The following is a 139,883-nucleotide window of genomic DNA, read 5'->3' as shown; positions in this document are numbered from 1 at the left end:
GATCAGGAACAGAGCAGAGCAGGCTTAAATCTTGAAAACAAAAAAAAAAAAACCCACCAAAACTTTATTAATTACATAAGAACAGGGACAGAAATACTCTTAAACACACACAGAGACAGAAATAAAAACTTCTTAGAACATTTCTTCTCCCAGTTTCTACCTCCCCACCCATCACTCTTCAAAGACCAACTCTTGGGTTTTAGATTAAACAATCACCACTCAAAAACAAACTAATCTTCAATTCAGCAAGGGAGAGAGGAGTCTCTCTCGCACCACAGACTGTTCCTCAGAACACACGGGTCCACCCCTTATGTGTTTCCATGTCACCCATAGCACTGCCCGGAGAAGTCTGCTAAGGTGACACTCTCTTTTTCCTATGTCCAGCGCTCTCACCGCTGTCTCATAGGCCAAAACTACATACAGGGCTTTTTTAAGGATGCTGCATGCCGAGCTCTCCCCTTTTCACCCAGGGGCCGGGGTTCCAGGAGCAGGTCTGCCCTGAGGGCAGAGGGCGCCACCTCACCCTCCCCCTCTCTTCTCTGCTTGCTCCAACTCTTCAAGTGCCAGTCACTGTAGCAAAAGCAAGGGGCAGCTGCATCCACCCAAAAATGCAGTTTATGTTCAAAAGAGACTCAAGTTCAGTCCATGGCTGACATTATGCAAGAAAAGTCCAGCTCCAAGGCTACTCCTCTCATTCTTCCATCGAGTTCCTTCTAATCATGCTTTATCATCTCGGTCCCAGGCCGCTGCCCTCTCTCCGAAAACCACCAGTCATGAGAATCAATGTCTAAGAAAAGTTTCTTTCTGCTAAGCAAGGGTTAACAGTTTCTTCTCGGCAGGGTGCAGGCTGAGGCACTCCCAGGCTTCGCAAACCCCCACGTGGCTGGGCAACTTCTCCCAGAGTTTGGGGGGAAGGAGGGGGGTGAGCACACACAGCAGGCACTTCCACAGTTTTCCACCCCTCCATCCTGGACGGGGCAGCTCAGTTCCAGTCCTGTCTCTTCTCTTCTCCCCCCCCCCGGGGGCTCCGGCTTACCTGAGCCGACCACATGTTTCCCCTCCCCCACCCAGCCTCGTGGCTGGGCAGGGGGGAAGGAGGCCGGAGACGTCTCTCTGCTGAAACCGGGATCTGAAAAAGAGGCCGAGCCCCCCAGACTCTTGCTTTTAACTCTTTGTGTCCTCAGAGGCGTGTCCAAACCTCTGAGTGACCAACCCAGGTGCCAGCAGAAAAGCTGATCACTGATTGGACTGCCCACATCTCCCTGGAAAAATTCACCTCCCCCCCCCAACCACGACAGGTTCACACTTTCTCCTCCCCTCAGCTCTTAGGTAAGAGGGACAAACGCATGTGTGGGGAAGCCCACAGCTTTTCAAATGCCACTGGCAGTTACACCGCACATGGCTGTTGGAGCTAGGGAAAACACAAAAAAATCATGGGTCTGTGCTGCCTGCACCAGTAGAAAAACACCTGCCACCCCCAGGACCTGCTGCTATCCGCCACGCCTAACCCTGCCACCCATGTAGGGTCACCCTTCCCTATAGCCAGAGTTCTGTGCTCCGTCGCCCCCACACACTCAGGGGTCACTTCAGGGTCCCCAGAGAGGAGCACTCACCACCCCCCCCCCCCTCAGGACCTAGGCTGGTCAGAACTGCTGCAAAGGAGTCCTTTGTCCTGGAACCAATCCGTCCTGGGTCTTGGATGAGTTTGCTGGTCCCATCCCTCACTGTTGTGTCATGCAAAATGTGACAGTTGTGACCAGGGCAGTCAACTTTTCAAAAGCTTATAAGATCCACAGGTAAGATCTACCAGTGGAAGTCCAGCTACGGTGTGGGATCTCAGACAGAATGGGAGGCCACCACCTTGGACGTTAACTTAGCAGGGTACCTGGCACCTGGGGTCAAGTCCTGGCTAGCTCTAGACCCCGGTGTGTTGCCCCAATAATAGACCAAAGGTAAAAGACAGAGGTGCTCTTTTTCTTCCTCGGGACCACAGGCCCACAGCTTTATTGTAGAACCCAAAGTCCAAGAAAAAGGAAAAGAGAAAGAAATCCACGTGGTGAGGGGTTTTAGGACTGGATAAATGGCAGGGGGAGGGGGGGGGAGGAGAGGAGGACAGGAACACCAACCAATTGGAGATTACCCAGGGAGGGGGACGGGGCATAGGGAGGAAGGGAATAGGGAATACCAAAACCCAGAGGGGGGTAAAGAATATATCATGTGCAAAACATAATAAAACAATTTTTTTGTGCAAATATGACAAACCACCCAGTGCAAAATAAAAACAAAAATGAACGAACTATTTAGTGCACTACAGTACTCTGGGAGCAGCTTCACTGTCTGCAGGGACAGCACAGAGGGCAGGAAGCCCCAAACCACAACATCCAGGGAAACCAATGTCAGTGCCAGGTACCGAGGGAGGCAGCACTGGGAACCAAGCCTGGCCTGTCACACACACGGAGGGCTGAGAAGGTTGATCCCAGTGAGGTTCTGTGCTCTGGAGCTCCTCAGCTGGGAACCTGTGAGACAAAAGGGGAATGGGCCCAGCCCTGGCCAAGCAGACCAGGAACCAGTGACAGGAGCCAGAGCTGGGCCAGTGTGTGCTGTAAGGGGTGAGTGCCAGGGAGTGGGGAAGGCTGCGCTGGGAGGGGATTTGTGCTGGGTCTTGGAGCCAGACTGGGAGTGGAGGTGTCCCTGGCCATGGTGTCATCTCCTGGGCTGTGTGAGGAATGTCCCAGTGAAGCTACTGGAGTGGGTGCAGGGACCCAGTGCCACAAATGGGTGTCGTGGAGAGGACCCAGTGCAGCAAGGGGGAGTGGCCTCAGGCTTGGGCTGGGGTATCAGGAGTTATCACCTGCTACCTTCACCTGTGCCAGCTTAGCCTTTTTCTCTTTTCTTCCTGCCCTTCTTCTCCCTTCCTCCCCAGAGAAGCTGTTGCTGCCCCATTCCTGGAAGTCTCTAAGGCCAGGCTGGGCACAACTTGGAGAAACCTGTGATGGTGGAAGGTGTCTCTGCCCATGGAAGGGGATGGATCTGGATGGGCTTTAGAGTCTCTTCCTATGAGGATTTAGGGAGATGGGAATGGTATGGGGATACCTTTCAGGTCTTTCTGATACCTCAAGGAGATCCAAGAAAGATGGAGAGAGACTTCAGAAGGACTGGAGTCCCAGGACACGGAGAATTGCTCCACGCTGACCCAGGGCAGGCTAGATGTGTTTTTTAGGCTCTTTTTTCCTGCTTTTTTTGCTCCCCTTGCACTTTGGGCCTTCTCAGCTGCCAGGCGGCACCATGGTGGCGGGGCGGCGTGTGGTGATGTCACGGCCATGCCCGGTGGGCCGATGTAGCAGCGGGAGCAGCACCGGGAACACTGGGAATGGCACCAGGAACTCTGGAGCAGCGGGAGTGGTACTGGCAGTGCCTGTAGCACTCAAACGGTGGCAGCGGGAACAGCGGAGCGCCACCATGGAGTACGTGAGCCCCGAGCAACTCGCCGGTTTCAGCAAGTACAAGGTAGCGGCGCTGACGGGGGCCGGGCTCGGGGCCTGGCACTGTGAGGGGGGCGCTGAGGGGCAGCCGGGTCTGTGAGGGGTGGCTGGGGCACAGTGGGGTGCATGGAGGAGGGGAAGCTCCAGTTGGGCCTGGGGCCCTTGGTGGGATCTTCAGAGGGGCTGTCGAGAGATCCAGGATGTGGAGGGAGTCCCAGTTTTTGGGGCAGAGGGAGATGCTGCAGTGAAGCCCAAGATTTAAAGGGAGTGAGGGGGGATTGTAGGGCGGTCCAAGATTTGCGAGGGTCTGCAGTGAGATCTGGGGGTTATAGATGTGTAATATGAAGATAGGCTCTTTGTCACGAGCCAAAGGATGGTCGTGATGGTTCGTTTTGATTTCAGAGTGCAAAAAGAGGCAATGAGGACTTAGTTCAAGTAAAATCATTTGTATCTTTATTGATACACACAATTATGCGATAGTAGAGAAGGGAAAAGGAGAGAGAGAAAAGGGGAAAAGGGGGGGGTAATAGCTACCGACTGACAGAAGTGAGTCCTCATGACGCTGGAAGCCAAGACCACCTTCACAGTCTTCATGGCACGCATCAATAGACCGTCGTGTCCGCCGGGGAGGGCCTCATAGTGTGAGTCGCAGGGGGAAGCTTTTATAGTCATCTCAGAAGCAGGGGGCACCTGGCCAATGCAGGCAGAAGTGGGGGGCACCTGGCCAACATGGGGGGAGCACCCAAGAGTCACTGTGAGGAGGCTCGTTGCTCTGGGAATCAGGTTTGGGACAAGCAGGTCTGGGCTTTGCGGCAAGTACAGCACAATCAGTCAGAGCAAACAATGCCTCCGCAAACACGGCCCAGGAACCGTGACAGTGTCTATTTTTCATGCACGGGGCTCTGAGGAAGGCATCTTGGTCCAATGGGTGCACCTGCAGGGAGAAACTTGGGTCCTGCCTCAGTCAGACCAGAACTCCTGTACTGCGGCCCAGGGTCCATGGGGGTCTCAGCCTCTGACAGTCGTGAGGCAGATGAGGGACCTTTGGATCCACTGTTACACTCTTGCAAATAGAAGATGAATATTTTGTGTATGTTAAGAGAAGCCTTGTTGATGTATGATTGTATGCTGGAGCCCAAGAAACTGAGAATCTCAGGCTTTCTTTTCTAAAAAACACTGACCCTCGAGAAGTACCACATCTGACTTGAGGTCTTGGAACAGGCTTCCAAAATTGAGTGATAGCACTGGGGTTGTCGGTCTATAGTTTGAATAGTTTTGTGTGATTTCACAGGGTGAAAAACCTAAATTTAAGATTTTAGCATATAGTAATATATGTGGGGCAAGATGGAAGACTTTGCGCATTGTTTGGGTCCTTCTTCTTCACCTTCTTCTTCCATTTTCTTCATGGGTTTGGGTGGTTTTCTGTAACTGTTTAATAAAGTCCCCGTTGCAGACTTCAAGTGATTAGTTATTGGGTTTAAAATAAAAATAATTTAGGTGGCATTTCATAATTGGATGGATTGTCCTTGGAAAGACATTGTAGAAATAGAGAGGAACTCCACTTTACCTCCATTCTCTAACTTGCTAGGTAGGGCTCACTACTCGTGAGGCTGTAATATAGATAAGAATCAATAAACACCAAGTCCAAACACAAAACTGTGACTCCTGTGTATTATTCCCAGCTCTCACACAAAGAAAAGAAGAAAACCTCACAGTTATATTATCATAGTTTGTTGTTTGGATACCCTCTGTTCTCCCCATGGTCTCCTTTCCCCCTCCTATATTGTTGCCACTGAACAGCCTTGGTTGCCAGGGACATGTGGAGGGAGGGTGTGTACATGTGCCCCTTGCATGGGGCAGTTGGGAATGGGGGAACACCTCACCTCCAATCAAGTTGCAAGAAGGTCTCCAGCAATGGACGGCAAGGAAGAATTGACTGGCAGAATTTGTGAGGGGTTAGGGTTGGCTGATGCAACACCAGGGGTATAAAACACAGAGCAGCCATTTTGTGCATCAGCCTCTGCCATGTGCAGCAGTCTGCCATGCTTCCATGGCCGTCCCTTTTTCATTATTCAGTCCTTTGTTGTGTTTGTTATGAACACACAAGTTAAACAGTTGTTAGTTGTAAAAGTATACGTGTGTATAAGTTTTCATTCCAACTCGCAACTTTGTACAGTTATGTTACAGCTGTAATGTTGTTAAAATATTGATAGTACTACATAATTATGACATCAGAACATTTTTCTGAGCCACAACTGGTGAGCATGGTTGATCAATGGTTCGATGCCTAGAAGAAACGATTGGTCAGGAATGACTTTTGATAAGGACCAATCAAATCCCAGCAGACGAGCCAGTCATACAAGGATCCGGAGCACACCAATCAGAAGAAGGACAGAGCATATAAAAAGGACTGACAGACTGTATTGGGGGTCACTCTCTGAAGGACGGTGTGTCCCGAAGGAGTGTCCAGTATACTGCTATACTCGTCAGCATTCTGGCTCATCGTAAAGGGCTTGAGACTAGCTCAGCACTTGTTCTCAGTGGTTAGTTTTAAATAAATAATTTGCCTTTTTTTTTTACAACATCGGAGTCACGGCCCTGTTTGTAACATGTTTGTTGAGGTTTAATAAACCTTTACAATTTAAAGGGAGTGGTTGTTTCTCACATGGAGTTTTGGGGTAGGGGGGTTTAAAGCAATGTGTGGGGTTTTAAGGGAATGCAGTGAGACCCTAAACCCGGGTTTGGAAGGGGTGGAAGAGGTGCAGTGAGCCCCAGGGTTTGATGGGTTTGCAGTGGTTTGGGGACAGGGGGTTGGTGCTGCAGTGAGACCTGGGATGGCGTCAGGGGGCTGCAGGGGAACCTGGAATTTGGGGACAGGGTGTTGAAGGGAAACCTGGGTTTTGGGGTGAGGCTTCGGTGAGACATTGGGGGGTAAGGGCAGGAGGAGCTCTGCAGTAAGACCTCAGTTTGGGGGTGGTTGCAGGGAAACACAGGGTTTGGGGGAATGGCTACAATGAGACCCGAGGTTTGTGGGTTGGAGGGCTGCAGAGAGACCCAGGGTTTTGTGTCAGGGGAATTGCAGTGAGTGAGAGCTGGGATTTGAGGGGCTGTGGGAGCAGTGAGGACCAGTGTGGTGAAGATTGTAATGTGTGCAACATGGGATCCCTCTTGCTGGAATGATCAGGGTGTGACTGGGAGCTTCTCCTCCTCCTGGGCTGGGGTCCAGGGAGGCAGTGATGACTTGTTCCCACACACAGCAATCTCTGGGGCTGTGCCCCCCATGAAGGGACTGCAAAGAGGGCTGTGGGTTTCCTGGGAGCAGCGCAATCTCAGGAACGGCCTCCATGGAGCTCAGAAATGCCGTGCTTCTGCCCTGTGGGAGCTCTGTGCTGTCACACCCATGGAACCCACATCGTTCATGTCTCCTCATGCCAAGCTGCATCTTGTTCAAAGTGCTGGGAATATTGGAAGGAAGCACTGGAAGCACAGGCCCTGCTCTAGCATTTAAATCCCCAGGAGCTGATTTTGGGCCAAAGTAGGTGACATCCTTAACACAGTGGAACACTGGATGCTATGTTTACGTGGAGACGAGGGTGTTTCCATATTTGTTTCCTCTCCCACAACAGCAGTGAAGTTGAAAGGCATCACCTCACCTACTTTGATTTGCACTTGTTGTGGGACCCATCAGGTGGGCCCACATTCCAGTCGTCCTTCCAGGGTGGCTCATGGGGTTTCATTTAAGAGTGTGGGACAATCAGAACAAGTCTGAGGCCTTCAGGGGGCAAAGCTCCTCCTGGGTTTGTCCATGGGGGCCAGGGTGACCATGGGTTCTTCACACTCCTCTTGCACCCTGGTGATGTGGAGACAAATGGACTTGGGAGAGTGACTTGGAAGGATGTGTCAGAGTGCACGAGATTCCCTGTGGAAGGCTGGCTGTGTGGGGATTCATCAGGAAAATTTCTGCCTGTTTAGAAAGGCCGTGAACAGCCATGGGTTTGTGTGGGTGCTGGAGAAAGGTAATCAAAACAGTCATCTGTGAGCCAGGCCTCCCAAAGGGAGTGGGTTTGCACCCACAAAGACAATTGTTTTGCTCCAAGAGGGAGACTGTTGGATGTTCAGCCTGGTTCCTGTCATGCTGGAAGGATTGGTGGGGTTGCTGCCGTCCCTCTCAGCACCTGTGCAGGGACAAGGCAGGCTCCAGCTTCAACACCTTTCTGGATTGTGTGGCAGGGACCAGAAGTGTTCCCAGGTTATTTCCTGAAGACACCTCTGACAGAAATGCTGCTGCAGTTAAATCTGGGAGCAGCAGACTGAAAGGCACCAGGGTCGAGGAGGAAGGTCCCACACAGCACAAAAAGCATCAGCGGCTCACTGTCCCCAGTTAGGCACTGGTGGGGTGTTCCTGGCTTTGGCTTTGGGGCCACAGGGCTGGAATGTGGGAGCAGAAAGCAGTGCTCTGATGAAGCTGTGTCCTGAGGACAGGAGGAGCTTTGCCCCAGAACCTGTGGTTTTATTGAGTCACTGGAGGCTTTCACAGGAATGAGTGGGTTCACTTAGTGATCCAGGAGCACCATCCGTGCCCCAATTGTGTCTCGGCCCTGCTGCCTTCCTTGCTTTCTCTGTGTCTTCTTTCCTTGGGGAGCTTTGTTCCTGGCTATTTTAGTTTTGGGAAAGTGGCTGATCCAGCACAAATCTCGGTACTGGCTCATGTATTGCAGCCTTGATTTAGGCATTGAGGCTTGGTGTGCTCTGCCCTTTGCAGCTTCCAAAGCTGGGTTACCTTGTCACATTCACAAATGGGGCTGGAAGGAACCTTAAAGCTCATCCAGGGCCACCCCCTGCCATAGGCAGGGACACCTTCCACTATCCCAGGTTGCTCCAAGCACTATCCAACCTGGCCTTCCTCGTAAACTTCCCCTCTGCCAGGGCCTCCCCACACTCCCTCCCATATTAGGGAGGGAACAATTCCTCCCTAATATCCCATCTATCCCTGAGAAGATGTGGCTGCATCTGGGTCCCCTGGCACAGGGGAAGTTTGGATAGTGCTTGGAGCAACCTGGGATAGTGGAAGGTGTCCCTATCTTGGAATGGGGCAGCTACTGCTTCTCTGACAACTGTCCCAGCCTCTCACAACTCTCCAGGGAAGAATTCCTTCTCAGTATCTCATGTAACCCTTCCCTCTGGCATGGGAAGCCATTCCACCCTTGTCCTGTCTCTCCAGACCTTTCTCCAAACACCCTCTCCTCCTTCTTTTAAATGTATGCATATCTAGCTTACACAGTTTACAAAATTATTAGTGGCAGTCAGCACTGGAGTTAAGGGTCAGAGATCTGCAACAGTTTTAACTTTTTAACTGTGAGGCAACTCAAACCACAGCTGCTGTGGAATTTGGATCGTAATTCAATCATCTGACTCCAAAAGAGGCGTTCCACTGTCACATACTGTTACAGTAAAACGCCTGATTTCCTGGAATTGCTACGCTGCCTCTGGGACAGAAAGAGCCGCACCCAGTCCAGAGCCAGGGCCTTAGGAGGGGCTGTGCTGGGCTTCTCCCATCCCAGGAGCTGCGGGACACCGAGGGAGAAGGTAGGGCCCTGCGGATGAGCTGCGGGGCCGGCAGCAGCAGCGAGCGGGATCTTGTCGCTCTCCTGCCTCCTGTTGCCGCTGTTTTGGCACGGCTGGGGACATGGCAGGGCAGGAGAAGAGGGGTCTGAGGGCAGGGGAGGGCGGTGTCTGCTCCTCCGTGGGCTGCAGAAAGCCGCCTTTGCTGGCAGCCGCTTTGGGGGAGCTCGGGGGAGCCGTGTGCGCTGCGGGGCTGAGCTGGGAGAGGGGCCGGGGTCAGAGGGGTGGGAGAGGAGCGGAGAGGGAAGGAGGAGGGATGCGGGGGCATGGAGGGGCAGAGCGAAGTCTGCAGAGGCGCAGAGCCTGTCCCGAGAGCTGGCGGCGGGGCTGGCCGGGCACAGATCCCTTGCGGAGCCCCTTCCCTGCCGCCAGCCCGTGCCCGGCCGGGAAAAGCTCCCGCAGGCGGGCCCCACCCTGCCCGGCCCGGGCACCCCCAGCCCCGCGGTGGAGCCGGACGGCTGCGCTCCCGGAAGGCAGGAGCCATGGGCGATCATTGCTTTTCCTCCCCATGCAGGGAGGGTGAAATTCAACTCTCTTACAGTCTCAGCGTCAGCACTCAGAGCGCTCTGCTTCCTGGGACAGTCTCTCAAAGGCACCAGCACCCCCACAGCCCCTTTCTCTGGGGCAGGGCTGGGGAAAACACTCTCGGGGGGCTGTTCGCATGAAATGGGGCGGAGTCATTCCCATGGCAGGTCCTGTTGCCCGCCTTGTTGCTTCCCTCGTTTGATTGCCAGGAGGAACTGGATCCCGAGTTATGCCCTGAATGTGCTTAGTGCCTCTCTGCGGGCACTGACACTGGCACATGGGGCTTTTTCCCTGTTTCTGAGGAAAATGGGAAGCCGTGCAGGGACTGCCAAGGGTGCCTGGGGGCACGTTCTGGGTGTGGCTGGGCTGGAGTTCATGTTGTCCAGGGCAGCCCCTGACTCCTGAGACTGAACCAGTGCTGGGAGTGCTCCGGTGGGAGAGAACTTATTAGGGGACAGGGCTGGGACAAGTGGCTCAAGTGGAGAAGCTGCAGCAGTGACCCTGAGCCTGCAGTTCCCTTCCTGAGCAGCCATCCTGCACTGGGACTCTGCTGGTCTGGGAGCAGCTGGACATGTGCCCAAAGAAAACAATTGGTGTCTGAAGTCCCTCCTGTGCTCTGCCAGCACACCCAGCTTTGCTCCTCTGCTGAGCTGCCCTTATCTCGAGCCAGTGGCTTTTCCTGCTTCTGCTGTCCCCCTCCTGTCCCCATCCTGCTGGTGGGAGCACACGAGCTGCAGGTGGGGCTCAGTGGCTGCTGGGATCCAAACCCAGAGCTGCTTCTCCCCCCTCTGCGGGGCCCTGAGCTTGCCCCCATCAGCAGCTGTGTGATGTGGGCAGTGCTGGGACGGGACCCGTGCTGCCCCATTCTCAGGGCTGTTCCCCTGGCTCTGCCCCTCCACTCCTTGTCTGCTGCCCCAAGAGCACAGATGTTCCCTGGACAGCCTCTCACCCATCAGCACCCTCAAGTCCTTCTCCTCACAGCTGCTCTCAATCCCTGCTCTTCCCAGCTTGTGTCTGTGCCTGGCATTGCCTGCACCCAGGGCCAGCACCTGCACTTGGCCTTGTTGACCTTCAGGGGCTTTGCTCTGTCCCACCCCTCCAGCATGTCCAGCTTCCTTCTGCTGGGGGAACATGGATGTAGGTCCCAGGTGAAACCCTGCTCTGGTCACCTCCCCACAAGAGCCCTGAGTAGTCTTTGCTGCCTGGGCAATCTCCAGTGGAGGAGAAGGATTGGCCTCCAGTGCTCCTTGGAAGTAAACCTCCACATTGATGGGTGGCAATCCATCAATGTGGAGGTTCTCCTCTCCTGACAGTCTGGTCTTTTCCTGACCATCTGGTCTTTTCCTTTAGGATTTCAGGCCTTTTCTTCGGACTGATACTCTTGTTGGCGCAACTGGTGTATCTGCTATGAGGTGAGTGAGGGGAATCAGAGCCCAGAGCCCTTGCACAGATTGCCCAAATCTGCAGGGATTCCCGAGGGAAAGCTGTCCCTGAAGGCTCTGGAAGGATGCAGGAGCCCTCATGTCTATACCTGAGTCCAAGCCCCTGGGATCAGTGCCTGTGCTGCTAAGAGTCTTGTGGCCTTGGTGGGGTGCAAGCTGAGTGCTTGGGAAGGTTTTGTGCACGGAATAAATCTCTCCAGTATCCAGCTGAACAATGCACACTGGGACAGTTCTCGGGGTTGTGTGACAGTGTCAAAACCCCCAAAGGTTTAAAGGCAGGTGTGCAATGAGAGCGCCAGCTTTGCTAGGGTGAGAACATGGAATCATGGAATGGCCTGAGGTCAAAGGTGTTTTGCCAGGGGGCAGGGTCTGCAGAAAAGACACAAACACCAACTTAAGGTGCAATTTACTGTAATGCAAAACTGCAAAGAATGACCAAGGGATGAGTTCAGCAATGCACCCAATTATTACTACAAAGATTTCCTGTACTGATTAACAAAGATACATCTCCAGTTACCCTCAGACTTTACCATCCTCCAGATGCACACATCAGCTGGGGAGGCCCTCCTGGTAACTGGGAATTCCTGTGGTGCTTCCACCTGAAGGCAGGGAGGCTCCAACCTCGCTGTGGGAGAGCTCAGCTTTTATAGCATTGCATACACAAGCTGACATCACTTCCAGTGCAGGAACATCTGGTTTCATTCTGTTCTTGGGTTATTCCTGAAGCCTGGCCAGGGATCAAGGGGGAACCAAGGAAATTGTCTTTGATCCTACAGCCCCAAGCAAGGCCACGTATCTGAATTTTAAATATGGAAAAGTAAATGCATGTTTTGCCAATGAAGGGATACATAGATCATATTGCCAATGACAGTTTGCCAGTTAATGAATATATCTAAAGTTTAGATTCATCTAGAGGTCAACTTTGGCTCAGGACTTGTTCTGGCCTCAGTCAGGGCCTGTTCTTCAGGCCTTAGTACTTCAGAAGGGACACACAGGGATCCTGGGAGAGGCAGGACAGAAAGCTTTACTGAAATGCAAGAAGCTCAGGTTTACTATCTGTCCTTGGTCAACTGCGTGACTTAATGTGTTATAAAAGGAAATTCAGTGTGACAAGAAGGACTTGTCCCTCCTAAGCCACTGTATCGGTGTTGACCCATGACTGACTTGTCCTTCTGGAATTTTTCAATCAAAAGTGACCAGCACTGATGGACCCCAGCACCTTTCAGAGCTGTTTCCATGGGCCCTCTGTAACTGGCCCCTGAGCAGCCTGAGCTCTGCCTTTACCATGGCCAGGGTTGAAGGCTTGATGCACAAGGACAAAATACCTTTCAATTGATTTAGCTAAAAGGGGATGTTTATGTCAGTGCTGGGCCCATGTGGTATAGCTCCCAAAGGCATGAGCAACCTTCCACGGCTTTAGCTCTGTATTTATTCACAAAAAACATGCGTATTCCAAAACGCCTACCCATATTCATCACCTGTCTCCGCCCATTCTCCACTTGGTACTAAAATTAGTTGCATACTCATTGCAGCTGCGTAGTCTTCCTCCTTTTTGAGTCAGTGGTGGCAGAAAATGAGTTGGAAGGCTGCATGAGGAAGTAAGGAATGTCTTCCTTGCTTACTAAACTTTTCACCTTCATCCCATTGCTATGACTACCTGACCTGCTGATCCCTTCATTCTGGTCTTTATTAGTTTTAGTGTCAAAACTGAGGAGGTATAGGTTTTTCTTGGCTGGCTCTGAGTGATTCTCAATGTATATCAATTTCCCTTAATGAAAGTTGGGACTCTAAACTTGGGGCTGGAGACAGAGCAACGCAGGTCCGACCAATATGGTTATAACATACGTTCTCCCCTTTATTCACGAAATGGCTGGTTTTATACTGTACAGAATAGTTTACAGTAGCAGGTGCATTTCTATTGGCATGCAGCATGAACAAGTATGTAAGCTATCACAGTTTAAGGCAGCGACCGTATTTCCATCCTAACTATCCTAGCTAAAGCATGTACACACCTGAAGTGAATTTCTAACTGCGCCACAGGTTTATCTACTTCTAGGCAGGCCAAAATCTGAGGCCTTGCAGGCCAGAATCTGAGGCCTAGTTTGGGATAGCTCAACCTTTATTTTATAAGTCATCCTGCTCTTGCTACCTTTGCCCGTTTTTCTTTTGAGCTATCCCAACTGGGTCTGTGGCACGGCTGGCTACTTTTGTATACACTGTTACAAGCAAAGCACTATTTGATTCACTCAGAAAAACCCCAAGATCCCAGCCATTAAATGCATAAGATAAAAGCACAGTATTCAGTCCTTGCCATTCATCCATACACAGGTTCTAAATTTAAAGTCTCAAAATCGTCTGCGGTCTCTTCTTCCTCACTGCCTGGTGATGTATCACGACTGCAGGCTTCTCTGTTGTTACTGGGATAGTCGAGGTTGCCTCTTTTAACGCAGCTGCAATGATGTGTCCTTGTTGCTCTATAGCATTTTGCATGGCTGCTGTGAATGCTGCTGTCTCGTTGTCTTGTTCAGCTCTGGCAGCTCTTACTAGCATCTCATTGACTCCACAGCTTTGAAGAAGGGAAGTTAAAACAGTCTTGGTATGTGAGTTGGTATTCTCAAAGGCAAGGGAACGAAACAGATGTTCTTGCATACTAATGAAAGTAAAATGTAATTATCAAATCATTTTTGCTATTACCTCAGAGACTGCAAACTGCTGAAACTTTCTTTTAGTGAAGATCTTGATAGCTTTTCCCGGGCAAGGATACCAGGTTTCACCTCAAAGTTGATTCAGCTGTTATATTAATAGGATCAAATTGCTAAGTTAAGATAACTTGCATATTATTTTTTGGAGCAGAAGCCTCTGGGCCTTGTTGGCAAACATCTGTCCAAGTTAAGATCAGAGTCTGGCCAGGACTCAAACTTTAAGTTGGAGTGATTCTCTCTAGGATATCCTTTAAATATAACTTCTAATAACAATAAACATAAAATGCCTAAAATACAGCAAACTGTTATAATATCTTTACACAAAAAAAAGTACTTAAAATGAAACTTAAGGAAAAATTCTGACTTGCACTTAACAATACAACTACATTTTTTAACAACAGCATTTACAAAATGCTTAAATGGCTAAAAAAAAATAGAAAAATTCAAATGACAAATGCCTTTTGAAAAACCCTATAAACAAATGACAAAGCATAAAAACTTAACTTTAATATCAACTTACAAGTACTATTAATTTTTATATATTTTTTCATATTATATGATTAATATATTAATACTTAACATGTCAACAAATTGTATTTCATGACTCTCATACACTTATGAATTTAAAATGAAACACAAAAGACTAAAACAATTCGTAACTAAGAATAAAATCAAAGATCTAACAAATTGTATCTTCTCTTCAAATTTTATTTATTAATGTTCTATCATCATCATTTCAAATGAAACTGTTTCATTTTTAAAGAAAAATAACTAAACTTTGCAAATTAACCAAGCATACCTTTTATAAATTGTAAATCACCTTTTAAATCAACTAATATTTAAATCTAATGCCAACAAATCTTAATAAAAAATTTACAACTTACAGTAATCTTATAAAATCTATATGCAGCAAATCAATATAAATTCATTACTAATTAAACTTCTTGAAACTTAAATATAAACTTAACTTAAACTCATCAGGGCCCAAATCTTAACAATAAACTTTAAAATTATATATTTAGTAATATGTAACTCAAACTAAACCACACAAAAATGAATCTTAACAACATCAAAATGTAAAAACATATCTCAGCCTTACACAATGAATAACTCTGGCTAAAAGCTCATTTTCATTTCATTTTCTATTTTATCTTCTTTCTGATAAAATGTTCCTTTCTCACACTGTGTTTCCCACACAATGATGGATTGCTCCACAACAGAGGGATGAATGATTGTATTTTCTTCTTCTGGTCTTTTCTTACAATGTCCACTTGCTGTTCTGTTGAAACACTTGTTGAAGTGCTGTGAGAATTTCTTCGCTTGGGCTTGGAGGATCTTATCAACCTGAAATATGTCCACTTTTCTGTATGTTTTCATCATCTCTGCTTAACAATCCTGGAAGCTCCTCGGGCATTGGCATAACATAGGGTCGAGTTACAATGACTTGATTGCTTTCAAAGATGATACTGACAGGGTCTGCACTCATTGAGGGGACACTCATGCTGCCCACCCTCACCGCATGGGGGTAGGGAGATCGCAGGGACCAATCTGACAGCCAGTGCAATTGATTTATAGTAGAAGTGTTCACACCCGTGTTGAAAAGTAGTGATAGGGTGACAAATTGCGTTGATACAGGCTGTGGGGGTGCAGTGGCTTTAGATCAATCCGAGTCTGGATTCTTGAAGGCTGACACAGGCGCAGCCATGTTTGTTTTGATCACATGTGCTGATGATGTCAGCTCTTGTTCCAGCAAGGAGAAGGCTGACACCGCCCCGCTCTCAGCACCGCCCTGAACTCTGCCTCTTTGCTGCGTCACCTGTGCCCACCTCGCTCCGCCTTCGGCCCCGCCTGCCTCCTCGTCTTTCACTACACCCCCTGAGTCCAGTGGCCGAGATGCTTCCTGGTTGCTTTCATTCTCCCCAGGAGCTGGTAAAGGCACTTCCTGCTTTCGGACCATGCGGTACGCTGCATCTACCATTCCACGCAGAGAGGGGCAAAGCGGAGCTGCATTGTCACTTAGGGAATGCATGGAATTTATACTGAAGAACCTGGCTATTTTAGATAGTTTTTTCAGTTCTTTTGGCTTGGAGAGGGAGACCCCTGAGTCATAGGGACCGGGAGTCATTTTTTCTAAGACTAAGATTGCGGCTTTGCATTTTGCAGCGACTGTTTGCAAGGTATTTATTACTTTTTTTCAAATCACGCCTAATTCTGAGCAAATCTTTGCTTCTTTCCCTTGTGAAACAACAGAGTCCCATAATAATTCACTTATTTCCTTCCATCCTGCTTCACTAAAACGAAGCAATGGCTGGTTTAACTTTCTTTTCTTCCGAACCCGTAGTGTTAACTGTCTCATATTAGCTTCTTTGATCTTTTCACCCCTTTTTGAGGCAATCGTAGCTAAAAGCTGCAACACTGCCCCATAGTGTTTTTCCATGCTTTTAAAATTCTTTGCTTTAACTTGTGGTCTTTGTTTACCTTCCCCACAGCGTGTCGCTGTTCTCCTTCAGGTGAAATCAGGCAACAAGCGTTCTCCAACTCCCCGCCCTGTAAGTTCAGGAATGTTCGTGTGTTCAGACCAAATCCAGATACATCAAACAAACTCCAAAATGGCAGGGACTTCCAGCATTTAAACTCCGCATCAAAGCATAATAAAACCAAATAAAATCCGTATTAAAACGTCCAAGTATCTGCATTAAAGCAAAAAATAAAAAACAAAAACAGGTCCCAGTTCCAGGCGCCAAATGAAAGTTGGGACTCTAAACTTGGGGTTGAAGACAGAGCAACGCAGGTCCGACCAATATGGTTATAACATACGTTCTCCCCTTTATTCACGAAATGGCTGGTTTTATACTGTACAGAATAGTTTACAGTAGCAGGTGCATTTCTATTGGCATGCAGCGTGAACAAGTATGTAAGCTATCACAGTTTAAGGCAGCGACCGTATTTCCATCCTGACTATCCTAGCTAAAGCATGTACACACCTTAAGTGAATTTCTAACTGCGCCACAGGTTTATCTACTTCTAGGCAGGCCAAAATCTGAGGCCTTGCAGGCCAGAATCTGAGGCCTAGTTTGGGATAGCTCAACCTTTATTTTATAAGTCATCCTGCTCTTGCTACACCTTAAATGTTTCCATATGTGCATTGGCCCCACTGTGGCTGACTCTGAATGTTATCATATGTAAACTATTCTAGGCAACTTCTAATCTTACATTTCATTCCTAACTCCTCGTTTCTAAATCCTTCTAGTCTATTTCTTTAAGCCTGGTGTTATAAATAGGGCCAGGAGACACTCCTCCTTTTTGAAAGGCTTTTATTGAAAACAGACTGGATGGGGGGGGGGCCCAAGGGGTCGAGCACACCACTACTGCTCCCACGGATGACAAAGACGAGGAGGTGTTCAGCTTTGCTCTGCCACAGGAATCCTCAGGAAGGCACTTTGGGGGCTTGTTGTCCAGGGGTGTCTTGCAGATGGAGAACTATTCAGGTCACGGCAACCAGATGAAGTTGCCCTGGTTAGTAGTCTTACTGCTGCGCCAGTCTAGGGGCATTACCTTCCGTCCTGAATTTTGCTCTGGCTCATTTCTTTAAGAGTCTTTTTACTCTTAAATAGTACCCAGTGTTCCAGTGTTCTTCTCTATTTGCATATTGGGCGTCATTTTAAAGAGCAGTGGAGGCAGTTCCCCAGGAGACAAGGGATACAAGAACAATGTAACTAAAAGGCAGGGACACATAGGCTATACCATAACAGGGTAATTGAAACAATTGACCAGGAGTACCAGAATTGGGTAATTAAAAAATAAATTGGGGATACTGAAATGGGGTGATTAAAACAATTGATCAGGGATACAGAAACAGGGTAATTAACAGTAGGTGATTAGAACAGTTAATTAACATCAACTTCTTTAAGCATGTTAGCATAGGAACTTGCTCCTTATAAACCCCTCTGTTTCTTCAATGGGGCTTAGGCCTGCATCAATTAAGACTTTTTAGGTTCTCTGAGGTACAGCTTAATAACTGATACTTCGATGTTTTCAGGTGTTTTATGACTTTTTGATTGTGTATTCGCAGCAAAATTAGATTTCCTTTACAGGACAACTTCTAAGCAGCTACTGCCCATAAGTGGCAATGGTTTCGTGACATCTGATAAACAGGAGAGGTTGACACAATTTAAAACTTGAATCAGTATGGAATTGCATCAGTGACGTCCTTTCTCCTCCTTTGTAGAGGGGATGGCACATGGGCCTTCTCGGTCTAGTAGAGGCCCTCCCAGGAGTCCAGTATAAGTCCTCCTCCCCCATATTCTAGGCGGGAAGTGAATTCACCTGGTCTTGCCTCCTGTTATCTTTCCTTTTTCGGGGGAGAGTTCATCTGTCTTGATGCAGAGTCTTTTTTATTTCTTTCTTTCTAGTGTCAGGTCTCTCTATAGTTGCCCTACTAATTTACTTCTCCCTCGGGGGTGTTCTCTGAGGGATTGACTTAAATTAGCCTCAGGGTTAGTCTAAGACAGGGGTACTTTAACCCTTTTAACTAGATAACTACAGCTTTTGAGTCTTGCATTATTAAGACTACGCAAAACTTAGGACTTATAGGGACTTTCAATTGAAAATTAATCATGATAGAAAAACCTAGAACTTATCTGTCTAAAAAAATATGGAAGGCTCTTTCAGTGTGAGAATGAAATCCCCATACATAATCTTTTTAATAACTATAAATTATGATAATAAATAAATGTTATGCTAATATGCTACATAATCAATACATATAAATATAATTATTGAATATTTGCAAAATTTGAAACAAACTTTCATCAGACGGAAGTAAATCAATGTCACTTTCCATGTAGTTTGGGGACACCTCTTTGAGGATATCATTTATTACATCAAGCTCTAGATCTTGACTGTATGAATTATGTTTTTCACTTGTCATTGCTGCCTGTGCCACACTGACCTCCTGGGATACGATCATTGCCACATCACTGTGCACTGTTCTCATACATTGATCCTCAGCAATTGAAGTGGGAGGCAATAATTCTGCCAGTAGTTCATCAATGTTATCACAGTCAGTGTCTCTTGGAAAATTATCTGTCTTACTTTCATAATTATTACTCGGGACATTGATTCGATACTGCAATTCATTGTGATTTTGAAATTCAGTCTGAGGAGAGGTGTTTACAAATTTTTCCTCTTTCATCTGTTCTTCTGCTCATCTGTCTAGTAAAGCTAGCTTCTTCCCCTTTGCATTAAGGTTCTTTAGCTGTCTTAGACTAATTCCCTCCCATGGCCAAATTTCTGACATTTGAGTATTCCCACAAACCCAACAATTGGTTAAATTCAATTCCCTACTGATCCTCTCAATCAAACCTATGAATAAATTTTTCCCCGGGGGTATTTCCAAATCATCTTTTCCTTTGGTCACTATGATTAATTGTTTCTCTTTTATTACATCTATTTGTTCCTTCTGATTTGCTTCATGTTCAAAACAGAACCAGGTTTCTCCCATAGGGCGTGCCCCGAGTAAGCGCTGCCTAAATAGGGCTGTATTCCTTGCAATCCAATAGACCTTTCCGTCCTCATGACAAGTGGTTATTTGTGAATAATTAAAACAATTGGGGTTTATGTTGGTGTGGACTCTTATTAGCGACCTGAGATATTCCCTGTCATAGAGGGGGTGATAGCATTGGTGTATGCATTCTCTCTTCCCTCTATGGTGCTTGCAAACAGGGCTGTCATTAGCCTTCCCAAGAGTCCGGTATGAACCATTCTTTTTGGTCTCACCCGGTCTTGCCTCTCGGAGATGGGGAATTCTTTGGGGTATGTATCCGAGTCTTCCTTATTCCCCATTTTTATTAATTTCAGTGGCCCTTGGGCAATGATCTATGGGAGATTTCGTCTGCATGGAGATGGGGATTTTTGAGAGCGGTGTTTTCTAATTAAACTTTCCAAAAAAACCTTTACGAACCTACAACAACAATTACAAAAACATCAACAATAATCCCTGAAATTTCTTAACCAACTTCCTTAACAAATATGTCAGTCTCCAACTGATTTGTCTACCTGTGATAAGTCTCTCATCTAATCTCTGGTTTTTTCTTCAAGCTCTGTCTAATAATTTTTATTCCTATTTAATTCATTAAATTTATAGCAAAAAACTTAACGTGATTGCTAAGTCATGCTTTATAAAAACACATCAGGCGGGAATCACTAAAACCCCTTGATAACATTTAACTGATACTGACCGTCTTTTAATATTAAAATCTCAAACAAATTTCATCATGGAAGGAACTGACTAACATTACTTTTATTTACGAACTTGCTCTCCATCACTAAACCATGGATACTGTCCTTCTGCAGGGCCCTTGCAAGAAGGCAATAGACAGGGTTTAATGAGTGGATCATGTGCTAAAAGGATTGAAGGGAATCAGGGGAACGGTAGCGACCTGCATTTTCAAGTTTCTGCGGGATTCTTCCTTCAATCTATTCAGCAGAGCAAAACAATCAGGATACAAAGGTCTGGTTCAACAAACAGAGCTGGCATTTATAAGGCCTCTATAAATTCATTTAATTGAGAAATAATGATAGAGATCATCATTATCATAACACATATATGTTAAATGTATATATAATAGATATAATGAATATAATAAAATGTAATAGATATAAACATGATAATAGCAAAAATCCAAGGGAACGCTGGGTGGGGTACGAATAAGGAGGTCGACAGGGAAATTGCACAGTTGCCATCAGAAAATGTACAAAACCAATTTCTTCCAATAGACTAATCTGAGAAGTAAGGCAAAAGAAACAGGGAAATGAATTTTAATGATGGCTGTTATATTTGACTTGCATGGCCATTTACTAACACTTGCTACAGAACAAGATTATTAAAGAGAAGGAGTGTAATCACTGTGATTTTTTCTCACAAGTTTTCTTTCCTTTGGGTCATACAATCTCAAGGTTCAAAAAGGCTTCCATAGGGGTTTGGAAGGACCAAAACTTTTTGGGATATCTCTCCAGAAATTAAATGCTAAGGGTTGAACCGCAACCAAAGGGGGAAACTTTGCTTCAAAAAGGGAAGTGAGAACATTAGGATTAAGCAAAGCATGACTAACTGGGCACAAGCAATTTGGTTGTTCCCCTTCCTTCTCTTGGCTGGGATCCAATCTAGGGTCTACCAGAGGCATTTTATGGCCACCGGGAGGTCTTAATTTTTTCTCTCTCTCCTATATTTGCATTCTTGCAGTCCTGACTATCCTAACCTCCTCTGAGCTGGACAAGATATTAAGGATGGACTTTAGCTCACCCCATGTATATATGTTTGGGCCTAAAAACTGATCCACCTGATTTGATACCACCAATGGGTCCTCCACTAGATTTCTCAGTTCCTTTTTAAATCCTCAGACTTCAGAGACTGTCAATGGGGCATTTACAAACCCTACCCCCTCCGGCCACTCTACCCATAGGGACATCCCTAAGGGGAAAGAGCTTCTCTATTTTGGCTGTCTTAGACCTGGTATAACAATATGGGCTTTCCGTGAGATCCCTGTTCTCGGGATGAGCAGGAGGTACAGGGGTGTTTTGTTTATCAGAAGAAGTTGCACTACCTGAATACAAGCTCAGCTCCCAGTTGGGAGGATGCAAAGGGATAACATTGAGTGAGGGAGCAGGGACTAAGCTCGTAGCATGGGACATGGGAGATGGGGTCAAGGTAATTGGCTGAGAAGGTATGGACGGGACTGAAGGAACTGAGGGTGTGACTGGGTTAGGGGGAGCGGTGGTGGGGAGAACTGGTGTAGGAAAGGGAACCAAACTTGGGGCATGACTATTAGGAGGAGGGGGTAGTGGAATTGCTGTAGTAGGAGGAGGGGGTACTGCTGTGGAGGAGGGAGTAGTTGGGGGCTTTGAAGGAATAGGTACCAGGGGCTGAACAGGGGAGGTTGAGGGATGAGCTGGGGTAACTAAGGGCAGAACTGGGGGAACTGGCAGACGACCTGGGGCACTGCTGGGTAATCATTGGGAGGAAGAGGAGGAGGTAGATAATCTAGAAGGTCCCACCTATCATTGACTCCTTCCCTCTCATTCCCTTTTTTCTTCTCTTGTAATTTGCATATTCTCATAGCCTCGTTGCCTGCAGCGTTCTCTTGCCAACAGGCCGCATAGGATAGTTCATCTGGGTCAGGATTCCCTCGGGCTCTCAAATGTTGGTTTAATTGGGAACACATCCAAGGGTCTTGTGTTCCATACCATGGCCATTCCCTCTGCAGGTATAACTGGGGCCAAACTTCTATGTGATAAGGAATCATTTTAATCCAGTTTAGACCCTTTGTGGCCTCCTGGGAATCCCACTGATCTAACATTTGCCCAAGGAGGCTATTAGGGGGAATATTCCATTCTCTCTTGGTTTTCCTTACAGGAACCTGCCCTCCTGCTGACACACTTCCCATATTTATTACTCTAAATTAAAGTGGAAAAGAAATTTTGAAGGTACCTCTATTTAAACTTAAATATAGGGACAACTTAACTTCAAGTACGCAAAGAGAAAAATTTGTTGACCTCTACAAGAATATCGTTGTTTCAGCCAAAGTCCGGACTCAAAAATTATGGCTCAAACCTCTAGTCGGGCATTTGGGGTTTGTCCCAGTGACCAAACCCCTTATGTACTCCTGCGTCTTGCCCCCCCAGAGGGACTATGAGCACCCTGGTCGATGCAGACAGGGTCCCTAGTACTAAGGTTCCCTCAGGACTTCCCCTGCCTAGCCTCCTGCCAGGCCGGCTACCTGGCTCAGCTACTCCTCCCCAGCGAGGTAGCTTCCAGCAAGGGGATGCACATGGGTAGCGACCCCAACCAGCAGGGCCTGCTCCCCCCTTTACCTTTTCACCAGGCTCTCCTCTACCTGGCTCAGCTACTCCTCCCCAGCGAGGTAGCTGCGGCCACAGGGATGCACGTGGGTACGAGCCCACTCCATAGGGCCTGCTCCCCCTTTTGCCTTTTCACCAGGCTTTTCCAACCCCGGTCTAGACTTCCTGTCCCTAGTGCTGGCCTTTGGCCTCTCCTTGGGCCAGTTCCTAAGTATTCAGAGCGACCCCACCCAGCAGGGCCTGCTCCCCCCTTTGCCCTTTTCACCAGGCCCTCCTCTACCTGGCTCAGCTACTCTTCCCCAGCAGGGTGGCTTCAGCCCAAGGGATGTGGGGGTATGTATGGTGCCTGCCTTGGCCCCAACGCTGACTCCCCACCCCAGTGCTCTCGGGCCGTGGGTCTATGGTCTCCCTTCCTAGGACTGCGGCAGCACACCACCTCTCTCTGCATCCAGTCCAACCCTGGGAAGTGAAGGCCTTTATGGACACTCGGTGGGGAAGTGCCTGGGGGCACCCTTGAAAGATGAATTAGGCCTCTTTAAAAAAACTCTAAGGTGCCCCTACCCCAATGGAAATTTAATGACGGGCAACACAACTACTAACTAACTAAATTCACTCCATCTCTCTTGAAATTATAGGCAACCTAACCGATGGGAAAACAACTAAAACTCTACGAAATGTTGAAAAATGGGTGCGACTCTCACTATGCCCAAACCTCCACACACCCGGAGCTACTTGGGCCGCTTAGCCCTTTCTGAGGGAAGCCTTCCCTTCTGCGTGCCACTCACACTCTAATTTACTCCACATGCCTGGAGGGGGGCCCATCTGCCCCTTAGGAGATGCCTCACTCATTCCTCTGGGCCTTGTTAGGCCTCTCTCGCTTCCCTCCATTCTCGGCCGGCCCCCTCAAGGAAGTTTGGAACCGCGTTACTAGGAGGTCCTCACTTGCTTCGGGGATCCGAGCTGCCGGTCCCCGTCTCGCTCACTCAGCACTCACACGCCTCCTACTCCCGCCACCCGTTGTACTTACCAGCGCTCTTTTGCGTCGTCCCATCCCTGGCTGTTCTCCATCCGGATGAAGCCAGCTGTCCCGGAGGCCCGTTAGAGTGGGCGGCCATCCCATCCTTGGTTCTCTTCGGATGTGGCTTATCCCGGATGATTGCTCAAGCTGTTATAAATAGAGCCAGGAGAACTGAGTAATTAAACAGTCAATTGGGGATACTGAAATGGGGTAATTAAAACAATTGATCAGGGATACAGAAACAGGGTAATTACCTGTAGGTAATTGGAACAGTTAATTAACATCAACTTCTTAAGCATGTTAGCATAGGAACTTGTTACTTCCTCTAACAAAATAGCATGGTTCAGGTTTGCAGGGACTTTTCATCCTGTCACCAGAGATTTTAAGCTCAGTGGCTCCACAGTGGCTGTGACTGAGATGGCCACCAATGGGCACTTGGCCGATGAGACCTTCTGTGCTAACAAGCAGCAGATCACAGAGGGGCACCGCTCCAGGTTGGCTCCTAAAGTCTCCAGTCTCTCCTGACGGGCCACCACGATGCCCCAGGCACAGCTATGGGCAGGGACAAGGTGGATTTTCCCCTGCACAGAAGTGGGCTCCCTGAGTGTGCCAGGAAGCAGCTCCTGGAAAGAGCTGTGAGTGGGGCGAGGGAGGGGCTGCGCTGGCAGCTGGAACCGGAGAACAGCTCAGAGGCCTTGTGACCATGCTAGGCATAGTGGGAGTGTGTCTGGGGAGTGTGGGGTGCCCATGGGGAGAGCGTGTGAGCGCTGCCTCCAGGTGCTGAGAGCAGCAGGCTGGGCCAGGTAGCGAGCAGGGCAGGCGTGGGGCTGAGCAGAGGGTGCAGGATGCAGGCAGGGCTGTTGGATGGGCACAGGGGCTGTGCCAGTGCTCCAGGGAGCCAGGAATGCCCCTGGCTCTCTGAACTTGTGAATTGGGGAGTTCTGCTGGGAGGATGTGGGCAATGGTGAAGGCAGCACCTTGTGCAGGGCAGGCTGTGTCGCTGAGTGAGTCTGTGTGTGTCTGTGTTTGTGTCTCTGTGAGTCTCTGCTGTGTCTAGGATACACCCTCAGCTCCAGGGCTGATCCTGCAAACAGAAAAGCAACAGGAACATCCAGAGTGCTGGGAAAGAGACCCTAGCTCTTGTGCCATTTCAGCTGGGCTCCACCAGCTGGGTGGGACACACCACGGGGCTGCAGCTGCTTCAGAGCCTCTGACAGCACCTCAGGGAAAGTCTCTTTTCTTCCTCCACAGACATGGCTTCAAAGGAGGACACACAAGAGGGGGATGCCAAGGTGCAACTCTTGGCAGAGGAATTAGAGAAGGAAGGACTGGATACTGGATACTGGCTGCCCAAGGTGATGCAGATCCTGGGAATTAAGAACAGAGAAGCCCTGCAACATCTGGAATATAAAGACTATGTAGAACTGGAGTGTGAGGTACAACATCCCTGGGAGAAGAAGGCACTCCAGAAACTCCTGAAAATACCAGATGAGAAAACAACCACTAAAAAGGTGCAGAAGGAGCACTTGGAGAAGACAAAGCAAAGACAAGAAGTGGCCAAACAAGCCCTGAATGATCTGACAGAAATGCTCAACAGCCACAGTCACAGCCAGGATGCTGTGAGGGAGAAAGCAGAGACTCTGTGGCAAGCCATGGAGATTCCCAAAGAGTTCTGGCCACCACCAAAGAAACCCTTGGCAGATATGCTGGAGAGCATCCAGAAGCAGTTGGAGCAGCAGGAGTTGTCAGCAGTCACGATGGAGAGCATCCCTGACACGGAGCTGCTGCAGCGGGCATCGGGGGGACTGGCCCTGCAGGGCATCTACAGAAGCAGCAGACCTGAAGATGTGCTGGCAAAGCGAGAGCAGCTCCTCAGGGTTCCTGAGGGATTCCAGCTCACCGGTCCAGAGCAGGGATCATTACTTCAGAGGAATGAGTTCTCCTCCTCTGCAGCAGAATCGACTTTCATCAAGTCCATGGAGCAGCTGGGGATCAGCATGAGCGTTTCTGCCAAAGCCTTGTTCTGGGGTATTAATCTGGGAGCAAGTGTAGATAAGAGCAGCTCCTCACAGTCACAGGACACCCACCAATCCCGCTCTGAGGAGAGCTACTTTTGCACCACCATGTACCAGTACATCCCTCTGGCCTCCTGCTACTTCCAAAGGCATCAGCTTCGCCTCTCGGATGCGGCTCTGAAGGAGCTGCAAGACATGGAGCAGACTTTGAATGACACTCAGGAAGACAAGGTGCTCCTGCTGAAAAGGTGTGAGAGGTTCTTCAGCACATTTGGGTCCCACATAAACCAGGGTCCCCTCCACTTTGGGGGAATATTCTGGTGGAAGGTGTCTACAAAGGGATTCCGAGCCGAGCAGCAGGAAGAGATGAAGCGACAAGCATCTGAAGCACTGAACAGCCTTGTCAGGACGAGCTATGGTGACTTCCTGGCAAGTGCTGCGGGGGCCCTGGATGTTTCCATATCCAGCTCAAAGGCTTCTGTCCTGGGGAGAGCTGGAGAGAATTCCCATGCAACAATTCAGCTCAATGTGGTCAACACAGGGGTCCCACTGGACACAACTTCTCTTCCTCAGTGGAAAACGGGGCTCGTGTCCGATAACAGAACGTGGTGCGTTATCGACCGTGGCTTTGAGCTGATCCCAGTGTGGGACGTCATCCTGTACAATCACAGCGGGGATTTTAAGTCTGTCGGTCAGATGAGCAGAGTCCTCATGGCTGCGTACAAAGAGCTGTCCAATCAGAGCGTTGGCACCATTTTTGGGAAGGAAATAGAAATTGCAGTACAAGAAGCCAGAGATTTCATGGAGACTGTGAAGACCTGGGAGGTGACAGTGGATGAAAGGAAGCTGCTCATGCTGATGAAGCTAAAAGATGATCTGAATGCAAAAACCGGGAACCCCAGTGTGTGGATCAACATGTGCCTGTCAGACAAAGCCCTGCAGGACTTCCTGGTGAAAACCATGCAGAGCTCCCAGGAGTCACCTCCAGAAAACACCAGCTCTGTCAAGGTCATGTTGAGAAGCCTCCTGGATCCTCATATCTACTCTGTCAAGGATTTCCCTGAGACTTCCTTCATTATGCAATGGATCTTCCAGAATGAGCACAAGCTTCCCAGATCTCCCAAAGTCTCAGAGCTTGGAGAGCTCATCAAAACCCTGCAGCAAATGAAGAAGCACATCCATGATGTCACCTACGCACCAGGAAGCTCTGCTTCTGCCATTCATGAAGCAAAGATAGAAGCCACCATGACCAGCAGCCTCGCCATTTATTCCTTACTCCAGTCTCTCCAAGCACGGGCTCAGAAGGAGATGGAACTGTTGGTGCTCTTGATTGTGACCAGCACAGGGTACCAGGTGGAAAGCAGCACTTTCCAGCACCTTCTTGGATACCCAGAAATTCAGTACATGGCCAAGGAAATGGAAGAGGCACATGAGGAGTACGTGAACCTGAAGGAGCAAGATGCCGACAGAGCTGAGGCCTCCCTTCTGCTGACGGGTCTGACTGTGACACCAGAAAGTCAAGAGCTGTCCCCTGAGCAGAAGAGGGAGCGTTTAGTTTTCATGGAAGATCACATGAAAGGCTCGTGGTCCCCACAGATAAAGAATCTCCTTCAAAAGCACAGAGGAGGTGAAGACTGGGAGAGGCTGGAACGGGACTTGAATTCCTTGATCAGTGGGTGCTTGGATGACAAACGGGATGAAGAGAGGATGCAGAACATACTCAGAGACCTGGAAGATACTTTTCCAGCCACTGAGGCATCCAGTCAATCCCAATCCAAGTCAGAGAGCAGCCAATCCAAAGCAAATGAAGCCTTGGCAAACCCGGAGTTCCTCCAGTTGCTCAAGAGCCTTGGACTCCATAGTCACTATCCAAGAAAAATGGGGATGGCAGATTTCCACACCATCAACAAGACATCTCTGCAGGACAGCCAGCCCAGCAAGGACACAGAACTGCCAGGTTACTTCTTGCAAAGGCTGTTAACTGTGGATTACCAGGTGAGATACCTGACTTGCAGGGATGACAGCAACCTAAAACTTGCACCCCTGCCACAAACCACAACAGAAGAGCACCAACACTCAGACTTCTTTGAACAGTTTTTTGATGATTCAAAGGAAGTGGCCCCTGAATGTGCAAGCACATTGGACGCATGTACCCATGTGCACCCCATGGACCTGCAGATGGCCATTTTCCATTGTGCTGATGACTTCCTGAGACAGACCCTTGCAACCAAGCTGGCATTCTGCCAACTGGCCCTGCCCCTGCTGGTGCCCAACCCGTGCACTTCACGCATTGAGTTCCCGCTCTACGCCCTCAGCCAAATCCAAAGGAGCTGGAAAGAGACAGAGAAGTCAGGAAAGCAGGCTGGAGCAAAAGGTTACAACAACAAACTCATCTTTCAGGCACAGACACCCATCGTGTCCTTCTTCCGCATTGGCAGCTCGGCCTCCTCTTCCAAGTCTCAGCTCCTGAACGCTCTGCTGAGCAGACGCAAACACGACACTTTCTTCCACCGCCACTGCAGAGGCAGCACCAGGGAGTGTTTGCTGATGGAAGGGGTGGTGGAGATCGCCTGGTACTGCCCCCGTGGAAGCCCCGATGACACCTTTGAGTGCTGCGTGGCTTTCTGTAACCTGCATGGAGACGCCAGGGATCACGGAGCACAGCTGCAGTTCCTGCAGGAGATATCTGCTGTCAATGTGGCTCTCGTGTCCAATTTAGAACACATGGACAGCGATGGGAAAAAGATTCTTCAGGGCCTGTTGAAGTCAAAAAAGCCTTTGATTTGTCTTCTTGTGGAAAAGGAGAATATTGCAGATGGACAAGTCGGCAAAAACATAAAAATAGGGCTCAAGAATAGAAATGAAGCAGAACTGATGGACCAGCTGACCAACATTATCAGGGATCTCCTAGAAGGGTCTAATGTACATTTCAGCCTGGATGCCTGCGTGGTCAAAGCTCGCCAGTGTGGATTCATAGTGGATGCAGATCAGGCAGCGTGTGTGACAGCCAAAGCAAAGGCAAAGGAGCTGGTGGACCTTCTGAAGAAAGAGAAGCTGTCTGAGATCAAATCCCTGCTCCTGCCACTTCAAGGAAAACTGTGGAATGAATGGGGCAAAAAGGACAAGGAACTCACTCGCTTGCGTGAGAAGAGGAACAAGAGCATTGAGCATCATCGCAGCCAAATTGAATATGACAAGAAAGCAATAAGAAGAAAACAACTGGAGAAAGCTTTCCCTCTGAACCCACTGATGAAATCATTCCTTGGCTTTCTCCATGCCCATCCAGCAGATACCAAGAAATACTTCCTGCAGTGGATGAAGGTCTTGATGGATGAGCAGTTCTGCGGTCCCCTTGAAGAACTGAGGAGAGACTATCACAAGTTATGGTTTGAAACCCGGACTGGAAAGAAAAGCCAGGAAAATACAAGGGTGAATGATGAGATGCTAAATCGCTTGGATGCCCTCTCTGATGAAATCAATGATTCATCCATTGGACTGGAGCACCTTCTGAGAGAGGTAGGGCAGATTTATGAAGCTCTGGAACTAATGAACTCCAAAACTGAGAGTTTTGCAAAACTGCCAGAAATTGCAGCAGAGCTGATGGTTTCAGGATATCCCGTGGAGCTGATGGATGGGGATGCTTCTTACCTGCCCTTGTGCTGGGTGGGAGCAATCTTTGACAGCTTAATTGAGAGGCTGGGGGACAAACGAGTGTTTGTGCTCTCTGTGCTCGGCATCCAGAGCAGCGGCAAGTCCACCCTGCTGAATGCCATGTTTGGTCTGCAGTTCAACGTCAGCGCGGGGAGATGCACCCGTGGAGCCTTTATGCAGCTCATCCCAGTGGGCGAGGAGCTGCAGCAAGACCTGGGCTTTGATTTTGTGCTGGTGGTTGACACAGAGGGACTTCGTGCTATTGAGGTGGCCAATAAACAGTCCCTGAGCCATGACAACGAGCTGGCCACCTTTGTCATTGGTGTTGGCAACATGACTGTGATCAATGTCTTTGGAGAAAACCCATCTGAAATGCAAGATGTTCTCCAGATCGCTGTGCAGGCTTTCCTGAGGATGAAGAAAGTCAATCTTTCCCCAAGCTGCCTCTTTGTCCACCAAAACGTGGGAGAAGCAACTGCCAAGGAGCAGAACATGGAAGGCCAAAGGCGTTTGCAGGAAAAGCTGGATGAAATGACTGTGGTAGCAGCTCAGCAGGAATTCTGTGACATCTCCTCCTTCAGCGATGTCATTGGCTTTGATGTGAACACCCACATTCACTACTTTGCTCACCTGTGGGATGGAACCCCCCCCATGGCAGCACCCAACCTCACCTACAGCCAGAACGTCCAGCAACTCAAGAGCAAAATCCTTCAGGCTGCCAAGAAGCAGTCACAGCGCAGCATTTTGAGGCTGTCGAGCCTGAAAGATCGTATTGGTGACCTCTGGAATGCTTTGCTGAATGAAAACTTTGTTTTCAGCTTCAAAAATACCCTGGAGATTGCTGCCTACAGGAAACTGGAAAGTGCCTTTAGTCAGTGGACCTGGAGGTTGAGGAGTCACATCTCAGACATACAGATGAGACTGGACAACAAAATTCGGAATGGGGACTTGCAGAATGTCCCCCGAAAAGAGCTTGAAGGGCGGGTGCAAGAGACAAGTGATGCCATTGAGAAAGAGGTGGAAAAGTATTTCAAGGAAGACAAAGACTGTGAGACACTGGTGCAGTGGAAATCAAGCACAGAGCTGAAGCTGAAAGAACTAAAAGAGTCTCTTCTTCTTGAAACAAGAAAGAAATGTGAGAATCTGATTGAGCTACAGAAGGAGCAGAGGAAACTGGATGCAAGGAAGTTGGAATATGAAGATGAGCTCCTAAGAAGGAGTAGGAAGCTGGCTATGACTCTGAAAGGGAAGAGCCTCAGTGAGGGAAAACTGGAGGAAGAGTTTACTCTTGTCTGGAACAAGTGGAATGCCAAAGTCTCCCGTGCTGCTCCTCCTCTAGAACGGGTGGGTATTGATAGAGATATTGAAGACGTCCTTCTTGAGCACTTTAAGGTGCCAGGTTTCCATGCAAGGATCAGATCATTTCACAAAGGCAGAGGATTTTCTTTTGACAAAGAGAAATACATCATGAAGAAAAAGAATTTAGGCTTTATCCAAGATCCCAGGACCACTTCCAGTGCTGATGTCATCAACTTTCAGCACATCACAGAAAACATCATAGCGAGTGTGAGGGCAAACATTGATAAAAAAGAACAGGAGAAACGCGACTACAGTCGAAATTTTATCCATGAAATACTCAATGAAGTACAGAAAGGTGTCAACTCTGTCCCCAGCAATGCAAGATGTACTTTTAACAGAGAGTACAGCATGGATTTGTCTCTGTATCTCTGCAAAATGGCAGCAGAAAGGTTTAAAGCCATGCATGAAGCATTCCAAAAGGCAAATGACCCAGCTGAGTACTTGAGCAGCAAGAGAAAAGATTTCTTCCAATGTTTCCTGATTTCCTGCCAAAGAGCCACTTGGATCACGTCTTTTGCTGTTTTCCTTTGTAACAAGATTGAACCGGCTCTTCGCCGGGCGGTCTACGAGAGGACAGCTAAAGCCATTGCTGAGGACATGCAGAAGAAAGTCCCAGATTTCCAGGGCAACAGAGCCAATCTGGAAGTTTCCATCCTGAGATACCTGGCAGAACAAGAAAATTTTGAGTATTTCAGATGTTACCTCATGCGTCCAGAGGATTTTTTCCACAAATACATTGCTATAAAAGTTCAGAGTTACTGTTCGGATGAGAGCAAGAGCCTGGAGAGGTTTTTAGATTTAACTCTTAATCACCTCTATCGAAACATCCTGTCAGCAGTTTCTTTATCAACCCGAATTGTCAAAGACAGAAAAGACGAAGAAGATAAAATATCTCTCTGGCTGAATGAGTTTTGCAGGGAACTGACAGAGGTGATCAGCTTGCCCAGAAGTGACCTGAAGGGCCTTGAGCACCAGGAGGTCACAGACATTGAGTCCCTAAGCAGTGCCATGGCAGAAGCTCTGGATGACCTGAGGGACAGGCTCAAGAAAGAATTTGCTGGTGCTGACCTGAGCTCGTTTTCACGGCAGCCTCACACCATCCTGGCAGAGCATTTTTCAGGGTGCTGGGAACAGTGTCCCTTTTGTGGGGCTGTCTGCACAAACACCATGTGGAATCATGATGGAGACCATCAGCTGGTCTTCCATCGCCCACGAGCTTTGATGGGAACCATGTGGTATAGGACAGACCACTTAGTCATTGATATTTGTTCCAGCCTTGTTACAACTGACCTTAATTTCAGGTTTGATAATGATGAATGGATCCCGTATAAAACATATCGTGATGCAGGACCTCCTTTTTCCACTTGGAAAATTCTTCCTGATTCATCCATGCAGGCGTACTGGAAATGGTTTGTGTCTCATTTCAGGACACAGCTGGAAGATTTGTACAATGGGAAATTTCAGGGAAGAGGAGAAATCCCTGAGGCGTGGCAGAGAATCACCAAGCAAGATGTACTCTCCGAGCTGGACAGACATTAGGTCACATCCATGGGAAGGAACAACCACAACAGATTTGCAGTTTAGAAGAATTTGTAGCATGCTTTCCACAAAATGCAGTTCCAATGATGATGCTCTCAAGCACAATGATGACAATGGTATCCAATTGCTCCCAAATTTGGTGCAATCAGGCGTGTTACTGCAGCCATTGCTCAGCAATTCCCTCACTTCATGATAAAGCCAGAATCCTCTTGCCTTCTTGCCATAAACATTTCCCTCTGCTTTGTCCTAGAGCCAAACCAAACCCTCTCGTTGGGGTGATCGGCCTTGTGGCCAAGCCCGAGCCCAAGGGCCAGGGCAAGGGCAAAGGCAGCACTCCAAGCACCCCTTGCATCAGCTGCTGTGAGACAAGAAGGGACAGTGCCCCAAAGGCAGTTTATCCTGCAGCAAGGAGGTGTCCTGCTCAGAGAAAGGGCTGTGGGACCTGAGGCCAACTCCATGCTGGCTGCAAGCTGTTCTGCTTGGCTTTTGGGTGTCATCCTTCCCTCCCTGATTGCAGCCTCCTGGATCAGGTGGGGCTGTTCTCCCACAGGAGCTGTTGTGACTCTGGGCTCAGGAAAGCAGTGACACAACCACCCCAGGGCTCAGGCACTGCTTTCACTCCCTGTCTCCAAGGTGCTGTGTCTCTGTCCAGGGCAGCTGCTCCTGCTCACGTGCCTGGGGCTGCTGCCCTTCCCTCCAGCCCTCAGCCCAGGCAGGAGCTGCTCCTGCCCTTGGCCTATCTGCTGAGCAAAAGCCTTTGGAATGCCCCATGTGGAGAATCCTGTCTGCCAGCACCTTCTGCAGCATCCCTGGGGCAGTGGTGGAGCTGTCCAGGCAGGCTGGTGGCACTGGGGCCGTGCTCTGGAGAAGGTGGCAGCAGCTGGCTCTCCCCCAGGGAGCTGTGGGGGGATTTTGCTGTGCAGGTGCTGCAACCCCGCTGGCGATGCGAGGGCCAAGCCCTCCTGGAGAGCTGGCTGAAGGGCTGCTCCAGCCTCATCCCCTGCAGGCTCTGCTAATAAAGGAGTGGATTTGGACAGTGCTGCTCTGTATCTCCTTTGTGTTCAGGGGAGCCACAGCTGGGGGTGACTCGAGCTCTGTGTGCTGCAGACAGGCAGGGGACAGGGGGTGGCTCTGGGGCAGGGGCTGTGGCAGCAGAGGCTCTGCTGCATTCAGGGTCTCTGCTGCAGGAGCAGCTTCACTGTCTGCAGGGACAGCACAGAGGGCAGGAAGTCCCAAACCACAACATCCAGGGAAACCAATGTCAGTGCCAGGTGCCAAAGAGGCAGCACTGGGAACCAAGGCTGGCCTGTCACACACACAGAGGGCTGAGAAGGTTGTTCCCAGTGAGGTTCTGTGCTCTGCTCAGCTGGGAACGTGTGGGAGAAAAGGGGATTGGGCCCAAACTCTGCCCATCCCAGCCCTGGCCAAGCAGACCCAGAGCCAGTGACAGGAGCCAGAGCTGGGCTGTGTGAGCGTGTGCTGCAAGGGGTGAGTGCCAGGGACTGGGGACAGCTGGGCTGGGAGGGCATTTGGGCTGGGTCTTGGAGCCAGACTGGGAGTGGAGATGCCCCTGGCCATGGTGTCACCTCCTGGGCTGCATGGGGAATGTCCCAGTGCAGCTCCTGGAGTGAGTGGGGGAGATCCAGGGCCACAGCTGGGTGCTTTGGAGAGGACCCAGTGCAGCAAGGGAGGGTGTCCTCAGGCCTGGGCTGGGGTATCAGGAGGGTGCAGGGTCCCTCACCTGCTACCCTCACCTGTGCCTGCTGTCCCAGCTCCCTCTCCAGTACAGCCAGACTGTTCCCTGCACCTTTCCCTGTCTCTGCCAGGACCCCTTGGCCAAAGTCTCCCTCAGTGCGATCGTCTGGTACCTCCTTCCTTGCAGGCCCTGCTATGGCGAGGAGCACAAACAGCTTAAAGGTCTTTTCCAACCCCAACAATTCTTGGATGTGGTTCCTTTTAGTGTCACTGGGATGCAGCAGCTCTCCCAGGCTGCAGCAGGTGAGACTAAGGGGGGGGTGACCCTGTGTAACACCCCACAATATTTACATATAAGGGGCTAAACTGAGCTTCCTTTACTCTGGATTGGGACGAGATATGTTGAGCAGATATTCTCAAGAGGTCAAAAATACACAGAACTGTGGTGGCAAAAGATAGAAAATCAAGGAATTTGATCAACCTGTTCTAGTCTCTGACACCCTGCCTGGGTCCCAAGGAGAGCTGCCCCCATGGAGCTCAGGACTGCCGTGCTCCTGCCCTGTGGGTGCTCCGTGCTCTCAGACCCATAGAACCCATGTCGCTCCTGTCTCCTCATGCCAAGCTGTGTCTTGTTCAAAATGCTGGGAATATTGGAAAGAAGAACTGGAAGTGCCAACAGGCTCTGCTGTGGCATTTAAATCCCCGGGGGCTGATTTTGGGCCAAAGTAGGTGACATGGTTAACACGGTGGAACACTGGACACTGCGTTTATGTGGGGAGGAGGTTGTTTCCGTATTTGTTTCTTCTCCCACACCAGCAGTGAAGTTGAAAGGCATCACCTCACCTACTTTGATTTGCACTTGTTGTGGCACCCATCATGTGGGCCCACGTTCCAGTCGTCCTTCCAGGCTGGCTCATGGGGTGTCACTTAAGAGTGTGGGACAATCAGAACAAGTCTGAGGCCTTCAGGGAGCAAAGCTCCTCCTGGGTTTGTTCATGGGGGCTGGGGTAGCCAGGGCTTGTACAAAGTCCTCTTGCACTCTGGTGAGATGGAGAGAAATGGACTTGGGAGGGTGACTTGGAAGGACGTGTCACTGGGCACGAGATTCCCTGTGGAAGGCTGGCTGTGTGGGGATTCATCAGGAAAATTTCTGCCTGTTTAGAAAGGCCATGAACAGCCGTGGGTTTGTGTGGGTGCTGGAGAAAGGTAATCAAAACATTCATCTGTGGGCCAGGCCTCCCAAAGGGAGTGGGTTTGCACCCACAAAGACAATTCTTTTGCTCCAAGAGGGAGACTGTTGGATGTTCAGCCTGGTTCCTGTTATGCTGGAGGGATTGGTGGGGTTGCTGCCGTCCCTCTCAGCACGTGTGCAGGACAAGGGGGGCTCCAGCTTCAATGCCCTTCTGGATTGTGTGGCAGGGACCAAAAGTGTTCCCAGGTTATTTCCTGAAGACAGCTCTGACAGAAATGCTGCTGCAGTTAAATCTGGGAGCAGTAAACTGAAAGGCAGCAGGATTGAGGAGAAAGGTCCCACACAGCACAAAAAGCATCAGCGGCTCACTGTCCCCAGTTAGGCACTGGTGGGGTGTTCCTGGCCGTGGTTTGGGGCCATAGGGCTGGAATGTGGGAGCAGGGCTGTGATGGAGCTGTGTCCTGAGGACAGGAGGAGCTTTGCCCCAGAGCCTGTGGTTTTATTGTGTCACTGGAGGCTTTCACAGGAATGGGTGGGTTCACTTAGTGATCCAGGAGCACCATCCATGCCCCACTCATGTCTCAGCCCTGCTGCCTTCCTTGCTTTCTCTGTGTCTTCTTTCCTTGGGGAGCTTTGTTCCTGGCTATTTTAGTTTTGGGAAAGTGGCTGATCCAGCACAAATCTCGGTACTGGGTCACGTATTGCAGCCTTGATTTAGGCATTGAGGCTTGGCGTGCTCTGCCCTTTGCAGCTTCCAAAGCTGGGTTACCTTGTCACACTCACCAATGGGGCTGGAAGGGACCTTAAAGCTCATCCAGGGCCACCCTCTGCCATAGGCTGGGACACCTTCCACTATCCCAGGTTGCTCCAAGCCCAGTCCAACCTGGCCTGGAACACATCTGGGGATCTAGGTGCATCCACAGCTTCTCTGGGCACCCTGTGCCAGGGCCTGGCTGTGCCTCAGCCTTTGAGCTGTGCCTGGCAGAAGCTCTCTGGCACCACACCATGGATTTGGAGAAGAGCAAGTGGATTTGGAGGGATGTGGAGGAGGCAGCATGTCCTGGGGAAGGAGCCTGTCCTTGGAGAGGAGCTGGTGTCCCTGGAGCTGACAGAGCAGGAGCAGAGGAGCTTCATGCAGGATGATCCACAGCCTTCTTCAGGCCTGGCTGGGTCACTCCTGCCATGGAGTCAGGGGTCCAGATGGTTTCAGTTTGCAGTGTGCAGGTTCCTGCTGGCTGGGGGCGAGGCAGGAGTGTGCTCCTGCTGTCCCAGGCTGGCAGGGGCGGGGAGGGAACGGTCCTGTGGCTGCTCTTGAGGGGACACTGAGGAGCTCCTGAGCCCGAGGAAGCCGTGCAGCACCAGGTGCAGCGCTGGCAGAGAGGGTGTCAGGGTTCAATGGTGCCGGAGAAGATTTCCTGGGTGTGCTGGTGCCAGTGGCTGGACAGGAGCCCAGGGGTGCCCAGGTGGGCAAGAGGCCACTGGCCCCTGGGCTGTGCCAGCTGTGGGGTGGCATCAGGGCCAGGGCAGTGCCATCCCCTGTGCTGGCACTGCTGGGGCACCTCCAGTGCTGGGGGCAGCTCTGGGCCCCTCCTGACAGGAGAGCCCTGCAGGGGCTGGAGCGTGTCCAGGGCAGGGAACAGAGCTGGGAAGGGAATGGAGCCCCAGGAGAGGCTGAGGGAGCTGGGAAGGGGCTGAGCCTGGAGAAAAGGAGGCTCAGGTTGGACAGCAGCAGGAATTTTTTCCTGGAAAGAGTGGTCAGGCCTTGAAAGGAGGTGCTGAAGTCTCATCCCTGGAGGCGTCCAAGGAAGTCCTGGATGTGACACTTGGTGCTCTGGGCTGGTGACAAGGTGGGGATCAGTCACAGGTTGGACTCGATGGTCTGGGAGATCTTTTCCAGCCTCAGTGATCCTGGGGTGCTGTGCCTGTAACGCTCCTGCAGCAGGGAATTCTTTGGCTGTAGGAAATCTCCCCCTGGAGACAGGCTGAGCTAACCTGGGAAGGGAGGGACCAAATCCATGCTCTGGAGGTGATGTGTCCCAGCCCTGCCTGGCAGGTGCTGAGGCTTCCCCTGAGGCCGGACAAATGCCAGGGGTGTCTACTCCAGCACTTGTGACTTGTCAGACTGGGCCGGGTGATGGCTGGTCCTGGCAGGCTGGAGGTCTTGATTTCCAAACTCCAGTGCTTGTTTTGAGGCCATGGAGCAGGATTTGTGTGTCCACATCCCAAGGGAAAAGCAATCCAGGCACCCTGCTCTGGTTGGGTGTTGAATGTCCTCTGCCAAACCCCAGTGCTCTGTTACTGTCAGGTGTGGGATGTCCCTTGCCAAGAAAGCTGCAGCCAGGCACTGCTATTTCTGAGTGGAAACTTGCAGTTGGATGCCAGAGGTCAGGTTCTAAACAACTGTCTGCAGATTGGCTTGTGGCCAGCTTCTGGCAGCCTCCTTCTGTAAATGTGTGGGCATGGGGAAATGGGGCCCTGGGCAGAGTTCACAGAGGTGTCTGTTCTGCTTTGCTTCCTCTGCTGGAGAGGGGCTTTGGACACGGGGCTGGAGGGACGGGACACAGGAAATGGCTTCCCAGTGCCAGAGGGCAGGGATTGATGGGATATTGGGAAAGAATTGTTCCCTGGGAGGGTGGAGAGGTCCTGGCACAGGGGGAGTGTCCAAGGAAGGCCAGGTTGGGTGGTACTTAGAGCAACCTGAGATAGTGGAAGGTGCTCCTCTCTTGGAATGGGGCAGTCACTGCGTCTCTGACAACTGTGTCCCAGCCTCTCACAACTATCCCAGGGAAAAATTGCTTCTCAGTATCTCATCTAACCCTGCCCTCTGGCATGGGAAGCCATTCCACTCTTGTCCTGTCTCTCCAGACCTTTCTCCAGACACCCTCTCCTCCTTCTTTTACATGTATGCACATCCAGCTCGCACAGTTTACAAAATTATTAGTGGAAGTCAGCACTGGAGTTAAGGGTCAGAGATCTGCAACAGACGAGTTTTAACTGTGAGGCAACTCAAACCACAGCTGCTGTGGAATTCGGATCGTAATTCAATCATCTGACTCCACAAGAGGCGTTCCACTTTCACATTCTGCTGCAGTGAGATGCCTGATTTCCTGGAATTACCACGCTGCCTCTGGGACACGAGAAGCCGCACCCACTGGGGGCATAAAGAGGGGCTGTGTTGGGCTTCGCGCCTCCCAGGAGCTGCGGGGCACGGAGGGAGAAGGTAGGGCCCTGGGGATGAGCTGCGGGACCGGCAGCAGCAGCAGCGAGCGGGATCTTGTCGCTCTCCTGCCTCCTCTTCCTGGTATTTCGCCACGGCTGGGGACATGGCGGTCTGAGGGCAGGGGAGGGCGGTGTCTGCTCCTCCGTGGGCTGCAGAAAGCCGCCTTTGCTGGCAGCCGCTTTGGGGGAGCTCGGGGGAGCCGTGTGCGCTGCGGGGGCTGAGCTGGGAGAGGGGCCGGGGTCAGAGGGGTGGGAGCGGAGCGGCGAGGGAAGGAGGAGGGATGCGGGGGCATGGAGGGGCAGAGCGAAGTCTGCAGAGGCGCAGAGCCTGTCCCGAGAGCTGGCGGCGGGGCTGGCCGGGCACAGATCCCCTGCGGAGCCCCTTCCCTGCCGCCAGCCCGTGCCCGGCCGGGAAACGCTCCCGCAGGCGGGGCCGGATGGCTGCGCTCCCCGGAAGGCAGGAGCCATGGGGGATCATTGCTTTTCCTCCCCATGCAGGGAGGGTGAAATTCAACACTCTTACAGTCTCAACGTCAGCACTCACAGCGCTCTGCTTCCTGGGACAGTCTCTCAAAGGCACCAGCACCCCACAGCCCCTTTCTCTGGGGCAGGGCTGGAGAAAACACTCTCGGCGGGCTGTTCCCATGAAATGGGGTGCAGTCATTCCCATGGCAGGTCCTGCTGCCCGCCTTGTTGCTTCCCTCGTTTGATTGCCAGGAGGAACTGGATCCCGAGTTATGCCCTGAATGTGCTTAGTGTCTCTCTGCGGGCACTGACACTGGCACATGGGGCTTTTTCCCTTTTCCTGAGGAAAATGGGAAGCCGTGCAGGGACTGCTAAGGGTGCCTGGGGGCAGGTTGAGGATGTGGCTGGGCTGGAGTTCATGTTGTCCAGGGCAGCCCCTGACTCCTGAGACTGAATCAGCGCTGGGAGTGCTCCGGTGGGAGAGAATTTGGGAGGGGACAGGGCTGGGACAAGTGGCTCGAGTGGACAAGCTGCAGCAGTGACCCTGAGCCTGCAGTTCCCTTCCTGAGCAGACGTCCTGCACTGAGGCTCTGCTGGTCTGGGAGCAGCTGGACATGTGCCCAAAGAAAACAATTGGTGTCTGAAGTCCCTCCTGTGCTCTGCCAGCACGCCCAGCTTTCCTCGGCTGCGGAGCTGCCCTTATCTCGAGCCAGTGGCTTTTCCTGCTTCTGCTGTCCCCCTCCTGTCCCCATCCCGCTGGTGGGAGCACACGAGCTGCAGGTGGGGCTCAGTGGCTGCTGGGTCCAAGCCCACCGCTGCTTCTCCCCGCTCTGCGGGGCCCTGAGCTTGCCCCCATCAGCAGCTGTGTGATGTGGGCAGTGGTGGGACAGGACCCGTGCTGCCCCGTTCTCAGGGCTGTTCCCCTGACTTTGCCCCTCCACTCCTTGTCTGCTGCCCCAAGAGCACAGATGTTCCCTGGACAGCCTCTCACCCATCAGCACCCTCAAGTCCTTCTCCTCACAGCTGCTCTCCATCCCTGCTCTTCCCAGCTTGTGTCTGTACCTGGCATTGCCTGCACCCAGGGGCAGCACCTGCACTTGGCCTTGTTGACCTTCAGGGGCTTTGCTCTGTCCCACCCCTCCAGCATGTCCAGCTTCCTTCTGCTGGGGGAACATGGATGTAGGTCCCGGGTGAAACCCTGCTCTGGTCACCTCCCCACAAGAGCCCTGAGGAGTCTGCCGCATGGGCAGTCTGCAGTGGAGGAGAAGGATTGGCTTCTAGCGCTCCTTGGAATAAACCTCCATGTTGATCGGTGGCCTTCTCCTGGCAGTCTGATCTTTTCCTTTAGGATTTCAGGCCCTTTCTTCCCATTGATCTTCTTGTTGGACCAACTGGTGTATCTGCTATGAGGTGGGTGAGGGGAATCAGAGCCCAGAGCCCTTGCACCGATTGCCCAAATCTGCAGGCATTCCCGAGGGAAAGCTGTCCCTGAAGGTTCTGGAAGGGTGCAGAAGCCCTCATGTCTATACCTGAGTCCAAGGCCCTGGGATCAATGCCTGTGCTGCTAAGAGTCTTGTGGCCTTGGTGGGGTGCAAGCTGAGTGCTTGGGAAGGATTTGTGCATGGAATAAATCTCTCCAGTATCCAGCTGAATAATGGGCACTGGGACAGTTCTCAGGGTTGTGTGACAGTGTCAAAACCCCCAAAGGTTTAAAGGCAGGTGTGCAATGAGAGCGCCAGCTTTGCTAGGGTGAGAACAAGGAATCATGGAATGGCCTGAGGTCAAAGGTGTTTTGTCAGGGGGCAGGGTCTGCAGAAAAGACACAAACACCAGCTTAAGGTGCAATTTACTGTAATGCAAAACTGCAAAGAATGACCAAGGGATGAGTTCAGCAATGCACCCAATTATTACTACAAAGATTTCCTGTACTGATTAACAAAGATACATCACCAGTTACCCTCAGACTTTACCATCCTCCAGATGCACACATCAGCTGGGGAGGCCCTCCTGGTAACTGGGAATTCCTGTGGTGCTTCCACCTGAAGGCAGGGAGGCTCCAACCTCGCTGTGGGAGAGCTCAGCTTTTACAGCATTGAATACACAAGCTGACATCACTTCCAGTGCAGGAACATCTGGTTTCATTCTGCTCTTGGGTTGTTCCTGAAGCCTGGCCAGGGACCAAGGGGGAACCAAGGGAGTTGTCTTTGATGCTACAGCCCCAAGCAAGGCCACATGTCTGATTTCTAAATATGGAAAAGTAAATGCATGTTTTGGCAATGAATGGATACATAGATCATATTGCTAATGATACTTCGCTAATTAATGAATATATATAAAGTTGGAATTGAAGGTTCATTCAGAGGTCAGCTTTGGCTCAGGGCCTGTTGTTCTGGCTTCAGTCAGGGCCTGTTCTTCAGGCCTTAGTACTTCAGAAGGGACACACAGGGATCCTGGGAGAGGCAGGACAGAAAACTTTACTGAAATGCAAAAACCTCCAGTTAACTGGCTGTCCTTGATCAGCTCTGTGAGTTAATGTGTTATAAAAGGAAATTCAGTGTGACAAGAAGGACTTGTCTTTCCTGAGCCCCTTTACTGTTTGTGACCCATGACTGACTTGGCCTGCAGGGATTTTTCAATCAAAAAAGAACAGCACTGATGGACCCCAGCACCTTTCAGAGCTGTTCCCCATGGGCCCTCTGAAACCCTGGCCATGAGCAGCCTCAACTCTCCTTCTACCAAGGCCAGGGTTGAAGCTTTGCTGGGACTTTTCCTCCTGTAACCAGAGATTTTAAGCTCAGTGGCTCCATGGTAGCTGTGGCCTAGATGGCCACCAATGGACACGTAGCTGATGAGACCCTCTGTGCTAATGAGCAGAAGATAACAGACGAGCACCGCTCCAGGTTGGCTCCCAAAGTCTCCAGTCTCTCCTGACGGGCCACCACAAAGCCCAAGGCACAGCTATCGGCAGGGACAAGGTGGATTTTCTTCTGCACGGGGTGGGCCCCTCAGTGTGCCAGGAAGCAGCTCCTGGCAAGAGGTGTGAGTGGGGCAAGGGAGGGGCTGCACTGGCAGCTGGAGCAGGAGCACAGCTCAGAGCCTGTGTGGCCGTGCTGGGCAAGGGAGGAATGTGTCTGGGCAGTGTAGAGTGCCCATGGGGAGAGAGTGTGAGGGCTGCCACCGGGTGCTGGGAGCAGCAGGCTGGGCTAGGCTGTGAGTAGGGCAGGCGTGGGGCTGTGCAGGGGGTGCAGGATGCAGGCAGGGCTGTTGGATGGGCACAGGGGCTGTGTCAGTGCTCCAGGGAGCCAGAAATGGCCCTGGCTGTATGCATGTGTGAATTGGGCAGTTCTGCTGGGAGGATGTGAGCAATGGTGAAGGCAGCACCTTGTGCAGGGCAGGCTGTGTGGCTGAGTGAGTCTGTGTGTGTCTGTATTTGTGTCTCTGTGTGTCTGCGCTGTCTCTGGGATACACCCTCAGCTTCAGGGTTGATCCTGCAAACAAGAAAGCAACAGGCACATCCAGTGTGCTGGGAAGGGGACCCTGGCTCTTGTGCCATCCCAGGCTGGGCTCCTCCAGCTGGGTGGGAGCAACCCCCAGGGCTGCAGCTGCTGCAGAGCCTCTGCCAGGAGTCTGGGGCCTCTGAGAACACCTTAGGGAAAGTCTCTTCTCTTCCTCCACAGACATGGCTTTGCAGCAGGACACACAAGAGAGGGATGCAAAGGCACAGCTCCTGGCAGAGGAATTAGAGAAGGAAAGATTGGATACTGGATATTGGCTGCCCAAGGTGATGCAGATCCTGGGAATCAAGAACAGAGAAGTCCTGCAACATCTGGAATATAAAGACTATGTAGAGCTGGAGTGTGAGGTACGGCATCCCTGGGAGAAAAAGGCACTCCAGAAACTCCTGAAAATACCAGATGAGAAAACAACCACTAAAGACGTGCAGAAGGAGCACTTGGAGAAGACAAAGCAAAGACAAGAAGTGGCCAAACAAGCCCTGAATGATCTGACAGAAATGCTCAACAGCCACAGCCACAGCCAGGATGCTGTGAGGGAGAAAGCAGAGACTCTGTGGCAAGCCATGGAGATTCCCAAAGAGTTCTGGCCACCACCAAAGAAACCCTTGGCAGATATGCTGGAGAGCATCCAGAAGCAGCTGGAGCAGCAGGAGTTGTCAGCAGTCAGGATGGAGAATATCCCTGACACAGAGGTGCTGCGGCGGGCATCAGGGGGACTGGCCCTGCAGGGCATCTACAGAAGCAGCAGACCTAAAGATGTGCTGGCAAAGCGAGAGCAGCTCCTCAGGGTTCCTGAGGGATTCCAGCTCACCGGTCCGGAGCAGGGATCGCTGCTTGAGAGGAAGGAGTTCTCCTCCTCTGCAGCAGAATCCACTTTCACCAAGTCCATGGAGCAGCTGGGCTTCAGCATGAGCGTTTCTGCCAAAGCCAGCTTCTGGAGGGTCCATCTGAGAGGAAGTGTAGATAAGATCAGCCCCTCACAGTCACAGGACACCCACCAATCCTGCTCTGAGCAGAGCTATTTTTGCAGCAGCATGTACCAGTACATCCCTCTGGCCTCCTGCTACTTCCAAAGGCATCAGCTTCGCCTCTCGGATGCGGCTCTGCAGGAGCTGCAAGACATGGAGGAGACTTTGAGCGTCACTCAGGAAGACAAGGTGCTCCTGCTGAAAAGGTGTGAGAGGTTCTTCAGCAGGTTTGGGTCCCACATAAACCAGGGTCCGCTCCACTTCGGGGGGATATTCTGGTGGAAGGCATCAACAGAAGGATTCCGAGGCGAGCACAGGGAAGAGATAAAGCGACAAACATCTGAAGCACTGAACAGCCTTGTCAGGAAGAGCTATGGTGACTTCCTCGCAAGTGCTGCAGCGGCCCTGGGTGTTTACATATCCAGCTTAAAAACTTCTGTCCTGGAGAGAGCCGGAGAGAGTTCCCATACGGCAATTCAGCTCTATGTTGTCAGCACAGGGGGCCCCCCACACACAACTTCTCTTCCTCAGTGGAAAATGGGGCTGGTGTCCGATAACAGAACGTGGTGCCTTATCGACCGTGGCTTTGAGCTGGTCCCAGTGTGGGATGTCATCGTGTACAATCACAGCGGGGATTTTAAGTCTGTCGGTCAGATGAGCAGAGCCCTCATGGCTGCATACAAAGAGCTGACCAATCAGAGTGTTGGCAACATTTTTGGGAAGAAAATAGAAATTGCAGTACAAGAAGCCAGAGATTTCATGGAGACTGTGAAGACCTGGGAGGTGACAGTGGATGAAAGGAAGCTGCTCATGCTGATGGAGGTAAAAGATGATCTGAATGCAAAAACTGGGAACCCCAGTGTGTGGATCAACGTGTGCCTGTCGGACAAAGCCCTGCAGGACTTCCTGGTGAACACCGTGCGGAGCTGCCAGGAGTCACCTCCAGAAAACACCAGCTTTATCAAAGTCATGTTGAGAAGCCTCCTGGATCCTCATATCTACTCTGTCAAGGACTTCCCTGAGGCTTCCTTCATTATGCAATGGATCTTCCAGACTGAGCACCCACTTCCCAGATGTCCTAAAGTCTCAGAGGTTGGAGAGCTCATCAAAACCCTGCAGCAAATGAAGGAGCACATCCATGCTGTCACCTACGCACCAGGAAGCTCTGCTTCTGCCATTCATGAAGCAAAGATAGAAGCCACCATGACCAGCAGCCTCGCCATCCATTCCTTACTCCAGTCTCTCCAGGAATGGGCTCAGAAGGAGATGGAACTGTTGGTGCTCTTGATTGTGACCAGCACAGGGTACCAGGTGGAAAGCAGCACTTTCCAGCACCTTCTTGGATACCCAGAAATTCAGTACATGGCCAAGGAAATGGAAGCGGCACATGAGGAGTACGTGAACCTGAAGGAGCAAGATGCCACCAGAGCTGAGGCCTCCCTTCTGCTGACGGGTCTGACTGTGACACCAGAAAGTCAAGAGCTGTCCCCTGAGCAGAAGAGGGAGCGTTTAGTTTTCATGGAAGATCACATGAAAGGCTTGTGGTCCACACAGATAAAGAATCTCCTTCAAAAGCACAGAGGAGACGAAGACTGGGAGAGGCTGGAACGGGACTTGAATTCCTTGATCAATGGGAGCTTGGATGACAAATGGGATGAAGAGAGGATGCAGAACATACTCAAAGACTTGGAAAATGCCTTTGCAACCACGAAGCCGCCCAGTCAATCCCAATCCAAGTCAGACAGCAGCCAATCCAAAGCAAATGAAGCCTTTGTAAACCTGGAGTTCCTCCAGCTGCTCAAGCGCCTTGGGCTTGAAAGTCACTATCCAAGAAAAATGGGGATGGGAGATTTCCACACCATCAACAAGACATCTCTGCAGGACAGCCAGCCCAGCCAGGACACAGAACTGCCAGGTTACTTCTTGCAAAGGCTGTTAACTGTGGATTACAGGGTGAGGTACCTGACTTGCTGGGATGAGAAAAAGCCAGGCCTTGCACCTGTGCCACAAACTACAGCGGAAGAGCACCAACAGTCAGACACCTTTGAAAAGTTTTTTGATGATTTGGAGGAAGCAGCCCCTGAATGTGCAAGCAGGGATGGCCATGTGCACCCCATGGACCTGCAGATGGCCATTTTCCATTGTGCTGATGACTTCCTGAGACAGACCCTTGCAACCAAGCTGGCGTTCTGCCAACTGGCCCTGCCTCTGCTGGTGCCCAACCCGTGCACTTCACGCATTGAGTTCCCGCTCTACGCCCTCAGCCGAATCCAAAGGAGCTGGAAAGAGATGCAGAAGTCAGGAAAGCAGGATGGAACAAAGAGTTACAACAACAAACTCATCTTTCAGGCACAGACACCCATTGTGTCCTTCTTCCGCATTGGCAGCTCGGCCTCCTCTTCCAAGTCTCAGCTCCTGAACGCTCTGCTGAGCAGACGCAAACACGACACTTTCTTCCACCGCCACTGCAGAGGCAGCACCAGGGAGCGTTTGCTGATGGAAGGGGTGGTGGAGATCGCCTGGTACTGCCCCGGTGGAAGCCCTGATGACACCTTTGAGTGCTGCGTGGCTTTCTGTAACCTGCATGGAGACGCCAGGGATCACGGAGGACAGCTGCAGTTCCTGCAGGAGATATCTGCTGTCAATGTGGCTCTTGTGTCCGATTTACAACACATGGACAGCAGGGAGAAAAAGATTCTTCAGGGCCTGTTGCAGTCAGAAAGGCCTTTGATTTGTCTTCTTGCGGAAAAGGAGAACATTGCAGCTGGACAAGTCGGCAAAAACATAAAAATAGGGCTCAAGAACAGAAATGAAGCAGAACTGGTGGACCAGCTGACCAACATTATCAGGGATCTCCTGGAAGGCTCTAATGTACGTTTCAGCCTGGATGCCTGCGTGGACAAAGCTCGCCAGCACGGATTCGTAGTGGATGCAGATCAACCGGCGTGTGTGACAGCCAAAGCCAAGGCAAAGGAGCTGGTGGACCTTCTGAAGAAAGAGAAGCTGTCTGTGATCAAATCCCAGCTGCTGCCGCTTCAAGGAGAGCTGTGGTACCAGTGGTGCAAAAAGGACAAAGAACTCACTCGCTTGCAGCAGAAGAGGAACAAGAGCATTGAGCACCATCGCAGCCAAATTGAATATGAGAAGAAAGCACTAAGAAGAAAGCAACTAGAGAAAGCTTTCCCTCTGAACCCACTGATGAAATCATTCCTTGGCTTTCTCCAGGCCCAGCCAGCAGATACCAAGAAATATTTCCTGCAGTGGATGAAGGTCTTGATGGATGAGCTATCCTGCAGTCGCCTTGCAGAACTGAGGAGAGACTATCACAAGGTATGGACCGAAATCCGGACAGGAATGAAAAGCAAGGAAAAAAAGAAGTTGAATGCTGAGTTGCTGGATCGCTTGTATGCCGTCTCTGATGAAGTTAATGATTCATCTATCGGCCTGGAGCACCTTCTGAGAGAGGCAGGGCAGGTTTATGAAGCTCTGGAACTAATGAACTCCAAGACTGAGAGTTTTATAAAACTGCCAGAAACTGCAGCAGAGCTGATGGTTTCAGGATATCCCGTGGAGCTGTTGGATGGGGATGCTTCTTACCTGCCCTTGTGCTGGGTGGGAGCAATCTTTGACAGCTTAATTGAGAGGCTGGGGGACAAACGAGTGTTTGTGCTCTCTGTGCTCGGCATCCAGAGCACGGGCAAGTCCACCCTGCTGAATGCCATGTTTGGTCTGCAGTTCAACGTCAGCGCGGGGAGATGCACCCGCGGAGCCTTTATGCAGCTCATCCCAGTGGGCGAGGAGCTGCAGCAAGACCTGGGCTTTGATTTTGTGCTGGTGGTTGACACAGAGGGACTTCGTGCTATTGAGGTGGCCAATAAACAGTCCCTGAGCCATGACAACGAGCTGGCCACCTTTGTCATTGGTGTTGGCAACATGACTGTGATCAATGTCTTTGGAGAAAACCCATCCGAAATGCAAGATGTTCTCCAGACCGCTGTGCAGGCTTTTCTGAGGATGAAGAAAGTCAATCTTTCCCCAAGCTGCCTCTTTGTCCACCAAAACGTGGGAGAAGCAACTGCCAAGGAGCAGAACATGGAAGGACGACGGCGTTTGCAGGAAAAGCTGGATGAAATGACCGTGGAAGCAGCTCAGCAGGAATTCTGTGACATCTCCTCCTTCAGCGATGTCATTGGCTTTGATGTGAACACCCACATTCACTACTTTACTCACTTGTGGGAAGGAAATCCCCCCATGGCACCACCCAACCCCACCTACAGCCAGAACGTCCAGCAACTCAAGAGCAAAATCTTCCAGGCTGCCAAGAAGCAGTCACAGCGCAGCATTTTGAGGCTGTCGAGCCTGAAAGATCGTATTGGTGACCTCTGGAATGCTTTGCTGAATGAAAACTTTGTTTTCAGCTTCAAGAATTCCCTGGAGATTGCTGCCTACAGGAAACTGGAAAGTGCCTTTAGTCAGTGGACCTGGAGGCTGAGGAGTCACATCTTAGACGTACAGATGAGACTGGACAACAAAATTCGGAATGGGGACTTGCAGAATGTCACCAGAGAACATCTTGAAGGGCTGGTGCAAGAGACAAGTGATGCCATTGAGAAAGAGGTGGAAAAGTATTTCAAGGAAGACAAAGACCATGAGACATTGGTGCAGTGGCAATCAAGCACAGAGCTGAAGCTGATAGAACTAAAAGAGACTCTTCTTCTTGAAACAAAAAAGAAATGTGAGACTCTTATTGAGCTACAGAAGGAGCAGAGGAAACTGGATGCAAGGAAGTTGGAATATGAAGATGAGCTCCTGAGAAGGAGTAGGGAGCTTGCTGTGACTCTGAAAGGGAAGAGCCTCAGTGAGAGAGAACTGAGAGACAACTTTGTTCTTGTCTGGAACCTGTGGATTGCTGAAGTCTCCCGTGCTGCTCGTCCTCCAGAACGGGTGGATATCGATACAGAAATTGAAGATGTCCTTCTCGAGCACTTTAAGGAGCCAGGTTTCCATGAACGGATCAGGTCATTTCACAAAGGCAGAGGATTTTCTTTTGACATGGAGAAACACATCATGAAGAAAAAGTATTTAGGCTTTATCTCAGGTCCCAGGAGCATTTCCAATGCTGATGTCATCAACTTTCAGCATATCACAGAAAACATCATAGCAAGTGTGAGGGCAAATATTGATAAAAAAGAACGAGAGAAACGCGATTACAGTCGAAATTTTATCCATGAAATACTCAATGAAGTACAGGAAGGTGTGAACTCTGTCCCCAGCAATGCAAGATGTACTTTTAACAGAGAGTACAGCATGGATTTGTCTCTGTATCTCTGCAAAATGGCAGCAGAAAGGTTTAAAGTCATGCATGAAGCATTCCAAAAGGCAAATGACCCAGTCGTGTACCTGAGCAGCAAGAGGGAAGATTTCTTCCAGTGTTTCCAGATTTCCTGCCAAGGAGCAACTTCAGTCACAAATTTTGCTGTTTTCCTTTGTAACAAGATTGAACCGGCTCTTTGCTGGGCGATCTATGAGAGCACAGCTAAAGCCATTGCTGAGGACATGCAGGGCAAATTCCCAGATTTCCAGGGCAACAGAGCCAATCTGGAAGTTTCCATCCTGAGATACCTGGCAGAACAAGAAAATTTTGAGGATTTCAAGCAGTACCTTAAGTTTCCAAAAGATTTTTTTCAGAAATACCTTGAGAAACGAGTGAAGAGTTACTGTTTAGATGGGAGCAAAAGGTTGCAGAAGGTTTTAGGTTCCTCGCTTCATCTTCTCTATGGAAACATCCTGTCAGCTGTTTCTGTATCAACCCAAATATTCAAAGACAGAAAAGACAGAGAAGACAAAGTCTCTCTTTGGCTGGATGAATTTTGCAGGGAACTGACAGAGGTGATCAGCTTGCCCAGAAGTGACCTGAAGGGCCTTGAGCACCAGGAGGTCACAGACATTGAGTTCCTGAGCAGTGCTGTGGCTGAAGCTCTGGATGACCTTAGGGACAGGCTAACAAAAGAATTTGCTGATGCTGACCTGAGCTCATTTTTAAGGCAGCCTCAAACCATCCTGGCAGAGCAGTTTTCGGGGTGCTGGGAACAGTGTCCCTTTTGTGGGGCTGTCTGCACAAACACCATGCAGGGACATGATGGAGACCATCAGGTGATTTTCCATCGCCCACGAGGTTTGATGGGATCTATGTGGTATGGTACAGACCACCTGGTCATTGATATTTGTTCCAGCCTTGTTACAACTGATCTCGAGTTCAGGTCTGAAAATGGCAAATGGTTCCTCTTCAAGAGATACCGGGATGCCGGACCTCCTTATTCCACTTGGAAAATTCTTCCTGATCTATCCATGCAGGCGTACTGGAAATGGTTTGTGTCTCATTTCAGGACACAGCTGGAAGCTTTGTACAATGGGAAATTTCAGGGAAGAGGAGAAATCCCTGAGGTGTGGCAAAAAATTACCAAGCAGGAAGCATTGTCTGAGCTGGAAGTGTGTCGGCCAAGTCCACAGAACGGACGAACCACAATGGGTTCATCACTTAAAACAACTTTGTCAGAGATTTTACAGAAAATGAATCCAATTGAAGGTCTCAAAGGTTTTGGAGAACAATTGCTCCCAAATTTAATGAAGTAAGGCTTGTTACTGTAGGCTTTGCTCATTGACTCCTTTCTTCAGGATAAACCCAGAATCCTCTTGCCTTCTTCCTGTAAACATTTCCCTCTGCTTTGTCCTAGAGCCAAACCAAACCCCCTCCTTGGAGTGATCAGCCTCGTGGCCAAGCCTGAGCCCAAGGGCCAGGGCAAGGGCAAAGGCAGCACTCCAAGCACCCCTTGCATCAGCTGCAGTGAGACAAGAAGGGACAGTGCCCCAAAGGCAGTTTATCCTGCAGCAAGGAGGAGTCCTGCTCAGACAAAGAGCTGTGGGACCTGAGGCCAACTCCATGCTGGCTGCAAGGCTGGCTGCTTGGCTTTTGGGTGTCATCCTTCCCTCCCTGATTGCAGCCTCCTGGATCAGGTGGGGCTGTTCTCCCACAGGAGCTGTTGTGCCTCTGGGCTCAGGAAAGCAGTGACACAACCACCCCGGGGCTCAGGCACTGCTTTCACTCCCTGTCTCCGAGGTGCTGTGTCTCTGTCCAGGGCAGCCGCTCCTGCTCAGGTGCCTGGGGCTGCTGCCCTTCCCTCCAGCCCTCAGCCCCTGCAGGAGCTGCTCCTGCCCTTGGCCTTGCTGCTGAGCAAAAGCCTTTGGAATGCCCCATGTGGAGAATCCTGTCTGCCAGCACCTTCTGCAGCAGCCCTGGGGCAGTGCTGGTGCTGTCCAGGCAGGCTGGTGGCACCGGAGCCGTGCTCTGGAGAAGGTGGCACCAGCTGGCTCTGCCCCAGGGAGCTGTGGGGGCTTTTGCTGTGCAGGTGCTGCAACCCCGCTGGCGATGCGAGGGCCAAGCCCTCCTGGAGAGCTGGCTGAAGGGCTGCTCCAGCCTCATCCCCTGCAGGCTCTGCTAATAAAGGAGTGGATTTGGACAGCGCTGCTCTGTGTCTCCTTTGTGTTCAGGGGAGCCACAGCTGGGGGTGACTCGAGCTCTGTGTGCTGCAGACAGGCAGGGGACAGGGGGTGGCTCTGGGGCAGGGGCTGTGGCAGCAGAGGCTCTGCTGCATTCAGGGTCTCTGCTCCAGGAGCAGCTTCACTGTCTGCAGGGACAGCACAAAGGGCAGGAAGCCCCAGACCACAACATCCAGGGAAACCAATGTCAGTGCCAGGTGCCAAAGAGGCAGCACTGGGAACCAAGGCTGGCCTGTCACTCACACAGAGGGCTGAGAAGGTTGTTCCCAGTGAGGTTCTGTGCTCTGGAGCTGCTCAGCTGGGAACCTGTGGGAGAAAAGGGGAATGGGCTCAAACTCTGCCCAGCCCAGCCCTGGCCAAGCAGACCCAGAGCCAGTGACAGGAGCCAGAGCTGGGCCATGTGAGCGTGTGCTGCAAGGGGTGAGTGCCAGGGACCGGGGGCAGCTGGGATGGGAGGGGATTTGTGCTGGCTCCTGGAGCCAGACTGGGAGTGGAGGTGCCCCTGGCCATGGTGTCACCTCCTGGGCTCAGAGGGATCGCTGTGCTGCTACTGGAGTGGAGGGGTCCCAGTTATGTGTTTAGGCTTACCTGAAGCGGTGCACTTCAATAAATCCCAGAGACTTACCAGTGTTTTCAGGGTCCTGAACACACTTGCTAGAATGGCTGACAAAAAAGGTGAAAGATAGGTATTTATATGGAAATCTGATAGCTGCTTATTGAGACTTAAAAGGACCCCAGGAAAAAAGACAACTTTGAGCTGAGGACACAGGGTTAAATAGTGGGAACAAGGGGTGGATCTGACGGTCAAGAGCCAACTGGAACAGGCAAAAGTGGTGCAGAGGAGGGCCAGCCCACCAGGGGAGCCAATAGGGTAACAGGAGTGGAGCACTGCGGCAAACCAGGGCCAATAGGGATCAGGCGAAGGAGGAACATTCTAGAGAATATACAAATAAGGTAAACGGGGGGCTGAACTGAGGTGAGCAGGGGTGACATCAACTACATGAACCAGTGGTGTTTCAAATATTAACGTGTGCCTGAGGAGGCCCATGAGAGGGAGGCTGTTACCCTAACCTCACAGCAGTGTGTCTCCTTGCTTGTACCTGCCTCTCCAGGGCTGAGGCGTTACTGCCCTAGTGGGAGCAGACCCAGGAAGGTGGGAGCAGTCCCGGGAGGGTGGGAGAAGCTCCAAGACGATGGGAGCAGCCCCGGGAAGGTGGGAGCAGTCCCGGGAGGGTGGGAGAAGCTTTAAGATGGTGGGAGCAGCCCCGGGAAGGTGGGAGCAGTCCCGGGAGGGTGGGAGAAGCTCCAAGACGATGGGAGCAGCCCCGGGAAGGTGGGAGCAGTCCCGGGAGGGTGGGAGAAGCTCCAAGACGATGGGAGCAGCCCCGGGAAGGTGGGAGCAGCCCGCGCAGCCGGCATCTGGTGCACTGCCGAAATCTATTGTCAGTAGCAATCCTTTAATTCCATTACACCTACCGCAGCAATCCTCTTAGGGGAAGCTGTGGAGAGGCTGAGAAAGGAGGAGGCATCGCTTAAATACACCTAGGCTTTATCCTGGGGGTAAGCACAGGGCACGGGAGAGGCCACAGGGCTCTTGGGCTCTGCTCAGGGTTTGCCACCAGCCTGCAGCCTCCTTCACTGCTCTTGGGACAGCTTCACATGTTTCACCTGTCACTGCTGTCACCTGTGTCCCTCATGTTGCTCTGAGGTTTCCCAGCCCAGCTGCTCCCCTATATCCTGCAGACCTGTTCTGAGGGCTGGAGCCCCTCTGCTCTGGAGCCAGGCTGGGAGAGCTGAGGATGTGCAGCCTAGAGGAGGATCTGCAGAGCCACTTCCAATGCCTAAAGGGGCTCCAGCAGAGTAGAAAGGGACTTGGGACAAGGGATGGAGGGGAAGGACATAGGGAATAGCTTTCCATTTCCAGAGGGCAGGAATGGATGGGATATTGAGAAGGAATTGTTCCCTGGGAGGGTGGGCAGGCCCTGGCACAGGGTGTCCAGAGCAAGTGTCGCTGCTCCTGGATCCCTGGCAGTGCCCAAGGCCAGGTTGGACATTGGGGCTGGAGCAGCCTGGGACAGTGGGAGGTGTTCCTGCCCCTGGAATGAGATGGTCTGGAGCATCCCTTCCCACTCAAATCACTATGTCACTTGATGAATCCATCTCTGCTCACTGTCTCCAGCCCATTCCTCGCTCCAGTTTTTCCTCTTCACCACGTTCAGCAGAAAGAAAAGACAAACACCAGTAAAAGGTGTGGAAATTTTTATTCTTTACTGAACTTCATTAGTTTTCTGTTTGGCTTAAACACAATAAATATTTCAGCAGTAGCATTGAACAGACTGGAATTCACACTCACTGCAGTACCTGAACCCCCAGACTCTGGACTCTGGGAAAGCCATCGGGGCCCTGGGATCACAGCACCTCAGGGTGGGTCACTGCCAGCATCAGTGTCCCCTTTAGCCCAAGGGACAGGAGCAGGGCCGTGTCCCTGCTGACTGGGAGGGATGGGGGCAGATTTTGAGGTGTCCAACCAGCTCTGACCAAATGGGCTCTGCAGGTACTGTGGGCTAAGGTGATTGGCACCTTGGAGTGTGAGCAGGGAATTACCCCGAGAACTTCTCCTGGGGCAGGGATGGCCCTGTCACTTCCTTGGAGACTAGCCAAGGGACTTCTCCAGCCAGGTCTGACCACACCCGGATGGGCCTGAGGGCCTTTTCCACAAGCAAAGAGGTCAGTGTAGCTCCCATTGTCGCCATGGAATTACTGGGGTTGGAAAAGCCCTCTGAGCCCATCAAGTCCAACCATTCCCAGCACAACCAAGGCCAAAGTGCTGCCACATGTCCCCAAGTGCCACATCCACAGAGCTTTTAAATCCCTCCAAGGATGAGGACTCCAGCCCTGCCCTGAGCAGCTGTGCCAGGGCTGGACAACCCTTTCCATAAAAGCATTGTTCCCAATATCCAACCTGAACCTGCACAGCTTGAGACCCTTTCCTCTCATTCTATCCTTGTCCCACCAAGAGCAGCCTCTGTGTCACCTCAGCCACTGCTTTGACACAGCTCAGAGGTAGAGAAGGGCAAAACCAGGAGGAGGCAAGGCTGGTTTCCCAAAAGCATCCCTTCCCTAGGGACTTTCCAGCTCTATCAGAAGCAGGCATGGATGCTCTCAAGGGGGAAGAGTTTAGGGGCCTCTCTGGGGCTGAGATCAAACCAGCTCTGACTCCCAGCTGCAGATCCTGGAATTCCAAGGAGGTGACACCAGGCTCTATTTAAGGAGCTTAAAGATGTTCCCAGAGCCTCGGGAGTTCCCCTTCCCAGTACGCTGCTCCTGGCTCTGGCAAAGCCTTGGGGCAGGTGGATGATGGTTACAAGGAGAGGTGGCTGCCAAACCCCACTGTGATCAACCAGGGGCTGCAGGAGAGCTGGAGAAAGCCTGGAGGGACAGGACACAGTCTGGCAGGGACAGATATTGGGAAGGAATTGTTCCCTGGGAGGGTGGGCAGGCCCTGGCACAGGGTGCCCAGAGTAGCTGGGGCTGCCCCTGGATCCCTGGAAGTGTCCCAGGTGTCCCAGGCTTGGAGCAACCTAACCTAACATTATCCCTGGAAGAAGAAACACAGACCAGCTCTTGGGCACCAGGCAGGAGGAGCTGAGGAGCCAGGACCTGCCCTCTCCATGCCCGGGAGCACATCCTGTGGGAAGGACAAAGCCCAGCCAGTGACCACCAGCGTGGAACATCCCCCTCAAGGGCTGTTACCCAGGAACACTTTAATTCTTAAGACCTAAACCCATGGTGGGCAATAGAAGGGTGGGTTCTCAGCTGCCACACAGGGTTTGGTCTCTGTTTCTATTCCCCTCTCAGAATCCAGGAGCAGAAATCACAGGAGTTCTAAGAGCCAAAGAAGAACTTCCCCTCCCCAGCAGTTGCCTAGGCACTGGGATGAGCTCTGCTCCATCCCTGTCCTCACCAGGGACAAGCCAGCCCAAAGCCCAGTGCTGATTTAAGGAGATTTTTTCTACTTTCAAGGTGCAATAAATTAAGGCACCAAAGAGCCAGAACTCCCCCATGATGAAGCCTGTGCAGAGGAAGTAGTGCCAGTTTTGGAGTGGGATATTTTTTCTACACACCAAGACTTAAGCTCAGACAACTCCTCCCAGCCTCAGCAGCATCCCAGTCCTCAGGGGCCAGAGATGCCCATGAGAAGAAACAGGACAAGGCATGTGCCAGGTTTGGGAGCTCAGAGTTCAGCTGAAAGCCTAAGGGAACAGCTCAGTTCTTCCCTGGTTGGGCAAACACACAACAAAACTAGACAGAAAATCATCCAACATCCACATTTTTCAGTGTTGCCATCCCAGCTCTGCTGTCTGAACAAGTCCCACAGGAAGCTGTGTCCCAGTTGAAGAGTGCCTCTAAATCCTGTGTAAGCAGGACTTAAATTTACCTCCATAAATCTATTTCATCAAATAGCAGGAGTCAAAAGCTCAGGTGCAGCCCAAGTCACTTGTCCATTGAGGGGTTTTTGGTGGTTTGTTTTTTGTTTGTTTGGTTTTTTGTTTTTTTTTTTGCTGTACAACATTAGTAAAATGGACTGGAGGAAGCTACTTTATTAAATAAACTTCAAAAACCATCAGCCCACTCTCCCAGCCCCGCCGCAGCCGTACAGACAAGTGAGCACATGGAGATTTGGGGCCTCCCACGATGGATGGCAGCCCTGGGAAGGGCCCAGTTTGCTGCTCACAGGCTGTACCGTGACCAGGGGCCAACCAGGGGCTGCCCAAGCAACCCACAGACTCATGAGCTCTATCTCAGGGCTTCCAGTCTCCTCGTCAGCATGACAGTGATTCCAATTTCCAAAAGGAAAAGTATTAAATATGAGTTACACATTGAAGGTTTCCCAGAGCAGGAAGAGGCTTCCCCTGCAGAAGGAAATTGCTCTGACCAAGCTGTGATGCCCCACGTTGCACAACAATCAGTGTCTGAAGGACTTTGTTCCCATGGTAGTTCCACCTGCACAATCGGCTGTGCTTGTTCGCTTCCGGATGCAGCCTTTCCAGAGCCTGGCTTTAAGCTGCACTCTTCATTCAAGCACAGTTCTTCATTGACTCAAGCCAGCAGGAAAGAAAATCAGCATTCAGTCTTCACCACCCCACTCAAACTCAATTATAAAAACAAATTAAAAAAATAAAATCAACTCAAACACATCTTTGACAGGCGGACAGTAAACAAAGAGATGCCTGGATGAGACACGCGGGTGCTGGGGACAAAGAGAGGGAGATCTGGAAAGGTTCCCACCCCTGGGACCATCCTGAAGGTGCACACACAACCAACACGAGGCTTCAGGCCCTTCTCCCAGTGGTGGAATTGCAGGTGGGAACGGCCAGGCTGTTCCTGGCTGTGGAAAAGGAGCTGAGGCAGCAGGAAAGGACCCATGGAGCCAACCCACAACAGCAAATCCGTGCTGGTAGGAATGGGGAGAATTGGCTCTGTAGTCTCAGCCACCTTCCATAGCCCAGCCCCATTCCCAGACTGGGAACACACATGGACACACAGCAATGTTCCAAGATGTGGTCCCAGGTACCACACAATGTGCAGAAGCCACATTCCCATTCCTGGGAAATTGAGTCCTGATTTTCCAAGCCCCCCAATTAGGACTGAATTATAAGTTTTGAGTGTCTTGTCTTTCCCCCCACCTTAAAAAAAAAAGACAACAAAGGTGCTAGCAAGTGTTTGCCCAAAAGTAGAAAGGCAGGACAGAATGTGGGAGAACTGTCACCATCTGCTCCCAAAGTACCAGCCCAGCACAGGGGCTGTCCAGACAGCAAGACTGGGGACAGCCAGGAACTACCCCAACCAGTAGGATGTCCCCCTGCCCTTGGAGGAATCAGCTGTATTGGTTTTGGTTTCAGGCCAAGGTGCTTTGCTCAGGTAAAGCATTTGCATCCCCGAGCAGCTTTCCCTGAGCAAGGGCCGGAGTCAGAGGCTTCTCTGGGAACATTCAGCTGGTCTAAGGTACAGTAACTGCGACCTGAAAGGCTCCTCCTCCTCCAGCTCCACCCAAAACCCGAAGCTTGCAGGGATGGAAGAGCAGCAGGAGCCGCCCCGCCCCAGCCCTGCCCCGGCTGCAGCGGATCCCGCGTGTCCTTGGCCCTGTCCAGAGGATAGTTTGGATCTGTGGTGATGGCTGAAGTATTTACAGGTATTTGCAGCAGGTATTTACAGTCCTTCTGCAGCCCGCAGGCCGATTTTCTCCTCCTCTGCTCCCAGTCAGTCCGGAGTGGGCTTCCGTAGGGAGAAGGGCCGGATGTTGAAGTGCCTGCTCAGCTGGCTCACCTGGGGATGAGGCATACATGGGATCAGGTTATCCCAGCTCCCAGGCATGAGCAGCAGGGCAGGCAGAGCCCCAGACCTGCTCCCTATTCCCACCAAGCCCCTGCCACCCACTCTCCCCACCCCACTCCTGCCCACAGCCTGCGTCCTGCCCAGCCCGGTCCCTGTCCCCAGGCACTGGCTCCACAGGGAGCAGCCCTGCTCCCCTCCCAAACAACAGCCTGGTCTCTCAGAGTGGGCTCACCCTCCATTCTTGCCCTCCACAGGGGCAGGAGTTGAGAATGCTGAGCCCAAGCCTGCAGGATTTTACCCTCCTCCTTTATTATTTTGTTTAAATTAATTTGATCATCTCAGGTATCTATGTAAGATATTCCTGAATCCATTCAAAGTGGGAACTGGATAATTTACTTCCTGCAAAAGGAGGCTGAGCTTGACACAGTCAAGGCATAGGCTTTATTCCTAATCATTCTTCCCAAATTCAGAGCAGTTTGGGATTATGCCCCAATCCCAAAGCCTTTAAAGGCTCTTCAGCTCAAACTGACTTTTGTCCTGGAAGAGGAGCTGGCACAGATGGGCCCTTGGAAAGCCAGAGGGAGGGAAAGAGGAAGCAGAGAGGAGTAGAGCACTGAGAATCTCCCGGGAGGGGAAGGGCAGGAGGATTACACCACCCGCTCAGCCCCATCTCCAGCTGTGATTCCAAGACGAAATTTATTTAAGCTTCTTAGTAATTCAAATCCTTCTTGCACAGAAGCCTCATTACACTAATTGGAAAGACAAGGCAACCTGGCTATTACTCCTTGGCTGTAATTACAGCTGGGACTTGACTCCATAGGCTCTGGGGTAGAACTGGAGCTCCCAGAGGAAGGGGCTTCCCAAGGACGGTGTCCCCACTTCAGCTGACACGTGTCCTTGTCCTCCTTCCTCAGCAGCTTCACAGGGCATTCCCAGCAGGACTCTGGGATTCTCCAAGTTTGTTCTCCCCGTTAATCAAAACTCACGGAGCCAGGCAAAGCATGAGGAGGAATCCAATCCCTGGATCTGTGCACAGCCCTTGCAGCAGGGGAAGCCCTGGAGCTGCTGTTTTCCCACTTTCCCCAGCAGGAAAATCCCCACTCCAGCCTGGCTCTCCCAGTACCTTGAAAACCTCAGTGGGAGATTCAGAGCCCCCTGCAGGGCCTGAAGGGGCTCCAGGAGAGCAGGAGAGGGACTGGGGACAAGGCATGGAGGGACAGGACACAGGGAATGGCTTCCACTGCCACAGGGCAGGGCTGGATGGGATCTTGGGAATCAGGAATTGTTCCCTGGCAGGGTGGGCAGGCCCTGGCACAGGGTGCCCAGAGCAGCTGTGGTTGCCCCTGGATCCCTGGCAGTGCCCAAGGCCAGGCTGGACACTGGGGCTGGAGCAGCCTGGGACAGTGGAACATGTCCCTGCCCATGGGAGGGGGTGGCACTGGATGAGCTTTCAGGTCCCTCCCAACCCGAACTATCTCAGGATTTTGTGCTTGGTTTCCAACTCGGCTGAAACACCCCAGGGGAAGGACAGCCCCGGTCACATCTTGTGCAGTTCCTTTCAATCCCGCACAACCTTCCCAAGCCTCTCACAAAGAATTCAGCCCAAATTCCACAGGCTCACAGAACCATTCCCAGCGATACTCCCGGTTTTACACGGAGCATTCTCTGCCCCAAGCAGCAGCACTCCCAGGAGCTGTCACCTACCACGACCACTCCGTAGTGGATGTGTGCCAGGGTGAGGAAGGCGGTCAGCAGGTACAGCAGGAACGTCTCACTGCCAGGAGCCAGCCCGGACACCACCAGGAGCAGCACGGCCGCGATGGGGAGCAGCATCCAGTTGAGGGGCTGGCACCGTGTGCTGCTCATCTGGCACACGATCAGCTGGCACTGAGGGGACAGAGACAGAGCCTGAGCCTGGTGTGGGCTCCAGGAGCCGCAGCTGTTTGTCCCCAGAGCAGAGGGAATGGTCACTGTCACACTGGCCTTGTGCTGGCACTGCTGGGGCACCTCTGGGCTCTTCTGACAGGAGAGACCTGTGGTGTGTCCAGGGAAGGGAATGGAGCCCCAGGAGAGACTGAGGGAGCTGGGAAGGGGCTGAGCCTGGAGAAAAGGAGGCTCAGGGGGGACCTTGTGGCTCTGCACAGCTCCTGACAGGAGGGGACAGCCAGGGGGGGTCGGGCTGTGCTCCCAGGGAACAGGGACAGGACAAGGGGAAATGGCCTCAGGCTGGGCCAGGGCAGGCTCAGGTTGGACAGCAGCAGGAATTTCCCCATGGAAAGGGTTGTTAAACATTGGAAAAGGCCCAGGGCAGTGGTGGAGTCCCATTCCTGGACAGATTTAAAGACCTGGACATGGCACCTGTGGATATGAGGCAGGGGTAACCTTGGGGGACAGCTGGACTCTGTGGTCTCAGAGGGTTTTTCCAACCTTAACATTCCCATGGTTCTACCAGTATGCAGCTAAATTAAATCTTGACCAAAAATTTAGTCCTCCCATTTTAAGCTTATCCCCAAAAGGAGGCAGGAACTCCTTTCCCATCAGCACTTTGCTGCTCACAGCACATGTGAAAACTCAGTTTAACCAACTCTCCAGTTCCTCAAGCATAAAGCAGAATTTCTTACAGAGATGTTGGCAAAGGCTGTTCCAACCATGAAATAGAAGAGCCTGGGCTGGACCTCCAGGATGTCAGTGGGGGACAGGAAGATCCAGGTGGTGCAGAGCAGGAACAGCAACACCGGGGACACGAGGGGCAACAGGATTTCGTACACAGAGTGGTGCTTCAAGGTGTTATTTTTATAGGCCCTGAAACAGAAGCAAAGAAATGAAAATAGATGAAATCACTGAGCAATCCCCGGTGCTGCCTGCAGTGAGTACCTGAAGAAGCTCCAAGAGTGCTGAAGAGGGACTGGAGTGATAGGACAAGTGGGAATGATTTCCCACTGATAGAGGGCAGGGATAGATGGGATACTGGGAAGGAATTCCTGGCTGTGAGGGTGGGCAGGCCCTGGCACAGGGTGCCCAGAGCAGCTGTGGCTGCCCCTGCATCTCTGGCAGTGCCCAAGGCCAGGTTGGACGGGGCTTGGATCGACCTGGGATAGAGGAAGTGTCCATGCCCATGGCCAGGGGTGGCACGGGAGGAGTTTTCAGGTCCCTTCCCACCCAAACCCTCCTGGGATTCCACAAACTCACTTGTAGAAGTTGTACAGGCTCATGGGCAGGGTCACAGTGAGGGCACAGGCTGGAAGAGAAAAGTGCCACGTTAGTGCCCCAGGGCAGAGGGGACACCCCATGCACCCCGAACAGGAGGCTCTGGCTGGGCTCTGCTTTAAGTTCCTTGCACCAAAAATAGCTCCGAGGGTGCCCCAGGAATAGCTCAGCACATTTGGAAATAGCTGCTCCCAAGTCTGGCCCAAGAGCTGTAATTAGAAGTTAAAGTCTGCTGTAAGTTGAAGACATTTCCATTTGAAAGGGCTGCATTAAGGAGCTCGGTTTTGTGCTTTAAACAGTGACAAAGCTTAATTATAATACAACTCTAATGAGACACGAGTGCATACTCCTCAAATGACATGGCTGGGCACAAGAGCTTTCACAAGAAAGGCAATTTGCTGTTTCTCTGGCTGTGTGCAAACATTTCCAGTGGCCCACATTGCCAAAAAGTTGTCATTTAACTGGATAAATGATACAAAGCACCCAAATAACTGAAAACTCCTGACCTCAGTCAGAACCATCAATACTATCTATGATATTCCAGAACAACTCCTCCCCTGTTTATCCAGCAGAAGGTGTGTGAACAGAGCTGGAAATATTCCTGCTTTAATAACCCAGCTCCTCTGCCCAGTATGGAACTGGGCTCAGTTTCTCATATAGGGGAAAAGCACATTCATTATTCATGTTAAGTCACACAGCCGTCAAAGGAAAGCTGGGAACATCCACCTGATAAAAGTGCAACAAGTAGATTTAAAACACCAATTAACTCAAAATTAAGCAATTACAAAGAACACCTGAAGGGACACAGAAAATAAATGGAGCAGAACTTGTGAATTAGGAAAATGGCATTGCACAATACAAACTCAGCTCTACCCTTTGCAGTGGTTTATTTTGACTGACCTCAGGAGAGTGAGGCTGGGCCTTTATTTTAATTTTATTATTATCATGATGATAATGCAATGTTCAGGTGGGTGGATGGAGGGCAGGATCCCCAAACAGCAGAGCTCCCACCCACCTCCATGGCTGCAACCTCCCTCCCACGCAGTGTTTGGGTTCTGGGGTGAGAGGGAGCCCCAGAGCAGCAAAACAAAAGTGTCCTGATCCCCCCAAACCAGCCCAAGGCCAGGTTCCACCACCCCCTGCACACTGGGCTTTATCCCCTGGAAACTCTGGGTTTATCACACTGGGTTTATCCCCAGGCTCTCACTGAAGACAAACTAAGCTTCTCTGGAGTGAAGTCAGCCCAGGCAGAGCAGAGTTAAGTCCTCCAAAATAGCTCTGCAGGAGACAACCCTGTTTTGAAATCCTGGGAAAGACTGTCAGGCTGTGAGAACACCCTCAATTAGTCACTTCAACAACAGCCCGGGGCACCAAACAGAGCAGTGTTAGCAGGTCATTAGCAGGGGGTTTGGGAAAAAGGTGCAGTTTAAAAGACAGGCTTCAACATGGAGTTTCTTACCAATAATCATTGCAGTGAATAGGTCTCTATATAAGAAATTAAACAGGAAAGGTGCATACCAGGCCTCAACTCCCACAAAGGCTGTCACTATGTAGACAATTGAAATGGTCTGAAAGAAAGCACAGGACAAGAAGGGGTGAGAAATGTGATGGGCAAGTCTGGCAGCACCTGGGCTGGCAGCACAGTGCGTGTGCCAGGCAGCTCCAGGGAAAGGCAGCTCTAAGCTATGACATGTTCAGTCCTACCCACCAGCAAGAAGGAGAAAAATAAAACAAATCCACAAATATCCCACATTACCAGGCATAGGAAAGGTGAGCTGCTGCACAGAGATTGGATTGGGCAGTGCCCGTCCCCTGTGCTGGCACTGCTGGGGCACCTCCAGTGCTGGGGGCAGCTCTGGGCTCCTCCTGACAAGGAGGGCCCTGGAGGGGCTGGAGCGTGTCCAGGGCAGGGAACAGAGCTGGGAAGGGAATGGAGCCCCAGGAGAGGCTGAGGGAGCTGGGAAGGGGCTGAGCCTGGAGAAAAGGAGGCTCAGGGGGGACCTTGTGGCTCTGCACAGCTCCTGACAGGAGGGGACAGCCAGGGGGGGTCGGGCTGTGCTCCCAGGGAACAGGGCCAGGACAAGGGGAAATGGCCTCAGGCTGGGCCAGGGCAGGCTCAGGTTGGACAGCAGCAGGAATTTCTTCCTGGAAAGGGGGGGGTCACCTTGGAAAGGGCTCCCCAAGGAGGTGGTGAAGTCATATCCTTGGAGGAATATAAAATCCACGTGGAAATGGCACTTGGGGACACAGGCCAGCAGCGGCCTTGGCAGTGCCAAGTGTCTCTGAAACTCGATGGTCTCAGAGGGTTTTTCCAACCTCAGTGATTCCACGAGAAGATAACCAGGAGCTGCAGAAGAGATGCCCTGGCACAGCCTTGAACTCTCAAGGTGACCAAAGCACAGGTTTTACACAAGTTGCAGTGACCCTGGAGGGGTCACTCAGGGACTCTTCCTTATCCATCTGCTGCTGGATTACAGGGAGAAGCTCACCAGGGCTATTTCAGCTTTAATAGTCCCCTGAAGCTGGGTGGAACACGCTGCTCTGCCCTCCACCCCTGCCTTTCTCCAGCAGGCAGCTCAAAGACCTGGGTTAAGCAACATTTTGGGAGAAAGGATCAGAGTACAGTCAGGGACCAGCTCTGGTCTCCTTTTAGTATAAGAGAGGATTATTCCAATTAATGCAGCTGCATTAATTGAACTCTCCTTCCACCTTGCTGCATTTCCCACCCAGCATGTGACAAGCCAGAAGATAAATTAATGGACGTAAGATATGTTATAAGGAATGTATAATTAATAATACGTTATAAGGAAGAAGGTTTTTTACAATGAGGGTGGTTGCCTAGAGAAGCTGTGGTCCCCCATCCCTGGAAGTGTCTTGGACGGGCTGGACAAAGCTTGGAGCAACCTGGGCTGGAGGAAGGCACTGCCAGCAATCCAGGTGAGCTGCCTCATCCCCAGGTCCCAGTTCTCTTCAGGAAGAGCTTCCTGCAGAGAATTCCTTAAGGAGGGATGGACACATCAACACTCCAAGGGGCCCATCACTGTCAGTGTCAACACCCACTGCCCAAGGACCGTGGTCTGGAGGGGCATGTCCCCAGGAATCTCTGCTCCAGGAACAGCAATTAACAAGCCAATTACCTCTGCTGAATTTTTGACCCAGATCTTGGTGGTGCCAAAAGGCATCCCAAACTTCCAGGCTTCAATTTACCCACACTGGTACCATGTAAGGAACTACATAAAGCAACAATTCCAGTGGGCAAAACATGCAGGAACCAGGGAGAGGAGAGGCAAGGCAATGTCCATCCTTCAAGCCTTGTTTGTCACGCAGAGTCCATCTCCATGGGCTGATTCCATGATTTACAAGGCTTTGGATCCACAGTGGAACACCCCTCAGCGGGCAGCACTGCACCCAGCAGGTTCTCAGGGTGTGTACTCACCACCTGGCTGATGTCATATCCCCAGGGCAGGAAGAGAATCCCTGTGTTATACTTCTCCCAGTGGGAGAGGATGAAAGAAAACAAGACCACCCACAGCAGGAGGTAGAGGACGAAGACGCTGACGCCGGTGGAACCCCGGCCGAAGGTGGAGTACACGGTGACCACAAAGTACACGCAGGCCCAGCTGTCCAGGCCGTGGTCAAAGAGCTCTCCCAGGGGGGTGCTGGAGTTGGTCCGGCGTGCCTGCTTCCCGTCAACACCATCTGGGAAAAGGGAAAGAAACATGGAGCTTTCCTGGACGTTCCACACAAAGCAACAGGCCAGGAAACAGCAGCTTTCCCCACCTCCACCCTCCATCAAGGAGTGGGTTTCCCACCCCCTGCTCCATGGGAGGCTGAAAAACGCAGCAGTCTGATGAGATTGTATTTATTTCCTTTATATTTGTAGCAATGTATTTGCACAACTTAGGCCATTCTGCATACCAGCCAAAATCATTGTAGATAACAAGACACCTGCAGTCTTGTTTTTCAGAGCTCTCAGGAATTCATCAAGGTTACATGGAAAACAACAGGATGAAAATAAGAACGAAGAGCCCAAGAAACTGTCTACAAAGAATGTAAATCCTAGATACAGGAGGTGCAGGGTGGGAATGGACACTTGACCAATCAGGTGACCTGAAGGAGATGAACCAGCGACTCGGCCAACCAGGAGTGTGTGCCCACGTGGGCTGGAGATTTAGAATCTGTATTTTAGAACTCTATGTTTTAGAATTCTATATTTTAGAATTCTATAACTGGGATTGTAAAGTAAACAATAAATGGTTTCTGGTGAAATCATATTCCTTCTGTTCTTCAGTTGTCCAAATCCCCCTGCATATATTCCTTAAAGCAGCCTCTTCCTGTGCCTAAAGGAGGTCCAATGGAGCTGGAGAGGGACTTGGGACAAGGGCCTGGAGGGACAGGACACAGGGAGTGGCTTTCCCTGGGAAAGGGGTAATTTGGGTGGGATATTGGGAAGGAATTCTTGGCTGCAAGGGTGAGCAGGCCCTGGCACAGGGTGCCCAGAAAAGCTGTGGCTGCCTCTGGGTTTCTGGAAGTGCCCAAGGCCAGGTTGGGACAGGGCTTGGAGCAGCCTGGGATAGTGGATGCTTTCCCTGCCCATGGCAGGGGGTAGAACTAGAAGATTTTGCAGGTCCTTTTCAACTCAAACCATTCTGGGATTCTCTGATTATTTAAAGCAGACCCCAGACAGAGTTTCACAGTTCATCTCAAAGTCAGTTCCAGTATCCTTTCCCATCAGATACTCTGGAACAACTTCCTTGTCTCCACACAGCAAAGCACCTGCCAGAAACTGCTCCTGGCAAGAGCACAGAATCTAACACTTTCCATGGGCTCAGAGAGGGGACAACACAAACACAGCATGAGTGGGTGACCCTGAAAACTCTTACCTAACGTGTAGGCCATGAAGTTGAGGAGCCCCACCACGATCCACACGCCATTTGGAACGTGCTGGTGATCAGGAGCTGCAGGGATCAGACAGACCGGAGTCAGGACTGCTCAGAATGTGATTCCAGAGGGTTTATTTTGGCCCAAGAGGCACAGCCATGAGGACTCAAACAGAGAATATGGGATGTGAGCTTTGCGGGATGTGATAGCAGAGCTGCCCCACAATAGCTCATAAAACCAGGCCAGTGAGGACTTGGCCTTCCAGGATATATTTGTCCTTTGTTCCCAGCTCTCCAAAATCATGGGATCTGAGACATGGGGCCAATTCTGTAGCTCCATTGCAGGTCATGGAAGTGTGTGCAGAGGACACTCCTCAGTCACTTGCTCACAGAGCAGCAAGTGGAGCCCCTTTGATGTGGCAACTCCCTGCCCCCGCAGGAACATGCCAGGATTCCCCGCCCAGTCTCCAGTCCCATCCTGCCAATAGAAACCGAGCTCTTCCCTAATAGCACCTCCACCTCCTCCAGCACAGCTCTGGCAGAGAGCCAGCAGAGCTGGCTGCATTCAGGGAGCCCAAAGAGGCACTGGGGAAGGGGAGAAGAGGCTCGGATCCTTGGCAGCTGGAGGGCACAGGGAGGTCTCCTGGGGGAGCAGTGATCCCGTGAAATGCCACCCTGTTTCCTTAGAGCAGCAGGACGATGCCTTTCCAGAGCAAAACGGAGGGAGGGCATCACGTCTGCAAAGCCATCCAACGAGGAGGGAAGGCACAAAATTCTGGAGGCCTCACCAGCACCAGGAAAAGTTCTCTTCCCAAACAGGACATGTAAAATATGTATGTGAAAGGGTCCCAAGCCAAGAGCTTCTCCATCCTTCCAAAGCCAATTTTTGAGAGGCTGGGAGAGTTGGGAATGTCCAGCTTGGAGAAGAGAAGGCTCCAGGGAACTCTAAGAGCCCCTTCCAGGGTCTAAAGCGGCTCCAGGAGAGCTGGAGAGGGACTTGGGACAAGGGATGGAGGGACAGGACAAGGGGAAATAGCTTCCCACTGCCAGAGGACAGGGTTAGATGGGACACTGGGACTTGGAGCACCCTGGGATAGTGGAAGGTGTCCCTGCCTCTGGCAGGGGGTGGGACTGGATGGGCTTTAAAGTCCCTTCAACTCAAACCATTCCGAGATTCCATGATTCTGGATGTCTGACGTCCTGGGGGTTTTCAGCTTGAGCCACTGACAGCTTTTGTTCTCATGGTTCATGGACCATAACAGCCCAAGTCCTGGTCAACAGCCACGGATGCCACCTCAGCCCTCAACAGCCTTGACTTGTCTACCAATAAAGGCAATCCCAAAAAACCAGGATTCCTGCCACGTAACTGTATTTTGATGATGGGTCCAGTTTAGAAGAACTACACCAACTCTCCTGAGCAACCTAAACCAGATCTGGCAGGGTCTAAGGGAGAGAAAAACACGCAGAAGAAGCTCCAGAGAATTATCACACTGCATTAATCCTTTCCCTGGGAGTCCTCCATGTGCACATGGACAGAGCCGACCCACTGGATTCACACACAGATGAACATCAAGACTGTTAGAAAGTTTAAAGCTGTGAATGGTGAAGCTCAGAAAGAGGATTTGGCCTTGTTAGTCTCATGTGGTGGTGGTTTTGCCACGAGGGGAATGAGCTGGGATGTGAAAAACAAGGCTCTACCTGCTGTTTTCAGGAAAGCAGCATTTCCTAACATTTTCTTGTTAGATTTTCAAACAAGGGCACTGGGTTATTTGCTCTGCAGGCAAAGCCAATTCCAACCCAAGTTTCCAGCTGTTTCCTCCTCCCTCTCCTGCCTGCTGCCAGCCAGGAGCACCTTTCCCTGGCAGCTGGAGGGAAGGTGTCACACCCAGACAAGTCCTTGTTTCAAGACCCAGCGAGTTCAATCCTCTCCTCTGTCCCAGTCACTTTTAGGAAGGCCCAGATCCAGGGGCCTTACCAATGAGCACTGGAATTCCAGCAGAGGAGGTGACAGATTTCCCATCTGACCAGGAACATGCAGCCTTACCAGAAGCATAAAAGTCAGGGTCGAAGTATGCCATGAGGAAGAAGTTGAAGACAAGCAGCAGGAAGCCAGAAAACGTTATCAAATTTGGGGCCAGCCAGGTAGGGAAGATCTATGGGAAAGCAGCAAAAGAACAGATGAAATCATTAAAACATGGACTGAGGAGCAGGCGCTGCTCCAGCCAGGGCTGCACCGGCTGGGTGTTAGACAACACTGCCAGGAGCACCCGGAGCATCCCGGGGCAGCAGGAAGCGCTGGGCTGGGATGCAGGCATTCAGGGGTTCAGGGATTCAGGCTGCAGGCAGCCCCTCACTCATTAGTGGCACCACAAACGAAGCAGCTGGTGGTGTTACAGAGGTGACCAGGCTGTCCCCCTTGGGGTGGCACAGGGACTCACCTTCACGATGGCATTCCAGAAGGGATGCATGACGTACAGGGACAGGGGGTTGCTGTCCACGGCGCTGTACTGGGAGAGGGAAACAAAACCCAACAGTTAGGGAGGGCTCCAGCAACTCACAGGAAAGCCAGGGATCTGGAACCTTCTGAGCCCCACCCTGTGTGGAACCCCCACGGGGCTCCTGATGTACCCCCCAGCTGGATGAGGAGCAATGCTGTGGATCCTATCCCCCAACAGTGCCATCTGTCATCTGCTCTGCTGTGACCCCTTGGTTCCCTTGCTGGTCCCAATCTCCATTCCCACTTCCAGCAGTGGGACTGGGAGCCCCTTGAGCAGGATGGGTCTCAGAGGGCCCCTCTCCACTGAGAAGCTGAGATTTCGCCAGAGGCAGCTTAGGGAATGGGGAGGGAGAACTCCTACTCCTCATCCCATCACTTTTACAACATTTGAGGTGCTCAGGGTGTGTTTGTGGTGGGCGAAATAAAAATCAAAGATCTAGACAAAGCATGAAACAACTCCCAGCTATAAAGTTAAAATTTGACATCATTTGGCTCTCAAGAGCATCATCTGTTATCTGCTCTCACAGACCCTTCCAAACATAGATTACCCTGGCTAAAGTCCTCTTCTCTCAGGAACACTTTGATAAGAACCCCAAGAACAATTCCATATGCTACCAAACTCCTGGGCTCACATGCTTGCTGCTGGGTTGGGCAGGAGCTGCTGCTCACCCACCTGCTTGGGACAACACCCCCAGCTCCAGCACAGGCATCTGCCCAAGTCCAGTCCCAACCACAGAATCTCGGAGTGGTTTGGGTGGGAAGGGACCTTCCAGAAACTCAAGTGCCACCCCCTGCCATGGGCAGGGATACCTCCCACTGTCCCAGTCTGCTCCAAGCCCCAGTGTCCAGCCTGGCCTTGGGCACTGCCAGGGATCCAGGGGCAGCCCCAGCTGCTCTGGGCACCCTGTGCCAGGGCCTGCCCACCCTGCCAGGGAACAATTCCTGCCCAGTATCCCGCCCAAATCCCCTTTTCCACTTTGAAGCCATTCCCTGTGTCCTGTCCCTCCAGCCCTTGTCCCCAGTCCCTCTCCAGCTCTCCTGGAGCCCCTTCAGGCCCTGCAGGGGCTCTGAGCTCTCCCTGGATCCTTCTCCTCTCCAGGTGAGCACCCCCAGCTCTCCCAACCTGGCTCCACAGCAGAGGGGCTCCAGCCCTGGGAGCATCTCTGTGGCCTCCTCTGGACTCATTCCAACAGGTACCAAATTTGGTTTGGTTGGTAAAAAGGAAACCCCTCAGGAAAGAGCAGCTCCAGGTGTCCCCCCCAGCCCATGGCCTTGAACTAGCACCTGTCACTGCACCCATGCATTGCTCCAACTTGTTCCTCTTGCTGTCTGCATACCCCACTTTTCCCTGGAAGCAGAGAAGTGTGGGAAAGGGCAAAGCAACACCGCCCAAGACAGGTATCAGGACCAAGAAGGGGCACCAGATCTCACTGAGGTCCCATCTTACACCATTTGCACCCACCTGGGTGAATCTCATCCTTGGTAAGGATTTCTGTACCCCCTTCCAGCCCATCCCTGCCCTCCCTGTGCAGGGTCAGTCCATCTCCCTGGGGTTCAGCCCAGAGGTTTTGTTCCCACACCAGCAAAGCCACAGGAGCTGCAGAGCAAGAAGCAACAAACCCCAAAGCCGTATGGAGGCGACTCTAAGCTGCAAGGAATTTCTATCTCAGCTTAATGCAATTTTGGGGGGCAGAATTCCAAATGCTTTACAAGATAATAGGATTTGAAGCACCATTTAGGGGGGGAGGAGAGACTGATTTAATCTCATTATTCCCCAAACAGCCTGGAACAAGAAAACAGATGCAAGGCTTGGAGCGAGAGAGGAGAAGCGCTCTGGAGCCTCCATGCCCGTGCTTGGAAGATACACCTCAGGGAAATTTCACCAGGCTCATGGCTCGGGAAGTTTTCCTCTCTCTCTGCAAGGACTGGGGATAATATTCATTAAACAGCTTTTTCCCATGGTCACGCATGTTCCCACCTTGCTTGCAGAACTCAAGGACCTGGGAAGAGCCATTTCTGGGAGAAAGGGCAGCTGCTCTGCAGAGGTTTGCTAATACAACCACGGAATCATGGAATATCGTGGGTTGGAAGGGACCTACAGGGATCATGGAGTCCAACTGCTGTCCCTGCACAGACCCCCAACAACCCCACCCTGGGCATCCTTAGCAGCCCTGTCCAAATGCTCCCTGAGCTCTGGCAGCCTTGGGGCCATGCCCATTCCCTGGGGAGCCTGGGCAGTGCCCAGCACCCCCTGGGGGAAGAACCTTTCCCTGAAATCCAATGCTGACACAGCTCCAGTGGTTCCCTTGGGTTCTATCCTTGCCACAGAGAGCAGAGGTCAGAGCTGCCCCTCAGGGGGAAGTTGTTGACATCCATGACGTCTCCTCTCAGTCTCTTCTCCACCCGAACAAGCCAAGCACCCTCAGCTGCTCCTTGTGTGGCCCTTCCAGACCCTTCCCCATGGCTGTGCCCCTTTGGATGTTCTCCCACAGCTTTAGATTCTTCCTATGCCCCTAGCTCCCACCAGGCTCCAGCCAGGACACTTCTCTGTGTGCTGAGCAAGGCCAGCCACGTTGTGCCCACTCTGGGGACACTCTGGGGCACAGGGACAGAACCAGGGCTGGCTCTGGTGCTGGATTGGCTGCCACCCTTGGGGACAGTGCTCCCGACAGCCAGGACACGGCTGCCTGCCCAGGACAGCCGCTCCCAGAATACCAATGAGTTGCCAGGCATCTCCAGGGACAGATCCCAAGAGCATCTTGGCTATGCCCAGCCTCCCCCAGCTGCTTTTCCTTGTCGGGCTCTTCCTTACAAACATTACTAAAGTCGTTCCTTCCACCTCTTCACTTGTGAAGCCCCAAACACAGCAGTGTTTGAGCCTGGCACATCATTCCCTCACCTCATCCTCACTGGAAATCAGTGTCACCTTCTGCATTTTGGATCTCCACATACTGGTGTAGTGACTCCCACCCCTCTGTAAGTCGTTCTTCTGTCACGACCCATGATTCCCACCAGCCTGGACTCTGGATTTCTGGCCCTTTTTCAGGGAAAGAAGGTTAAAGGAAAAAGAAAAGTGCCCGGAAGGAATTTCATGCACTCCAGAGTCTCCTTCCCAAAGCAGCCAGGCATTTTAAAGGACTCTGCTCTAAAATAGCTCCATGTTCACAGCTGCAGGGAGGAGCCACTCCAGCCCAGACATCTCCCTTGGGAATGGGGTCAGAACTCCTTAGGGGAATGAGCAAAACCAACAGCAACACTGGCACCACATAGGAGCCTCCTGTCCATGCCAGGATGGCTCCAGGGAGCCACAGGCACCCCAAGAGCTGGGGACAGGCCCAGTGGCTGTGGTGCCATCACAGACAAGCTGGCTGGAATTGTTATGGGATTTACAGATACAAATGGCTTGTATGGCTTCAACCCAACATTAATCGTGCAACCAGGACGCCTCTGGGAGATCCAATTATGTGTCCAAAGAGGAAGAAAATACAGATTTATAACCCAGATTCTACTAATGGTCTTCCTGTCCCGGAAAAAACAATTCCACTTTGAAGTAATCTGGTTACCCAGAGCCAGCAGCAGATCAAGCACTGCCATAGAATCCTGGAGCATCCTGAGCTGGGAGGGACCCACATGGGTCCAGCTCCTGGCCCTGCAGAGGACATGCCAAGAACCCCACCACGTGCCTGGTGAGATTCACACCACCACCACCACTGTCTGGGCCCAGCGGTGTTGGGATGTGACACCCAGGTTTGCTGTCCTCAGCACAGCACTGGTGGCATCTGTGATGAGGACAGCAAACAAAGGCAGATTTGTACATCCCATCTTGCTCACAGGTGCTCCAGGCAGGATTAGGGCACTCAGCAGAGCAGCTCCAGCAAATCCAGGAGGCTGTTCCCTACAAATCTTCTTAAATATGAAGAGGGTACAAAGCTAAGAGCCTTCTCCCCTCGGGCTCAAGATAAGCCAGGAGGCAGAAAACTCAACCAATCCCAGCAAATGGCAGTGAGCAGAGCCGTGCCAGGAAAAACAAGGCATGTTTGCCCTATGCCCACCCTTGGCCAGTGTGTGAGGAGTCACCTCGCCCTGTAATGGTACTGATTAACTCAAGCCCTGTTTGTCTTTTCCAAGGTCACTTTGCAGCTGGCACCAGAAGGGAGCATGTTGGCAGTGGAAGCTGCACCCACCACACGAGCCCGTGGGTTTGGCTCCCACCAGGAAGCTGCAGGAAGGATGTGGATGTCCTGGCTGTGTGTCCCAGCTACAGCTTCTGTGTGTCTGTCCCTCCTCCCACCGGGGTTTCACTGTGCAGGTTTCAGACATCCAGCAATGAAAGATGCTCCAAAACACAGCATAAAGTCACAGAATCGCTGAGGTTGGAAAAGTCCTCTCCGAACATCTAGTCCAACCTTCCTCTGGCACCACCAAGGCCACCACTGTCCCATGTCCCCAAGTGCCACATCCACAAGGCTTTTAAATCGCCCCAGGGATGAAGAATTCACCACTGCCCTGGGCAGCTGTGCCAGAGATAGACAGTCCTTTCCATGGAGAAATTCCTCCTGATGTCCAACCTGAGCCTGCCCTGGCCCAGCCTGAGGCCATTTCTCCGTGTCCTGTCCCTGTTCCCTGGGAGCACAGCCCGACCCCCCCTGGCTGTCCCCTCCTGTCAGGAGCTGTGCAGAGCCACAAGGTCCCCCCTGAGCCTCCTTTTCTCCAGGCTCAGCCCCTTCCCAGCTCCCTCAGCCTCTCCTGGGGCTCCATTCCCTTCCCCAGCTCTGTTCCCTTCCCAGGACACGCTCCAGACCCTCCAGGTCTCTCTTGTTGAGAGGAGCCCAGGACTGAACACCTGCAGGGTCTCAGCAAGGCCAGAGCCATTCCCTCAATAAGGAACTGCCACACTGAGCAGAAGCCTCCCTCCTGCTCCCCAATCCCCGCAGCATGTGCTAATTCATTGGGAAAATCACATTCCTGCCCTGCCAACACACTCCGACATTCACAGCCTTGTTTCTCAGACACCAGCTGAGAGATTTATGGAATCCCAGATCACTTCGGATCGAATGGACCTTAAAGATCATCCAGTGCCACCTCCTGCATGGGCAGGGACACCTCCCACTATCTCAGGCTGCTCCAAGCCCTGTCCAGCCTTGGCTGGAACACTTTCAGGGATGGAACAGCTTCCACAACTTCTCTGGGCAATGTGTGCCAGGGTCTCACCACCCTCACAGGGTAGAATCCAGTGCAGTCTCTCTCTCCAGCACAGCAGCTCCAGGTGGGACACTCAGCAGGCTATGGCTCTGTCCCGCCACTGGAATCACCTCAGGGTGGGACAGAGCTGGGATTTGTCCCCACCACCATGGTGCCAAATCCTGACCCCATCCCACTGTTGTGTTGGTGCAGGGGAAGTAATTTCTGCAGGAATATATAATGTGGAGCAACACTTGATGTTGATGGCAGGCTTTGGCAAGCAGCCTGACAATTCCAGCTGCATCCAGGAGCTCTCCCTGTCTGGGAGCATCGAATATCCAGGAATATGGGTCACCACTGCTTCTGCTGGAGTGCGGGGTGATCGGCTGCACAGGGGTGCGCAGATGGGGGCTCAGGGCTGGGAATGATGAACCCAGCTCATCATGGCTGGGAATTATCAACCTTCAGGGATGCAGTTAGGAGAGGATCAGTCAGCAATGAACCTCTGGAGTGACAATCGGATCAGAGTGGTGATTCGGAGGAAGACTGGAGGAGGGGGCAGAAAAGGCAGAGTCAAAAATGCAGGAGCAGGAAACTTGTTACAGTAACGCTGAGACAGCCAGAAGACTTTCCTATGTTGCCAGAGCTGGTTTGGGCTTCAAAAAATAGCGGGGATATACTTCAGAGGGGCATCAGACCAGCTGTGTGTGCCCAAGGAGAAGAGCAGGGACCAGGACAGCAAGGCAGTGACAGTGGAGAAGGGAGCATTCTCTCACCACCCCCAAACTTCCACACCCCTGTGCTCCCCCCAGGGGCATATCCCAAAACCTGCTTCCTGCAGGGTCAGGGAGCTGCTGTGCCACCTCCAGGTTGGGATGTCCCTCACGGAGGCCACAAGCCTCTGGGGAGATAAAACACTGGCAAGACCTCAGCCCCTCTGGAGAACTGGATTTGATCCCAACCCACCAACCATGTGAACAGGACAGGGGGAATGGCCTTGAGCTGAAGGAGGGTGGGTTTAGATTAGATCTTAGGAAGGAATTACTCCCTTTAAGGGTGGGCAGGCCCTGGCACAGGGTGCCCAGAGCAGCTGTGGCTGCCCCTGGCAGTGCCCACGGCCAGGTTGGATGGGGCTTGGAGCAGCCTGGGACAGTGGGAGGTGTCCCTGCCCCTGGCAGGGGGTTGGAATTAAATGAACTTTAAGTCACTTCCCATCCAAACCAGTCTGGGATTCTATGATAATGCAGAAGTCAGTGGAAGAAAAGAGAATTTCTTACAATCCTTAGAAAAAAGAAATCAAGTTGAACTTTTCCATTCAAGGAAGCCACAAGGCCACACACATCAGGAGATGATTCCACATAAAGCACGGAACTGCAGGGAAGGAGGGGCAATGCTACCCCCAGGTTTCAACAGAGCCTTTGTGAAGGGCACAAACAAAACCTTTTCTTCCAAAGCACATTTCTGCCTCTCTCTCATCCCACCTCTCCACAAAGAAGAAATTCACAATTAACAGGAAAAAAAACACACTTGACATCCAGCTTTGTGCAAGATGTGAAGCAGAGCGAGTCAGGTCACTGACAAAAACCCTTGGAATGTGGCTGCTTTTGGAGCCAGCCACGGGAAGTGACACTTGAATTTCCGACAACACACTCCCAGTTCTCTTCCAAACCCTCTGGACAGCCAAAGACTTGCTGTTTGTTACCAATGGGTAACTCTTCTGATGGAATTCCCTGTAGCCAAGTCACAACATACACCAATAAACATTGCAGCAAACTTTCAGTGCAATTAAAGATCCCCAAGATGAGCTGACAAGCAGCCTACGCTCTGTTTAAGTGATGGCTCTGCACACCTTGCAACACTCATGGCAGGAGCTGGGACCCAGCTCTGCTTTGCATGCCAAGGAGAGAGGCTTTTCCAGCACGTGGAAAAGCCACACAGCCAAAGGCACCAGCAGGCTTAGCACTGCCACCACTTCAACTACTCCTTCCTCTCTCCAGGCCTGTGGCTGCTCATCATGGCACCTCTGTGCCCACACTGGCAGCAGGGATTGGGAAAGCAGCTTCCTGCTGTTCCACTGTGCCCACATCCATGAGAAAGGCACCTGCTTTTAGCAGATGTCTCCAGTCACCACCTGGGAACAGCAACCTCCTGCTTTGGGTGGGCCTGAGGATGCAGGATGTATGCAGCAGGCAGATGGCACAGAGGAGTTGTGTCTTTCACCTGCACTGCAAGGGAAGAGCCCAGAGGTACAGGACAAGGAATCCAGGAAGATGGACAGGACCTGGCTGTGTGTGCTGACACATGAGAACCCCCAGTCCTGGGCTGATCCCCCAGCGTGGGCAGCAGGGAGGGGGGATTGTGCCTGCAGAGCTGCCCCAGCCCTGGGGACAACAGCACAAGGACCTGGAGCTGCTGCAGAGAGCCCAGAGGAGCCTGGAGCTGCTGCAGGGCTGGAGCCCCTCTGCTGTGGAGCCAGGCTGGGAGAGCTGGGGGTGCTCACCTGGAGAGGAGAAGGATCCAGGGAGAGCTCAGAGCCCCTGCAGGGCCTGAAGGGGCTCCAGGAGAGCTGCAGAGGGACTGGGACAAGTGATGGAGAGACAGACAAGGTGGAATGACTTTCCATGCCAGAGGGCAGGGATAGATGGGATATTGGGGAGGAATTGTTCCCTGGGAGGGTGGGGAGGCCCTGGTACAGGATGCCCAGAGAAGCTGTGGCTGTTCCATCCCTTGAAGTGTCCAGGGGAGGTGTGGCAGCCAATTCAGCCACAATACTGCCTGTCCCTGGGCGAGTCACTGTCTCCTACAAAGACCCACAGAGGTTTGAAGTTCCTTCTGGAAACCCTGCAGGACCCACAGCTGAAGTTGCAATAGGTCCTGACCACAAAGTGCTTCATCACCACCACTGTGTGGTTAAACAAGCAAGTTTGGGAATCCTCTACCAAAACATGGTTCAATACCTTTGACACCCTGTAGAGCAAAGGTCACTGCTCAGAAGCCAGCAGCACTTACACAGCAATTTCAGGGTTGCTCTGGATGAAGAGATGTAAACACAGCTAGAGCAAGTCCCAGGAGTGGCACCAGCTCATCACTCATCAAAACCTTCCAGCACGTCAGAAGTGTCTCTAGAAAGCAGCATAAATCCCTTCCCCTCATCTCATTGCTTAGCAGAGGGGAGAAGCTCAGCCAAGGCTCGTGAGCTGAGTCGCTCCCAGTTAATCCGTAAGCACTGCTGCTCTCTCCTCCAACCACGGCACTTTTCAGACCACGAGAGCTGCAAGGGACACACTAAGCTGGGCAGTGGTTCAACCCCCTGAATTTAATCACAGAAAAGGAGAAGAAAGAAGAAAACCACCTCTAACTTGGAAATCACTGTAGGATCTGCTCAGCAAGTGGCAGGCAGCACTTCGGAAAGTTGCGTGTGTTTAAAGACACACACCCGGCTGTCTCAGAGCAATTAAAAGCGCCCTTGGGGAAGCAGTTAAGTGATTCCAGAGCTGGGCTCAAAGGCTTCCCCTCCTTCTCACCCTTCCTGCTTAGAAGCAGAGCTGGCAGGCTACAGGGAGGCACTGGCCTTTAATCACTCTGGCCTTGAGCCTCACAGCCACAGCCCAGCAGCAAAATGCTTCCCTTCCTGCTTCCCTCGCTCCCAGTGTTGTTATTCCAGCGGTCTGAGCTGCCATCTGTGTTTCTGAACACCCTGCAGAGATCCCTGTTTGCAGAGCAGCCTAGAGAATCCTGCCAGGAACAGCTTCCAGCCATCTGCTTCCCGCGGCGCAGCATCTGCAGCCCTGCTCCTCCCGTGGCACTCTAAGTCTGGAGGCACTGGGATTTCTGGTTGAGGGCCAGAGCACCCTCTTCTTCAGGGCACAGATGGGACCAGTAGCTGGAAGAAGGATACAGAAATGGGAGGAGAGCATCCAAAAGGAAAATGCTTTCCACAAGAAATAGAAAGCCCTGAAGCCTGACCCTTGGGTGCATTGAGTGTCCCAGGTCTCCGAGCTCTCTTGTGAACGTCCTTTCCATCTAACACTGGAAATGAGGAATAGAGTTGTTTTCCTGTAAGAAAACCCTTTGAGAACTTGAATAATCAAATGTGGAAGGATTTTCTACCGATGGGGCCTGCCAATCACATGGATCAGAGGCCCATTTGCTGTTCCCCCATCTGGGATTCCCACCATCCAAATGGATGTACTATTCATACTTTTCCCCCCTTAGAGAGTAAGCTCTAATGAACAGCATTTCAAAGGGCACCTTTAGGTTCCTTAAGGCCACCAACAGCTCCTGCTCAGACACAAGGACAGAGAACAGAAGGGTTTGAGGGTTTTTGGAGCAGCAGCTTTGCTAGATAAGGTCCTTCCTAAGCCCTGTTTGAGTTTCCTCTTGCTGAACTCACGCTGGTTGCAAAAGCTTCTGGGGTGAGCCACCAGCCTGGTCCACCTTTGGACTCACACATGCCACATGTCATCACATTCCCTCTCCCTTCCTCCTCTGCCTCAGTTCAGGAGTGGCATTCCCACCTCCTCCTTCCCTGGCATTTGCCCCAGACCAAGATCCCTGAGGATAAGATCCCAGGAATACCTGAGAGCCATGTGGCATCATGACAAAGCCTTGTAGTTATGCTTGCACCCAGCTCACACAGGGAGGAAACCAGGGGAGCAGACACTCACAGGCAGCCAGAGCCTCCTGCATGACACTTGTCACTCAGGCACCTTCCCTGCTCCTACGGGACCTGGATCAAAGAGCCACACATGGATCACGGCCCCGGGAATAGTCATCAGTGGCTCCATCACACCAGAGACACCGGTAGAGGACAAGATCCCTCGGGGTAGAGGTGCACAACGTGGAATCACAAGCAGCGCAGACAAGGCTGGGTGAGAGAAAAGCTAAAGAGAAGGCAAGGCACGTGACTGAAATACGGAAAGACAGGGACAAAACATCAGAGCTGGCTGCAACTGCCAAGGACACGTGAAGCTGCCGAGCTGTGCCCTCACTTAGAATCGTCAAATCCCAGAATAGCTTGGGTGGGAAGAAACCTTAAAGCCCATTCAGTGCCATCCTTTGCCATGGGCAGGGACACCTACCCCTGTCCCAGAGTGCTCCAAGCCCCATCCAGCCTGGACTTGGACACTGCCAGGGATCCAGGGCCTGCCCACCCTGCCGGGCAACAATTCCTGCCCAGTATCCCATCTATCTATCCTTCCCTCTGGAACTTGGAAGCCATTCCCTGTGTCCTGTACCTCCAGCCCTGTGTCCAAAGCCCCTCTCCAGCAGAGGAAGCAAAGCAGAACAGACACCTCTGTGAACACTGCCCAGGGCCCCATTTCCCCATGCCCACACATTTACAGAAGGAGGCTGCCAGAAGCTGGCCACAAGTCAATCTGCAGACAGTTGTTTAGAACCTGACCTCTGGCATCCAACTGCAAGTTTCCACTCAGAAATAGCAGTGCCTGGCTGCAGCTTTCTTGGCAAGGGACATCCCACACCTGACAGTGACAGAGTGTTGGGGTTTGGCAGAGGACATTCAACACCCGACCAGAGCAGGGTGCCTGGATTGCTTTTCCCTTGGGATGTGGACACACAAATCCTGCTCCATGGCCTCAAAACAAGCACTGGAGTCTGGAAATCAAGACCTCCAGCCTGCCAGGACCAGCCATCACCTGGCCCAGGCTGACAAGGCACAAGTGCTGGAGCAGACGCCCCTGGCATTTGTCCGGCCTCAGGGGAAGCCTCAGCACCTGCCAGGCAGGGCTGGGACACATCACCTCCAGAGCATGGATTTGGTCCCTCCCTTCCCAGGTTAGCTTAGCCTGTCTCCAGGGGGAGATTTCCTACGGCCAAAGAATTCCCTGCTGCAGGAGCGTTACAGGCAGAGAACCCCAGGATCACTGAGGCTGGAAAAGATCTCCCAGCCCATCGAGTCCAGCCTGTGACTGATCCCCTTGATGACCTTGTCATCAGCCCAGAGCACCAAGTGTCACATCCAGGCCTTCCTTGGACACCTCCAGAGATGAGACTCCAGCACCTCCTTGGGCAGCCCCTGCCAAGGCCTGAGCCCCCTTTCCATGGGGAAATTCCTGCTGCTGTCCAACCTGAGCCTGCCCTGGCCCAGCCTGAGGCCATTTCCCCTTGTCCTGGCCCTGTTCCCTGGGAGCACAGCCCGACCCCCCCTGGCTGTCCCCTCCTCTCAGGAGTTGTGCAGAGCCACAAGGTCCCCCTGAGCCTCCTTTTCTCCAGGCTCAGCCCCTTCCCAGCTCCCTCAGCCTCTCCTGGGGCTCCATTCCCTTCCCAGCTCTGTTCCCTGCCCTGGACATGCTCCAGCCCCACCAGGGCTCTCCTGTCAGGAGGGGCCCAGAGCTGCCCCCAGCACTGGAGGTGCCCCAGCAGTGCCAGCACAGGGGACGGGCACTGCCCTGGCCCTGCTGCCACCCCAGAGCTGGCACAGCCCAGGGGCCAGTGGCCTCTTGCCCACCTGGGAACCCCTGGGCTCCTGTCCTGTCCTGTCCAGCTGCTGGCACCAGCACCCTCAGGAAATCTTCTCCAACACCACTGAACCCTGACACCCTCTCTGCCAGCGCTGCACCTGGTTCTGCACGGCTTCCTCGGGCTCAGGAGCTCCTCAGTGTCCCCTCAAGAGCAGCCAGAGGACCGTTCCCTCCCCGCCCCTGCCAGCCTGGGACAGCAGGAGCACACTCCTGCCTCGCCCCCAGCCAGCAGGAACCTGCACACTGCAAACTGAAACCATCTGGACTCCTGACTCCATGGCAGGCGTGACCCAGCTAGGCCTGGAGAAGACTGTGGATCATCCTGCATGAAGCTCCTCTGCTCCTGCTCTGTCAGCTCCAGGGACACCAGCTCCTCTCCAAGGACAGGCTCCTTCCCCAGGACATGCTGCCTCCTCCACATCCCTCCAAATCCACTTGCTCTTCTCCAAATCCATGGTGTGTGGCCAGAGAGCTTCTGCCAGGCACAGCTCAAAGGCTGAGGCACAGCCAGGCCCTGGCACAGGGTGCCCAGAGCAGCTGTGGCTGCCCCTGGATCCCTAGAAGTGTTCCAGGCCAGGTTGGACTGCGCTTGGAGCAACCTGGGATAGTGGAAGGTGTCCCAGCCCATGGCAGAGGGTGGCCCTGGATGAGCTTTAAGGTCCCTTCCAGCCCCATTTGTGAGTGTGACAAGCTAACCCAGCTTTGGAAGCTGCAAAGGGCAGAGCACGCCAAGCCTCAATGCCTAAATCAAGGTTGGAATATGTGACCCAGTACCGAGATTTGTGCTGGATCAGCCACTTTCCCAAAACTGAAATAGCCAGGAACAAAGCTCCCCAAGGAAAGAAGACACGGAGAAAGCAAGGAAGGCAGCAGGGCAGAGACACGAGTGGGGCACGGATGGTGCTCCTGGATCACTAAGTGAACCCACCCATTCCTGTGAAAGCCTCCAGTGACTCAATAAAACCACAGGTTCTGGGGCAAAGCTCCTCCTGTCCTCAGGACACAGCTCCATCACAGCCCTGCTCCCACATTCCAGCCCTATGGCCCCAAACCACGGCCAGGAACACCCCACCAGCGCCTAACTGGGGACAGCAAGCGGCTGATGCTTTTTGTGCTGTGTGGGACCTTCCTCCTCAATCCTGCTGCCTTTCAGTCTGCTGTTCCCAGATTTTACTGCAGCAGCATTTCTGTCAGAGCTGTCTTCAGGAGATAACCTGGGAACACTTCTGGTCCCTGCCACACAATCCAGAAGGGCGTTGAAGCTGGAGCCCCCCTTGTCCTGCACAGGTGCTGAGAGGGACGGCAGCAACCCCACCAATCCCTCCAGCATAACAGGAACCAGGCTGAACATCCAACAGTCTCCCTCTTGGAGCAAAAGAATTGTCTTTGTGGGTGCAAACCCACTCCCTTTGGGAGGCCTGGCTCATAGATGAATGTTTTGATTACCTTTCTCCAGCACCCACACAAACCCACGGCTGTTCACGGCCTTTCTAAACAGGCAGAAATTTTCCTGATGAATCCCCACACAGCCAGCCTTCCACAGGGAATCTCGTGCCCAGTGACACGTCCTTCCAAGTCACCCTCCCAAATCCATTTCTCTCCATCTCACCAGAGTGCAAGAGGACTTTGCACAAGCCCTGGCCACCCTGGCCCCCATGGACAAACCCAGGAGGAGCTTTGCTCCCTGAAGGCCTCAGACTTGTTCTGATTGTCCCACACTCTTAAGTGACACCCCATGAGCCAGCCTGGAAGGACGACTGGAACGTGGGCCCACATGATGGGTCCCACAACAAGTGCAAATCAAAGTAGGTGAGGTGAAGCATTTCAGCTTCACTGCTGGTGTGGGAGAAGAGACAAATATGGAAACATCCTCCTCTCCACATAAACAGTGTTCCACCGTGTTAACCATGTCACCTACTTTGGCCCTAAATCATCCCCTGGGGATTTAAATGCCACAGCAGAGCCTGTTGGCACTTCCAGTGTTTCTTTCCAAGGTTTCCAGCACTTTGAAAAAGACACAGCTTGGCATGAGGAGACAGGAACGACGTGGTTACACGGGTGTGACAGCATGGAACACCCACGGGGCAGGAGCGCAGCAGTCCTGAGCTCCGTAGGGGCAGCTCCTGGGATGGCCCTGCTCCCAGGAAACCCACAGCCTTCTTTGCAGTCCCTTCATGGGGGGGACAGCCCCAGAGCTTGCTGTGTGTGGGGACAAGTCATGACTCCCTCTGTGGATCCCAGCCCAGGAGGAGGAGAAGCTCCCAGTCACACCCTCATCATTCCAGCAAGGGGGGGATCCCATGTTGCACACATTCCAACCTTCACCACACTGGTCCTCGCTGCTCCCACAGCCCCTCAAATCCCAGCTCTCATTCTGACACAAAACCCCGGGTCTCTCTGCAGCCCCCAACCCACAAACCTCGGGTCTCACTGTAGCCATTCCCCCAAACCCTGTGTTTCCCTGCAACCACCCCCAAACCGAGGTCTTACTGCAGAGCTCCTCCTGCCCTTACACCCCAATGTCTCACCGAAGCCTCACCCCAAAACCCAGGTTTCCCTCCAACACCCCGTCCCCAAACTCCAGGTTCCCCTGCAGCCCCCTGCCGCCATCCCAGGTCTCACTGCAGCACCAACCCCCTGTCCCCAAACCACTGCAAACCCATCAAACCCTGGGGCTCACTGCACCTCTTCCACCCCTTCCAAATCCGGGTGTAGGGTCTCCCCGCAGGCCCCCAAACCCCTGCACATCGCTGCAAACCCCCCCACCCCGAACCCCCAGATCTCACTGCAGACCCTCCCAAACCTCGGACCGCCCTACGGTTCCCCCTCGCTCCCTTTAAATCTCGGGGTTCACTGCAGCACCTCCCTCCGACCCAAACCCTGGGACTCCCTCCACATCCCGGGTCTCTCTACAGCCCCTCTGAAGATCCCACCACAGGTCCCAGGCCTCGCTTCAGCCTCCCTTTCTCCAGGCACCCCAACCTCTCCCTGCCGCCCCTCGCAGGCCCGGCCGCCCCTCAGCGCCCCCGTCTCGGCGCCAGGCCCCGAGCCCGGCCCCCGTCAGCGCCGCTACCTTGTACTTGCTGAAACCGGCGAGTTGCTCGGGGCTCACGTACTCCATGGTGGCGCTCCCGCTGTTCCCGCCGCCCCCCTTCGCCGTGCTACCGGCGCGCCCGGTGCGGCTCCCGCTGCTCCCGCTGCTCCCGGTGCCGTTCCCGGTGTTCCCGGTGTTCCCGGTGCCGCTCCCGGTATTCCCGGTGTTCCCGGTGCCGCTCCCGCTGCCGCCGCATCGGCCCACCCGGCGTGGCCGTGACGTCACCGCACCCCGCCCCGCCGCCATGGCGCCGCCTGGCGGCCGGGAGGGCCCCACGCATGAGGGGAGCAAGAAAAGCCGGAAAAAAATCCCAAAAAGACACATCTAGCCCTGCCCTGGGTCAGCGTGGAGCGATCCTCCGTGTCGCGGCACTCCAGCCCTGCTGAGAAGTCTCTCTCCGTCTCTCTTGGATCTCCTTTAGCTACCACAAAGGGCTCAAAGGTATCCGTGTATACCATTCTCATCTCCCTAAATCCTCATGGATTCCGTGTGGGAAGAGACCCTAAAGCCTATCCAGTTCCACCTCCTGCCATGGGCAGAGACACCTTCCAGTATCTCAGGGTGCTCCAAGTCACATCCAGCCTGACCTTGGACACTTCCAGGGATCCAGGGGCAGAAACAGCTTCTCTGAGGAGGGAGGGAGAAAAAGGGCAGGCAGAAGAGAGCAAAAGCAAGAAGGGAAACTAAGAGTAAAATTGGTCTTCTCAGACCTTCCCACCTGCCCTTCCATCCCCATGCCAGCTCCTCCCAGCCAGATAACCCAGCCCTGTCTCCTCCTTTGCCAGCCCCAGAATGTGCAGCAGACTGACCCCACTGGGCAGTTCCTGCTGCGCTTTACAGTCACACCCCAACACCAGCAGCGCTCCTCAGGACCCCTGAGTGGTGTCAGAGACTGGAAAGAGTTGATAAATTCCTTGACTTTCTATCTTTTGCCACCAAAGTTCTGTGTAATTTTGACCCCTTGAGAATATCAGGTCACTATTTCTTCTGTGTCTGGCAACCAAGAGTAAAGGAAGCTCAGTTTAGCCCCTTACATGTAAATGTTCTGGGGTGTTACATAGGGTCACCGCACCTTTAGTCTTGGCAGCTGCAGCCTGGGAGAGCTGCTGCATCCAAGAATTGTTGAGGTTGGAAAAGACCTTTAAGCTGTTTGTGCTCCTCCCCACAGCAGGGCCTGCAAGGAAGGAGGTGCCAGACAATCCCACTGAGGGAGACTTTGGCCAAGGGGTCCTGGCAGAGACAGGGAAAGGTGCAGGGAACAGTCTGGCTGTACTGGAGAGGGAGCTGGGACAGGTGGCACAGGTGAGGGTAGCAGGTGAGGGACCCTGCACCTTCCTAATACCCAGACCCAGGCCTGACGCCACCCACCCTTGCTGCACTGGGTCCTCTCCACAGCACCCAGTTGAGGCACTGGGTCTCCCCCACTCACTCAATCAGTATCTGCACCGGGACATTCCCCATGCAGCCCAGGAGGTGACACCATGGCTGGGGGAATCCCCACTCCCAGTCTGGCTCCAGGAGCCAGCACAAATCCACTCCCAGCCCAGCTGTCCCCAGTCCCTGGCACTCACCCCTTGCAGCACACACTCACACAGCCCAGCTCTGGCTCCTGTCACTGGCTCTGGGTCTGCTTGGCCAGGGCTGGGCTGGGCAGAGTTTGGGCCCGTTGCCCTTTTCTCCCACAGGTTCCCAGCTGAGCAGAGCACAGAACCTCACTGGGATCAACCTTCTCAACCCTCCGTGTGTGTGACAGGCCAGCCTTGGTTCCCAGTGCTGCCTCCTTGGCATCTGGCACTGACATTGGTTTCCCTGGATGTTGTGGCTTGGGACTTCCTGCCCTCTCTGCTGTCCCTGCAGACAGTGAAGCTGCTCCTGGAGCAGAGACCCTGAATGGAGCAGAGCCTCTGCTGCCACAGCCCCTGTCCCAGCGCTACCCCCTGTCCCCTGCCTGTCTGCAGCACATAGAGCTCGAGTCACCCCCAGCTGTAGCTCCCCTGAACACAAAGGAGACACAGAGCAGCGCTGTCCAAATCCACTCCTTTATTAGCAGAGCCTGCAGGGGATGAGGCTGGAGCAGCCCTTCAGCCAGCTCTCCAGCAGGGCTTGGCCCTCGCATCGCCAGCGGGGTCGCAGCACCTGCACAGCAAAAGCCCCCACAGCTCCCTGGGGCAGAGCCAGCTGGTGCCACCTTCGCCAGAGCACGGCTCCGGTGCCAGCAGCCTGCCTGGACAGCACCAGCACTGCCCCAGGGCTGCTGCAGAAGGTGCTGGCAGACAGGATTCTCCACATGGGGCATTCCAAAGGCTTTTGCTCAGCAGACAGGCCAAGGGCAGGAGCAGCTCCTGCTGGGGCTGAGGGCTGGAGGGAAGGGCAGCAGCCCCAGGCACGTGAGCAGGAGCAGCTGCCCTGGACAGAGACACAGCACCTCAGAGACAGGGAGTGAAAGCAGTATCTGAGCCCCGGGGTGGTTGTGTCACTGCTTTCCTGACCCCAGAGGCACAACAGCTCCTGCTGGGAGAACAGCCCCACCTGATCCAGGAGGCTGCAGTCAGGGAGGGAAGGATGACACCCAAAAGCCAAGCAGCCAGCCTTGCAGCCAGCATGGAGTTGGCCTCAGGTCCCACAGCTCTTTGTCTGAGCAGGACACCTCCTTGCTGCAGGATAAACTGCCTTTGGGGCACTGTCCCTTCTTGTCTCACAGCAGCTGATGCAAGGGGTGCTTGGAGTGCTGCCTTTGCCCTTGCCCTGGCCCTTGGGCTTGGGCTTGGCCATGAGGCCAATCGCCTCAAGATGGAGGCATTGGATTGGCTCTAGGACAAAGCAGAGGGGAATGTTTATGGGCAAGATGATTCTGGTTTTATCATTGTCTTTGTTTGAAAGACAGGTGTCTGCTTGGCAGGACAGGGCCTCCCTTGGAATGGAGAATGCAAACCCCCTCCCTCCGAATTGTTATAATTTTGAAATTGAAGAGGGCTCCCAGGCAAAGCGATGGCGGTAGGAATACCAGTTCTTTACTAGTATGTCCAACAATGCAAACAACCAACAACTACAGCATTAATAATAAATAGATCCAGGAACCCAGTACCAGCTTCCCTGACCACAGGCACTTTCCTTTTCGGTGCAGTTCTGGTCACAGCCGGCAGGGACGCTGGTGGCACCCAGTGGGCAGGGCAGGTGCGATGATCCCTCCGCAGCTGCAGGGGGCGCTGTGGCACTGGCTCGGGGAGCACGCGGTTATGGCGGCTTTGTCCCAGACGGGAAGGGATGGAAGAGCTGGATCAGGAACTCCAGAGCTGTGGCTGAAGACGCGGGAGGTGTTGGCACGTAGGGGGTGCAGGCCACAGAGCAGTGACAAAGACTCAGCAGTGCCCAAGAAGCAGCATGGGCGTGGGACAACAGGCCCCTCTTTTAGTGAGGCAGAAGATGACATGGTCCCAGTTCAGTAGCTGCTCCCAGGAGCAGAGGCTCACCTCACACCAGAAGAAACAGGACCAAGCTGGACCTCTGTAGCAGGAGCAAGTTCTTTTCCCCAAGCAGCAGCCTGGCCGTCCTCCCTCTGAAAAGCTGAGAGCAAAAGCAAGCAGCTGCCCCAGCCCGAGAAACTCCTGAGACCCAAAAAAACCCCTATCACCCAGTGCTACATCTCCTCTCCTTTGGCCCCATTGTTCTGCTTAAGTACCTACAAGTAGACAGTAGTTCGTTTCCTAGCAAATTATAGGGGAAAATTCTATAAGTAAAAAAATAATCATATCTAATGCCCAACAATCATGAAGCGAGGGAGTTGCTGAGTGACAGGCACAGTAATGTGCCTTATTTTACCAAATTTGGGAGCAATTGGATACCATTGTCTTCGTTGGGCTTGAAAGCATCATCATCAGAACGGCATTTTGTGGAGAGCCTGGTACAAAGCTCTCCTAAGCTGCAAAGCTGCTGTGGTTCTTCCTTCCCATGGATGTCACCTAACGCCTGTCCAGCTCAGACAATGCTTCCTCCTTGGAAATTCTCTGCCACGCCTCAGGGATTTCTCCTTTGCCCTGAAATTTCCCATTGTACAAAGCTTCCAGCTGTGTCCTGAAATGAGACACAAACCATTTCCAGTATGCCTGCATGGAGGAATCAGGAAGAATGCTCCAACTGGAAAAATGGGTTCCAGCATCACGGTATGTCTTGTAGGGGATATATTTACTGTCAGCAACTTTGAAGAAGCCATCACTTGCAACAAGGCTGGAACAAATATCAATGACCAGGTGGTCTGTCTTACGCCACTTGGCTCCCACAAAAGCTCGTGGGCGATGGAAGACCCGCTGATGGTCCCCATCATGTCCCTGCATGGTGTTTGTGCAGACAGCCCCACAAAAGGGACACTGTTCCCAGCACCCTGAAAAATGCTCTGCCAGGATGGTGTGAGGCTGTCTTGAAAATGAGCTCAGGTCAGCATCAGCAAATTCTTTCTTGAGTCTGTCCCTCAGGGCAGCCAGATTTTCTACCACGGCACTGCTCAGGAACTCAATGTCTGTGACCTCCTGGTGCTCAAGGCCCTTCAGGTCACTTCTGGGCAAGCTGATCACCTCTGTCAGTTCCCTGCAAAACTCATCCAGCCAAAGAGAGACTTTGTCTTCTCTGTCTTTTCTGTCTTTGACAATTTGGGTTGATAAAGAAACAGCTGACAGGATGTTTCCATAGAGAAGATGAAGGGAGGAATCCAAAAACCTCTCCAGCCTCTTGCTCTCATCTGAACAGTAACTCTGAACTTGTATAGCAATGTATTTGTGAAAAAAATCCTCTGGACACATAAGGTAACATCTGAAATCCTCAAAATTTTCTTGTTCTGCCAGGTATCTCAGGATGGAAACTTCCAGATTGGCTCTGTTGCCCTGGAAATCTGGGAATTTGCCCTGCATTTCTGTAGCAATGTCTTTAGCTGTGCTCTCATAGACTGCCCGGTGAAGAGCTGGTTCAATCTTGTCACAAAGGAAACCAGCAAAAGATGTGATCCAAGTGGATCTTTGGCAGGAAATCAGGAAACATTGGAAGAAATATTCTCTTTTGCTGCTCAGGTACTCAGCTGGGTCATTTGCCTTTTGGAATGCTTCATGCATAGCTTTAAACCTTTCTGCTGCCTTTTTGCAGAGATACAGAGACAAATCTATGCTGTAGTCTCTGTTAAAAGCACATCTTGCATTGCTGGGGACAGCGTTCACACCTTTCTGTACTTCATTGAGTATTTCATGAATAAAACTTCGACTGTAATCACATTTCTCCTCTTCCTTCTCATCAATGTTTGCCCTCACACTCGCAATGATATTTTCTGTGATGTGCTGAAAGTTGATCTCATCAGCACTGGAAATGGTCCTGGCATCTGGGATAAAGCCTAAATTCTTTTTTTTCATGACATGTTTCTCTTTGTCAAAAGAAAATCCTCTCTCTTTGGGATATGACCTGATCCGTTCATGGAAACCTGGCTCCTTAATGTGCTCTAGAAGGACGTCTTCAATATCTCTATCAATATCCACCTCTTCGAGAGGAGGAGAAGCATGGGGGACTTCGGCAATCCAGTTGTTCCAGACAAGAGTAAACTCTTCCTCTAGTTCTCCCTCACTGAGGCTCTTCCCCCTCAGAGTCACAGCCAGCTCCCTACTCCTTCTCAGGAGCTCATCTTCATATTCCAACTTCCTTGCATCCAGTTTCCTCTGCTCCTTCTGTAGCTCAATAAGAGTCTCACATTTCTTTTTTGTTTCAAGAAGAAGAGTCTCTTTTAGTTCTTTCAGCTTCAGCTCTGTGCTTGATTGCCACTGCACCAGTGTCTCACAGTCTTTCTCTTCCCTGAAATACTTTTCCACTTCTTTCTCAATGGCATCACTTGTCTCTTTCACCCACCCTTCAAGCTCTTCTCGGGGGACATTCTGCAAGTCCCCATTTCGAATTTTGTTGACCAGTCTCATCTGTACGTCTAAGATGTGACTCCTCAGCCTCCAGGCCCATTGACTAAAGGCACTTTCCAGTTTCCTGTAGGCAGCAATCTCCAGGGAATTCTTGAAGCTGAAAACAAAGTTTTCATTCAGCAAAGCATTCCAGAGGTCACCAATACGATCTTTCAGGCTCGACAGCTTCAAAATGCTGCGCTGCTCCTTGGCAGCCTGGAAGATTTTGCTCTTGAGTTGCTGGACGTTCTGGCTGTAGGTGGGGTTGGGTGGTGCCATGGGGGGGTTTCCTTCCCACAGGTGAGCAAAGTAGTGAATGTGGGTGTTCACATCAAAGCCAATGACATCGCTGAAGGAGGAGATGTCACAGAATTCCTGCTGAGCTGCTACCACGGTCATTTCATCCAGCTTTTCCTGAAAACGCCTTTGTCCTTCCATGTTCCGCTCCTTGGCAGTTGCTTCTCCCACGTTTTGGTGGACAAAGAGGCAGCTTGGGGAAAGATTGACTTTCTTCATCCTCAGGAAAGCCTGCACAGCGATCTGGAGAATGTCTTGCATTTCGGACGGGTTTTCTCCAAAGATATTGATCACAGTCATGTTGCCAACACCAATGACAAAGGTGGCCAGCTCGTTGTCATGGCTCAGGGACTGTTTATTGCCCATCTTGGTAGCACGAAGTCCCTCTGTGTCCACCACCAGCACAAAATCAAAGCCCAGGTCTTGCTGCAGCTCCTCGCCCACTGGGATGAGCTGCATAAAGGCTCCGCGGGTGCATCTCCCTGCGCTGACGTTGAACTGCAGACCAAACATGGCATTCAGCAGGGTGGACTTGCCCGTGCTCTGGATGCCGAGCACAGAGAGCACAAACACTCGTTTGTCCCCCAGCCTCTCAATTAAGCTGTCAAAGATTGCTCCCACCCAGCGCAAGGGCAGGTAAGAAGCATCCCCATCCATCAGCTCCACGGGATATCCTGAAACCATCAGCTCTGCTGCGATTTCTGGCAGTTTGACAAAACTCTCAGTTTTGCAGTTCATTAGTTCCAGAGCTTCATAAATCTGCCCTGCCTCTCTCAGAAGGTGCTCCAGACCAATGGATGAATCATTGATTTCATCAGAGAGGGCATCCAAGCGACTCAGCAACTCAACATTCACCCTGTTTTTTTCCTGGCTTTTCTTTCCTGCCTGGATTTCTGACCACAAGTTGTGATAGTCTCTCCTCAGTTCTTCAAGGGGACCGCAGGACAGCTCATCCATCAAGACCTTCATCCACCGCAGGAAGTATTTCTTGGTATCTGCTGGCTGGGTCTGGAGAAAGCCAAGGAATGATTTCATCAGTGAGTTGAGAGGGAAAGCTTGCTCCAGTTGCTTTCTTCTTAGTGCTTTCTTCTCATTTTCAATTTGGCTGCGATGGTGCTCAATGCTCTTGTTCCTCTTCTCCTGCAAGCGAGTGAGTTCTTTGTCCTTTTTGCACCACTGGTTCCACAGTTTTCCTTGAAGCGGCAGCAGCTGGGATTTGATCTCAGACAGCTTCTCTTTCTTCAGAAGGTCCACCAGCTCCTTTGCCTTTGCTTTGGCTATCACACATGCCGGCTGATCTGCATCCACTACGAATCCATGCTGGCGAGCTTTGTCCATGCAGGCATCCAGGCTGAAACATAGATTAGGCCCCTCTAGGAGTTCCCTGATAATGTTGGTCAACTGTACTATCAGTTCTGCTTCATTTCTGTTCTTGATCCCTATTTTTATGTTTTTGCTGTGACTGCCAGCTGCAATGTTCTCTTTTTCTGTGAGAAGACAAATCAAAGGCCTTTCTGACTGCAATAGGCCCTGCAAAAGTTCTTTCCCCCTGCTGTCCATGTGCTTTAAATCGGACACAAGAGCCACGTTGACAGCAGATATCTCCTGCAGGAACTGCAGCTGTGCTCCGTGATCCCTGGTGTCTCCATGCAGGTTACAGAAAGCCACACAGCACTCAAAGGTGTCATCGGGGCTTCCACGCGGGCAGTACCAGGCGATCTCCACCACCCCTTCCATCAGCAAACACTCCCTGGTGCTGCCTCTGCAGTGGCGGTGGAAGAAAGTGTCGTGTTTGCGTCTGCTCAGCAGAGCGTTCAGGAGCTGAGACTTGGAAGAGGAGGCCGAGCTGCCAATGCGGAAGAAGGACACGATGGGTGTCTGTGCCTGAAAGATGAGTTTGTTGTTGTAACTCTTTTTTCCAGCCTGCTTTCCTGACTTCTCCACCTCTTTCCAGCTCCTTTGGATTTGGCTGAGGGTGTAGAGTGGGAACTCAATGCGTGAAGTGCACGGGTTGGGCACCAGCAGAGGCAGGGCCAGTTGGCAGAACGCCAGCTTGGTTGCAAGGGTCTGTCTCAGGAAGTCATCAGCACAATGGAAAATGGCCATCTGCAGGTCCATGGGGTGCACATGGCCATCCCTGCCTCCACGTTCAGGGGCTGCTTCCTCCAAAACATCAAAAATCTTTTCAAAGAAGTCTGAGTGCTGGTGCTCTTCCACTGTGGTTTGTGGCAGGGTTGACAGTTTTGGGTTGCTCTCATCCCTGCAACTCAGGTACTTGACCCTGTAATCCACAGTTAACAGCCTTTGCAAGAAGTAACCTGGCAGTTCTGTGTCCTTGCTGGGCTGGCTGTCCTGCAGAGATGTTTTGTTTATGGTGTGGAAATCTCCCAAACCCATTTTTCTTGGATAGTGACTTTCAAGCCCAAGGCGCTTGAGCAAATGGAGGAACTCCGAGTTTGCAATGGCTTCATTTGCTTTGGATTGGCTTCTGTCTGACTTGTCTTGGGACTGACTGGGTGGCTCAGGTGTTGCAAAAGTGTCTTCCAGGTCTCTCAGTATGTTCTCCATCTTCTGTTGATCCCATTTGTCATCCAAGCACCCACTGATCAAGGAATTCAAGTCCCGTTCCAGCCTCTCCCAGTCTTCATCTCCTCTGTGCTTTTGAAGGAGATTTTTTATCTGTGTGGACCACGAGCCTTTCATGTGATCTTCCATGAAAACTAAACGCTCCCTCTTCTGCTCAGGGGACAGCTCTTGACTTTCTGGTGTCACAGTCAGACCCGTCAGCAGAAGGGAGGCCTCAGCTCTGTCGGCATCTTGCTCCTTCAGGTTCACGTACTCCTCATGTGCCTCTTCCATTTCCTTGGCCATGTACTGAATTTCTGGGTGTCCAAGGAGGTGCTGGAAAGTGCTGCTTTCCACCTGGTATCCTGTGCTGGTTGCAATCAAGAGCACCAACAGTTCCATCTCCTTCTGAGCCCATTCCTGGAGAGACTGGAGTAAGGAATAAATGGCGAGGCTGCTGGTCAGGGTGGCTTTTTTCTTTGCTACATGAATGGCAGAAGCAGAGCTTCCTGGTTCATAGATGACAGCATGGATGTACTCCTTCATTTGCTGCAGGGTTTTGATGAGCTCTTCAAGCTCAGAGACTTTAGGAGATTTCGGAAGTGGGTGCTCAGTCTGGAAGATCCATTCCACATTGATGGAGGACACTTTGTCTCTTATTTTCAGGAGTTCCTGTAGTGCTGTTTTCTCCCAGGGGTGCTGTACTTCACACTCCAACTGAAGGTAATCTTCATATTCCAGATGTTGCAGGGCTTCTCTGCTCTTGATTCCCAGGATCTGCATCATCTTGGGCAGCCAGTATCCAGCATCCAGTCCTTCCTTCTCTAATTCCTCTGCCAGGAGCTGTGCCTTTGCATCCCTCTCTTGTGTGTCCTGCTGCGAAGCCATGTCTGTGGAGAAAGAGAAGAGACTTTCCCTAAGGGGCTGTCAGAGGCCCCAGCCTCCTGGCAGAGGCTCTGCAGCAGCTGCAGCCCTGGGGATTGCTCCCACCCGGCTGGTGGAGCCCAGCCTGGGATGGCACAAGAGCCAGGGTCTCCTTCCCAGCACTCTGGATGTGCCTGTTGCTTTGTTGTTTGCAGGATCAACCCTGAAGCTGAGTGTGTATCCTAGAGACAACACAGACACACAGAGACACAAATATGGACACAGACTCAGTCACCCAGCCTGTCCTGGACAAGGTGCTTCCTTCACCATCGCCCACATCCTCCCAGAGAACTCCTCAATCCACAAGTGCATACAGCCAGGGCCATTCCTGGCTCCCTGGAGCACTGACAGAGCCCCTGTGCCCATCCAACAGCCCTGCCTGCATCCTGCACCCCCTGCACAGCCCCACACCTGCCCTGCTCGCTGCCTGACCCAGCCTGCTGCTCCCAGCAACTGGAGGCAGCCCTCACACTCTCTCCCCATGGGCACCCCACACTCCCCTGACAAATTACCCCCACACCCAGTACGGCCCCACAGGCTCTGAGCTCTGCTCCTGCTCCAGCTGCCAGCACAGCCTCTCCCTCGCCCCACCTTGTCCCTGCCCACAGCTGTGCCTGGGGCATCCTTGGGGCCCATCAGGAGAGATTGGAGACTTTGGGAGCCCAGTCAGAGCAGTGCCCTCTGTGACCTGCTGCTTGTTAGCACAGAGGGTCTCATCAGCCAAGTGCCCATTGGTGGCCATCTCGGCCACAGCCACTGTGCAGCCACTGAGCTTAAAATCTCTGGTGACAGGAGGAAAAGTCCCAGCAAACCTTCAGTCCTGGCCTTGAGGGAAGCAGAGTTCAGGCTGCTCAGGGGCGAGTTACAGAGAGCCCGTGGGAAACAGCACTGAAGGTGCTGGGGTCCATCAGTGCTGTTCATTTTTGATTGAAGAATCCCTGAAGAACACGTCAGTCATGGATCACAACCAGTACAGGCTCAGGAGGGAAAAAGTCCTTCTTGCCACACTGAATTTCTTTTTATAACGCTTTAATTCACACAGCTGATCACGGACAGCCAGTGAACCTGAGCTTTTTGCATTTCAGTAAAGCTTTCTGTCCTGCCTCTCCCAGAATTCCTGTGTGTCCCTTCTGAAGTACTAAGGCCTGAAGAACAGGCCCTGACTGAGGCCAGAACAACAGGCCCTGATGTAGTGGTGCATGATTTGTGTGTCTAGGTTCTATATCTTTGTTCAGGGTTTTGTTCAATGGTTCGTTCTATGTAGCCCCGTTCTCCTTCCCCAACGGTTTGTCCCTGGAAATCCCCTAACTAACAGTTAGTTTTCAATCCTTTTCCCCTCCTTCCCTGGAGCCTGCCTATCATCTCGGGGCCGTGCCTCAGAACTAGAATGTTCTGTGAGGTGTGTCGAGTGATAGGCTAGGCTCAGAGGAAGTTCCTCCCTTCTTCCTATGATAGGTTCCCATGTATGCCATTTACCTCCTTAACCACTCTGAGGCTGATCCAAATTGGTTGTTTCTTTCTCACCACCCACTGTACCACCCCCTAATAAAAGCAGCTGTCACAGAGCCAGAATTGGCTCAGCCTGAGCAGTCCTTGGAGGGTAAGGAGGTTCTTCTCGGTCCTCCAATAAACTTCTTGGATCTACTCTGCTGCCTACTCCCTTCTTTCCTCCACCACTCTCTGCTCCGCTCCATCACCGCCTCCAATGACAACTCCTTAGAAACAAGGACCCACAGGATCGGCTCGGCCTGTGTGTCTCACCAGCCATACCTACTGCTTGCCATGGTGCCTGAGCTAGACCAGGTAGGCTTGGGACATTGTCCTGAGAGGCACTGCGAGAGTCTGAGGCAAAGTTGACCTCTGGATGAACCTTCAACCCCAACTTTATATATATTCATTAATTAGCAAGGTGTCATTAGCTATATGATTTATGTATCCGTTCATTGGCAGAACATGCATTTACTTTTCCATATTTAGAAATCAGACATGTGGCCTTGCTTGGGGCTGTAGCATCAAAGACAACTCCCTTGGTTCCCCCTTGATCCCTGGCCAGGCTTCAGGAACAACCCAAGAACAGAATGAAACCAGATGTTCCTGCACTGGAAGTGATGTCAGCTTGTGTATGAAATGCTGTAAAAGCTGAGCTCTCCCACAGCGAGGTTGGAGCCTCCCTGCCTTCAGGTGGAAGCACCACAGGAATTCCCAGTTACCAGGAGGGCCTCCCCAGCTGATGTGTGCATCTGGAGGATGGTAAAGTCTGAGGGTAACTGGAGATGTATCTTTGTTAATCAGTACAGGAAATCTTTGTAGTAATAATTGGGTGCATTGCTGAACTCATCCCTTGGTCATTCTCTGCAGTTTTGCATTACAGTAAATTGCACCTTAAGTTGGTGTTTGAGTCTTTTCTGCAGACCCTGCCCCCTGGCAAAACACCTTTGATCTCAGGCCATTCCATGATTCCATGTTCTCACCCTAGCAAAGCTGGCGCTCTCATTGCACACCTGCCTTTAAACCTTTGGGGGTTTTGACACTGTCACACAACCCCGAGAACTGTCCCAGTGCCCATTATTCAGCTGGATACTGGAGAGATTTATTCTGTGCACAAAACCTTCCCGACCACTCAGCTTCCACCCCACCAAGGCCACAAGACTCTTAGCAGCACAGGCATTGATCCCAGGGGCTTGGACTCAGGATCTGAGGGTTCTTACACCCTTTCCAGTGAATCATGATTTTAAAGAGCTAATATTTTAGGCCAGGGTTAGAAGGAATTTATACTGGTCAGGATGCAAGTTAGATAAACAAAAGATAAGCTAATGATTATCAGATGCTTAAGATACCGGTAATTGATGTATTGCTTGCCATTATGAGCTTGTTACAGTTTTGTTTATAGAAGAAAATGGAATAGGTGAACCATTATAAGAGCAGATTGAAACCAATGGTATCGTGACCAACACCTGGACTTCATATGAATCAATCATGAAGCAGAGGATATTGGATTGTGCCAAAGGGTCACGGAGCCTGGCCAGCAATGGGAAGGTAGAAAAGTCATTATGATGAAGACATTCCTAACTTCCTCCTCCGAGACTACTCACCCAATTCCAGACCACTGACACAATTCAAGAGAAGAACTGCTCATGCGTGAACGACTAATAGCCTAATTTTAATAGAGAGCGGGGATGGGAGGTGCAAAGGTTATGCATATGTGTACTATGTAAGACTTTGAGAAATAAATAGAGGGCAAAAAGCCTTGTACAGAGCTGCCACGTCTCTAGGAGGCTACTCATGTGCAACCAGCTGGTATCATAATAAACATACCACTTTCTAAATTTAACTAGTTAGAGAATCTTTGTCTATAATCATATCAATTTTAATGATTCACCAGAGCTTTCAGGGGCAGCTTTCCCTCGGGAATGCCTGCAGATTTGGGCAATCTATGCAACGGCTCTCAGCTCTGATTCCCCTCACCCACCTCACAGCAGATGCTCCAGTTGGTCCAACAAGAAGATCAGTGGGAAGAAAAAGCCTGAAATCTTAAAGGAGAAGACCAGACTGCCAGGAGAAGGCCACCCATCAATGTGGAGGTTTAATTCTAAAGAGCACTGGAGGTCAGTCCTTCTGCTCCACTGGAGATTGCCCATGTGGCAGACTCCTCTGTGGAGGTGACCAGAGCAGGGTTTCCCCTGGACCTACATGCATGTTCCCCCAGCAGAAGGAAGCTGGACATGCTGGAGGGGTGGGACAGAGCAAAGCCCCTGAAGGTCAACAAGGCCAAGTGCAGGTGCTGCCCCTGGGTGCGGACAATGCCAGGCGCAGACACAAGCTGGGAAGAGCAGGGATTGAGAGCAGCCGTGAGGAGAAGGACTTGAGGGTGCTGATGGGTGAGAGGCTGTCCAGGGAACATCTGTGCTCTCGGGGCAGCAGACAAGGAGTGGAGGGGCAGAGCCAGGGGAACAGCCCCGACAATGCGGCAGCACAGGTCCTGTCCCACCACTGCCCACACCACACAGCTGCTGATGGGGGCAAGCTCAGGGCCCCGGAGAGAGGGGGAGAAGCAGCGCTGGGCTTGAATCCCACCAGCCACCAAGCCCCACCTGCAGCTCGTGTGCTCCCACCAACAGGATGGGGACAGGAGGGGGAACAGCAGAAGCAGGAGAAGCCACTGGCTGAAGATCAGGGCTGTTCAGCAGTAGAAGAAAGCTGGGCGTGCTGGCAGAGCACAGGAGGGACTTCAGACACCAATTGTTTTCTTTGAGCACATGTCCAGCTGCTCCCAGACCAGCAGAGCCCCAGTGCAGGATGGCTGCTCAGGAAGAGAACTGCTGGCTCAGGGTCACTGCTGCAGGTTCTCCACTCGAGCCACTTGTCCCAGCCCTGTCCCCTCCCAAATTCTCTCCCACTGGAGCACTGCCAGCGCTGCTTCAGTCTCAGGAGTCAGGGGCTACCCTGCACAACACCAGCCCCGCTACACCCTGAACGTGCCCCCAGGCACCCTTGGCAGTCCCTGCACGGCTTCCCATTTTCCTCAGGAATAGGGAAAAAGCCCCGTGTGACTGTGTCAGTGCCCGCAGAGAGGCACTAAGCACATTCAGGGCATAACTCGGGATCGAGTTCCTCCTCGGAAGCAAAAACGAGAAGCAGCAAGGCTGGCAGCAGGACCTGCCGCGGGAATGGCTGCACCCCAGTTCACAGAACAGCCCCCCGAGAGTGTTTTCCCCAGCCCTGCCCCAGAGAAAGGGGAGAGCTTTGCGCTTCTGCAGACTTCACTCTGCCCCTCCATGCCCCCGCATCCCTCCCCCTTCCATCGCCGCTCCGCTCCCACCCCTCTGACCCCGGCCCCTCTCCCAGCTCAGCCCCCGCAGCGCACACGGCTCCCCCGAGCTCCCCCAAAGCGGCTGCCAGCAAAGGCGGCTTCCTGCAGCCCACGGAGGAGCAGACACCGCCCTCCCCTGCCCTCACACCCCTCTTCTCCTGCCCTGCCATCTCCCCAGCCGTGCCAAAACAGCGGCAACAGGAGGCAGGAGAGCGACAAGATCCCGCTCGCTGCTGCTGCCGGCCCCGCAGCTCATCCGCAGGGCCCTACCTTCTCCCTCGGTGTCCCGCAGCTCCTGGGATGGGACCACATCCCAGCCCCTCTTTGTGCAGCCCTGGCTGTCCAGTGGGTGCAGCTTCTCCTGTCCCAGAGGCAGCGGGGTAATTCCAGATAATCAGGCATTTCACTGCAGCAGAATGTGAAAGTGGAACGCCTCTTTTGGAGTCAGATGATTGAATTACGATCCAAATTTCACAGCAGCTGTGATTTGAGTTGCCTCACAGTTAAAACTCGTCTGTTGCAGATCTCTGACCTTTAACTCCAGTGCTGACTTCCACTAATAATTTTGTAAACTGTGCGAGCTGGATGTGCATACATGTAAAAGAAGGAGGAGAGGGTGTTTGGAGAAAGGTCTGGAGAGACAGGACAAGGGTGGAATGGCTTCCCAGTGCCAGAGGGCAGGGTTAGATGAGATACTGAGAAGGAATTCTTCCCTGTTAGAGTTGTGAGAGGCTGGGACACAGTTGTCAGAGAAGCAGTGGCTGCCCCATTCCAAGATAGGGACACCTTCCACTATCCCAAGTTGCTGCAAGCACCACCCAACCTGGCCTTCCTTGGAAACTTCCCCTGTGCCAGGGCCTCCCCACCCTCCCAGCGAACAATTCCTTCTCCATATTCCATCTAACTCTGCCCTCCAGCAGTGGGAAGCCAATCCCTGCGTCCTGTCCCTGCAGATCCTCCCAAAACTCGGACCGCCCTACATTTCTCCCTTGCTCCCTTTCTATCTCGGGTTTCACTGTGTCCGCTCTCTCCGACCCGAACCCTGGGACTCCCTCCACACTCCGGGTCTCCCTACAGCCCCTCTGAAGAACCTATCCTGGCTCCCAGGCCCTGCTGCAGCCTCCCCTCCTCCAGGCACCCCACCCTACCCCAGCCACCCCTCCCTGGCCCAGCCGCCCCTCCGTGCCCCCCTCACAGTGCCAGGCCCCGACCCCGGCCCCCGTCAGCGCCGCTACCTTGTACTTGCTGAAGCTGTCTCAGCAAAGAGTGAGGGCTCAGGGAACTGGTTGGACTCTTTGTGTTTTACTTTTACCGTGCGCTAACTTTAGGGCTGGCATAGCTCACATACCATGTGCTATCTTTAGAGCTCTTCAGTGTTGCTTGCCAGGAGGACTTTGGGTTTTTGCACGTTACTCGGTGAAGTGGTATCTATAGGATTTGCTTGCTTTGGGTGTTGCTTTTAGGTTAGTGCTGTTTGTTTTAATGCTTTTGCTGTGAGTGTTGTTCGGACTCGACCCTTGGGACTTCATAACCCTCGAAAGTAATTGGATGAGAAGGAAAAAAGGATGGGTTTATTTAGAGGGATTATATAGGACCTTAATAAGAAAAGTGGTAAGGAAAGACTGGCAAGAGTCTGCACCAAAATATCGAATATCCAGATGAATGGAAGTGGAATCCTCTATCTCTGCAGGCAAGGGCGACACCTAGCATGGGTGCTGGTTAATTGCAGGTCCTGCGGAGAGTGTCGGTATGGTTCCTCTGCAAGAAGACATAGTGCTTGCAGTAGTAAAAGAGGAGGAGAAAGGAAGGCAGGGACAAGAATCACCTAAGCAAGGAGCACCTCAGCTGGGCAAGATCAGTGTGCAATCTGCAGAAAATTTGGACACTGGACAAATGAGTACCCTGAACAAAAAAGAAGTGGGACAGGGAACTGAGGAAGGGAGGTGGTGGTTGCTTGCACAAAAAGTGACTGAAGGGGAACCGGAGGATCGTACCCCAAAAGATCCACTGGTTATAAAAATGAAACTGGGGAAGGAGGGGAAAGAGGAGGAACTTATTGTGGACACAGGGGCAACATTTTCAGTTTTAAAGAAAGCTTTGGTGCCAGTGGGAGCAATTATGTTAGGGTGAGGGAAGCAACTGGCCAATCTAAAACAGCGTATTTGTTTGGAGAACAACTTGCAAAGGATTTGGAGTCCTGGGACCTCCACCAGGAGACAGGAAACTGTTGCAGTATGTGGACGACATCCTAATAGCTACTCCCACAGAAGAAGAGTGTGTGGCCTGGACCGTAAGCCTTCTAAACTTTTTGAGGCTTCAGGGGTAGAGAGTATCAAAGAAAAAGGCACAGGTGGTAAAATAAAAGGTCATCTACCTGTGTCACAGATGACACGAAAAGAACTGCATGAGGATACGCTGGTGAGCAAAGCAGGAAAAGGGACAAGTTTATTTACAAAACTCAATTTTATACATTTGCTATGGTGCCCATGGATTGGAGGATGGAATTCTATCTCTCAAACGACATTGGTCAAGCCAGCTGTCAATCAACTTTCTCCTCCCACCTAAAAATATGTAAACAATGAAAGACAGTAAAACATGGCCATTGTTTATAGTACAAAGTGTGATAAAGTAAAAATTCTGACTCCAATAGGAAGAACAATACAGAAGGCTTAGAAAAGTCTTCAAAACCAGGGCGACACTACCTGGCTTATGAGGTCAGTGCTGGGCAAGGGACTCTGGGGAAAGAGCGCCTAGAATCAGTATGCCAAACCCCGAAACTCCAGACAGTAAAAAAACTGAGAACCTTCCTGGGCATGACAGGATGGTGCAGACTATGGATTTACAACTGCGGATTACTTGTGAAATCTCTGTATTCACTCATCATAAATGGAAACAGAGACCTCCAGTGGAGAAAGGATGCCACACAGGCCTTTGGGCAGCTGAAAAAGGCCCTCATGTCAGCTCCAGCTTTAGGACTTCCAGATGTGAGTGAACCATTCTTTCTCTTCTCTCATGAGAAACAGGGAATTGCCCCGGGAATACTTACACAGGACCTGAGCCCACATAGAAGGGCAGTTGCTTATCTTTCCATGATTGCAAAAGCAAGCATACACCAAGGGTAGAATGCAAAGGGATCTGACTGGAATATTAAGGACAGGGCTAGGAGTCCTAAAAGGAATTGATTCAGAAATGGAATAAATAAGGGCCAGGAGACCTTGTGCTCCTCTCTTGAGGGCCTTTATTGAAAAGCAGAAGGGGGGGGCTCGAGGGGCTGCGCATGCCACCGCTGCTCCCGCTGAGTCCACACCGCGGAGGAGGATCCATCGGGTCTGCCGCTGCCGCGGCAGGTCCGGGGCTTTTCTTCTCACGGGAGCGCATAGAAGCTCCCCGTGGCTCGCTTGGTCTAGGGGTGTCTCCGTTATCGAACGCGTTGGAAGTGAGGGTGAGGCAGGAAGTGGCTCCCTTTAGCAGCTGGGTGGTTTTCTTAGCTCAGTGGTGCTCCCTGCAAGCTCTCATTTGGCGTTGGTCAGCTGTCCAGGAGGTCTATTCACCTCTACTGGACTTCTGGGTAGAGCAATGTCTTCTGGGAGCTGTGAGGTCTTTACATTTCAAGGTGGAGCCAGCAACTGTATGACAAGTTGTGAAGGGTAACCATGATGACGAAGTAGCAGCCGAAGTAGCAGCAGCAAAGGCAGGGCCTGTAACTATGGAGGCGGAGTGGCAGCAACGAAGGTGGAGTCTCTGGCTTCTGGTGGGGAGCAGCGGAGGCAACGCAGGAAGGGGACGGCAGGGGAACAGGAATTAGGGTCTGAGAGCTGTAAAATAACTTGAAACTGGTAAGGTAACAAGAGCTGGGGTTACAGAACTGTACAATAATTGCAACAACTGTCTTTCAATTAATACAACAAGAAAATTATAATCTTTTGTCTTCCATTCCTAGAGGAATGTTTACTTCAAGAAATATTAATGAATAAATTTGCCACTGCAGCAAATGACCTAACAAAATTAAAACAACCCTTACAGTCATCTTTGTTGGCACTGGGAACCAGTCAGTGGGGGGTTTCAAAAGTGTTGCCAAGGTAGGAAAAAGTGGAGGACCAAGACCATAGGTTAATCATAGATGCACTTGCTATGGCTCACAGTAATGTGCCTTTGCCTTTTAGCAGTATGCAGGCACAACTGTGGCTGCAAACAACAGCTGCCTTAATCATAAGAGAAGGAAGTGAAGGGCCCTTTCCAATTGAAATTCAAAAAGCTGTCTGGGACAATGCTACTGATTTTGAAAAGAAATTTCAGTCTTGGTGGACCTTGGTAAACTTTATGTATGAACTGATTGCTAACATGGCTACGGCTTTTGTGCTCACCATCCACAATGTCACAGTTTATGTTATTCACCCCATTATAGCATTAGGAATGAATCATGAGAGATCAGTGCTCTACCCTTCAGAACACAGAATACGGGCATCTTGGTTTGGAAAGACAGGTATCTGTCAGGGAAAACTGGAGTTTCCCTTGGAATAGAGAATGTAAAAACCCCCTCCCTCCAAATTATTACACTTTTGCAATTAGGGGCTTTTGGGCAAAAATATGGGAATAGGAATAACAGTTGTTTACTAGGAATATATAAAAAATGCAGTAGTACAAAAAACACAAACAAACAAAAGTCCTAGAAAACCCTGACAGAGTCAGAGATACGACCTGACAACCTGTTGTGAGGGTTGGAAGCAATCCAAATAAGTCCTCCTGGAGTAACAGATGTTGTTCTGTGAAGTAGAGATGATTCTGTAGGAAAAAAGGGTCCAGTGCTGGCAAGGTGGGTCTGGTCTTCCTCCAAGGAATCAGTGGAACACCAGCTGCTTTAGTGTTTGGGATTGCAGGTTTTATGCTGGTGGAAAGGCTTTGGCTCTTCCCACTGAGTGGAGCATTTCACAATGGAATGAAGTAATGTTGTCAGTCATGTGAGAGGCCTTAAATGGCCCATCCACAGGTGATATCCCTCAGAGGAAGATGGGTGCAGGAGGATGATGGGTGCAGGAGGAGAGAAGAACCATATCTCCTGACAGGTTTCAACGGATGAAAATAGAATACACATTTTTGGTTACATTTTTCAACCCAAGACAACGGGCACAGAGAGTGGATGAGGAATGGCAAACTGTGAATCTGCAATCTTGCATTACCCCGGAACAACAGGGGTTCATTTGTGAAAGTAACACAATTGATGCTCAAGATATGTGTCTTGATACTGAACAGGGTGTTTGTCACTTTGAAATTCACCTGAACACTTGTCAAAGGACTGTATTTGTATATATTAGTCAGGGTTGTGTGTGTTCGAGAACTGCATATGCTTTCATAGAAATAGAAAAGGATAATGTAACTTTGCTTAGCAAGAATCATTCCAACCTCTGTATTTTTAACTTTGTTGGGATTTTAGGGTGTGACTTTCTGTATTTGGCCCCAGTTGCATCCCACCAGCTAGTTAAGTCCAACAATACAATGTATCACAGGTTATCACCTACACCTATTGAGATGAACCTCACTTTAGTAAGACAATTAACAAAGCATCAAGACCTTGTCAAAATTTTAAAAGATGTTCAGGAAACGGGAGAGAAAACTTTAATTACTGTCCACCATGACACAAAAGAAATAAACAGGGTTCTGCAAAGAGTAAAACAAGATGCAAGTCACAATTGGTGGGATTCACTTTTTGGATGGTCGCTGGCTGCAATTGGGATCCTAAATACATTATGTCACCCCATCATTGTTCTACTAATACTAGTTAGTGTAAGTTTAGTAGTGTCTTTTGTAATACTTATTTGGAACTCGGAACAGTTACAATGTTATCTATCTCTCTATCCCAAGTACATGACAAGGCATTGAGAGACACATATGGCAAGGATTGGGATTTGTACTAAGCAGAAGAATTTACTACTTCATTGAAAAGAGAGGATTGAAACATGGGGTTAGATACTAGAGGATAGTAATCACAGAAATTAGAAGGTATTGAAAAGGAGTAGGCATTTAGATAGTGTGTATTGCTTAGTATTTGCTGTGTCTTTTACTGTGTAAGTTGCTTGTGAAGGAAAAGGACGGGACTATGTGCAAGAACAGAAAGAAGGAATGCAAAGATGCCAGATAAGGGGAAGGATGTTTACCAAGACTAGGACACAAGTATGCAAATGGATGCTGAGATACCAAGGCTCCTGAGGCCCCTGGAACCAGATGAAACTGGGCTAATGGCTTGGACTATGGCCAAAGGATCAGTAAGCATGCACAAGGAAACAGGGTGAGAAGGTCAGCTCTGATGAAGACCACTTTACTTCATCCTTTGGGACCCCCGAGACCCTGGAGACAGCCACCAGAGACAACTGCACAGGTGCAAAGGACTGATAAGATGATTAGCATACAAAGTGGGGAGGGCTGGAGCCGGGAATGAATATGTACAGGTGTATTGCAAAGCTTGATGCATATGCAACATTCAAGAGGATAAAAGAAGGGAGGAGTGCGCAAATGCATGTGCATGCCTTTGGAGGAAATAGTCCCCATGCACCCGGCTGCTGAAAAAACTAAATACTTACTTTAAATAAGTACTTAACTAAATACTTACTTACTTACTTACGCACTTTGTCATTCAGTTCTAAAGTCTTGTGTGTCACAGGGACACCTTCCACTATTCCAGGTTGCTCCAAGTCCTGTCCAACCTGGCCTAGGACACTTCCAGGGATGGGGCAGAAACAGCTTCTCTGGGGAGGGAGGGAGAAGAGGGGCAGGAAGAAGACAGCAAAAGGATGAAGGGAAACTGAGAGCAAAATTGGTCTTCTCAGCCAGCCCCATCTTTCCCAGAGTGTGCAGCAGACAGACCCCACTGGGCAGTTCCTGCTGCACTTTATATTCACACCCCAACACCAACAGCTCTCCTCAGGACCCCTGCAGGGTGTCAGAGAAAAGAATGGAAAGTGGAAGTGGAAAGAATTGATAAACTCCTTGATTTTTAATCTTTTGCTAGCAAAATTGTGTGTAATTTTGACCTCTTGAGAATATCTGCTCAAAATTTCTCTTGTGTGTCAAGCCACAGTAAAGGAAGCTCAGTTTAGCCCCTTACATGTAAATGTTCTGGGGTGTTACACAGGGTCACCCTCCCCTTAGTCTCACCTGCTGCAGCCTGGGAGAGCTGCTGCATCCCAGTGACACTAAAAGGAACCACATCCAAGAATTGTTGAGGTTGGGAAAGACCTTTAAGCTGTTTGTGCTCTTCCCACAGCAGGGCCTGCAAGGAAGGAGGTTCCAGACAATCCCACTGAGGGAGACTTTGGCCAAGGGGTCCTGGCAGAGACAGGGAAAGGTGCAGGGAACAGTCAGGCTGTACTGCAGAGGGAGCTGGGACAGGTGGCACAGGTGAGGGTAGCAGGTGAGGGACCCTGCACCCTCCTGATACCCCAGCCCAGGCCTGAGGCCACCCACCCTTGCTGCACTGGGTCCTCTCCACAGCACCCAGTTGTGGCACTGGATCTCCCCCACTCACTCCAGCAGCTGCACTGAGACATTCCCCACCCAAATCCCCTCCCAGCCCAGCTGTCCCTAGTCCCTGGCACTCACCCCTTGCAGCACACGCTCACACAGCCCAGCTCTGGCTCCTGTCACTGGCTCTGGGTCTGCTTGGCCAGGGCTGAGCTGGGCAGAGTTTGGGCCCGTTCCCCTTTTGTCCCACAGGTTCCCAGCTGAGCAGCTCCAGAGCACAGAACCTCACTGGGATCAACCTTCTCAACCCTCTGTGTGTGTGACAGGCCAGGCTTGGTTCCCAGTGCTGCCTCTTTGGCACCTGGCACTGACATTGGTTTCCCTGGATGTTGTGGCTTGGGACTTCCTGCCCTCTGTGCTGTCCCTGCAGACAGTGAAGCTGCTCCTGGAGCAGAGACCCTGAATGGAGCAGAGCCTCTGCTGCCACAGCCCCTGCCCCAGAGCCACCCCCTGTCCCCTGCCTGTCTGCAGCACACAGAGCTCAAGTCACCCCCAGCTGTGGCTCCCCTGAACACAAAGGAGACACAGAGCAGCGCTGTCCAAATCCACTCCTTTATTAGCAGAGCCTGCAGGGGATGAGGCTGGAGCAGCCCTTCAGCCAGCTCTCCAGCAGGGCTTGGCCCTCGCATCGCCAGTGGGGTCGCAGCACCTGCACAGCAAAAGCCCCCACAGCTCCCTGGGGCAGAGCCAGCTGGTGCCACCTTCTCCAGAGCACGGCTCCGGTGCCACCAGCCTGCCTGGACAGCACCAGCACTGCCCCAGAGCTGCTGCAGAAGGTGCTGGCAGACAGGATTCTCCACATGGGGCATTCCAAAGGCTTTTGCTCAGCAGTGAGGCCAAGGGCAGGAGCAGCTCCTGCCGGGGCTGAGGGCTGGAGGGAAGGGCAGCAGCCCCAGGCACCTGAGCAGGAGCAGCTGCCCTGGACAGAGACACAGCACCTCGGAGACAGGGAGTGAAAGCGCTGCCTGAGCCCCGGGGTGGTTGTGTCACTCCTTTCCTGAGCCCAGAGGCACAACAGCTCCTGTGGGAGAACAGCCCCACCTGATCCAGGAGGCTGCAATCAGGGAGGGAACGATGACACCCAAAAGCCAAGCAGCCAGCCTTGCAGCCGGCATGGAGCTGGCCTCAGGTCCCACAGCCCTTTCTCTGAGCAGGACACCTCCTTGCTGCAGGATAAACTGCCTTTGGGGCACTGTCCCTTCTTGTCTCACTGCAGCTGATGCAAGGGGTGCTTGGAGTGCTGCCTTTGCCCTTGCCCTGGCCCTTGGGCTCGGGCTTGGCCACAAGGCTGATCACCCCAAGGAGGGGGTTTGGTTTGGCTCTAGGACAAAGCAGAGGGAAATGTTTATGGCAAGAAGGCAAGAGGATTCTGGCTTTGTCATGAAGCGAGGGAGTTACTGAGAGAGAGCCACAGTAACACACCTTATTTCACCAAAGTTGGGAGCAATTGGATACCATTGTCTTCATTGTGCTTGAGAGTTGTCATGGTAACTGCATTCTCTTGGAAGTCTCAAGAAAAATTCTTCTAACCTGCAAATCTCTTGTGGTTCTTCCTTCCGATGGATGCGGCCTAACGCTTGTGAGCTCAGACAGTGCTCCCTTCTTGGTGATCCTCTGCCACGCCTCAGGGATTTCTCCTTTGCCCTGAAATTTCCCATTGCACAAAGCTTCCAGCTGTGTCCTGAAATGAGACACAAACCATTTCCAGTACGCCTGCATGGAGGAATCAGGAAGAATTTTCCAAGTGGAACATGCAGGTCCTGCATCCCGGTATCTCTTGTATGGGATCCATTTCCCGTTATGAAACCTGAACTCAAGATTAGTTGCAACAAGGCTGGAACAAATATCAACGACCAGGTGGTCTGTACCATCCCACTTGGCTCCCATCAAAGCTCGTGGGCGATGGAAGATCACCTGATGGTCTCCATCATGTCCCTGCATGGTGTTTGTGCAGACAGCCCTACAAAAGGGACACTGTGCCCAGCACCCTGAAAACTGCTCTGCCAGGATGGTGTGAGGTTGCCTTGAAAACGAGCTCAGGTCAGCACCAGCAAATTCTTTCTTGAGCCTGTCCCTCAGGGCAGCCAGAGCTTCTACCATGGCACTGCTGAGGAACTCAATGTCTGTGACCTCCTGGTGCTCAAGGCCCTTCAGGTCACTTCTGGGCAAGCTGATCACCTCTGTCAGTTCCCTGCAAAACTCATCCAGCCAAAGAGAGACTTTGTTTTCTCTGTCTTTTCTGTCTTTGATACTTTGAGTTGATGAAGAAACAGCTGACAGGATGTTTCCATAGAGAAGATGAAGGGAGGAATCTAAAAATTTCTCCAGCCTCCTGCTCCCATCTAAACAGTAACTCTCCACTCGTGTCTCAAGGTATTTTTGAAAAAACTCCTTTGGAAACTTAAGGTACTGCTTGAAATACTCAAAATTTTCTTGTTCTGCCAGATATCTCAGTATGTAAACTTCCAGATTGGCTCTGTTGCCCTGGAAATCTGGGAATTTGCCCTGCATATCCTCAGCAATGTCTTTAGCCGTCCTCTCATAGACTGCCCGGCGAAGAGCTGGTTCAATCTTGTCACAAAGGAGAACAACAAAAATTATGATAGAAGTTGCTCCTTGGCAGGAAATCTGGAAACACTGAAAAAAATCTTTTCTCTTGCTGCTCAGGTACTCAGCTGGGTCATTTGCTTTTTGGAATGCTTCATGCATGGCTTTAAACCTTTCTGCTGCCATTTTGCACAGATACAAAGACAAATCTATGCTGTACTCCCTGTTAAAAGTACATTTTGCATTGCTGGGGACAGAGTTGACACCTTTCTGTACTTCATTGAGTATTTCATGGATAAAATTTTGACTGTAATCGTGTTTCTCCTGCTCCTTCTTATCAATGTTTGCCCTCACACACACTATGATGTTTTCTGTGATGTGCTGCAAGTTGATGACTTCAGAATCAGAAATCTGAGGGAGGCTGTCACAATGTGCTTTTTTAAAGACATGTTTCTCTTTGTCAAAAGAAAATCCTCTGCCTTTGGGAAATGACCTGATCCGTGCATAGAAGCCTGGCTCCTTAAAGTACTCTAAAAGGACATCTTCAATTTGTGCATCGATATCCACCCGTTCTGGAGGAGGAGCAGCATGGGAGACTTCAGCAATCCACTGGTTCCAGACAGATGTAAAGGTGTCTCTCAATGGGACAGAGTCAAGTATCATCCGTATTCGAGTCACAGCCAGCTCCCGACTCCTTCTCAGGAGCTCATCTTCATATTCCAACTTCCTTGCATCCAGTTTCCTCTGCTCCTTCTGTAGTTCAATAAGATAATCACATTTCTTTTTTGTTTCATGAAGAAGAGTCTCTTTTAGTTCTTTTAGCTTCAGCTCTGTGCTTGATTTCCACTGCACCAGTGTCTCACAGTCTTTGTCTTCCCTGAAATACTTTTCCACTTCTTTCTCAATGGCATCACTTGTCTCTTTCACCAGCCCTTCAATTTGTTCTCTGCTGACATTCTGCAAGTCCCCATTCCGAATTTTGTTATCCAGCCTCATCTGTACGTCTAAGATGTGACTCCTCAGCCTCCAGGTCCACTGACTAAAGGCACTTTCCAGTTTCCTGTAGACAGCAATCTCCAGGGAATTCTTGAAGCTGAAAACAAAGTTTTCATTCAGCAAAGCATTCCAGAGGTCACCAATACGAACTTTCAGGCTCGACAGCCTCAAAATGCTGTGCTGTGATTGCTTCTTGGCAGCCTGGAAGATTTTGCTCTTGAGCTGCTGGACGTTCTGGCTGTAGGTGGGGTTGGGTGGTGCCATGGGAGGGTTTCCTTCCCACAAGTGAGCAAAGTAGTGAATGTGGGTGTTCACATCAAAGCCAATGACATCGCTGAAGGAGGAGACATCACAGAATTCCTGCTGAGCTGCTACCACAGTCATTTCATCCAGCTTTTCTTGCAAACGCCTTTGGCCTTCCATGTTCTGCTCCTTGGCACTTGCTTCTCCCACGTTTTGGTGGACAAAGAGGCAGCTTGGGGAAAGATTGACTTTCTTCATCCTCAGGAAAGCCTGCACAGCAATCTGGAGAACATCTTGCATTTCGGACAGGTTTTCTCCAAAGACATTGATCACAGTCATGTTGCCAACACCAATGACAAAGGTGGCCAGCTCATTGTCATGGCTCAGGGACTGTTTATTGGCCACCTCAATAGCACGAAGTCCCTCTGTGTCAATCACAAGCACAAAATCAAAGCCCAGGTCTTGCTGCAGCTCCTCGCCCACTGGGATGAGCTGCATAAAGGCTCCGCGGGTGCATCTCCCCGCGCTGACGTTGAACTGCAGACCAAACATGGCATTCAGCAGGGTGGACTTGCCCGTGCTCTGGATGCCAAGCACAGAGAGCACAAACACTCGTTTGTCCCCCAGCCTCTCAATTAAGCTGTCAAAGATTGCTTCCACCCAGCGCAAGGGCAGGTAAGAAGCATCCCCATCCATCAGCTCCACAGGATAACCCAAAACCATCAGCTCTGCTGCGATTTCTGGCAGTTTTACAAAACTCTCAGTCTTGGAGTTCATTAGTTCCAGAGCTTCATAAATCTGCCCTGCCTCTCTCAGAAGGTGCTCCAGACCAATGGATGAATCTTTGATTTCATCAGAGAGGGCATCCAAGCGACTCACCAACTGAGCAGTTATACTGCTTTTTTCTTTGCTTTTCTCTCTTGCCAGGATTTTAGTCCATAACTTGTGATAGTCTTTCCACAGTTCTTCAATGCAACTGCTGGACAGCTCCTCCATAAAGACCTTCATCCACTGCAGGAAATATTTCTTGGTATCTGCTGGCTGGGTCTGGAGGAAACCAATGAACGATTTCATCAGTGAGTTGAGAGGGAAAGCTTGCTCAAATTGCTTTCTTCTTACTGCTTTCTTCTCATATTCAATTTGCCTTCGATGGTGCTCAATGCTCTTGTTCCTCCTCTCCTGCAAGCGAGTGATTTCTTTGACCTTTTTGCACCACTGGTTCCACAGTTTTCCTTGAAGTGGCAGCAGCTGGGATTTGATCTCAGACAGCTTCTCTGTCTTCAGAAGGTCCACCAGCTCCTTTGCCTTTGCTTTGGCTGTCACACACGCTGCCTGATCTGCATCCACTACGAATCCATGCTGGCGAGCTTTGTCCACACAGGCGTCTAGGCTGAAATGTACATTAGACCCTTTTAGGAGATTCCCAATTGTCTTGGTCAGCTGTTCCATCAGTTCTGCTTCATTTCTGTTCTTCATCCCTATTGTTACAGTTCTACTGGCTTGTCCAGCTGCAACGTTCTCTTTTTCTGTGAGAAGACAAATCAAAGGCCTTTCTGACTGCAACAGGCCCTGCAGAAGTTCTTTCCCCCTGCTGTCCATGTGTTCTAAATCAGACACAAGAGCCACACTGACAGCAGATATTTCCTGCAGGAACTGCAGCTGTGCTCCGTGATCCCTGGCGTCTCCATGCAGGTTACAGAAAGCCACGCAGCACTCAAAGGTGTCATCAGGGCTTCCACGGGGGCAGTACCAGGCGATCTCCACCACCCCTTCCATCAGCAAACGCTCCCTGGTGCTGCCTCTGCAGTGGCGGTGGAAGAAAGTGTCGTGTTTGCGTCTGCTCAGCAGAGCGTTCAGGAGCTGAGACTTGGAAGAGGAGGCTGAGCTGCCAATGCGGAAGAAGGACACAATGGGTGTCTGTGCCTGAAAGATGAGTTTGTTGTTGTAACCTTTTGCTCCAGCCTGCTTTCCTGACTTCTCTGTCTCTTTCCAGCTCCTTTGGATTTGGCTGAGGGCGTAGAGCGGGAACTCAATGCGTGAAGTGCACGGGTTGGGCACCAGCAGAGGCAGGGCCAGTTGGCAGAACGCCAGCTTGGTTGCAAGGGTCTGTCTCAGGAAGTCATCAGCACAATGGAAAATGGCCATCTGCAGGTCCATGGGGTGCACATGGCCATCCCTGCTTGCACATTCAGGGGCTGCATCCTCCAAATCATCAAAAAACTCTTCAAAGGTGTCTGAGTGTTGGTGTTTTTTCACTGTGGTTTGTGGCACGGTAGCATGTTTTGGGTTGCTGTCATTCCTGCAAGTCAGGTACCTCACCTGGCAATCCATGGTTAACAGCCTTTGCAAGAAGTAACCTGGCAGTTCTGTGTCCTGGCTGGGCTGCGGAGATGTTTTGTTGATAGTGTGGAAATCTCCCATCCCCATTTTTCTTGGATAGTGACTTTGGAGTCCAAGGCGCTTGAGCAACTGGAGGAACTCCTGTTTTGATCCATCAGTCAAGGAAGACTCAGAGGACAGTTCTTGACTTTCGGGTGTCACAGTCAAAACTGTCTGCAAAATGGAGGCCTCAGCTCTGTTGGCATCTTGCTCCTTCAGGTTCACAGAATCCTCACGTGCCAGTTCTGTTTCCTTGGCCATGTCCTGATTTTCTGGGTGTCCAGGGGGAATGCTGATTTCCACCTGGTATCCTGCACAGGTTGCAATCAAGAGCACCAACAGTTCCATGTCCTTCTGAACCCAATCCTGGAGAGACTGGAGTAAGGAATAAATGGCGAGGCTGCTGGTCAGGGTGGCTTTTTTCTGTGCTTCATGAACAGCAGAAGCAGAGCTTCCTGATGCGTCAGTGAAAGCATTGATGTGCTCCTTCACTTGCTGCAGGGTTTTGATGAGCCCTTCAAGGTGAGTGACTTTGGGAGATGTGGGAAGGGGTTGCTCAGCATGGATGATCCGTTCCACATTGATGGAGGGCACTTTGTCTCTCATGTTCAGGAGTTTCCGGAGTGCCTTTTTCTCCCAGGGGTGCCGCACTTCACACTCCAACTGAAGGTAATCTTCATATTCCAGATGTTGCAGGGCTTCTCTGCACTTGATTCCCAGGATCTGCATCATCTTGGGCAGCCAGTATCCAGCATCCAGTCCTTCCTTCTCTAATTCCTCTGCCAGGAGCTGTGCCTTTCCATCCCTCTCTTGTGTGTCCTGCTGCAAAGCCATGTCTGTGGAGGAAGAGAAGAGACTTTCCCTAAGGTGCTGTCAGAGGCCCCAGCCTCCTGGCAGAGGCTCTGCAGCAGCTGCAGCCCTGGGGATTGCTCCCACCCGGCTGGTGGAGCCCAGCCTGGGATGGCACAAGAGCCAGGGTCTCCTTCCCAGCACACTGGATGTGCCTGTTGCTTTCCTGTTTTCAGGCTCAACCCTGAAGCTGAGTGCATATCCCAGAGGCTACAGAGACACACAGAGACACAAACACAGACACTCACAGACTCACTCAGCCACACAGCCTGCCCGGGACAATGTCCTGCCTTCACTATCGTCCACATCCTCCCAGCAGAGCTCCTCAATCCACAGGTGCAGACAGCCAGGGACATTCCTGGCTTCCTGGAGCACTGGCACAGCCCCTGTGCCCCTGTGCCCATCCAACAGCCCTGCCTGCATCCTGCACCCCCTGCACAGCCCCACGCCTGCCCTACTCACTGCCTGGCCCAGCCTGCTGCTCCCAGCACCCGGAGGCAGCGCTCACATGCTCTCCCCATGGGCACCCCACACTCCCCAGACACACTCCCCCCACGCCCAGCACGGCCACACAGGCTCTGAGCTGTGCTCCTGCTCCAGCTGCCAGCACAGCCCCTCCCTCGCCCCACTCACACCTCTTGCCAGGAGCTGCTTCCTGGCACACTCAGGGAGCCCACCCCAGTGCAGGGGGAAAATCCACCTTGTCCCTGCCCACAGCTCTGTCTGGGGCATCCTGATGGCCCATCAGGAGATACTAGAGACTTTGGGAACTGTTATAAACACATAGTATATTGTTGGGGTTTCATAAGTATTAGGATGAATGCTATATGTCTAATGTTAAAATGGATTTGCTCTATGGATATAGTTTTTATTTCTGCTAATAGCAGAAAAAAATTAGGCATAGTGGTAATAGCTGATATAGTGTGCTTGAACTGTCTGCTTGGTTGGGATAACATCCAGTGAACATATGATGAGGACCCTGCTGCTGCTATGTCAACTGTCAACACCTACCATCTGTACAAAGTATGGACCTAAGCCCAAACTGGAGGTGATAAAGAAGATGGATTGAAACCACAGCTAAGAAACCACACATTCTGTAAAAAGCTGGACTCAAGGAGGGGCCATGCTAAACAGTTCCTGGAATATGTAAAGTTGTTTGTGGAAAAGTTGGGATATGCATAATGATTTATGAATATGCAACAGGCTGATGGAATGGAAAAGGTTTTTTAAGGAGTGTCTCTGAAGATAGTAGGGGTGCTCTTGGCTGAATGCCAAGAACCTGCCTGTTAATACTTTGCTTTATTAGCCCTGTCTCATGTTCTCTTTTATTAAACTTCTAAAATTTTACCAGAAAAGTGAACCTTGTTTTTCACAACTGGGGACCTCGCCCGGGATTAGCTTCTCACCCTGGAGACCCCAGGGGATCCAGAGCAGTGAAGCACATCCCACCCACTTAGGCAGCCCCACTCCGTGTCTTCTGGCATGGATTGGCAGTTGCAGGTCTGTGGGAAATGGATTTGTAGAGAATTCTCAAAGCCTGACGGAAGGCTCACATAGTCTTGTGCATCTGTATGCAAACTCTGAGAAAAAATATGCTGACTTAGAAATGCCGTGGAATAGGACAGACATTGTTGAGAGAGAAATGGAACTAGAAACAAGTTTCAAAGGATGGTCTTGCAAATAAGACCAGATACTTTGGAGAAATAGAACTATGGAAGGTGCATTGTAGTAGGACCCAGGAGGGGTAATTTTAGATGATCGTCTTGAAGGCATTTACAGCATTGTGTAGCAAAAGCTGATAGGCCAAGAAATGCTTGTAATGTGTTGTAATTAGGAAATAGTTGGCTTCTGATTGTGATGGTGTGAATTACAACATCTGTATTGTCTCACCCTTCACATGAGACTGAAAATGGAATAAAAGTTTTCAAAACACTTCTCAGTTGCTCCATCTCTAAGTCAGAAAAAGTTATCCTTCCTTGGCAGACACCTGTTGTTTAAACACGTACTGGTCCATCACTACCAGTCATTTTCTATTGGAAAACCCCAGAAGGACAAGGCAGTCATGGGTCACAGCCACTACAGACTCAAGAGGGGAAGTCCTGCTTGTCACCCGAAATTTCCTTCCACAACACATTAACACATGGAGTTGATCAAGGACAGCCAGTTAACATGAGCTTTTTGGATTTCAGGAAAGCTTTTGATCCTGCCTCTCCCAGGACATGGGTATATCCTTGCCAACTCAGGCCATTCCATCGTTCCATGATTCCCACCCTAATGGACCTGGTGCTTTCACTGGACACCTGCCTTGAAACCTTTGCGGTTTTTGACACTGTCACACAACCCTGAAAATTGTCCCAGTCTCAGTTCAATCTCAGTTCACTTAGATACTGCAGAGATTTATTCCTTGCAAAAAATCCTTCTGAGCATTCAGCTTCCATCCCACCAAGCCCACAACGCTCTTACCAGCGCACATATTGATCCCAGAGGCTTGGACTCAGGTATAGATCAAAGGACTCCTGCACCCTTCCAGAGCCTTCAGGGGCAGATTTCCCTCAAGAATCCCTGCAGATTTGGGCAATCTGAGCAAAGGCTTTGGGCTGTGATTCTGTGTTGAGCTGTTCATGGGTTTAGGGTCTTAAAAGGCCAAGAGCATCTTGCTGATTATTACGAAATTGTTTATTATATAAATGCATCAGTCTCGAAGGCAAGAGTTCTAAACATGTGGTCTTACTAAAAGACATAAAGCTTAAAGTCCCAGTAGGGTGTAACAGCAAATTGATAGAGAGTCCTGACCACGGGGAAGAATAAACTGACAAGGGGCCCCAGTCACAGGGGAAAGACAGATGGACAAGAGGTCCCAGCCACAGAGAATGGCAAATGGACAAGGGGCACTGGCCACAGGCAGAGGCAGATGGACAAGGGGTCCCGGCCACAGGGAGAGGCAGATGGACGAGGGGTCCCAGCCACAGGGAGAGGCAGATTCCTGGCCCAGAGTCCCATCTGGCCCAGAGTCCCGTTCCCGAGCAGCACTCCCTGCAGCTGCAGCAGAAACAGCAAAGCCACTGCCATAGCAGCAGCAGCAGCCACAGCTGCACCCTTCAAGCAGCAGCAGCAGAGATGGCAGGAGCACCCCCCAAGCAATTCAATACCTGACAAAGTCCTGGCAACAGCTCCCTGGCCACGGCCCCCTGGCAAAGCCCCGTTCTCTCTTGTTGCAGATGGAAAGAGGATGGATCGATCGTCAAACAATCAATGAATCGATACCATTGTCCCAAAACCAGGAGATTTTTATCCATAAACCATAAATGCATATTCATGTCCCTATCTGTAGGTTGACCAATCAACTAAGAACACAATTCTAAAACATTCTCTCTACATCAATCAAAATCTAATTTTGAAAGTATGGGAAACTACAAAAAACTACAAAAGTTGGTATCAATCCTTACACAAAAACCTACACGTATAGCATATTTATTAACGTAAAAAGCTCTATCATATAGCATATCTATTCACGTAAAATGTTCTATTTCATTCACATAAGAATTGTACTTGCTCTACCTCGTACTGTGAGTGATGTTCTAAAATGTTTTCGTTATGTCTAAAGCTAGGTTATCAGGCCTCAGGACTCTGAGCCCTGTGCTGGCTGACTGATTCTTAAGGCATTTAGAGTATACTCACTTAGAACTAGAGTCTAAACTTCTACTTCATATTTACGTGGCTTAATATATTTTAGTTTTTCTAAAGGCTTTAATCCAACCCCTTCATCTCTCTCTCCCTGGGGAACCCAGGGGGGAATGCACTGCAACAATTCCCCTAACCCACCTCACAGCAGATGCTCCTGTTGCTCCCTGCCTTGGCTTCCCAGCAGACACCGTCAGCCGAGGGCCCCAGCTCAGGGGACACAGCACAGCAGCAGTGGCAGGCCTGGGGCACACAGCAGGGTGTGGAGAAGAAGATGGGAAGCACCTCAAGAACTCAGGAGGAAGAGCACCAGGAAGGGAAGGCCCAAAATCCTAAAGGAGAAGAGCAGACAGTCAGGAGAGGGCAACCCATGAGCATGGCAGGTTCATTCCAGGGAGCACTGGAGGCAAACTCTGCTTCCCCACAAGGGAAAGCAGAAGCAGGAAAAGCCACAGGCTCAAGACCAGGGCAATTCATCAGCAGAGGAAAGCTGGGCGTGCTGGCAGAGCACAGGAGGGACTTCAGACACCAATTGTTTTCTTCGGGCACATGTCCAGCTGCTCCCTGGGCAGCAGAACCTCGGTTTATGATGGATGCTCAGGAAGGGAACTGCAGGTTCAGGGTCACTGCTGGAGCTTGTCCACTTGAGCCACTTGTCCCAGCCCTGTCAGCTCCCAGATTCTCTCCCACCAGAGCACTCCCAGTACTGGTTCAGTCTCAGGAGTCAGGAGCTGCCCGGTAGAACATTAACTCCAGCCCAGCCACATCCTGAACCTGCCCCCAGGCACCCTTGCAATCACAGCATGGCTTCCCATTGCTGCAGGAATAGGGAAAAAGCCCCGTGTGACTGTGTCAGTGCCCGCAGAGAGGCACTAAGCACATTCAGGGCATAACTTGGGTTCGAATTCCCTCTTTGAAGCAAACGAGGGAAGCAGCAAGGCTGGCAGCAGGACCGGCCATGGGAATGGCTGCACCCCATTTAATGGCAACAGCCCCTCGAGAGTGTTTTCCCCAGCTCTGCCCCAGGGAAAGGGGCTCTGGGAACACTGCTGCCTTTGTGGGGCTGTTGCAGGGACCCCAGTACTCTGGGTGGTGACAGACTGTGAGAGAGGAGAATCCCACCCTACCCTGCATGGGGAGGAAAAGGAAGAACTGATCCCTGGGCTTGGGGACAGAGCAGGATGTGCCGTGCCTGCCCCTCATCATCACGGAGCTGCCCTGCTCCCGAAGGAGGGCGAGGGGGCCAGGAACTCCCCCAGCATCAGTCCCATGGCTCCTGCCTTCAGGGGAGCGCAGCCATCCAGCCCCACCTCTGACCCCGGCCCCTCTCCCAGCTCAGCCCCCGCAGCGCACACGGCTCCCCCGAGCTCCCCCAAAGCGGCTGCCAGCAAAGGCGGCTTCCTGCAGCCCACGGAGGAGCAGACACCGCCCTCCCCTGCCCTCACACCCCTCTTCTCCTGCCCTGCCATCTCCCCAGCCGTGGCAAAACAGCGGCAACAGGAGGCAGGAGAGCGACAAGATCCCGCTCGCTGCTGCTGCCGGCCCCGCAGCTCATCCCCAGGGCCCTACCTTCTCCCTCGGTGTCCCACAGCTCCTGGGATGGGAGAAGCCCAGCACAGCCCCTCTTTGTGCAGTCCTGACTCTTAACTGGGTGCGGCTTCACCTTCAACAGGATCAGCGAATTCCAGTAAATGAGGCTTTTTACTGCACCAGAGTGTGAAAGTGAAACCAGTCTTTTGGAGATAGCTTATTTCAGTTGAAGGCCGAATTTCCTCCCCAGCCGTGGTTTGAGTTCACTCACAGCTCTCTCAGCTCTTTGCACAGACCTCTGACGTTTTAAACTGCTGTGCTGGTACCTGGAGGGCAGGTGAGGCTCTCAGCCCTTCCTGGGGCTGCTGCTCCATCAGGAAAAGGAGCACAGGGAGCACTGCAGCATTGTTATAGATACATTTATGCAGAAACTCATCTTCCACAAGTTTCTTTATGTTACATCATGTAGAAGTTTGCTTCAGCAGTGATAAAATGGTAGTGTGATTGTGGTGGTGCATTCCCCCACCTCCCTCCTTTCCAGGCTGCAGTGTGAGCTGAGGAAATGCTTGTTAGGCACTGAGAACAGCAGCTGGGCTCAGCTCTTCCTGAGATTTTAAGAAACAGTCTGCTCCCAGGAACTGCTGACAAGCTTCTGCTTTTCTTATGACCAGCCTTGGGAAATATTGCTCTGGCCTGAATGGCAAAGCATCCCTGTTCTCACACTTTTAGAGAAAGTGCCAACCCAAACTCTGGCCATGATGAAACATTGTTATGACTGCAGCCTGCTCTCTTGTGACCCTATAAACAGCAGTTCTATAAACCTGAGACCACAGTGGGCTGTGACCAGCAATGTCCCTCTGGGGAAGGGACTCCTCTCAGAGCAGCAAACACTCAGATTTGCTGGTCTTGGAGGATCACCAAAACATTACATGTCCTGAGCCAATACCCTCACTCCTCAAGACCCGACCCTTCACCCAACAGGAGATGCAAAGGACTCCAAAGCCAGGATTTCAGTGACCTCTGGGGGGAATTTTTCATGGGTACCTTGCTTGCACTGACTGTTTCTGTCTGTGTGCATAAAGATGCACATATGCTATAGCAAATCTGGGAGCAATGCAGCTTTCTTAGATGTTTAAATATCTCAGATATATAACATTCCCCTAGAAAGTTCTCAATTAATATCTGGTTTGATTGTCTGCGTTTTCTTTGGTTTTGTTTTTGCTTACTTTCCCTTCCAGTGACTTAGCTGTCCTTTGTACATTTATCACACAGCTAATAATATTCCCTTAATGTGCGGATACATATCACACTTGGTTGGAAGCTTCTTGTACAGGTTACCTTCGGCTCAAGGCCTAATATCCAGGCTTCAGGCAGGGCCTGTTGTTCAGGCCCAAGGAATTCACCCAGAGCCACCCCCTGCCCCCTGCCTGTCTGCAGCACACAGAGCTCGAGTCACCCCCAGCTGTGGCTCCCCTGAACACAAAGGAGACACAGAGCAGCGCTGTCCAAATCCACTCCTTTATTAGCAGAGCCTGCAGGGGATGAGGCTGGAGCAGCCCTTCAGCCAGCTCTCCAGCAGGGCTTGGTCCTCGCATCGCCAGCGGGGTTGCAGCACCTGCACAGCAAAAGCCCCCACAGCTCCCTGGGGCAGAGCCAGCTGGTGCCACCTTCTCCAGAGCACGGCCCCGGTGCCACCAGCCTGCCTGGACAGCACCAGCACAGCCCCAGGGCTGCTGCAGAAGGTGCTGGCAGACAGGATTCTTTCCATGGGGCATTCCAAAGGCTTTTGCTCAGCAGACAGGCCAAGGGCAGGAGCAGCTCCTACTGGAGCTGAGGGCTGGAGGGAAGGGCAGCAGCCCCAGGCACCTGAGCAGGAGCAGCTACCCTGGACAGAGACACAGCACCTCAGAGACAGGGAGTGAAAGCACTGCCTGAGCCCTGGGGTGGTTGTGTCACTGCTTTCCTGAGACCAGAGTCACAACAGCTCCTGCTGGGAGAACGGCCCCACCTGATCCAGGAGGCTGCAGTCAGGGAGGCAAGGATGACACCCAAAACCAAGCAGAACAGCTTGCAGCCAGCATGGAGCTGGCCTCAGGTCCCACGGCCCTTTCTCTGAGCAGGACACCTCCTTGCTGCAGGATAAACTGCAGGATAAAGGGGCACTGTCCCTTCTTGTCTCACAGCAGCTGATGCAAGGGGTGCTTGGGGTGCTCCCTTTGCCCTTGCCCTTGCCATTTGGCTCAGGTTTGGCCACAAGGCTGATTGCCTCCAGAGGGGGGAAGTTGGGTTGGCTCTAGGACAAAGCAGAGGGAAATGTTTATGGCAAGAGGGCAAGATAATTCTGGTTTTATCATTGTCTTAGTTTGAAAGACAGGTGTCTGCTTGGCAGGGCAGGGCCTCCCTTGGGATGGAGAACGCAAACCCCCTCCCTCCAAATTATTATAATTTTGAAAATGAAGAGGGCTCTCAGGCAAAGAGATGGGGGTAGGAATACCCGTTTTTTACTAGTTTGTCTAACAAGGCAAACTAACAACAACTACAGCATTAATAATAAACAGAACCAGGAACCCAGTACCAGCTTCCCTGACCACAGGCACTTTCGCTTTTGGTGCAGTTCTGGTCACAGCCGGCAGGGACGCTGGTGGCACCCAGTGGGCAGGGCAGGTGCGATGATCCCTCCGCAGCTGCAGAGGGCGCTGTGGCACTGGCTCGGGGAGCACGCGGTTATGGCGGCTTTGTCCCAGACGGGAAGGGATGGAAGAGCTGGATCAGGAACTCCAGAGCTGTGGCTGAAGACGCGGGAGGTGTTGGCAGGCAGGGGGTGCAGGCCACAGAGCAGTGACAAAGACTCAGAGCAGTGCCCAAGAAGCAGCAGGGGCGTGGGACAACAGGCCCCTCTTTTAGTGAGGCAGGAGATGACATGGTCCCAGTTCAGTGGCTGCTCCCAGTGAAAAGAACAGGGCTTATGCCTTTATTAATATTCAGCTCTTTATTACAGTGATCAGCTCTTTATTAAAGTCATCAGCTGGATGGTAGGGTCCGACAGGAGTTTTTCATGCCCCTGTTGCAATCCAAAGGAGCAGGTGCTGTCCCAGTTCATCACTCAGCTGCCAGCAGTAGGTGCCGAGTCCTTGTTCCCATGGGAACAGCTGGAAGCTCTTTCTGGTCAACCTTCAGGAGGCAGAGCAATGGAGGTCTGTCACTGGAGTGCAAAGCAGCAGACATCAGCTTTTTACCCTCAGAGAAAAACCTTGAGAGTTTGCCGCTCTCTGTCTCAGTCACTTGAGCTGTCCCGCTCCCATTCCATTCAGACTTTTAATAGATTATGGCGAGTCTTCGAACCAGGCCAGGGGAATGCGTCCACTCCTTCCTCGGCCAGGGCACCACCTGGATCTTTTCACTGTGTCCAATCTTCCATTTTGGGGTGCCTTTCATTCCCAAAGAACTCTCTCCCAGCGTGCTGTGTGTTCGTCTTATTTGCATATGCCCTCCTCAAGTGGGCAGCATGGGAGGGGAACTAGGTAAGCTCCGATTACTGTAGGCACAGCTAGGACAATCACCTTGCTTTTACATGCTAATGCAGGAATGCAGAACCGACAGGATGGCTGCCCAGCCCCACCAGGGACAGGAGGTCACCTGTGTCTGAGGCGCCGGAGCACCGGCACCTCCCATTGCCCCCTCCAGAGCTCCACAGAACCACGCTCGGCACTCCCCCGCTTCCCAGGGGCAGGGGCCACAACACCAGCAGCTGCAGCGGCTCCGGGCGGTCGCCAAGGCATCTCCCCAGGGCAGGGCCCTGCCTATCGTGGCGGGGGCCTGGCAGCAGATCTGTCAGGGCTGGGGGCAGCGGCAGCAGTCTCAGGAGTTCTGGAGACATAACCCCGCCACATCTTGAGCTACGGCAGCTACACAGGGGCAGCCTTTGGAGCATCCACACTCACTGAGAATTCGTTCATAACACCAGGAGCAGAGGCTCACCTCACACCAGAAGAAACAGGACCAAGCTGCACCTCTGTAGCAGGAGCAAGTCCTTTTTCCCAAGCAGCAGCCTGGCCGTCTTCCCTCCGAAAAGCTGAGAGCAAAAGCAAGCAGCTGCCCCAGCCCAAGAAACTCCTGAAACCCAAAAAAACCCCTGTCGCCCAGTGCTACATCTCCTCTCCTTTGGCCCCATTGTTCTGCTTAAGTACCTACAAGTGGACAGTAGTTCATTTCCAAGCAAATTATAGGGGGAAAGTTCTATAAGTAAAAAAATAATCAAATCTAGTGCCCAACAATCATGAAGCGAGAGAGTTGCTGAGTGACAGGCACAGCAATGTGCCTTATTTTACCAAATTTCGGAGCAATTGGATACCATTGTCTTCATTGGGCTTGAAAGCATCATCATCAGAACTGCATTTTGTGGAGACCCTGGTACAAAGCTCTCCTAAGCTGCAAAGCTGCTGTGGTTCTTCCTTCCCATGGATGTCACCTAACGCCTGTCCAGCTCGGACAGTGCTTCCTTCTTGGTAATTCTCCGCCACGCCACAGGGATTTCTCCTTTACCCTGAAATTTCCCATTGTACAAAGCTTCCAGCTGTGTCCTGAAATGAGACACAAACCATTTCCAGTACGCCTGCATGGAGGAATCAGGAAGAATTTTCCAAGTGGAAAAACGGGTTCCAGCATCATGGTATGTCTTGTAGGGGATCCATTTACTGTCAGCAACTTTGAAGAAGCCATCACTTGCAACAAGGCTGGAACAAATATCAATGACCAGGTGGTCTGTCTTACGCCACTTGGCTCCCACAAAAGCTCGTGGGCGATGGAAGACCCGCTGATGGTCTCCATCATGTCCCTGCATGGTGTTTGTGCAGACAGCCCCACAAAAGGGACACTGTTCCCAGCACCCTGAAAACTGCTCTGCCAGGATGGTGTGAGGCTGTCTTGAAAATGAGCTCATATCAGCAACAGCAAATTCTTTCATGAGCCTGTCCCTCAGGGCAGCCAGAGCTTCTGCCATGGCACTGCTCAGGAACTCAATGTCTGTGACCTCCTGGTGCTCAAGGCCCTTCAGGTCACTTCTGGGCAAGCTGATCACTTCTGTCAGTTCCCTGCAAAATTCATCCAGCCAAAGAGAGACTTTGTCTTCTCTGTCTTTTCTGTCTTTGACAATTTGGGTTGATAAAGCAACAGCTGACAAGATGTTTCGATAGAGAAGATTAAGGGAGGAATCTAAAAATTTCTCCAGCCTCCTACTCCCATCTAAACAGTAACTCTCCACTCGTGTCTCAAGGTATTTCTGAAAAAACTCCTTTGGAAACTCAAGGTACTGCTTGAAATACTCAAAATTTTCTTGTTCTGCCAGATATCTCAGGATGGAAACTTCCAGATTGGCTCTGTTGCCTTGGAAATCTGGGAATTTACCCTGCATGTCCTCAGCAATGTCTTTAGATGTCCTCTCATAGACTGCCCGGCGAAGAGCCGGTTCAATCTTGTTACAAAGGAAAACAGCAAAATTTGTGATGGAAGTGGCTCCTTGGCAGGAAATCTGGAAGCATTGGAAGAAATCTTCCCTCTTGCTGCTCAGGTACTCACCTGGGTCATTTGCCTTTTGGAATGCTTCATGCATGACTTTAAACCTTTCTGCTGCCATTTTGCACAGATACAGAGACAAATCTATGCTGTACTCTCTGTTAAAAGAACATTTTGCATCACTGTGGACAGAGTTCACACCTTCCTGTACTTCATTGAGTATTTCATGGATAAAATTTGGACTGTAATCACATTGCTCCTGTTCTTTTTTATCAATATTTGCTATCACACGCGCTATGATCTTGTCTGTGATGTCCTTCAAGTTGATCACATCAGCTTCAGAAATCTTCCTAGTGGTGATACCAAAATGCTTTTTTTTCATTACATGTTTCTTTTTGTCAAAAGAAAATCTTCTACCTTTGGGAAATGACCTGATCCGTTCATGGAAACCCGGCTCCTTAAAGTGCTCAAGAAGGACATCTTCAATTTCTGTATCGATATCCACCCGTTCTGGAGGACAAGAAGCACGGGAGACTTCAGCAATCCACTGGTTCATGACAGAAACAAAGTGGTCTCTCAGTTCTCTCTCACTGAGGCTCTTCCCTTTCAGAGTCACAGCCAGCTCCCTACTCCTTCTCAGGAGCTCATCTTCATATTCCAACTTCTTTGCATCCAGTTTCTTCTGCTCCTTCTGTAGCTCAATAAGAGTCTCACATTTCTTTTTCGTTTCATGAAGAAGAGTCTCTTTTAGTTCTTTCAGCTTCAGCTCTGTGCTTGATTTCCACTGCACAAGTATCTCACAGTCTTTGTCTTCCCTGAAATACTTTTCCACTTCTTTCTCAATGGCATCACTTGTCTCTTTCACCAGCCCTTCAAGCTCTTCTCGGGGGACATTCTGCAAGTCCCCATTCCGAATTTTGTTGTCCAGTCTCATCTGTACGTCTAAGATGTGACTCCTCAGCCTCCAGGTCCACTGACTAAAGGCACTTTCCAGTTTCCTGTAGGCAGCAATCTCCAGGGAATTCTTGAAGCTGAAAACAAAGTTTTCATTCAGCAAAGCATTCCAGAGGTCACCAATACGATCTTTCAGGCTCGACAGCCTCAAAATGCTGCGCTGTGACTGCTTCTTGGCAGCCTGGAGGATTTTGCTCTTGAGCTGCTGGACGTTCTGGCTGTAGGTGGGGTTGGGTGGTGCCATGGGGGGGTTTCCTTCCCACAGGTGAGCAAAATACTGAATGTGGGTCTTCACATCAAAGCCAATGACATCGCTGAAGGAGGAGATGTCACAGTATTCCTGCTGAGCTGCTACCACGGTCATTTCATCCAGCTTTTCCTGCAAACGCCTTTGTCCTTCCATGTTCTGCTCTTTGGCAGTTGCTTCTCCCACGTTTTGGTGGACAAAGAGGCAGCTTGGGGAAAGATTGACTTTCTTCATCCTCAGGAAAGCTTGCACAGCAATCTGGAGAACATCTTGCATTTCGGATGGGTTTTCTCCAAAGACATTGATCACAGTCATGTTGCCAACACCAATGACAAAGGTGGCCAGCTCATTGTCATGGCTCAGGGACTGTTTATTGGCCACTTCAATAGCACGAAGTCCCTCTGTGTCAACCACCAGCACAAAATCAAAGCCCAGGTCTTGCTGCAGCTCCTTGCCCACTGGGATGAGCTGCATAAAGGCTCCGCGGGTGCATCTCCCTGCGCTGACGTTGAACTGCAGACCAAACATGGCATTCAGCAGGGTGGACTTGCCCGTGCTCTGGATGCCAAGCACAGAGAGCACAAACACTCGTTTGTCCCCCAGCCTCTCAATTAAGCTGTCAAAGATTGCTCCCACCCAGCGCAAGGGCAGGTAAGAAGCATCCCCATCCATCAGCTCCACGGGATAACCCAAAACCATCAGCTCTGCTGCAATTTCTGGCAGTTTTACAAAACTCTCAGTTTTGGAGTTCATTAGTTCCAGAGCTTCATAAATCTGTCCTACCTCTCTCAGAAGGTGCTCCAGACCAATGGATGAATCTCTGAGTTCTTCAGAGACGGAATCCAGTTGATTCTGCAACTCAGCATTCACCCTGGTATTTTCCTGGCTTTTCTTTCCTGCCTGGATTTCAGACCATAACTTATGATAGTCTCTCCTCAGTTCTCCAAGGTGACCGCAGGACAGCTCATCCATCAAGACCTTCATCCACTGCAGGAAGTATTTCTTGGTATCTGCTGCCTGTGCATGGAGAAAGCCAAGGAATGATTTCATCAGTGGGTTGAGAGGGAAAGCTTGCTCCAGTTGCTTTCTTCTTAGTGCTTTCTTCTCATATTCAATTTGGCTGCGATGGTGCTCAATGCTCTTGTCCCCCTTCTCCTGCAAGCGAGTGAGTTCTTTGTCCTTTTTGCACCACTGGTTCCACAGTTTTCCTTGAAGTGGCAGCAGCTGGGATTTGATCTCAGACAGCTTCTCTTTCTTCAGAAGGTTCACCAGCTCCTTTGCCTTTGCTTTGGCTGTCACACACGCCTGTTGATCTGCATCCACTATGAATCCGTGCTGGCGAGCTTTGTCCACACAAGCATCCAGGCTGAAACGTGGATCAGACCCTTCCAGAAGATTCCCAATTGTCTTGGTCAGCTGTTCCATCAGTTCTGCTTCATTTCTGTTCTTGATCCCTATTGTTATAGTTCTACTGTGTCTGCCAGCTGCAACTTTCTCCTTATCCATGAGAAGACAAATCAAAGGACTTTGTGATTGCCACAGGCCCTGCAGAAGTTCTTTCCCCCTGCTGTCCAAGTGTTCTAAATCGGACACAAGAGCCACGTTGACAGCAGATATCTCCTGCAGGAACTGCAGCTGTGCTCCGTGATCCCTGGCGTCTCCATGCAGGTTACAGAAAGCCACGCAGCACTCAAAGGTGTCATCGGGGCTTCCACGGGGGCAGTACCAGGCGATCTCCACCACCCCTTCCATCAGCAAACGCTCCCTGGTGCTGCCTCTGCAGTGGCGGTGGAAGAAAGTGTCGTGTTTGCGTCTGCTCAGCAGAGCGTTCAGGAGCTGAGACTTGGAAGAGGAGGCCGAGCTGCCAATGCGGAAGAAGGACACGATGGGTGTCTGTGCCTGAAAGATGAGTTTGTTGTTGTAACTCTTTGTTCCGGCCTGCTTTCCTGACTTTTCCACCTCTTTCCAGCTCCTTTGGATTTGGCTGAGGGCGTAGAGCAGGAACTCAATGTGTGAAGTGCACGGGTTGGGCACCAGCAGAGGCAGGGCCAGTTGGCAGAACGCCAGCTTGGTTGCAAGGGTCTGTCTCAGGAAGTCATCAGCACAATGGAAAATGGCCATCTGCAGGTCCATGGGGTGCACATGGCCATCCCTGTTTGCACATGCAGGGGCTGCTTCCTTCAAATCATCAAGAAAGTTTTCAAAGGAGTCTGATGGCTCATCCTCTTGCTCTGCATTTTCTGGCACAGAGGCAAGTCCTGGGTTGCTTTCGTCCCACCTAGTCAGGTACCTCACCTGGTAATCCACAGTTAACAGCCTTTGCAAGAAGTAACCTGGCAGTTCTGTGTCCTGGCTGGGCTGGCTGTCCTGCAGAGATGTCTTGTTGATGGTGTGGAAATCTCCCATCCCCATTTTTCTTGGATAGTGACTTTCGAGTCCAACGCGCTTGAGCAACTGGAGGAACTTCGGGTTTGCAGTGGCTTCATTTGCTTTGGATTCGCTGCCGTTTGCCTTCGACTTGGCTTGACTGGGGGGCTCATTTGTTGCAAAAGTGTCTTCCAGGTCTCTGAGTATTTTCTGCATCCTCTCTTCATCCCATTTGTCATCTAAGCTCCCACTGATCAAGGAATGCAAGTCCCGTTCCAGCATCTCCGAGTCTGTGCCCTCTCTGTGTTTTTGAAGGAGATTCTTTATCTGTGTAAACCATGAGCCTTTCATGTGATCTTCCATGAAAACTAAACGCTCCCTCTTCTGCTCAGGGGACAGCTCTTGACTTTCTGGTGTCACAGTCAGACCCGTCAGCAGAAGGGAGGCCTCAGCTCTGTCGGCATCTTGCTCCTTCAGGTTCATGTACTCCTCATGTGCCTCTTCCATTTCCTTGGCCATGTACTGAATTTCTGGGTGTCCAAGGAGGTGCTGGAAAGTGCTGCTTTCCACCTGGTACCCTGTGCTGGCTGCAATCAAGAGCACCAACAGTTCCACCTCCTTCTGAATTCGTTCCAGCACAGACTGGAGTAAGGCAGAAATAGCGAGGTTGGGGGTCAGGGTGGCTTTTTTCTTTCCTTCATGAACAGCAGAAGCAGAGCTTCCTAATGCGTCAGTGAAAGCATTGATGTGCTCCTTCATTTGCTGCAGGGTTTTGATGAGCCCTTCAAGGTGAGTGATTTTGGCAGATGTGCGAAGGGGTTGCTCAGCATGGAAGATCCGTTCCACATTGATGGAGGGCACTTTGTCTCTCATGTTCAGGAGTTTCTGGAGTGCCTTTTTCTCCCATTGGTGCCGCACTTCACACACCAACCTGATGTAGTCTGTATATTCCAGATGTTGCAGGGCTTCTCTGCTCTTGATTCCCAGGATCTGCATCATCTTGGGCAGCCAGTATCCGGCATCCAGACCTTCCTTCTCTAATTCCTCTGCCAGGAGCTGTGCCTTTGCATCCCTCTCTTGTGTGTCCTGCTGCGAAGCCATGTCTGTGGAGGAAGAAAAGAGACTTTCCCTGAGGTGCTGTCAGAGGCCCCAGCCTCCTGCCAGGCTCTGCAGCAGCAGCTGCAGCCCCAGGGGTTGCTCCCACCTGGCTGGAGGAGCCCAGCCTAGGATGGCACAAGAGCCAGGGTCTCCTTCCCAGCACACTGGATTTGCCTGTTGCTTTCCTGTTTGGAGGATCAACCCTGAAGCTGAGGGTGTATCCTAGAGACAGCGCAGACAGACAGACAGAGACGCACTGCAACACACATTGACTCACTCAGCCACACAGCCTGCCCTGGACAAGGTGCTGCCTTCACCCTCGTCCACATCCTCCCAGCAAAACTCCCCAATTCACAAGTTTTCTTGGGCTATGTAACCAAAAAATGTGCATTCTATTTCATCTGTTGAAACCAGTTGGGGAGATGGTTTTTTTATTTTCCTTTATCTCTTGTAACTCCAGGGACGAGGGTGGTGGATGCCTTCTGTTAATGAGCCAGCTTTTAAAACCAGGGGAGTAATGTTCCTAATCTCTTCCACTACCTATCTTCCCTCCAGGGGAATATCTGCTATTAATGGGCTTAATTAATGCTATTAATTAAGGCTCACCACATGACTGATAAAATTAAATCATTCCATTCTGAGATGCTCCACCCAGTGGGAGGAGCCGAGCATTCCTACCTGGATAAATCCTGAGATTCAGAACAGCAGAGAATCCTCTTTTCCTCTGGATTCTCAAAGGAAGACCATACTCATCTCCCCGCCACTTCAGGCTCATCTCTACTCCAACAGAACCACGTCTGTCACTCCAGGAGGACTTATTTGGACTGCTTCCAAAAACCCGGCCAACAGGGTGTCAGGTTGTATTCCTGATGCCATCAGGGTTTTCTAGAACTTTTGTTTGTTTGCTTGCCTGTTGTTGTTGTTTGGGGTTTTTTTGTATTACTGCATTTGCATTTTAAATATTCCTAGTAAAGAAATGTTACTCCTCTTCCCATAGTTTTGCCTGAAAGTTCCTAATTGCAAAATTGTAATGATTTGGAGGGAGGAGGTTTTACATTCTCCATTCCAAGGGAAACTCCAGTTTTGCCTGTCAGATACCTGTCTTTCCAAACCAAGACAAAAGTGTAGAAAAACAGGGCCATTCCTGACTCCCTGGAGCACTGGCACAGCCCCTGTGCCCATCCAACAGCCCTGCCTGCATCCTGCACCCCCTGCCCACCCCCACGCCTGCCCTGCTCACTGCCTGGCCCAGCCTGCTGCTCCCAGCACCCAGAGGCAGCACTGACATACTCCCTTCATGGGCACCTCACACTCCCCAGACACACTCCCCCCACGCCCAGCACGGCCACACGGGCTCTGAGCTGTGCTCCTGCTCCAGCTGCCAGCACAGCCCCTCCCTCGCCCCACTCACGGCTCTTGCCAGGAGCTGCTTCCTGGCACACTCAGGGGCCCACCCCAGTGCAGGGGAAAATCCACCTTGTCCCTGCCGATAGCTGTGCCCGGGACATCCTGGGGGCCCATCAGGAGAGACTGGAGACTTTGGGAGCCCACTCTAAGCAGTGCCCTCTGTGACCTGCTGCTTGTTAGCACAGAGGGTCTCTTCAGCCAAGTGCCTGTTGGTGGCCATCTCAGCCACCGCAACCACAGAGGCATTGAGATTAAAAACCTCTGGTGACAGGAGGAAAAGTCTGAGCAAATCTTCAATCCTGGCCTTGAGGGGAGAGGAGTTCAGGCTGTTCAGGGCAAGTTACAGAGAGCCCCTGGGAAACGCCTCTGGAAGGTGCTGGGGTCCTGTCTTGGGGATGGTTCTTATCCCAGAGCCAGTTTGGTTTTGGGTTTGGCTTCTGTCTGGAGTTCTCACTGTTCCCCCCTTGACTCAGGAATATCACGATGGGTGAAGGGTGGCCCAGGATTGTGTGTGGGGTCGGGGGCCAGGGGCTGCTCTTCCTTCCAGCAGAGGTGAGCAACACAGGGGCCATGCAGCACAGTGAGTCTGACCTGGGTTCATGCTGCCCTATGTTTTTTTTCTTTTTTTCCCCTCCCAGTTTTTTCTTGCTTCGGCACTATGACCAGGTCTTTCCAGCCTACTTCTTTGCTCCTCTGCTGCTTGGGAGCCCAGAGCTGGTGTGTGCTGCGTTGATGGGAGCACCCCCATCCCCACCAGCCCCCAACTCAGGATGAGCCACATCCAGTGAGCCGTGCAAAGGAGCAGTACCCCTTCCAGCCCCACTTCTTTGGGGTTTTTTTGCTACACTTGGATTCCCTGCTCCAGCTCTTCAGGGGCACTGAGAGCGGCTGCTCCCCATGGGCTGTGCAGGAGAAGCCAACTCTCCTCTCCTCTGGCCCCGAGCTGCCATTGCTGGCCCAGAGGTGGCCCAGCTCGCTCCACAGCGCCCCCTGCAGCCGTGGAGGAATCATCGCACTCGTCCTGCCCGGCCGGGATCCACCAGTGCCCCTGCTGTCTGTGCCTGGAACTGCACCGAAGGGGCGGTGCCTGACAGGGGAGACAAGGCTGGGATTGGGTTTCTGGCTTTGCTCATTACTGCTGGTGGTGTTTGTTTCTCCGGGTATAGATATAGACAGATATAGATGTAGATGTAGATGTAGATGATATAGATATAGATATATAGATATATAGATATAGATATAGGTATAGATGATATAGATATAGGTATAGATATAGATATAGATATAGATATAGATATAGATATAGATATAGATATAGATATAGATATAGATATAGATATAGATATAGATATAGATATAGATATAGATATAGATATAGATATAGATATAGATATAGATAGATATAGATATAGATATATCTACTGTAGTAAATACCTGTTATTCCCTTTACCATATCTTTGCCTGAAAGACCCATAAATACAAACCTATAACAATATGGAGAGGAGGAGGTCATATTCTGCATTCCAGGAAGTTTCCTGCCTTCCTTGGCAAACACCTTTTTTAAACCAGTCTGGTCCATCACTGCCAGTCACTTTTTATTGAAAAAACCTGAATGACAAGGCAGTCATGGGTCACAGCCACTAAAGACTCAAGAGGGGAAGTCCTGTTTGTCAACCGAAATTTCCTTCCACAACACATTAACCCATGGAGTTGATCAAGGACAACCAGTTAATCTCAGCCTTTTGGATTTCAGTAAAGCATTTGATCCTGTCTTTTGCCAGACCTTCCACCTTCCCTTCCATAGGCCATTCCATGATTCTCACCATAACAGACCTGGTACTTCCATTGGACACCTGCCATTAAACCTTTGGGGTTTTTTACACTGTCACACAACCCTGAAAGTTGTCCCAGTCAGAATTCATTTGGATACTGCAGAGATCTATTTCTTACCAAATATCTTTCTGAGCATGCTGCCAAGGCCACAACACTCTTACCAGCACAGACATTGATCCCAGGAGCTTGGACTCAGGTATAGATCCAAGGCCTCCTGCACCCTTCCAGAGCCTTCCAGACTAGCTTTCCCTCGGGAATCCCTGCAGATTTGGGCAATCTGAGCAAGGGCTATGGGCTCTGATTCCCCTCACTCACCTCACAGCAGATGCTCCTATTGCTCCCAGCCTTGGCTTCCCAGCAGATACCGGCAGCCGAGGGCCTCAGATCACAGGACACAGCACAGCGGCAGTGGCAGGCCTGGGGCTCACAGCAGGGTGTGGAGAAGATGAAGGGAAGCACCTCAAGAGATCAGGAGGAAGAACACCAGGAAGCAAAGTCCAAAAATTGTAAAGAAGATGAGCAGACAGGAGAGGGTAAACCATGAGCAGTGAGGATTCATTCCAGGGAGCACTGGAGGCCAACTCTTCTCCTCCACTAGGGAAAGCAGAAGCAGGAAAAGTTTGAGATCAGGGCAGTTCAGCAGCAGAGGAAAGCTGGGTGTGCTGGCAGAGCACAGGAGGGACTTCAGACACCAATTGTTTTCTTTGGGCACATGTCCAGCTGCTCCCAGGCCAGCAGAGCCCCAGTGCAGGATGGCTGCTCAGGAAGGGAACTGCAGGCTCAGGGTCACTGCTGCAGCTTGTCCACTTGAGCCACTTGTCCCAGCCCTGTCCCCTCCCAAATTCTCTCCCACCAGAGCACTGCCAGAGCTATTTCATTCTCAGGAGTCAGGAGCTGCCCTGGACAACATGAACTCCAGCCCAGCCATATCCTCAACCTGCCCCCAGGCACCCTTGGCAGTCCCTGCACGGCTTCCCATTTTCCTCAGGAATAGGGAAAAAGCCCCGTGTGACTGTGTCAGTGCCCTCAGAGAGGCACTAAGCACATTCAGGGCATAACTCCGGGATCGAGTTCCTCCTTGGTAGCCAACGAGAGAAGCAGCAAGGCTGGCAGCAGGACCTGCCATGGGAATGACTGCACCCCATTTAATGGGAACAGCCTCCGAGAGTGTTTTCCCCAGCGCTGCCCCAGGGAAAGGGGCTCTGGGAACACTGCTGCCTTTGTGGGGCTGTGCCAGGAACCAGAGCATTTGGGTGGTGACACTTAGACTGTGAGAGAGGAGAATCCCACCCTCCCTGCGTGGGGAGGAAAAGGAAGAACTGATCCCCGGGCTTGGAGACAGAGCAGGATGTGCCGTGCCTGCCCCTCATCACCACGGAGCTGTCCTGCTCCCGAAGGAGGGCGAGGGGGCCAGGAACTCCCCCAGCATCAGTCCCATCGCTCCTGCCTTCAGGGGAGTGCCCCACCTCTGACCCCGGCCCCTCTCCCAGCTCAGCCCCCGCAGCGCACACGGCTCCCCCGAGCTCCCCCAAAGCGGCTGCCAGCAAAGGCGGCTTCCTGCAGCCCACGGAGGAGAAGACACCGCCCTCCCCTGCCCTCAGACCCCTCTTCTCCTGCCCTGCCATGTTCCCAGCCGTGCCAAAACAGCGGCAACAGGAGGCAGGAGACCGACAAGATCATCCGCAGCTCATCCCCAGGGCCCTACCTTCTCCCTCGGTGTCCCGCAGCTCCTGGGATGGGAGAAGCCCAGCACAGCCCCTCTTTGTGCAGCCCTGACTCTTAACTGGGTGCGGCTTCACCTTCAACAGGATCAGCGAATTCCCGTAAATCAGCCTTTTTACTGTAGCAGAGTGTGAAAGTGAAACCAGTCTTTTGGAGATAGCTTATTTCAGCTGAAGGCCGAATTTCCTCCCCAGCCGTGGTTTGAGTTCACTCACAGCTCTCTCAGCTCTTTGCACAGACCTTTGACGTTTTAAACTGCTGTGCTGGAACCTGGAGGGCAGGTGAGGCTCTCAGCCCTTCCTGGGGCTGCTGCTCCATCAGGAAAAGGAGCACAGGGAGCACTGCAGCATTGTTATTGATACATTTATGCAGAAACTCATCTTCCACAAGTTTCTTTACCATTCCATCATGTACAAGTTTGCTTCAGCAGTGATAAAATGGTAGTGATTGTGGTGGTGCATTCCCCCACCTCCCTCCTTTCCAGGCTGCAGTGTGAGCTGAGGAAATGCTTGTTAGGCACTGAGAACAGCACCTGGGCTCAGCTCTTCCTGAGCTTTTCAGAAACACTGTCTGTTCCCAGGAACTGCTAACAAGATCCTGCTTTTCTTATGACCAGCCTTGGGAAATATTGCTCTGGCCTGAGTGTCAAAGCATCCCTGTTCTCACACTTTTAGAGAAAGTGCCAAGCCAAACTCTGGCCAGGATGAAACATTGCTATGACTGCAGCCTGCTCTCTTGTGACCCTGTAAACAGCAGTCCTATAAACCTGAGACCACAGTGGGCTGTGACCAGCAATGTCCCTCTGGGGGAGGGACTCCTCTCAGAGCAGCAAACACTCAGATTTGCTGGTCTTGGAGGATCACCAAAACATTACATGTCCTGACCCAATACCCTCACACCTCAAGACCCGATCCTTCACCCATCAGGAGATGCAAAGGCCTCCAAAGCCAAGATTTCACTGACCTCTGGGGGGAATTTTTCATGGGTACCTTGCTTGCACTGACTGTTTCTGTTTGTGTGCATAAAGATGCACATATGCTATAGCAAATCTGGGAGCAATGCAGCTTTCTTAGATGTTTATATATCTCAGCTATCTGAGTAAGTTAGGCCTGTAAGTATTGTTAAGTTATATGTCTAAACTTACAAGCTTAGACTTACTATGCTACGCTTAAACTAAGCTACACTTACACTGCTAAGTGTGGTTCTTTTGCTAAGTTGTTAAACATAAGCTAAGTGTTGCTAAGTGTGCTTTTGTTAAGTTGCTAAATTTGATCTCCAAGTTCTAAGTTAGGCTGAATGGTGTTATTCCTCTGTCAGATTGTTAACTTGAAGCTATAAATTGAGTTAGAAGTTAAATTAGGTCTAAGTTAAATGTTTCCGTATGTTACATTACTAAACTTTAGGTATAAGTTTAGTTTAAAGTACTGTTAGGTTTGAGTGTTGCTAAGCTTTTGGGCCACACTGTTTTTTGTTCTTGTCTGCACTATCTTTATACACACACACACATTCCCCTAGGTAGTTCTCATTTAATTTCTGGTTTGATTGTCTGCATTTCCTTTGGTTTTGTTTTTGCTTGCTTTCCCTTCTTGTGCCTTAACTGTCCTTTGTAAATAGAGAGAATCTTGCCAACGAACCTGTTGTGCTTTCTCAGTTAATCTTAAATTCGACTTTTGCTCATACCCTTGTCAGTGATTTTTCAAGCAATCTTAAACACACTCACTCGTGACAATTTGGAATAGCCCACAGGATGACAAATAATATCACTAACTACTTACAAAGGCATGGACCATGTCCAAGCCTCAGTTTCTCAGACAAATGGCTTCAGGATAATTGGCATGACTGGGAAGCTGTGGAAGAACATTTCAAATTTGCTAGAGGCCGTTCAAAGGACGGGAAAGATATGGGAATTATTTGCAAAATGTTAGGTGCCTGTCTAGAAGCTGCTTACAAATACTGAAAAGATAGTATTGAAGAGAAACAAGATGTGAAAACTGAAGTGGAAACAGGGAAGCAAATGAGTTATTGCTGTCCTTGCAGATAGAACAGATGAGAAAACAGTTACAAGAGGAACAGAAAGAGAAAAAAAAGCTGTGAGAAAAAGCTGAGCTAGTGCAGACTTACGATTCTGTGTATGAAGCCAGACCCATTATAAAAACGGAGGCAACCACTGGACCTTGGGTTGGATGGGGAAATCAAACCCAAAAGACAACCCTGTATGATCCAGTTCAGATGACAGATTTACACAAATGCCATGGCTGTAAGCCGGGGGAAACTGAAACTGAATATTTGTGGTGTGTTTGTTTAACTGAAGGAGACAGAATCCTGTTAAGTGGTGAAGAAACCAACAGATTCTGGGATCCTGGTGTTATTTTATCTTCTGGCCCTCTTCCCCCAAATGATCCCTATTTGTTAACAAGCAGGGTGGCATTCTGGGCCCCAGAATGGATGTGCAGGAGAGAGGAGAGCCTCTGGTAATACCTATTAATTCTTTGTCTGAGCTCTCCCCTGCTGTTACCAAAGCTGCCTGTGTCCAAGCCATGCATCAGCATCAACCTGGGATTGCTCCCATTACCACAGCAGTGGACTGTAATATTTTGAATCTACTAATTAAGGGGGCCCCTGCCTTACTCAAACCCTACCTTATTGCAAAATGAAAAGAAATCAAAAGAAACGCAGCCTTGAATGCACAATTGGTCAGAGATGGAGGAGCAGCCTTAAACCTTAGGGAAATCCCCACCTGGGCAGCATTAATGCACAGTATAATAAACCATGCCCGAGAGATGGGATGGAATGATCTCCCCATCAATACCAAACACACTGGCTGTAATGTCAGACAAATCAACTGTTCACAGGAACCAGGACTTCCAGATCGTCCACCTAGAAGTCAGAGGTGGAAGGAGTTATATAATCTGCATTGTCACCAGGCATTCCAAAAGCTGTACTTCAGAGACCATCTGTAAGTAATAGTCAGAGCTTAATAGATGCATTTCTGAAATGAGATGACGAGACTGAGGGAGAACATACTCAGGACACACGGACACTCACACCAGTACCAGCATCAGCTCCAGGAGGCATAGCAACCCTTTTTCTTCCCAAAATCAGAACTCAAAAAATGAAAAAAATCCAGATGGCATTTGGGCCTGCCAGTCTGGCAAGTAGATGCTTATCAATGGATAGATAACAATGGCCCATTGTGTTGGTTTAGCAGGGATGGTAAAAACCAATTAGTGATGAACTTTGAAACTGACAGCCAGATTGGCCAATTAAATATAGGGATACACCTCTGGATCACACAGGCTTAAAATCAGGGGGACCCTGGGAAACCTCCCACTTCCTTCCTGCCTTGGAACAGGTAGCATGCTGGTCCTGCTCCACTGTGTGGCTCCTCAGGGCCTTGGGGATGGCCAGGTGTTGGAGTCCATGTTTCCATGGATCCTCCACAGAGAGTGAAATGTGAAGGAATTGAATTAAAAACTTTAGAAAAATTAGAATATATAAAGCCACACACACATAAAGTAGAAATCTAAGCCTCAGTTTTAAGCTTCACATGCCCTAACTGCCGAGTTGTTAGCAGAGAAGTACAGAGCTTCAGGTCTAGTGATAGAGTTTAGACATAACAAAAGTAGAGTACTGTTTACAATTTTTGGTATGAATTTTGCGTAAATAAGATAGAGTTTTTCACGTATGTTAAGATAAAATTTTTCACATAACAAGATAGAACTTCTACACTAGCAAGATAAAGTTTTTGCACTGATAGATATGCTATATGCGTAGGTTTTTGATGCTGCTTTTTGTAGTTTTTCATTGTTTTACGAACTTAGAAAATTGCACCTAGATTGGGTAGTGTGTAGATAAAGGTATGAATATGCATTTGTAACTTATGGATAAAAAGCCTCTGGGTTGAAAGTGAAGGTATCGATTGATCAATCCGATCTATCGATCCAACCTCCACCTTCTGCAGCCTGAGGAAGGTATCACAATCCCAGACTCCTAAACCCCGGCAAGCTCAGTGGAGTGGATTGTGATAAGGTCCAAAAGAAGTGGGGTGGCGACAGAGGGCTGATAAACGACCACGCGGGGTCTTAAGGGTTTGCAGTTCTGAAGCACCTTTATTGTCCGAAGGGAGCCAGCACCGCAAGACAGAGAACAAAGAAATGCGAGCCTTTTTAAAGAGGGGTGGTACAAAAATCAGGAACCAATCAGTAACTTTCAGGGATGGGGTATGGGATCACCGCATAGGGGGAGAACCAATCAGGGAAAACACAAAGGTGTGATTTGAACATATTGTCAAATGGGGAACAGAGTTGGGAGAACATTCCAGAACTGGGAGGTGGGTCTGGGATGATGGACATGGGGTGGGCGAGGGATGAGATAACAGTTGGGTTTGACAGACATGGGGGCTGAACCATGGATGGGGTTTGGGGGAATAAACCACTTTCAGGGGATACCACAGAAGGAGCACTGCCAGGGAGCCGAATGGGATTCTAAAGGTACCATCTATTGTAGTCTTTGTTGCGTGGGATCAGGGCCCTGGGGTCCCGTCCCTTCCCTTTCCCCCCTGCAGCACTTGCCCCAGACTTCTGTTCAGGGCTGCCGGGGACTCTGTGAGGGTTCAGGACATTGGGACCCCCTTTCTACCACTGTGACCCTGCGGCCGAGAACTCTGCCGGGTTCGGGACCCCTTCTTGCCTCTGTGACCCCGCGGTTGGGAACCCTGTCTGAGATTTGTAATCCCAGGACCCCTTTCCATCCCCTGCGATCCCTGCGGCCGGGGACCCTGTTTGGGCTTCGGGTCCTTGGGACCTCTTTCCTGTCACTGCAACCCTGTGGCCAGGAACCCTGTTTGGGGTTTGGGACCTCGGGACTCCCTTCCTGTCACTGCCATCTACCCTGCGGCCGGGAAGGGAACCCTGTTTGGGGTCAGGAGTCGAAGGTTGTTTTATCCTAAGGCTGGAATGTTATGTTTAATTCCATGTTAAGACTACTGTTTATTCTAGTATTTTACTTCTAAGACTTTATACTCACATACTTTATACTCATAACCGATTGCGAGACTGTAAGATCGCTCATTTAGGTCTCTCTCACCTTCAGATACATGCTTTCATGTAATAAACAACTTCGTATAAGACCTTAAAATGTTCTTAGACCTTTAAGACCTATAACCTGTAGAAACGGCCTGGGCACCTGTTTTGCCTTTTTCTTCCCAAAGTCTGTCTTACAAAAAGAAAAGAGAGTAAACATAAAAAACCATCACAAAATTTGATGTTTCTGCCCTGTTTCTGAATCAAACCAGAACAACTTTAAAATCAAGAATAGGCTCTCCATTTAATAAGACACCTTGGATTGGGAAATAGGTGACAAGAATTCTGCTTTGGTTAATTAGATGTGAGCTGTAGTGCTCATCTTGATTTTTCCAGCCTTTTGAGGCATGTCCCCAACAACTACACATGTCCCACGTTAATGTTTGGACTCAGGACAAAAATCCTTTAAGGTTTCAATTGCTTTTCCTTCCCCAGTAACCAACATTTCACTTTAGCTGTCATTTGGGGTTGTGGGTACCCCCAAAACATCCCCTACAAATACACCCTTACACAGGGGGTACAACGCCCCAGGAGGAAGCATCTTTGACTTTGAGTGCACACACTTGTGCCCCAATATCTGTGAAAAAGGTTGTGGGACTTAACAGGGACCAATAGCACAAGTGATTAGTACATCTCCTTTTGAGTTTTTTGTGAGCCTTCTGATAAAAAGCCACCCTTCATCCCACACCTCACCTACTGGGGATGAAGAACAGAGTTTCCCAAAATCTTTTCTTTTTGTGGATCTTTTAAGGAAGGAGCTGTAGTGGGGCAGCAACTTTGGTTGATCCCTCCTTTGTCAGCCACCTCTTCCCTAATAACTCCAGGTTATCACTAGGCTGACCATCCATAAGTGTTTTCAGGATCCCCTTTTGCAAATCAGACATCCAAAGACTATTTTTTTTCTGTGTTCATCCCTCATGTTTACTTATCCTCCTCATCCAGGAGAAAATGTCACCTATTTGGATATTGTCAGGGGAATCATAGTTTTTCATTCCCATCCATCACAAGACTGATTTGGAGTCGGTTTTACTGGGAAGCAATGGACAGTATTTTCTGCCATAATTCTTATTCATGAATTCATAATCAATACTTCTGCCACTTCTCCCCAGGCCCACATTTAATGCTCTCTGTGACTACAGCCAGGGGTTATAGCCCCTTCCAGGGTGGCAGCAGCTCTCTCCCCATTTGTGAGGCTTACTCTGACTCTGGAGCTGAACACCCACAGGTTTTAGGGACTCTGGAAGTCCTCTGACAAGGAGGGTCTTTCTTTCAGGATCTGCTGGTATCATCTTGGGAGTTTCATGTCGAAGTCTTAATTCTCAGTCAAGCATTATTTGCAACCAGGCAGGTTTTTGCACATTCTCTGCTCTTTGATCAGTAGTTCCTACTGTCACCAGGGCATCTCCCCTTTCCAGGGGATTTAGCCCACCAGCCCTGTAAGTTTCTCCCTGTGTGAGAGTCCAGGGAGCTCCACTGTCTCCTGCAGTCAGGAAGACTCTGAGTCCCCAATACCCTTCAGCCTTTTTATTTGACAATAAAATCTGAGCACCTCCACTGAGGGACACTCTCCATGATACTTGTTCTCAGACTCCTTAGAGGTTTGACCACAGTAATTTATAATATAGCTAAAGCAGTAGCTGTGTTTGGGACTTCTTGAGTTGTTATTTGAGGTGAGTCATCCCTTAAGCCATCATACATACACATATTCGGTTTCAATTAGTGACCACTGTTACCAAAACCAGCTTAAGAGAAAATTTCTAACGCTGTTTTGAGTATTAAAAAGCAGTCATTCTTTATTGTAGTACTGGTGACTCAGGGGATCCTTCCTCTAATCGAGTGCGTTAAGCATGAGGTAAACAGACTTGTTCTCATATACACTGATTGCATCTTCATTAGCTGTCCCTGATTATGTGATGGATATGTATTACTATATTTTTCATAGTCACAGAAGTGACAGAAGTGAGGGCTATGAGCTACTCCTTTGTGTGTGGTGTTGTGGAATTAAGTTCATAATAAGTTTATTGGGTTTGTGCAGGCTGATTGTACAATGGTATGTTCCTCGTACCCCATTTTCCCCTGTTGGTATTATCCTAAAATTCCCCAAGTTATATAACTCTTCAGTTATTTGTCAACCTTTTCTCATGGTCTGTGTAAACCCCTCCCTGTTGTCCCTGATTGGTTTCTGTAATGTCACCCCATGTTCGTACCACCCCTTTGGTTGAAGCCCATTGGTTGTAACCTCCTTACCACGCCCCATTTCACTGCTGTATAAAATGGCAGGTCAGAAGAGCCTAGGGGGCAGTTTGAGGATCTGGCAGGTGGTAAGGATGTGCTGTGTGACCCCCAAATAAATCTGTCGTTTTACTGAACTGGCTCCTCCCTTTTTCTTCTCAGTCGTTGTAAGCATTCTCCACCGCCTCACACAGCCTCTCAGGACAAGAACTCACAGGGATCAGCCGGTTGTGAGACTCGCCTGGCTGTACCCTTTAGCCTGCTGCAGTGTCTGAGCTAGCCTGGGCAGGCAGAGAGACTGAGTTCTCTTAAAGGCACTGCGACATTTTTGTGGCTTAATCATTGGCTATCCATTATTCCCCTTCCCTCCTCAACAACTTTATTGGGGAAAAAATGCACTGATAAGCCTAAACACATAACTGGAACCCCTCCACTCCAGTAGCAGCACAGTGATCCCACTGAGCCCAGGAGGTGACACCATGGCCAGGGGCATCTCCACTCCCAGCCCAGCTGTCCCCAGTCCCTGGCACTCACCCCTTGCAGCACACGCTCACACAGCCCAGCTCTGGCTCCTGTCACTGGCTCTGGGTCTGCTTGGCCAGGGCTGGGCTGGGCAGAGTTTGAGCCGGTTCCCCTTTTGTCCCAGAGGTTCCCATCTGAGCAGCTCCAGAG

General features: G+C 51.2%; 6 protein-coding genes across 10 annotated transcripts; 2 read left to right on the top strand and 4 right to left on the bottom strand.

The window, feature by feature from the left end:
* Positions 1-8,916: 8,916 nt before the first annotated feature.
* LOC134564107 (interferon-induced very large GTPase 1-like) lies at positions 8,917-33,253 on the top strand. Its single transcript, XM_063422746.1, has 3 exons — positions 8,917-9,068; positions 10,980-11,041; positions 24,902-33,253. Exon 3 carries the CDS (start codon positions 24,904-24,906, stop codon positions 32,212-32,214), a length of 7,311 nt encoding a protein of 2,436 aa, XP_063278816.1. The 5' UTR covers positions 8,917-9,068; positions 10,980-11,041; positions 24,902-24,903; the 3' UTR covers positions 32,215-33,253.
* Positions 33,254-38,171: 4,918 nt separating this feature from the next.
* LOC134564096 (interferon-induced very large GTPase 1-like) lies at positions 38,172-56,021 on the top strand. Of its 2 annotated transcripts, none has more exons than XM_063422726.1 (2): positions 38,172-38,402; positions 42,463-56,021. In XM_063422726.1, exons 1-2 carry the CDS (start codon positions 38,336-38,338, stop codon positions 49,899-49,901), a joined length of 7,506 nt encoding a protein of 2,501 aa, XP_063278796.1. In that variant the 5' UTR covers positions 38,172-38,335; the 3' UTR covers positions 49,902-56,021. The 2 variants fall into 2 exon arrangements, with proteins under 2 accessions (XP_063278796.1, XP_063278803.1); XM_063422733.1 differs by having other exon boundaries at positions 38,175-38,321.
* Positions 56,022-56,531: 510 nt separating this feature from the next.
* On the bottom strand, positions 56,532-82,761 carry SELENOI (selenoprotein I). 2 transcript variants are annotated; one of them, XM_063422783.1, is made up of 10 exons: positions 82,482-82,761; positions 67,687-67,755; positions 67,293-67,401; positions 65,252-65,326; positions 63,805-64,067; positions 61,828-61,936; positions 60,351-60,399; positions 59,783-59,963; positions 58,866-59,048; positions 56,532-57,152 (listed from the first exon to the last, which is right to left on the bottom strand). In XM_063422783.1, exons 1-10 carry the CDS (start codon positions 82,746-82,748, stop codon positions 57,036-57,038), a joined length of 1,422 nt encoding a protein of 473 aa, XP_063278853.1. In that variant the 5' UTR covers positions 82,749-82,761; the 3' UTR covers positions 56,532-57,035. The 2 variants fall into 2 exon arrangements, with proteins under 2 accessions (XP_063278853.1, XP_063278860.1); XM_063422790.1 differs by having other exon boundaries at positions 57,087-57,152.
* Positions 82,762-84,527: 1,766 nt separating this feature from the next.
* LOC134564081 (interferon-induced very large GTPase 1-like) lies at positions 84,528-97,442 on the bottom strand. Of its 2 annotated transcripts, none has more exons than XM_063422705.1 (2): positions 97,290-97,442; positions 84,528-92,175 (listed from the first exon to the last, which is right to left on the bottom strand). In XM_063422705.1, the coding sequence occupies exon 2, from the start codon at positions 92,171-92,173 to the stop codon at positions 86,462-86,464; it is 5,712 nt and encodes a 1,903-aa protein (XP_063278775.1). In that variant the 5' UTR covers positions 92,174-92,175; positions 97,290-97,442; the 3' UTR covers positions 84,528-86,461. The 2 variants fall into 2 exon arrangements, with proteins under 2 accessions (XP_063278775.1, XP_063278782.1); XM_063422712.1 differs by having other exon boundaries at positions 84,528-92,391; positions 97,290-97,440.
* A 7,124-nt stretch (positions 97,443-104,566) lies between these two features.
* On the bottom strand, positions 104,567-132,210 carry LOC134564063 (interferon-induced very large GTPase 1-like). Its single transcript, XM_063422670.1, has 4 exons — positions 131,882-132,210; positions 130,492-130,770; positions 118,768-126,941; positions 104,567-105,575 (listed from the first exon to the last, which is right to left on the bottom strand). Exon 3 carries the CDS (start codon positions 126,937-126,939, stop codon positions 121,228-121,230), a length of 5,712 nt encoding a protein of 1,903 aa, XP_063278740.1. The 5' UTR covers positions 126,940-126,941; positions 130,492-130,770; positions 131,882-132,210; the 3' UTR covers positions 104,567-105,575; positions 118,768-121,227.
* LOC134564069 (interferon-induced very large GTPase 1-like) lies at positions 105,570-116,931 on the bottom strand. 2 transcript variants are annotated; one of them, XM_063422684.1, is made up of 3 exons: positions 116,799-116,931; positions 115,371-115,561; positions 105,570-111,535 (listed from the first exon to the last, which is right to left on the bottom strand). In XM_063422684.1, the coding sequence occupies exon 3, from the start codon at positions 111,531-111,533 to the stop codon at positions 106,017-106,019; it is 5,517 nt and encodes a 1,838-aa protein (XP_063278754.1). In that variant the 5' UTR covers positions 111,534-111,535; positions 115,371-115,561; positions 116,799-116,931; the 3' UTR covers positions 105,570-106,016. The 2 variants fall into 2 exon arrangements, with proteins under 2 accessions (XP_063278754.1, XP_063278762.1); XM_063422692.1 differs by lacking the exon at positions 116,799-116,931 and adding an exon at positions 114,698-114,756 and having other exon boundaries at positions 115,371-115,667.
* Positions 132,211-139,883: the final 7,673 nt, after the last annotated feature.

Source organism: Prinia subflava, chromosome 2 (assembly GCF_021018805.1).
Source record: "Prinia subflava isolate CZ2003 ecotype Zambia chromosome 2, Cam_Psub_1.2, whole genome shotgun sequence".
In the NCBI taxonomy this organism is placed as follows: domain Eukaryota; kingdom Metazoa; phylum Chordata; class Aves; order Passeriformes; family Cisticolidae; genus Prinia; species Prinia subflava.
This window is presented reverse-complemented; position numbering and strand designations above follow the sequence as displayed.

What these genes read in the sequence shown, in the direction of transcription:
- LOC134564107 (XM_063422746.1), top strand. Translation starts at nt 24,904, where the DNA reads ATGGCTTCAAAGGAGGACACACAAGAGGGGGATGCCAAGGTGCAACTC.
- LOC134564096 (XM_063422726.1), top strand. Translation starts at nt 38,336, where the DNA reads ATGAGCTGCGGGACCGGCAGCAGCAGCAGCGAGCGGGATCTTGTCGCT. An exon ending in TCTCCTGCCTCCTCTTCCTG is followed by an intron (nt 38,403 to 42,462) that starts GTATTTCGCCAC and finishes CTTCCTCCACAG; the next exon opens with ACATGGCTTTGCAGCAGGAC.
- SELENOI (XM_063422790.1), bottom strand. Translation starts at nt 82,748, where the DNA reads ATGGCGGCGGGGCGGGGTGCGGTGACGTCACGGCCACGCCGGGTGGGC. An exon ending in TCTGGAATGCCATCGTGAAG is followed by an intron (nt 67,402 to 67,686) that starts GTGAGTCCCTGT and finishes GCTTTCCCATAG; the next exon opens with ATCTTCCCTACCTGGCTGGC. An exon ending in CAGCCTTTGCCAACATCTCT is followed by an intron (nt 59,049 to 59,782) that starts GTAAGAAATTCT and finishes CTGTCCCCTCAG; the next exon opens with TGCCAGCTGATCGTGTGCCA.
- LOC134564081 (XM_063422705.1), bottom strand. Translation starts at nt 92,173, where the DNA reads ATGGCTTCGCAGCAGGACACACAAGAGAGGGATGCAAAGGCACAGCTC.
- LOC134564069 (XM_063422684.1), bottom strand. Translation starts at nt 111,533, where the DNA reads ATGGCTTTGCAGCAGGACACACAAGAGAGGGATGGAAAGGCACAGCTC.
- LOC134564063 (XM_063422670.1), bottom strand. Translation starts at nt 126,939, where the DNA reads ATGGCTTCGCAGCAGGACACACAAGAGAGGGATGCAAAGGCACAGCTC.